This window comes from Vanellus vanellus (assembly GCF_965231255.1).
Source record: "Vanellus vanellus genome assembly, chromosome: 1".
Classification (NCBI taxonomy): Eukaryota; Metazoa; Chordata; class Aves; order Charadriiformes; family Charadriidae; genus Vanellus; species Vanellus vanellus.
Window position 1 is genome coordinate 106,528,357 of NC_138905.1, and position 144,179 is coordinate 106,672,535.

Genomic DNA, 144,179 nt, shown 5'->3' on the forward strand with positions numbered 1-144,179 from the left:
ATTATGGCGTACAAGTATCTAAAGGGTGGGTTGAAGGAGGATGGAGCCAGGCTCTTTTCAATGGTTCCCAGTGACAGGACGAGGGGCAATGGGCACAAGTTAGAACACAGGAAGTTCCATTCAAATACACGGAAACAGTTCTTTACGGTGAGGGTGACAGAGCACTGGAACAGGCTGCCCAGGGAGGTTGTGGAGTCCCCTTCCCTGGAGATTTTCAAGACCCGCCTGGATGCAGTCCTGAGTAATGTGCTCTGGGCAATCCTGCTTTAGCAGGGAAGTTGGACTAGATGATCTCTAGAGGTCCCTTCCAACTCTGAAAATTCTGTGATTCTGTGAAACTGCGTTCTGTTGAGCAACCTTTGCTGGTCTGTTAACTTTATTAGAATTAAACTTGTTAAAAGTAACTTTGTGAAGGAGATTGTGGAAACCAATAGAATTTGGCAAAAAAAATAAATGTAGTGGTGTTCTTCTTGTTGTTCCTCTTTCACTTGCCTGTCCTTAGATCTCCTGCACCGCTCCCAAAAGATTTTAGGAACTATATTCATTGAGGATGATTTCAACTAAGAGTGCCCAAGCCTTTGAAGGTATCAGCCCTTAAATAGGAAGCTAATTCTTTGTTTTCACAAAATTGGTAACCCACAAAAAACAACCAACCAAAAGTGGCGTCCAGCAAGCTCTTTGAGATGGGCACTCTACCATGGTCATTTCATACTGTTTTTCCTGCCCTGAGAGTCTGCTATGATAGATGGAATTCTGGAGTCATGAACTAAATGGACTTAATGGACTTCTGTGTATAAAGATAAATCATAAATGTGACCTGTGTCTATCTGTATATATCTGTGTGTGTATAGATTTGATAGATAAAAATTAATAGTGATCTGTGCAAGACACAAATGGTATGAAATAAGGGGTGGAATGTTTGAGGTAAAACAACCAATTTTCTGTTCAGTAACTTTATTTTTTAGCTAAGCCTCTTCTAACTACTGAAATTAACAGCATATTGTGAAGACACTGTTTGCTCTCAGAGTGATGAGACCTGTGTTTATAGCTGATGTCTCTGCTGATGCAGAGAGGCTCTTGCTTATACTTATTGCTATAACAGCTAAGGCCAGCTAAAATTTGTTATGTGCCTCGGTGGAGGGTCAGAAGCATCTCATCCCATCTGCCTCGTGTTCAGTATAAAAGCTGAGGGATGAAAGGGTCAGCGCTTTTTCTTCAGTGGCCGACATCTGAGGAGGACTCACTGTTCATCTGCCTTTGATCCCAATCCTGAGTCCAGATCCAGAATCCAGTTCCTGCCCATCACTGAGTCCAGTCTGTGACTTTCCCAGTGCCAGGCAGTGTTGTGATTGTCATCCTGGGAGCTTGCTATGGTTTGGTATATATTTCATTATTTTCTTTATATTTTATCATTAATATTTAATGAAAGTAGTTTAGTTCCTTCTAAACTCGTAAGTCTTTCTCTCTCACCCTCCTCTCCTTGAAGAGAGAGATAGGGTAGAGCATCTGTTGTTCATTCAGTGGCCGGTCCAGCCCAAATCACGACAGATTAAAATTCTTTGTGAGAAAAGGGAATTGCCAATTAAATATTAACAATGGTTTCATCCCCTTTGTTTCTCACTAGAGATTACTTTTTTCAGCAAGTGCTAATAGATATTTTGCTGGAAAGCCACAGAAGCAAGTGGTTTTTTGACATCCAAATCACTTTTGGAAATATCCGTTGCAAACCTAGAAATTTCACTACAGAAATAGCCACTGGGCTCCTGTTTCACCTAGCTAACTCAACAAGATACATAGAGGAAGCAACAGGGTTAATTTATAAAACCTATTAACTATCATTTTTCTCTTTAGCAAATACATTGGATTGGACAGTACCCTGGCAAGTGTAAGATATGGAGTAATACGATATTACATTGAGAGGACAGTCCATTGCATTCCGTAACTTTTAAAGCCAGTTTTAATAGATATTAAGGTGTAGCGGGGATTCAGTTAAGGATGAAATCTCCTGTCCTTTGACATGTCTCCTCAACTTTTTTGACTAGCTGCAGCATTTTAAATTATTTTTTTTTAAGAATATAAATGGATGGTATTTTTTAAATGTCTGAAATGTAGGCAAATAAATTAAAAATGTTGCCTTTTCAGAAAACTTTCTTCAACTTTTTCTTTTAGATAGCATTTTCAAAAGGGCAGGGTTATGCAAATTCAAGATACAAATATCAAAGAAAAATGGGAGTAATCTTCCAGAAAATAAGGGAAGTCTACTCAGTTCCACAGTCTTTTTTTTTTTTTTCTTTTTTTGCTTAATGAGGATATTATTTGTGTTTCACTAAACAGGAAAATCTACTTTTGAGAAAAAAAATATTTTTTTCATATGCTAAGTGGAAGTTTGTCTGATACTGTGTAAAATGGGAGGAACAAAGACAAACTATAAATGATACCTTTTTGCTGTGGACAGGATATACTACTAGATTACTATAAAATTTAGTGTTTAAATTGGAGCTTTTTAAATAGTTATATAAATGATTTGGGTGAAGGTTCTGAAATGGAAAAAAAAAAAGTGCTGAACAAAGCAGTTGATTGCATAATGACTTCCACCAGTAAGTATCTCAACTAATACTATGCAAATACAGTTTGCTGTAGAATGATTTTAGTGCTAAAATTGATGAGGACAACTGTATTTTCTCAGGAATCTGACTTCAAACCTTGTCCCTTAGGGTTGACCCCTGTATGTAACTAGTGATAAAAGTCTTCACTAGCAGGTAAATATTCTGGCATGAAGAGTCTCTGTCAAGGGTTAAAGCCTGCCAACACATATCTGTGTCAGTGATTCTGTCAATTAATAGATCTACTTCAGGAATTTAACCACATCGATAAGCGTCCATCTGTGGAAGGTTCATGAAAGTCTGTCCTGGTTCCGGCAAGGATGGGGTTAATTTCCACGGAGCCGGCAGGGGAGGCACGTATTCCATACCACGTGACCCATGCCCCGCTATAAAAGGAGCTAGCCACTGGGGGGCGGGCTGCGGCGGTGCGGGTCCGGTCGGTGCGCTTCGCGGCGGTACTGTAATCGCGTTCTTGTATTCCTTTACCGGTGTTATTGTTTTTCTTTCTTTCTTTTCTTTCTTTTTTTTCCCTTTGTCTGTTCTGTTAAATTATAATATTTCAACCCACGAGTTTTGCCCTTTTCTGCTGATTTTTCCCACGGCTGTGGGAGTCGTGCGAGTGGCTGCGTGGTTCTCTGTTGCTGCCTGGGGCCAAACCACGACAAAGTCGTAAGAACATGAGTACAATGTAATGAACAAGAAGTATAGCACAAATAACCTGTGATAGGATCCAATGTGAAACTCAAAAGGAGCAGAAGCATTTTATTGCACAAAAGTCTGTGTTGCAAATTCTAATACCAAGAGAAATGAAGCTATAGTGAGCGCATGGAAAATTAGCAGGTGCAAACTGTAAAATGCAAAGTGATATTTTTCTTGTTTTCAGAACTCTTGCACTCCTGGTAACTGTTATTAATATTATATTCCTGCATGCAGCAAAAAAAAAAATTTCTTCAGAAGGAATTATCTAAAAATTTATGTGGCTTTTCTGTCTTTTCTGATAATAGTTACATGTTACCTTTCTGAAATAAATAGTCTTTGTGACAGAACCTGAATTTTTCAATGTATTAGTAATATGTAGCAATGTCACAATGAAAGTAATGGTTTGATGTTTCTATGTTATTAAACTTAAATTTAGTTCTTCAAAATTATAAAATTCTAGAATTCTCCAGATATTTAAAAGCTTCAGTGCTTAAAAAAATACCCTATTGTTGAACAGCATTGGTTTATTAGATCTTTTAATCTAATTCAATGAAAATTGGAGAACTTGGAGTAATTAATTTTCTTACATTTTAAATTACTCATACAATTTGTTATTTTTAATATGATGTGGATTCAGAAATTAATTTTTATTATACAGCAGTAATGATAAATTTCTTAACCTAGACTAAATGAATGCTTTTCCTTGATAGTCTGTACCATTTAGCAAAACTCTGTAAATATCTGTACCTTTGTCTTTTGCTAGTCTTAAATATTTGTGTAATTTGCTCTAGCTCGGTTTTCTATAGTTTAGCGAACACCCACTTTTCTCAGCAGTTTTGCATCTTTTTAAGATTGCACTCCTGCCATACATTTCCCCTTGAGCTTCAATTTTTGATATGTAGAGAGAACTATAGAGAAACTGTTTGGGGATAGATTTCTAGATGCACTATTTCCTTTGCTTTTGCTCTTAATACATAGAGCTAGTCCTGTGAAATGCTGTGTGTGTCTTAATTTCGGTATGAATTCACAGTGTATTGCAGAGTGCTGGCAGACTTGAAAATACCTTCTCAGACTATGGATGGGGAAAGAAAACATCAGACTGGTCCAGAGCTCCTGTGATTTGTGTGTATGAGTCAAGCATATCAAAAGTAAAAAGGAAAAATACACAGCTTTACAGATAAGACTAGGTTTCCCCCAGTTGCTCAAGTTGTCAAATCTCCTTTTATCAATTATATTGTTTCCGCTTACCTCAGTGTGTCGGTAGAGAAACTATACTTTTCCTTGCTTATAGCAGTGATTACATTTTCCCAGTATTCCTTTAAAATGTTTGAAGTGGACTACGCCTTTCCAATATATAAAGACAATCATTGTGGATGCTTAATTTTATATTACTTTTTATCTGTATTGAATTAAAACAAAGTAAACATCTGAAAAATCCTGGCAATAACTTAAAAGATTAAAAGATTTATTTTAGTGACCACTGAAAGCCATAAGGACCTTCATGAATCCGCTTAGCTTTCTGAGAGAAAATGTTCTTGTTTTCTGATATGTGTTTCATCTAAAAGGTGCATGCTGTGTGCCAGGAGTGGAGTATAGTTGTATTTCTTTCAGTTAATTTTAAAACACTGAGAGGGTTTTGGTTGTTGTTGTTTATTTATTTTCTAAATGCCTCAAAAACTTTCTGTAGTCAGTCTGGGTACAAGACTGGGTACAACCGTGGGACTGAAAATTAGTTTTGATTATATAGTCAAAGTATTATCATGTTACAGGGATGGTGAATGTTCATTATTTGTGATAGTATAAAAAAGGATCAACCTCGGCAGTGAACTGATGAACAGGATAATTCAAGGAAGAATTGACATTGCTTGAGACCAAAATACTGAAATATTCTTCAATAGAATCATAAGAAGATGAGAGAATTTTGCAGAAGGAATAAAGGTCATTTGGTCCATCAAGACATATTCTTTTTAGTAGTCTGTTTCCCCAAGGATGATATCTAATTGTTTCTTGAATGACACTGGTGCTTTTTGCCTCGACAACTTTGCCTGCAGGCTATTCTAAGTATTTATTATTCTCTACATGAAAAGGTGCTTTCTGATATATGTGCTGAATTTATTTTTTAATTTCCAGTTATGTTCTCTTGTCCTATAATGTATGTTGGAATGGAAATAATAATTTGAGTTGACATTATCTGTGGCAGTTAAGACTTTATATGCTTCAAAAAAGACAGTTCTACCCTGTCCTTAAAATTAGATGCCCAGATTTATAATGTAAGTAACCACGACTATATATCAAATGGTGGCAGGGGTCTCCCTGAGAAGATTTCACATCAAAATCAGTTTTAGTTCCCTAAATGTGCTTTGCTGATGTTGCTGATATTCTGTCCCCCATTGACCAAAAAACTGTCCAATGTAGAACATCTGATGACACTTGATGTCTTTTTTAACATCAGCTGAAGGGAAAACAAAAGCAAGATGCACTTTCAACTTTTTACAACAGGCAGAAAAGTGAGAGGCTAGGGACATATCAGTAAAAGTTCCCTAACTCCTTCTTCATACTTACTTACTTACTTCAGTTCTGGATGATTTAAAAAATAAATCAGATTGTCTACACTGCCTAACTTTTAACAGCATCAGACCAGGATCACTGCCCTCAAAGAATGGGTGCCTAATCCTCCTGAATCTTTAAGGTTTTCGCCCAGGACTGGCCAGGCAGCCCAAGTAGCTGCTTAGGCAAGTCAATCACGACCCTATTCCTGTTTTGTCCGTATCAGGTTCTAGAAAACCAGCTCAGACAGTGCTGAGTTGTGTGTACCAGAAACTACTGCTGAAGCAGCATTGTAGTCTCCATACCACATTTCTTGTTTGCCTGGAGACAGAGAAATCAAAGGTCCTCCTCTCTCACCATTCTGAATCCAACTGCTCTGCCCTAGTTCCGTCCATACCTATACTTTAGCAGCAAAAGCCTTACCTGGCCTCTGATAGCCCAAGCCTTTAATCCCTCAATAAAAAAAAAAAAAAAAAAAAAAAAATCTATTTTTCTCACACTGCTGAGAAGCTTCTTGAAGCTCCATATGGAAAATAGCCACAGGACACATACCATCTTAGATGGCTGACCTTTAGCAGACCCTGCTAGCACTCTTCTTCCAGTAGTCAGGGTTTTAGATTGCTTGACTGCCATGTTATCAACAACTCCACAAACACAAGAGCCATGCCTTAGTAGCTTATGAGCTGCATGTGGTATATGAAAGAAAAATTGACCACCATCAGTTAAGCACTTAGCTATTACTGCGTACAGGTTAGTGCAAAGCTTTATGGAAATGTATGAGGTGCCTCCACTCTGGCTCTGAGCCAGGATTTGCTTCCATAGACATTGACCTTCCATGGAACATTTATAAATCAATTCCTACTACACATGGGCAGAGTTTTGTAAAAGGGGAAAACAGGTGTCAAAATAGCAATAAAACATGTATTTATTTAGAGACTTATAAAATACCAGGCTTTAGGGAGGACTTTGATGTTTCCAGAAATCATTCTTTACAACAGAATGAATATTATACCCTCTTATTTTCTGCTAGGAAACCAGCACTTGAATCAAGGTCTCCAATTAAAAAAAAAAGCAAACAACAAACGACACAAAACCCAATGAAAAATGATGATCAATTTCCAGTCCTGAAGGAGATTTCCTTCCTTGACTATGAATGTTTGTATTGACTAGTTTTCCAATGTGCTTTCAAGATAAGAGAATTTCAAGCTGTCTCTGAATAATCATGGAAGTGGTTTCAGACATAAGCAGGCTCTACTGAGACTCTCTTATCCCTCATTTAACAATAAGAACTTGATAATTGTTCCAAATCATTATTACATGGGGAGAACAGGGATCCAAACTAGGCAGATTTTGTGCTATCTTCAGTTGCTAAATCATCCATTTAACCTAGAATCCTCTGCAATATTGCAAAGCATCCTTGTAATATACTGGACACAAAATACTTGCCTTAACAGTTTGAGTTTTGCAAACCAGTGCCTATTTCTGATCATGGAAATCTGTTCCTTACTTTGTTTCCCAGTAATGAGTATGTACCTGGGCCATAGTTCACGAGTAGATATACTGTCTCCCAGGAAAATTTAGGTTATAGTGCCTAATGTACCATTAACAATATAAACTCTGTTTTATATAGACAGAGTTGTGGACAACCAGAGCTCCTTGTGCATGTTCTGGTCTTAGGTGGACGCAATTACTGGCCACACCACTAGAGTTGAAAGAGAGGAATATGTTAAGTTTAGTCTCTTGTTCATTGCTCACAACATGTGATATGTCATTACACTTCTGATGGTCTGGATTTCTCCATTACAGTTTATATTAAAAGGAACTTTTGGTAATCACTTCTGGCAATGCTTCTGGTGGGAAGGGTTGGTTTTCAACCACTGCCTTCTGGGACCTCTCAAATTTATCTCCACCAATTCAGATCTGTCAGGGAGAGAAGTTTCAGGTGCACTGATGAAGATAGGGCTAGGTCGCTGCTGGTCAGAACTGATCTATACAAAAAATTAATTATAAATTATAATGACATTGACTGTTTAGTTTACACTGGCATCATAGTAGGGCTATGCTCAATGGGAAGACACATTCTAGTATAAACTTAAGGGGGATAGGGGAACCCTAACCACTGTCTTGAGGTTAACAGAGAAGTTGACTTCCCCATACAGTCTTCTTACTGCATTCATGCTAAGACCTAGATAGGTAGAAGGACAAGGTAGCTTACAGATAACTTGCCAGACCTTTCTCAGTGAAACCACTATCTTTAGGTGTAATGCTTAAAACTGGTGTAAAAAGGAAAAAAAAAAAAAAGAGAGAAAAATTGAATAATATAGAATATTCAATTTCCATTTTTTTCAGTTGAAAAATAATGTGAAATAAAAAGATGCCTGATTTTTTTCCAGTTGTCTCCTACCAACTAGTGGAACTCAATGCAACTAACTTTGCAGAAATTTCATTACTGTTGCAGGAAAGGGAAAAAAACTTTTAAATACAAATTATGAAAAATATAGACTGGATAAAAATGTGTGAGGAACTCCAGCAGAGATAAAATACTCAATGTGACTTCTAACCTCCTTATTTTCTTTTAATAGAATTCAGGTTAGCAAAGATTGTTTTATAAAAAAATCTATGCAGTTGATTCTGTTTAAGCTTTAAATTAGTATCATAGCATAAGAGACAATTGGGTTTAGCTCATATCTGTGTTTTCAAAGGATCTGTGCATCTTACCTAGGAGAGGGTAACTGAATTTGAGTAAATCAATGTTTCACATATATCTAGAGGCCACCTTTTAACTGAATATGAATTCTGTTTAGCCATATTAATGAGGTGTGCTTTCACAGGTGTAAAACAAGGTCAGTTATGCTAATCAAACCAGAAGCTACTCCCCTCTGAAGACCAAAACATTGCTAGAAGCAAAGAAATTGATAAGATTTAGCCAGAAACTGAATATGGCGTGTTTGTTGCATCTTGAAATGTGTTTACATTACCTGTTCTTGAAGTCTAAATATTTAGAGTTCCTTAATTCACCTAAATGCAATACTTTATTTTCTTAAATTTAACTTTTTTTAACTTTAAGTTTAGCTTTTTAAGCTAAACTTAAAGAGATGCTGTTTCTAAATAAGTTTCTTTTTAATTTATTCAAGTGTTAATTGTGATTTTATAATTTTTAATTGCTGCTTTGTTTCATGAAATGCATTTATGCTCAATGCATCACAAGTATTTGTAACAAGTTACCTAACTTAACACTGTTTAATTTTGTATCCTTTTACTTTCAGGTAAATTGGAACAGCTAGTACAGATTTCATTTTGCCTAAAATAATTTTCTCTGCTGGATGGAGCAGATTATTACAAGGTAATTTAAAATATATATAGAAAGTGGGGAAAGTTGTTTACAGCAATGTATTTGTTAACCCTGTGATAATTGCCTACAGTGTTTTGAAGTTATAAACATAAATATGCTCTATGAATTTATGCATGAATTTCATCTAAGAATATCTCAGATTTGTCCTAATAACTAGCAATACATTTTCTAAAGCAAATGGTTATCTGGGAGTAAATTGCATGTTGGCTTCCTACTTCTTCCCGCAGTCACTAGTATATCTCTAGCTGCTCTTTCTTCTTTCTGCTTTTTCCTTTTCGAGCAAACACATTTAACAGCTGTGGAAACAAACAGGGCATACTTGGCAAAAGTAGGGACCAGATGCCAAACTCTGCAATGCTTGTTCTAGCAGCAGCATGCTAGTCTGTTGCTAACTCCTTGGTGTCACCTCTGCTGGCTCCTTTTTCAGTTTCACTACTGGCAGGCAACAGAGCTGCATCTGGAGATGCTGTCAGGGTCATGCAGCTGTGGGGCTCTCTTGGCTCCTGTGTCCATATTTATAGACATATTTATGTCCTCTCTTTTATATTTAAATGTTGGTTTTGCATGCCATAGCATTAATTACTTGAACACAACTAATAGTTCTTTCAATTTTCATGGAGATGGGGAAGAAAATAACTTTGTATCAGTAAGTAGGTGTTTTCTGTGATTAATTGCTGTCTTCAGTTTGGGGGAGACTTGGTTCCTCTTTAATGGGGTGTGAAAATATCAGTTGACACCGGGCTGGCACAGCTGATGTGCTGTGAGAATCTGAGGTGTTTCAGTTCGATTGTGCCTGACCATGATAAGGGATCACATAGGGGTGTGGGGAAAGGAGAAGGTGGGTGGGGTAAGAGAGTGCTGCTGTGGCCTTGTTCACCATTCTTTTTGCTTGAAATTACAAGTCACCCTAGAGAGGTATGGAGAGCAACTAAGTCCAAACGCTATTAATAGCCTGTAAAATAAGTCTAGTATTCCAGAGAGAGTGAAAGAAGAAAAGAGGAAGCTGAAGGGAGGAGAATGCATTATGCCAGCTGAAGTGTGCTGGGGAATGTACCCTTGGCAAAGGCTGGACTCTAAAGTCGGATCATGCTGCTCTATGCTTCCTCATTTATAATCACATATAAATGGAAATTTAGACATTTATGGCTTCAGTATCCTGCTATAATTTGCTGCTGTTATGTGAATAATACTAGGTCTTATTTGGATGTTAATAATCCTTCTCTGCCCAGGGTTTATTTTCTGACTGGAAGTTTCTTCTTGTTCGAGAAGTTTCTTTTGGTTTATCTTTGAGTTCAGATTTCATACAGTATTACTCTTCTGTTTGCACATTAGCTTTTTACAGTTAGTCCATGCTGTCCTGTAGGTATTTAAGTTCCTTCCCACACCATCAACCATAAGTGGCAGTCTAGATTTCACCAAGACTTCAGGCTCCCAAACTGTCATATCCACCACTGACATGTGAATGGATACAGAATTACGTGCCTCTCCTGAGATGGGGTGGTGGTGGTAAGTTCTGCCTACCACCAGGTATGTCCTGGTGAAGCCTGAAAATATACCTTCCCTTCTGGTTTAGGATAAATTGGGAACAAACCATGGGAAGAGACTGAACGTACAGGGTGTGCGCTTCATGTGGGTGAGGAGAAGCGGTTATGTGCTGGGCTTTAAGAAGGGCAGTGAATGGATCCAGTAGAAAGAAAGCATGCAGCACTGGTTTTGAGGAGGTTGAATATGCGGTGGGAAGATGGGTAGCTGGCAACATGAAGGCTGCCATTGCAGAGGAAGCTATAGACCCTTCACTTAAGGGGTGTGATGTGTGACCCTTCCTCTGCCATTGCACAAGAAGGTATGTGACCCTTCACTTCACAGCCTTCACTTACCCTACACACAGCAATCAATAACCAGAAATTGGTGTGATTGATGGTCTGTACCTGTCAGAAAGATTTATCAGCAGCCAAAAGGTTTTGCATATTTGTTTTCACCATGTCAATTTTCAGTGTTGTAACATTGCTTTTCTTTTTTAATGAGAATGTGATTATTTTTTCTGGGTGAAATTGTTTGAATTTTATTAGAAAGCAGCACCCCTTAAAATCAGAAATGAAAATATTGCTGCTTCACAGTTAACTTTGATGTATGTTAATGTTCTAACTTTCCCTTATAAAGCAGCCAGTTAACATTGTTCTTTTCAGTAGATTTTTTTAGTCATTTCAATGACTTATTATGCCTAACATTTTTTATTATAGCTAGATAGTATAATACGAATTTACTTAGGCAGCACAATTTTGTAATGCATTGTTGAAGGTTTTAGACCATTCTGCATATTTTTCCTATAAAGAGAAGGCACATGATTCTCATACCGTGTTTATGACATGCATCAGCAAGCTACTAAAAAGCAAAGAAGTGGGATGCTGTATGACATAAGATGTCCATTTGCTATCATTTTCATAGTATTAAAGTATGTGTTGATTTACAGTGCATTTGTAACCAGGTTAGATCTGTAACTTTTATCCTGCACTGGGGTAATGAATAAAGGGACCAAGTCATCTGGGAGGTACCAGCTTATTCAGGACTGGGTGATTAAAAGACAAACAAACAAAATACCACCTTACTATTTTTCTGGTGGTTGAGTCACCATCTCTGGAGCTATTTAAAAAACGTGTAGATGAGGTGCTGAGGGACATGGTTTGTGGTAACTTGGCAGTACTAGGTTAACAGTTGGACTTGATGATTTTAAAGGTATCTTCCAACCAAAATGATTCTATCTATGATTCTATGATTTTCTAAACTCCAAAGCTGTGATGGATAATCAAAACAATATTCAAAGTATATTCATTTATAACTTTTCCTTAATGGTATTTCATTTATAGAGACTTATCCTTTCTAAGGCCTTGCTTCAGAACAGAAAAGAAGATTGTCTATAATTAAATGAGAAAACCCACCTCCCTAAAATAATAGAGATTATTTATAAAAAGCTGGTAGACATCTCAAGAGATCCTGTCATCCATTCCCCCCTCCCAACCTGTGATTAGCTACACTCAGATAATTTAGGATAACAGAAACTGGTGCATTCAGCATCTGTCTTCCTCGGGGCCTTGCCTCATTCAAACAAATGTCTTGATTTTACTCATGCATCAAATATGATAAAATTTTTGTGAGACGAGGCAAAGAGGTTGAAAAATCTATCTGTGCTTGCTGCTTACTTACCAAATGAAGAGACATAATTGCCAATAGGCCACATTTTAGCAGGTTTTGGGGGATTTTTTTTTTTTTTTGATCAAATTTAGTTATATTTAGGCATGGGGGCTGATCAACAAGAAGAACATATAAAGACATAGGTAGTATCTGCCCTGGAAATTATACACTGAAAACAGACAGAGCATATGTAATATAGGGGAGAAAGATGTACTGCACACATTGTGCAGTACACTACACATAGTGTAGTAATTTGAAGAGCAGAAATTGGAAAAGTAAGAAAATGGGAAATGAAAAGGGTGAAATGAAAATAAGAAGTGGACAAAAAGAGAAATGAGAGGGTTAAGTGAGTCCAAGATGGAGATGCTGTGTGGTCAGTAGAATTTAAAACAAGATTGAAGCCAGTCATCAAAGGATTGAATCGAATCAAAATGGTTTTACAAAACATTCTTTTAAAACTAATCAGTGGACATGGTACTAAATAGCATGCTGTATAACTTAGATGAAGGTGCCAATCCTACACAACTTGCTCTATAAGAAATAATAACTTGTATTATGGAAACATTTTAAAATAGAGAGAAATGCATCTCCAAAACACTCTTCAAAGTAATATTGTTTCACAGTACTTCTAACTGTGTTCTGCTTGCCCATATTAGGAGTACTTCTGTTGTGATGATACACTTTATATTATTATTTCACATAAATATATTTTTAAAAGGAAAATTTTAAAAGTAAGGTAAAATTACATTTTCAGGAAAAAATATTAAATTAGTAGAGAACTGATATTTCTTACTCAGCCTGATGAACTGTCAGGATGAAATGTCTGTATATATGATATGAATTAATTAAAATTGTCTGTACTTCAACACTGGTCTCTATTGAGGTAAACAGAAAATAATTTAGTCATCACCTAAGGGTATACAGCAGTCATAAACCAGTACACAGTTATATACTTTGTATGCTTGTTTTTATTTGTATGATCTGGAACATTCTTAAAAAGTGTTCACGTTCATTTCAGTGAATAATACTTCTTGGTTTCATAAATAGTATATTCTTTACGAAATTTATTTTAATAGTTTTCTTCTTAAGAGACACAATAGAAAACTGTTTCTGTTTGATTGCCAATCCTCTACAACATGAACTGTTGTCTGAATGGGCTGAAGAGTCAGCATGTAGGATTGGAACTTTACAGTACTGTGACACATGCACTGGAAAAAGTGATTGCGGTTCTGAAGATGTTATTAGTCCTAAAGGCATACAAATTTTAATTTGGCTTTGAAAATATCTTTTCATTCTCTGAGAGTTCAAGGCTTGTGTTCAGCTTTTTATAATTGTAGTTGTAACAGTGAACTTCAGGATTTGTACGTAAGAATTTTTTTTTCATAATTCAAAGAGGTACACAATAAATGAATGAATGATAAACACTTATTTACACATGAGGAACAGAATCTACAAGCATTTTAGGAGTTCCGTTTCAAATATGAAATGTGCTGAAACTGCAGTCCAGTGGTGTCCTCTGTGCACAAATGGATCATTTATATACAGACTTATTAATGCTTGTATAGCCACTGAATTGTGTATGTCAGCAAACATTTTGAAGATAGGGATGAAAATAAAGAGATATTGTAAAGTTCTCAGCATTTGTCGTTATCATGACAATAAACCTGTACACCATGGCAAATAGTCATACAGCAATTTGCAAATAGGAATGATTGAAATTACTGAATTGTTAAGAATTGTACACTAAGGAATGCAAATTGAAGAGCAGATGGGTTGGATGTGAAGCCAGTCATATTTAAGAACTGAGAGCAATTAAAAAAAAAATCTCAGAAACTGTCTAATAACAATACAGAAATGAAGAGCAAAACTCCTAACAAAATGATGGGGCTGACAACTTCCATGGCTATGAATGGAAAGGAGCAAAAGTGTGTGATCTTATTAAGCATTTTTTTAGTAGGTCAGTGCAATAAAGTTTCTGGGTTTGGAATCAAGATTCATACCTAGGTGGAATGGACAGCAGACAGCCTTTAATTTTATGTGATTGCCATGTGTTTGGTATCTTCTCTACAAAAATTGTCAACAGATTAAAATACAAGATTATAACAATTCACTGTGATTATTTGTTTTAAGTGGAACTGCATATGGAGAAATAAGAATGTTGTGGAATGTCTATACAATCAGTCTTGTGTACTCTTAAAATAGATTGCTATAGCACCCTATATCCCAGTCACAGACCTCCTATGGTCTGTCATAGGAGCTTTGCCTTATGTTACTCAAAGTTAACAATTTGGGACCAGTGCATGTATTTTGTCTTCTGCCTGGAGAAGCGAGAATTCCAACTAGGGTATTTTTTGTGGGGGCAAAGGCATTCTTAATGTTTCACTCAGACCTTGGTTCTTTATTCCAGGTCAGAAATAAGTATATTCTGCAGTATTTGCTTATCAGGAGACGCTAATTAAGGCTCTTACCTTCACTACTTCAGTGAAAATCAGCAGATCTAGGAAATCTGTCTTGCTGTCTCAAATTTGGTTAAAAAAGCCCAAAGTTAAGAGTGAGGAATCAAAGTACAAACAGACCCTTGTATATCCCAGAGGTGAGAGAAACAAATACAAACATCTTCATCAAACAAATTTTGTTTTCTTTGGAAATCAAGCTAAAAAAATTGTCCATTCAGTGGTGTAAGTTGGTGTTATCTCTCTAGAGATTTTTAAAATGTCATTTTGCTCAATGTGAAGTAAATCATGCCTCAGTCCTTCAGTTTTACAAAGTGAGGGCAATTAACCATCGAAGAAATTGGTGTGACTTCTGGTTACCATCACTGATAAGCTGCTGGTGGTAGATATCTGGGACTGGGGGAGGGGAGAGAGATGACTGAACGATACAGTTAATTCAAAGAGACACTTCTTTAAGAAATTCATGCAACCTCTGTTATCCAAGAAACAGCTTCATGATCACAGTAGTCTGTACTGGCCATTATAATGAACAGCAATCTGTAACCCATGTTCTTACCATTTGGGGCCATTCTTTTTCTTTTAAGGGTATTATCTGACACAGTTAATGGCCTAAATGCAATTTCTCTTTCAGAATCCTTCAGTGAAAGTATATTCTGCCACATGTGAGAGTAATGTGGTAGAAAATGGCAAGAGAAATTTTAGTCATTGCAATAGTGTCCAATGTTAGAATATTAGAATCATAGAATCGTCTAGGTTGGAAGGGACCTTTAAGATCATCGAGTCCAACTATTAACCTAGCACTGCAAAGTCCACCACTGAACCATGTCCCTAAGTGCCAAGGCTACACGTCTTTTAAATATCTTTGGGGATGGTCACTCATCCACTTCCCTGAGCAGCCTTTTCCAATGCTTATCAAAGGTTCTCAAAGCCTTTCAGTGAAGAAAATTTTCCTAATATTCAATCTAAACCTCTCGTGGCACAAATTGAGGCAGTTTCCTCTCATTCTGTCACTTGTTACTTGGGAAAAGGGGCTGACCCCCACCACCTCACTACAACCTCCTTTCAGGAAGTGGTAGAGAGCAATAAGGTCTCCCCTCAGCCTCCTTTTCTCCAGACTAAACAGCCCCAGTTCCCAGTTCCCTCAGCTGCTCTTAAATTGATGCATCCTGAACATAATGAATGCGAGAATTTTTCATTTTCTTTTTCACGTATTCATTATGTATTCACCATGGTGAGGCCAGTGATTAGAAAGATACATGGTCCACTACGCATGACCTTGGAGTAATGTGGTCCATAATCCCATGTCTGTCTTCTGCCTTACATTTATTGAAATTGTTCTTATTAATCACCAACTGGAATTTCAGGTGGATGCAACAGCTGCTGCTCCTAGAAAACTACACAAGGGAAACAGAATCTCTGATGTAATGAACTGGCGTTTTGATAACTTTGGGGCAGTGTGAACAGTTACTCAAAGTGCTTGTTAGAAATGCAGAGATTTCTGAGAGACTCCATAAAGTAAGAGAGTTAGAGAAATTGTTAGGAGATTATTACCTTGTGCTGAAACAGGGTGGGGGATAAGAACAATCAGTGGAGATTACCATTAGAGGCATTTATATTATTTATTATTTATATGACTATTATTTATATGACTGTTATATTAGTTTTAAAGGTGATCGGTACAAATGTTTCAAACTAATCTCTAAAAGTAGGTCTATGAGATGCGCAGTAATGCACCAGTTAGTACTGTACTGAGTAGACAGCAATTGAAACATTTAGGAAGAGTTGGTTGATTTCCAACAAATAGAAAAAGCAGCTGTCAAGTCTTATTTAAAATTCTGATCACAACAGTAGACATGTTACTTTTGGATACATTTAAAATATTGGCCAAAATTCTGTCATGGGGTTGATGGGGAATGTAGAAAATTTAGTCATTTGCAAATTATTGTCATATAAAGCATTTCTGTACACAGTATTATCTGGCCCATTGGTTTCTATTATTTGTCAGAGGTGCAAGTCCATACAATTTTGGACGCCCTCTGTTACAGTCATGCTTCTCCGAAGATACAGTAAAGCTGAAAAAGTGCAAAAATAAATAACTCACTAAAAACTAACTGTTCTGGAGCATGCAAAAGCAGACATTTATACAGACATTTACAGAAATGGATCTTTCTTTAGTCTCATGCAGTCTCATAGTCAAGCCACCTACTGAAGTACACTGAAAACTTTTTCAATTAGGAATTTGGGCTGAGATTTTTGCTGTTAATATGTTCATACATAGAAAACACTGGTAGAACTAGTGAGTTGGTTTTAGTTTTGGTTGTTTTGTTTTTTTTTTTAATGAGGTGTTTGATGGTTTGTGAAAGCATTAAACCAGAGCTGATCTTTTTTTAACACATTACTTCTACAGCATCTTGAAGTTAGTGACTATACACAGCTTTTTCCCTATGCACTATGAAAGTCAAATGAAAATAAGGGGAATAAGATGGGGGCTGAACTTAAGGTAGTGAGCTTGTTTAAAAACAAAACCAAACCAAAATAAAACCACGGAAGACTGTCTTCATGTCTTTTCGAATTTTTCAAGGGCTTTTGCCCTTTTTCTGTTTCGACAGACCTGGAAGCACCAAGAGCTTGGAAATATAGTTTACATTGTTGAAAAAGATGTGCTGGTTTCAGCTTTTGTGTCTTCCAATGTATTTGCTCTTTCGAAGTGTTTCAGAGTATCTGTTTGATCTTCAGACTTTCAAATTGCAAAACCCAGTGAACTGGGGGTGGCATTACTGGAGCTAGTGAGGATGTGGATAACAGCCCCTGACTCTTTTGCACTCCCTTTTGGAGGAATAATTCAATAACCAGAACTTTCAGGTGGATTTGTCTACCCTTTTGGTGAGAATCTCCAGAACACTGCAAGGGGTTTAGATCTGTAATGCTTTTAGTAGAAAATAAACTGTGACGTGCTAATGTTTTACACAGAGAAAATTCAGAGTGTGACAGACCTCTTTGGAAGCCATTTTATTTTTATCTGTGCCTGCCCACTCCATCCCTGTAGGACTGAGGTATTTTACTCTCAGACCAGCAGTAATTTTTAGTAGCTTGGAGCTATGGCATCCCTCTCCAGGCCCTTAAGAGAAGGTTTTTTCCTTCCCTCAGCTCTGAGGTCTGGCTCATGGGTCTGTTCCCAGCTCCTCTGTGTAGACCCCTACTCTCTATCTCTGCCACTAACTCCCTGCTATGCAAGATTTCTTGGGCCCTCCATAAGCTTTTCCCAGCCCTGCATGATCAGTTTCCCACCGGTAAGGGGAGAAAATCCTTCTTCCTCCAAGGGCTTTCACCTTCTTGCAGCACTTTACTTCCTTGCTTTCAGCCTCTCATTTTTATCCGACCAACAAAGTAGCATAGTATGCTGGGAGCAAACAAAACAAGGGCTCACTTATTATGGGAACAAAGAGGGAGCAGCCCCTCAGCTCAGGAGAATGACGGTGGTGCCTGGCCTCGCTGCTGGCAAACAAAGGTTTCTTCCTGTGTGAAGCCATGTAATGTTCAGGCACTAGCTGGCTCTGAGCTAAAAGGTTTTCCTTTAAATTTCAAGCTGCAAAATAAGGAAAATAGGGAAGTCTTGTAGTGCTAGAAATAATGAAAATACTGACAGGTGATTGCTATAAGAAATCATTTTTGGTTTATGTCTTAAACAATAACATTCAAGTTTAGTTTATATGTATATGTATATAAGGAAAAAAGAAAAGTTGAGTTCTTGACAACTGATTGGTATAAAATCACTTGTTCTTTCCTTTCTCAAACTTTATTAAAAATGTCTTTTACTTGCGAAAGAATAGGACACAATCAAGGTATTGGCAACTGATTGCTGCAAACTGTTGTCATCTCAAAAAGAAAAAAACAAACACATGACTTGATATCTTGTTTTCAGGTTTTTTAGATCATGCAAATGAATTAGAACAATTTCCTTTTAAAGATACAGCATTGCAGCATCTTAGGAATTGTGGACTAGAACTGGAAATTAACTGTACAGATGAAGAAGCTATGATCCAATCTTCACTCCTTGCCTAGCAAGTTAGTGGCAGCCTAAATTAGAAGATTGGAACTGTACTACTATGAAACACCTTGCCTACGTTTCCCCCCCCGCCCAATAAGTGTACCAAGTATCACTGGAAGGTAATACCAGAGAAGGAGAGAGACTGAAAATATTTATAACAGAAATGTCAAGTTTGTCTAGGTTTCATTTTCAAAAACAATATTCGCGAAACTTTATACATCTTAATTACAGATATTGAGAAAAGCAGTTAAAATTTTTCCATCTTGGTGATCATCTCTAATTCAGGTCTGTTCTCCTCCCAGTTTCTTCTTACAGTTTCTCGTTACAGTTGACAGTTTTTGGAATGAGTTGATGAAAGTGAAGTCTTTTTGTTTTTATGAATTACTTAGTATCTCAGTTCTATCTGCTTTACATAATGATATAAAAATGGTTTACAACTTCAGAAATGTCACTAAATCACAGTAAGTAAACAATGTTGTATAAGAAATTGGAAAAATGTTAGGAATTTTAAAAAGCTGTTTTCACAGATAATGGGGAAAAAAAAAGTTGTGACATGATTTTCTACTGCAATAGTAAAGAATTGACACTGAGCTTACAAATATTGTATTATGAATCCTTTCTTTTTAAGATTCTGGTCTGGAACACGTGGTCTTAAATGTTTAGTAAACTGGAGTTAAACAGATGCCAAGGAATCAGGAAACATGACTACATCTAGAGCACAAACATTTCTAGATCAAAATATGGACTGTATATTCAGAATCCTTGGAAATGAAATATTGTCATCTATTAAGTGTTCTTTGCAACCCTTTAAAAGGCTGTAGTCTTTCAAAGGACTTGCATCCTTGGATACTTTCCACTTTCTTTTCATTTGTTATATGCTGTTTTGAACACCTCAGAGTACCTTATAAATAATGAATTAAGTTTTACAAAAAAATTCTCTCTTGGCAGTATCGCAACCGATTTGCCAGGGAGTAAAGTAAAACATAAAGAGAGTGAACACTGTAGCTACTTTTCGAAGAGGCAGAAAAAATAAAAAGGAAACATGAGGAATAGAACCATCACCACATGACAACAACCAACATTCTTTATCTATCTTTTAGCAATCAAATACGTATCATTAACTCCTCTTATCCCCAAAAAACCTTAACAATAACATTTGCCATGTACACATTCACATCCCAATCCATATTCTAATCTATAAATTTACCTAGAAAAGTAAATGAATGTGAGCGTTCATTTAAATTCTTAAAAGCTGTGCTTGTCTGTCATGTTCATGTTGCTTATTAGTTACTGAAACCTATGTGTGAATGGATTGATTGGTGTGCATCTGGTTTGTGTTTGGGAGTGAGCAAATATTTTTGTTATTATTTTTATGTTTTTAATCTTACTTTTCTGAAGAGAGAGCTGAAATTGCAGCACACGATCTGGGTGCAACCAGTTGATCTGATTGGTTTTGAATAAATCAACTCTCAGAACTTTTCTTTCAAGTGTTTTGCGGACTGGAAGATAACGTATGTTTACAAGTTAAAGAGTTTTACAATGACTTGACCATTTCTGTCCAGTTTTTTTCTAATACTATGGGGCAACACTGACTGCTTTTTAATTATGAAAATATTAGAAATGCTTATGGATAGTTATGTGATTTTATTAAGCATATAATAATTATTTATAGGTGATGAAAATTTTCTGTTGTTCTTATTTTTGAGTAAATAGGACTCCTTAGTGAATTCTTTGCATTTATATTGGAGGACCTTATCTAAAACAGTTGAATTCTTTTCATTGAAGTAATTGCAAGAGTCCTTGAAAAAGAAAGCTTGAAAGCAAACTAGTAGGATGAACTCTGCCTATTCAATGATTAATACATTAGATTCTGGAATTTTCTGAAATTGAAGGTTGTCATAATTCAGGCACCATCTTTGTTACTTTGCTCTGAGACTTCTGCACTGCAAAGGTAGTGCTAAACATCACTCTTAAAATGTTTTATTTGCATTTCAATCAAAATCACTGTTCTTTGGCATGGATGTTAACTTCTGTTTCTAATGTAAAAGCGGGAACAAGATAACACTTATCTTCATTGTACTGCATGGCTCAAAGGGACGAGGTATGAAGCCAGATGCAAATGCTGGTCTACTCCATGGATTACCTAACATTCAGTGTTTCTAAACCCTGCTTTTGCTCCTTTGCATGCACACTTATAAGATTTTCTATATCATGTCCCACCTGGGATTTAGATTTGTCTTTATCAACTTAGACACTAAGCAAAGAACTGAATCCTCAGACCACTCAGCTAAAGCTGAGTTGTGTGTGTCATTACAAGCAGGAGCCAACAAACCCTCCCCCATATCTTACTGTGTCACATTTATGAAAGGCAAGGAAATAAATAAATCAGTCCCCAGTTAGTGTAGAATCACTGTAGGGTCTGATTTGGCACAGTGAGTGGAGTTTATGCCCTCAAGTTTAAAAAGTGCAGGTTTGAACCCTAAGATTTTTTAAGGATATTCTAGGCTTTATTTTTTTAATCCCTCTTTTGTTTGTAGGCATGTTCTCAATCATGATGTGCAAGCCATGGAGAAATAAAGTTTACTAATGATACACCAAAAAACTTCAGAACTGCAAAATCCTGGTTTTGTGCTGAGTATTATAGTATCATTAAAAGCTACTATTTTGAACACCTGTTTCTATTAGAAAGCTCTTGATATTCCTTTTCTATCCTCCATTTCTATCCTGACAGGTCAAAAGATATCAGTCTTAGACTTGTCACAGGTGCTGGATCGCATATTGCCATTTCTGGGCTTCAGGCCAGTGTAAATTTCACAGTAGAGGGAAAAGTGAGTGTTTTTCAGGCAGCCTGGACGTTATGGTTCTTCTTTTGTTTGTTCTCTAATTTTATTAATTCTGGGCTGTTTGAGTTATTCACATGCCTGTTCTTGGTGGAGGAAATTCTGGAAGACTTAAGGCACAGCAGGAAAGCATATGTAAAAAAATTCAGTTCGTCCCTTGACAGTGATTTATAAATCATTGGTACTAGGAACACATAGTTTATGAATTAATATATTTATGCACTGAATTGATTAAAAAAAATATTGGTTTTGTTGTTCAGTTTCATTTATTTCCTGCGTTGTCTGACCTATGCCAATTGTCCTAAAAAATCTTGTGTTTATTTCCTCTCTGCTTTACGTAAAGGAAGAGAGACGATACCAATGTTTTCTTTCCTTCTTCTACCACTTGTATTAGTCAAATGCACTTTGTCTCCCATTTGTATTTTGCTTTTTTACTAGGTGAAGATATTTTTTGCCAAATTTGACTTCATCAAATATTTTATCTGACTTTCAACCCTAATATCTGACAATTGGAAAAAAAAATATCACAGTTTGCACACATATTTACAGAGATTTCAGGGCAAGGGGAGAGGAGGGTTGTTCTAACTAGTAGAATAGTAGATAATTGAGAGCTGGAATTCCAGATCAGCATAACCCCCATTGCTCTCGTTTTGGAGGAAGCTAGTATTGACTAGACAATAAGCGTTATTTAAAAATCTCATCTATATCATGAATTGAGTAAATTTTTCTGTAAAATATTTACTGTTATCTCTGAATATTCTACCTCTATACTCTATTTCTGTTTAGATAACTACAATCTATAACAGATTTTGTCTTTTTTTGTGTAATAGATTAATGAGATACCGGGCCAAGTGCAATCTAATAAAGGCTGTTGTCTTCTTTGCACTTTGGGTCAAGCCCATAGCAAACTGTCTACAAATAAATTTTTGCAAATGTACCTAGACAGCTTTTGTCATGTTTTTGTAAATAGATTACCATTCTCAGGATGTTACATTACATTTTTCCCTTCTCTAAGATATAAAATAATGCTCCCATGAGGCAATTCCCTTTGTTATACTTGTGTGTATATTTATATTATTTTTATGACTATGTTTCTAAAACATGTTTTAGAACTGTTTTGCTGTAATATTTTCCCTTGGAAAAAAGCATAATATTTTATTACCATGTGCATTTTTATCATCAGTTTTTGCTTGGTGCAGGAACAAGATACTTATTCACATTCCATATGGGGTCAATGGATATTAGGCACAAAAAGGTATGTAAAATTAAGCAAATTTGAACTGGTTTTGCCCTAGAAGAAAATACATGCTAAGCAAGTTCTGATTTTTGATATTGTAATTATCTGAAATCCTAAATTAATTTTTCTACTTTCTATAACTCAAAATGTTCATAACTTTCGCTTAAATTGAATTGTCAATTTAATCTTCCTGACAAAAATTGTAGGGAAGCTATAATGTGAAATTATTAAAAAGAATTAGGTCCTACCATCTGTTCTTTATATAATTTCCTACTTAAAACCTCTGCATTGTTTGTGTCGGACACATTTCTGCTATGCTTTTGGTAGGTATTTCAACATGAGAAAAGTATTTCTTATTTCTTATATGTTTACTTATTTAACACACATACTAAGTGCTCAATAAGTTGCATTGTGGTGGGGAAGAGTGGCGTGAGGATCCTCCCCCGTAGCTGCCTTTAAATGTGAGTTATTCTCATTTCACACTACAATGTAAGGGAACTAATAGCCCTTTTTCTCTGCTGGGCCCAGCATCTCTGATGTTGGATTGAGGACAGCCTGGGCTGGTGCAGAACGTTCATAGACAACTATCACCCTCCCATCCTCTCCCTTGCAAAATGGAATTAATTCACAGTGAAATAACACAGCAGTAGAAGGACAGTTTGCCTGAGGCCTATAAAAAAAAGAAAAAATTGAAATCTTACTTAAAATATACAGTTGCATTTGTGTTGTCTCCCTGTGTTTCTATTATTCAGACATGTAGCCTGAATTTAGCTCGCTTAATATTTTTAACACAGTTTACATTTAATTTGGCATACATGTTGCCAAACTACAAAGGGGATACCTCTCTGATTCCCCTGTGAGCTCGAAATTTAGCCAAGCCTTTGATGTGGATATCTTCTGATTTCATTAGAGATTTCCACTTTCTCCTTTGGGGTCATCTAAGGGAAAAATTCAGTCAGTGCAGAAGATGAACAGCATTCGACTTATATTTCTAACTTGCATTTCCAAGAATACCCTGAGGCTTCCACCACTCCTTAACTTTCTGGCTCCTCCTGTCAGAATATTTTATTCTGGAGACCGTGCTGGTATTCTTCTGAACACCTTGGATACTGGGGCATGCTCAGGGTTTGTGCTGCCTCAAGGGCAGCTGCAGTACTTATCCTAGCTCTCCAGCTGGGGGTATCCACTGGTGCGAGGGAAACCCCTGAGTGACATGAAAACCAGTGAAGCTTTTCTCAGCTTATTTAAGATAGGTGAAAAAGTGCGTGGCAGGAGCACCGTGATCAGCTGATGGCTCCTAATTAACACACTTGCACTGAGACTGCGGTACATCAACTAGACAGGGTTGGTGAGTGGCCGAAAGCTCACTGTAGCTTAATTTTTCCTCTTTAGCCTCCCAGAACTACCCGTTTACTTCTGAGTCCCCCCCCCTTTTTTGCTTAGATTTATGAATGAGAGACCTATTTAAAGTCCTACAACCATGAGATGTAATTTCTCTTGATGTCACTGGCAGTTAGAGCCTGTTGTCGGGCGTTTTAGCCTGACTACACACCAGGATTTGCTGTCTGGGAAAGGGCACTTCTCAAGCAGTAGGATCAATCCTTCATTTGTCTCTTATCCATCTGAGAGACTTAAAGACAGAAATAAGACAGAAGAAATCAGACAGCAATAGCGTGGTTTATGTGCAATTTTGAGTTTATATAATTCCACATTCTGTTTTTTATGTGTGTGAGTTTGCACACACGTGTGCACAGGTGTGCACAAGAGTCCATCAATACTTCTGTCTCCTCATGCAAGAAAACCTACCAGCGCTGGCTCGCAAACCCATTAAGCCATTATCCTCAGTTTTAATGGGAGAACCGTGTGATGCGTTACACCTTTGAGCCACGTGCGTATGTCTCTGTCTCTGTAGCGCTGGCTAGGGGTAGGCAAGGAGAAGGTGTGCTGCCTACAGCAGCTTTCTCTGCACAGTGATGGGCAACCTCCTGGCCGGTCAGGTGTTCCCGGCTCTGAGGAGCTGTCATTCAGTGGGGCGTTTGACTTCCCTGTTGAGAAGAGTGTGCTGTCTTACTGTTCGTACTACTTTGGCTCAGACGGTAATCTTGGACAGAATCCCTCTCTCAGAGACTGGTCATTCCATGCTGAGTCATTCTCTACTTCATTTAATAAACTGTGTTTTGCCATTAATATGTTTTCCTTTTTATTTGTCAGTGAATAAGCAGTTCTTGAGAGAACACCTAATCTACAGTCTCCAGTAGCGATTGCTTATCAAGAGCAAGCCTCCTGGCTGTGTAAAGGATTCACCTCTGAGTCCTCGTCTCAGAAGGAACCTCAGGTTCTTTTATTCCTTAAATTACCATAATTGTGTGTATCTTGCACTTGCAGTATTTTGCAGTATTTTCACGCTAATGGTGTAATTTTCTCCTTTTTGGTTGGGTTGCTGAATTGGTTTCAGGCCCTTCGAAGTGTTTCTGGTTAAATAAGCCAGGAGGGCTTTTTGGTTTTGGGGTTTTTTTGTGTTTTTTTTTTTGTTTGGTTTGTTTTTTGTTGTTGTTGGGTTTGGTTTGTCTGTTTGTTTTTTTTTTTTTCTTCCAGGTGCTAATATCGGGTGACAGATGAACCAGTTTTGGTGATAAATCTTTGTTTCGGTGTCACACCCAACGGGATGCTAGTGGAAGCCTGGTGTTTAAATGAGCATTAAGTGATAATCTAAAGGAAAGACTTTCCAAATTATAAAATTTGAGATAAATCTGTTTCTCCTTAACATCCACAATTAACACAAGTATGCTTTTCAGTTTTATTAACTTTTTTGAGACCTGAATGATTTTATTTAGAGGGTATTATTGAAAATGTGTAAGATTCAGCCTCTTGCATGAATACTTGCCTAGTAAAAATTAGGTAAAGTCCTGATGTTGAATTAATCTGTGTTAAAAAAAAAAAAAAAGAAAAATACTGTGATGTTTTCAGACTTGGCCCAGGTACAGCAGAAATATTTTCATTTAGTATCCAACTGCTTAGAGGGATTATTTAACTCCAGTTCAGCAGTGCTAAAATCTCTCATCATAATTCATTACATAATAGGATTATCTTAAAAGAGAGCTAGATGGCCACAGTTGACAATACAGTAGGATACATTTTTGAAGGTCTAGGCTTAAATCTGACCCTGGGACACAAATGCATCGTGTTTGCTGGTCTAAATATATGGCCAAGTAAATGTTTGTCTGTATTCCATGTGATCTGGCATTACTTCATGCAGCTGGCAGACTGTTCAATAAAGACCCAAGACTCAACCAGCAGTTTTGGACAGAGGAACACTGGCACAGCTGTTTGGACAACCTGATTTAGCACGTCTGAACTGTTCTTGGCCTTAGTCAATGGGGGTAGTTTTTTACTTCCCTGACTGCTAAAATTTATCAAATTCACATAATAAATTAGTAGCAAAGAAAGAAGAACAGTGCCACTGGAATTCATCTGAGCTACTGTGTCTAGTTGTTATTCCTAATTATAATTGGGATAGAAAAAACTGTCTTAAATAAAATTTAGTAATAGACCCTGTGTTGCGATATTCAAGAAGCTTAGTTATCTCTCAAATTTAGGAAATATGAAAGAATAAAGTTCCAATAATATCATTAACCTTGCAGTGTTGGGTATTACAGTCCTGTTCTTTCACTGCTTTTTATCTTGTGTCTACACCTCTGCGAAGTCAGGAGAAATGCTCTGAATGAAGATGCATTTTATGCAGGTGCGAAGAAATGCATAAGATGTAAGAAATCAGACTTGGGGTACTTTGTATTCTCTAAGAGCTGCAATATATTATGTATTTATGCATTTAATGAAGAAGAGAAGAAGGGGAAAGCTTCTCTTTGGATGGCACAGTAAAGGACAAAATGTTGTTAGGTAGCACGTTGCTCAGGGTGGCAGAAAGCCTGTTGTCACCTGGCAGTGTTCATACCATTGTGCCTTCCTGCTTCACGCTATCTGAGCTGGCCTCTGTTTCTGCAGTGTAATTGATGTTGTATAGCTGTGAGGAGCTGCCTCTTTTTATTGTTTATTTCTAGCATTTCCAAAATTTGTAGCATTTTAAAGTCCCATTTGAATAGAAGGAACGGCTGTGTGCATTGATTTCAGAAGAATCAGTTCTTAGGTTTTAGGACATAATCTATAATTACAGTTTGGCAAATCTGTGTAACTTTGTGCTACATATAGACTAATTATATTTTACTTATCCGTTACTTCATTTAGTAGTTACTTCTGAATTAAGTTATGAGTATATTAAAATTAGGTCCATCATCTAGAATAAAACGATCATATAAGGATAATAGTTGTGAGAAATAATAGTATCAACTTTTTTTTTCCTATTGAAATTCAAAAATGTTTTCATTTTCCCTGTTGCCATACAAAATTTCTGTGTGGTAACAGAATTCATACAACCAAATGTCAATGCTTTATTCTGACACTGTGCTGCATCTTCTTTAGGCTGATGTGGGAGCACTGTTTTTAGCAGATGCAGATTTAATGTCAAACTGACTAAAAAAATTGTTTATTTGTGTTTAATTTTCTTACCTTTCATTTCTAAAACAAATGTTGCAGTATCATTTCGTACAAGAAGAATTTCTAGTTTGTAAGTCCTTCCCAAAAGCAAAACCAGCATATGGAAGCAAAGCAAACTCAATTGACAGAGAAAGCTCAAGTTCTTAATACTTTAGGAAATAAATTACTAGAACTGTTTACCTAGTAACACATCAGATTTGTCATCACTTTGCAGTTTTCAAACAAAATGAGTAAAGGGAGTGGAGAACAGAAAAGGAATAAATAGCCTATCTGGTTTCTGAGTATCTAAATGCAAAAAATAGAAACTTAGCATGGAATAATAAATATTGTGGTAGAGGAAGAACAACAGACTGAGTGTAAACCTATGGTAAAAGCACTTACCCAGGAGACGAGAAACACTCGTCTACACCCTCAAATAAGAATGCAGAGTTCTCCTTTGGGCTGGCCAACCTTCAGCCCTGCTCAGACTTTGAAAAGGACTTACTCTCTCCATGATGTAGGGAAGGACCCCTCAGTCCTGGCTGGTACTTCCCAGGTGCCTAGAAAGGGATAACACACAAATGCTTTTGACCTGTTTGCAGTACTTTCTGCTGTCTAGTTAAGGAGGTTTTCTTTTTGTCTCCTGGCTCATGTGGCTCCTCTTCTGAAATGCTCTCTTCATACATTTTTAAAGGTCTGTTTGTGTATAACTTATATGCTTTGAATAAGTCATTAACCCATACAAATGTAAGCATTAAGTACTTTTAACATTTCCACCATGGACATCTTTCTAAAATATTTGCATAAGGCTCAGGCAAGAGGTCTGTGTTTTCATAAAGTTTTCTGAGTAAGATTCTCTGGCCTGTAATATGCGGGTGAGATTATAGAGACCACTATCTTAAAAAAATCTACAAACGTTGAAATATAAGGTGAATAATGATGGATATGCCACATGTATGGCATAAGTATTGGAAAAATCTAAGACTGCTGCATTAAAAAAATTTGAAAATGCAAGTAATAAGCTCTAGAGTATCATTAACTTTCATGTATTCCACAGCTTCAGCTACTGTTTAATAGAAAACTTGGTGCATTGCACAAATCAAATACTATAAGATATAAAAGGTGGGGCTGAGTATCTGTTGTTGAAGAAGCCTCAGGTATTAATATTTCAAATTGTTTTAAGTACAAAATTTGAGGTACATCTGACAGCTCTTGTAGTCTTACTTCTGATGGTTACCATAAGGCAAGTGAAAAAATAGGGGTGTGTGTATATATATGTGTCTGTGTGTATATATAAATAAAAATCCAGAATATCATACATTGTATTTGATATTACTTTCACTCTGTAACCTAATGCAGTGTATCCTATAATAACCTTAGCTGCTATGAATACAGAACTCATTGCCTGTGCCTAGGTGTCATTCAAAGTTACTGATGCCCCTGGAAATCTTGAAATTCTCTGATATCAGTGAAAGTAAGTTTACAAAGCAGCATGTTATCTAAGAAGGATAAAAAACAAGTCATTTGAACTTTGTCAACATTAAGAAAGGAAATAATACAAAATTGAGCAGATTGAATTGTTTCTTATTGCAGGGCAGCTGAGAATGAATTGAATTTTCTAATGATTTTCAAACTTGTTTTAAATGGAATCAGACATATTCTTGCCATTAGGTTTTTAGAATTAGACCAAAGAAAAGTTTTTATAAATAGACCAAATATTTCAGGAAAAAAAAAAGTTTTACCTAACAATGCTGCCATCTTTATGAGCTTGTAAGGGAAAAAAATCCTGTAGATAAATGGAACATTCACTATTATGACTACAAGAGAGTGCACTTTACAAAATCTCTGTGTAAAATTAGATTCCCATTACCAGCTGAAGATTTACTGGTTAATTTATCAGAAGACAAAGTATTCTTTGAAAATGCACTTAAATCTAGATGACATGAAAGACAAATTAAAAATGAGAATGTTCCTGAAATGCCATAAATAAAAGGTATGATACTACCGGTTTTATTCAGGTAATAGAAAAACACTATTCCTGGGTAATATCTCCTGTAATGTATTAGACATCATTCTTATTAGGGCTTGGTTGTACCATTTAAGAGAAATATGAGTGGACATAATCACTCATTCAGAGCTATTCTTAGTCAAAAACAGGCTGCAAACACGCACCTGTATTGTTTTCTGTTAATATTATCTGCATATTCAGGATAGACATGCATGTTTCTGATATCAATTTTTACTGATTCCTTGAGAGCCTTTGAGAGGTGGTTAAAAAATCTTTTTCTTTATGTCTTTACAGAACTGTGTGTATGTGAATTCCTGGCCTGATGAATGCTCCTCATTGCTGCTGAATTGAAAACATAAAAGAAATATTTAGGGTGGACATCTTGGAAAGTGCTACATACAAGGTACAAAACTTCAAATCATAAAAGCACTATTGGTGTTCTAAATTTAAATAACCAGAAATCTCAAAATATGAAATGGTTTGTAAAACAATTTGCTTGTTACTCTAGTTTGTACCACAAAGCAATGAAACATAATCAGATTTGTATTCTGTTTTCTTTACTTGAATGCCTCATGTTATAGGCAATGGCATAGCTTTTGGTAGCCACAGAAATCCTGTTATTTTCTGTAGCGTGGAAATTCTCCCAGGATGTCTGAAAAAGTACAAACACATGCAAAAAAAGTCATCCTCAACACTTCATGCATTTGGTTTCAGATGAAAGTTACAGAAATAGAAAAAAATGCAGCTCCTCCCTCTCCCCTTTTTATTACTGTATGAAAATCTATGAGCATTTGGTCTTTGACTTATAGCAACCATACTTTTATGTACTGCTATCTTTGAGCTTTTGCTGGAATACATAATTATTTATTATTCCCCACATGTTTGTGTTTCGTGTGTACCAATGAAGCACTTTTCACTGTATATGCGATACAGGAACAAAGGAAAAGTGACTAAGAGTTATATGTTAGAAAGTCCGAAGATTTAGTAAGCAATTGGGGCTGGTTTGTTCTTTTTCTCTTTTTTTTTATTCCATAAAAGAAATAATGAAATTATATTTAATGTTTTAGATGGCATATGATATCATCTAGGAGATCCATCCATGAAAAAGGTTATCACTATGTTCTGTTGACCCTGTACAATTCGTAATGTATAGGCAGTATAAAATAGCAATAATTAAAAGTGGTTCAAATAGCAGGCAGGTTACGGTAACAGCAGTTGTGTGGATTTTTAGAAAATGTAGTCCTTAATTATTGCAAATTTAGTTTTACAGATTCTGAATTTTGAACCCTTGTTATATTTTTGCAAAATAACCCATAATTATTACCTGATCAGTGGCTTACGTACAAAGCGGTTCATTTGGGAACATGGTAGAATAAGGATATGGCATTGATGAGAGCCTGAATATCTGTGAGGCCTCTTCGTGTGGCAGAGAGCATGTACTGCATTAGAAAACTCTAATAGACAGACTATGACATTCCCCCATCCCATTAAGCCTGAAGGAGTGTCAGGATTTGCCATCTGGCTCTCCATGTGCACCACTTTTGTCAAATGCACTCCTTTCCCTCAGTTTTTCATCCTCCTTTTTTTCTTCATTTTGTTGCTACCACCACCAGTCCTTTCATCTTTCCTCCTTTCGGAACAGAAATCTTCATTTTAGCTAGAGATGCTTTTCTCCCTTCAGCTTCTGCCGGCCCACAGATGCTAATAACAGCTCCTTCTTAGGCTGATGGCTAGTCTCTGTAGCAATCAGGCAGCAGAAGCACTCAGCGCTAAAACCCAAGCAGGTCTTGGTAGCAGCCTCCAATTTTTTCTCTTCCCTTTCTCTGCAGCTGTTACCACCTGCCTTCACCTCTGCAGAAACCTGTAAATGTGCTGATATTCATCCGATGGAACGGACCAAGTAGAGAGAAACAGCAGCGTATGGATTAGTTTCCTAAAGCACTAAACTGAATTAAAAGTTACTTGGTGTTACTACATTTTATGAAACTAACGAAGCATCTGAAATGTAGATAAATATTCTGCTGCTGTGCAGTGTAGCTAAAATGCCTGATGAAAGTGATACACATAAGAAGATTGACTGCTGTCATGTTAAACATAGAATACCGGAAGAGTGAATAAAATGCTACCCTATGTACTTTGGGTGAAAATGCAATAAATATTCTAATTCACAAGACTGAGTGAAGATGAAAATATTTAATTTTCTATGCGTGAATGTCTACGTAATATTACAGAGAAAAGGTGAATAAGTAGAGTTTGTTTTTATGGCAAAGGCAAGATTTGGATACTGTATGCTGTGCAGGAAAATCAAATAAGATGTTCTGTCAGGAAGATAAAAAATAAATAGCATTAGTTCTCTAGGCTGATTCTAAGCTATCAAAAACATGTCCAGTCTAACACAGATGGCATTTAGTTATAGCACAGATGAAGATTTAGTAATATTCTACAAAGACTGAAAGGATGGCTTTTGTTTTACTAGACACCTGAAGACATGATATTCAAAACGTTTCCTTTGTTTGGTGTCAAGAAGTATTATGATCATTTTTCCAAATAGCATACAAGCAAAAGTATCAGGGGATGTACCATACTAACAGGCTTTGAGCTAGAAGATTAGTTTTGAATGAACAAAACTTCAAGTAATTTGCTAGGTCTTTCAGTCAAATGTAGGACAGATGTTTTATAAATAGTGTAATACGTAACATAATGAGTGGCTTTAAAGATTTTCAATAAGGTCAGAGCAAAACCTATTTTGGGGGCAACTGGCAGGTGGCAACAAGTAAAGTATAAATTAAATCCCAAAGCTGTTTTTCAAGACAAAAACAAGTGTGATTTAGATTTGATAATGAATGGGCAGTCTCAATGAGGCAGTTGAATTAAAAAGTAGCAGCAAGTGTGCATTTTCATAAGCAAGAGAGAGTGCAGCTTTGATTGTTCCTTCACAGTGTCTTTGTTGACCTTGTCAAGGGGTGCCAGAATAGGAGATATTGTCCTTTATGAATCGATACTCATTATACTGGCATCAACCACTTGTGGGAACATGAGGGAACCTCTGTATAAAGGTATCAGAATAATTTATTCCTCAGGTTTTTTAGGAATAGCTTTGTCCATATAAAGATGATTCTATTTGCATCTACACTGGGAGGGTAATTTACTGTGCAGAAGCTCATGTTTGGTGGTCTTCAGGTACAATGAAGATACCAAGTGAAGCAGACTTCTATCAGACTCCTAGGTACGAGGGATTAACAAACAATGCAGGTTATGCTATAGTGACTGCGCCAACCTAGTTAAAATGAGATGACTTTCCAGCACAGGCAAGACCTCAGGGTATGCTGACTGTGCAGTTGATAGCGCACTACTAACTACTTTATCCCGCTGTGTGTTCTGAGCGCTGACTCCGGGTCAGTAACAGTCTGAGCACATGATAAACAGACTGTCTGTATTCTTCAGTTTAAAAACGTATAGTTGTAGTCTCTGTTGCATCGGGGCTTACATGATAGAAGTGAGACTGATACGGAGAATTACCTAGCTTTGAAAACAGCTGCAGAAGAGTAGTATTATGTAAGCAATATTAAAAGCAACATTGACAAAACAATGGAAGAAAACGTTCTTCAAAAATGCCAGCAGGGCATGGACAGTAGGGAATATGCAGTAGGCAGAAAAAAAATATTTCTTTCTTTCTCAGACAAATTGTGCATCAGAATCTCAGCATTCATTTAATGGGAAAGTAACTTTCTGGTTGATAGGAATGCAAAGAATATCTTGAAAGCATGAATCGGATGATGAGTGGTGTACTTTGTTAGGCTTCAGCAGTGAAGCCTGAAAACCACAACCTTTGTGTATTTTAATAACCCATTCATTTCCTTGCTGCTTTCATCTAGCTACCAAATGATGACACCTAAAAATGTACGTCACTGTTTGGGTTTAACTCAGCAACAGCTAGAAGCAAAACCACAGCTGATTACAATACAAAAGGAGTAGATCTGCAGGGAGTAACTTCTTTGTTGTCACACAGGAGATGACAGAAGATTTGGCAATTAGCAAAGACAGACCACTGATTTTCTCGTCTATTTAGGGAGAAACAAGGCCCAGTGTTTTCAGGAGGATGGAGCTTGGCATTCTGTTCCAATAAATGCAGGGAAACGCACAAACGGAAAAGGTAACATTCCAGTCAAATCTGTCAGAACATGCCAATGATACTGCTTTTAACGTATGTGTGTGTAAGTTCTGCTGATTAGAGCTACAGTTTGGCATTCAAAGTCAGCAGAACTTTAAGAGCGTCATTAGTATTTTTTTCATTCCATGCCTCGTGGTTGATATTCAGTAATATTTCTTATGGAAACTGCATTCCTCTTGTCACCCTTTGTAATTCCGGTTGTTTACAAGCTATTAAAAGAGCCATTGAGAGCTACTCTTGTGTGTCCATGATCCAAAGGTCTGTACAGTTACCTGTGTGTGTAGATTGTTCATCTAGCAGCGCACTTGCAGAGCCACTACAAAATATGGAGTGAGATAGGCAGGTGGTTGAATGATTAATCTCCTAACTTACTGGAAAGTCATACTGGTTCATACCTTGATCTGTCTGGTTTAATAATCTGTCTCTGTATATAACGATCTTTAGAAGCTTCAGAGAAGAACCAGAAAGTTTGTAATATGCAGCAACTATTATTAAATTTAATAATGATTGTTTAGACTGTGGCTTCCAAGTTTGATTGTTGTGGTCCTTTCTTCTCTTGTATTTCTACTTGGAACTAGAAATAGAAATCAGTGAACAAGTAGCATCTAATGTTTTAGTAGGATCTAATGTTTTAGGCTCTCAATTTGAATTTGTAAGGCTTCTAAAATGGTTTGTTATTAATTGTTGCTCTTCAACATAGTCTTTCTGAATGTGCAAAATTCTTCTTTTTTAATAATATCCTTTAGCAATACGTTCTATCTGGGGAAAAAAGAAAAAAAAAAAACAGCTCAGATTACAAGTTTTAAACTGGTGTTCATTTTATCAGCAAGCATTCCTGAATTGTAAATGAGGGACAAGAGAAACTTCGAGTCTTCTCACTTTGTTCTAGTCAGTATTAATGTTCATTTTTATCATGAATTCATGTCTATCTTCTCTTGAAAGGGATGCAGTGCATCTCGGTATATTTTAGGGAGAAGTTTTCATGCCTTTTCATATTCCACTCACCTCTCTTTCACCTCTTTGTGCTTCAAGTTTTCTTTGCACCTTTTTGTTAGTACTCTTAAAGCTTGACTGTTGAGTTGGGCAACTTCATACTTCTGTCTTAGGGACCAACACATGGTTTTACATTAGGTGTATAATAACTGAGCTTTTCTCAGTTCAGAAGGCCAAATTGATTTGGGTCAATGCTTTTCAGGATTTTTAAAGGACTCTACAAATTTCATCTGGTCATTTTAATACAAGTGTAAAAATAGGTTAATGAGGGGAGGTAGTTGACTTCCACAAATTCCACCAAGTGCTAGGGCTCATTCTTGTCATCCACCATGTAATTACATGGTTGCATACCTGTTCCTTCCAGTTTTTGCTCTAGTGCATTTTAAGCATTTTTTACAAAATGGATTTTCTTCAAAGGGAAGGCCTGCTATCTTGAATGTTTAGGATAGCCTTTGGACAAGTAAAAGATTGCCTTCTATACCATAATGATGAAGACAGCCAAAGAAGAGCAACACTAGAAGTCACATGAGTATCCTAGCCACAGGGCTCACATAAAGTGAATGGGAAGGACAAGCAAGTTAGAGATAGCTGTGACCTGAGTATTGCTTCAGTACTTGCTGTAAATGTTGAAATTTTTGTTGAAACAAAATTAAATCAACTATTCTAACCCTTCCCAATGTTTGATTTCAGCTGAAAATATTTGGATTTGGCATAATTGCCAACTTGGTTTTCAGCAAAAGGTATTAACCAAAGTATGTTTTATCAGTCTATTCTAGATTAATGTAAAGTGCCTAAAAAACAAGCTGGGAACTTGTCAGAAGTTTAACACAAGTTGCACATTTAATCATTATTTCATGATAAAATAAATCAAATGTCCATGTAGGTATACAGGGGAGATAACTGCATATCCTTTTGATATGTCACACTTGTATGGTAGATATTGTGTGCCATAAAAATTGTTCAGATATGTCTGCAATATTTTTTTTTATAACAAGAAAACAAATGAATGGTTTCGAGTACAGTTGAAAGAACAAGTGTGTTGTGTTGCTTTATGATCTGTGCTCTATGTAATACACTCTTGACCTTTCAAGGAACGGCTTTCTTCTTTCAAATGTAGTTTCTTTTTTTATGAGTCTAGATATCTATGGGTCAAGGAGGAGAGCAATGGAGTATTGTAGTAAATTGACTAGCATACAACAATGCCACTGTCCCCGCAATTGAATCAGAGTTGTGCAACATATGCCTTGCACTAAAATAGCTGAAGACTGTGTTTTGCTTCAAGTGGTAGGAAGCTGGATTTCCACAGGCAGAAGATGTAAGTTTCAGCTGTTCTTTTTCCAAGTGTATGTCGTGATAATAGTGAATATTAAAGCATGCAAATGACCAATTTTATTACAGAACTTTTTTCTGTTGTTTGTAAAGTAGATTCCTGCCAAAACCATGATACAAAAAAATATATCAAAATACAAGATCATTTTGGTAAAGTTTGTCAGTGTTTTCTTTCAGTGTTTTTTTTCCTAGAAATGTCAAACAGTTTTGCATATAGAAATATAAGATGATGGGGATAATGATAATGACTGTTAATGAAATAACTGGCAGTCTTTCAAGAGAAAGAGGAGAGTGTCACTATTTTGGTATCTACTACTGCTGCTTTGGTATCTGGTGGCCCATTGGCATGTGGGGATTAATGCTCAGATACTGCTTCAGTCTTTTACTTGTCAGTCTGTAGAGTTCACTAAATGGTCATCTGGAAAAAAAACCTCAAATTTGTCTATCCTCGGATGTATGAGTTAAGAATTTGAGAGAGCCTTTGAATAAAAATTGGAGGAAACAGTTATTCTGGCTAGGAAAATACAGCTCTGGAAGGAGCAAGATTCATTTTGCCTTATTCTGCAGGACTGGAAGACGGGTTTTGTTTCTGATGTTGAATTACTCTAACTGATGGAAGCTAGACTCCTTTAGGTAAACATTAAAAAAAGTTGGTCAGATGAGCATTTATTATTTGCCTTCAATGCTAAGCATGATTTATATATGGAAGTTATTTTTTTTTAAAGGTGTGATGCCTTGTTCCCCTTAAGTATCCATAAAGTTGCAAATGAGAATATTGATTGTGATATTGATCAGCTCAGTGATGGTGCTGAGACATCACTATATTAATTAGAAGGTCCTAAACTTCATTAATAACCTTTCATTCCTCTCTCTTTCCTTTTGCTACTTTCTCATAGTTATGCAATATACCTGACTAAAAGTGTATTATATTTACTGGTGTTCTTGTCCAGGTGTAAGCATAGCACTAAGGACAAGCAAGAGAATGTGAATCCCCATTCAGTAGCCATTTCAGTGAGGAGTTGTTTTTGTTTTCTCTCCCCCCTGCCCACCATCAATTTCAAATACAATTTACTTCATAGCCAATGAAAGGCAAGGAAACAGAGAGCAAGAAGAAGTGAAAGTCATGCTACCCTTATCTCTGTAATTTTTTCAAAGAAATGTTTTTTTATTATTATTATTTTTGTATGTATTGCATTAAAATAATTAGTCCTTATGTGTTTCTAATACCTGGGCTGTATTAGGAAACGAGACCACTATTTACGGAATCACAGAATCACAGAGTTTTCAGAGTTGGAAGGGACCTCTAGAGATCGCCTAGTCCCACTCCCCTGCTAAAGCAGGATTGCCCAGAGCACATTACTCAGGACTGCATCCAGGCGGGTCTTGAAAATCTCCAGAGAAGGGGACTCCACAACCTCCCTGGGCAGCCAGTGCCAGTGCTCTGTCACCCTCACCGTAAAGAACTGTTTCCGTGTATTTGAACGGAACTTCCTGTGTTCTAACTTGTGCCCATTGCCCCTCGTCCTGTCACTTGGAACCAATGAAAAGAGCCTGGCTCCATCCTCCTTCAACCCACCCTTTAGATACTTGTACGCCATAATAAGGTCTCCCCTCAGCCTCCTCTTCTCCAGGCTAAAGAGTCCCAGCTCTCTCAGCCTTTCCTCATAAGGCAGATGCTCCAAGCCCTTAATCATCTTAGTTGCCCTTCGCTGGACTCGCTCCAGCAGTTCCCTGTCCCTCTTGAACTGGGGAGCCCAAAACTGCACAGTTTTGGCCTCACCAGTGCAGAGTAGAGGGGGAGATGATATTTATATATATTTATTATATTTATATATATATTTAGATGATAAAGCTAACACCAAGCGAAAAAACAAAAGTATTACATCAATATTATTTATGCCAATCCAGAAAACAACTTTCTCTTGCTGATACAGTTCTTACTAGCATAGCATCAGGTACATTGTAAACATCAGCATAGAAGCATCACCCTAACATACAGTTATAGTATGAAAAAATCTTTTGTGGCCCTAACCTAAGGCTTTCTTTACCCACAAACAGTACCACTTTACCTGTAACTGGTATAGTTTAAGGGATCTGCATGTCTGCACGTTTGCATCCTCCCCAGTCGGGATACACATACACAGTCATTTAATAAATTTACACTCCTATGTCCTGTACAGGAAGATATATATAAGCCATATTGTTACCCGCTACGTTTATAAAGCTTACCTAAATTTGTTAGCAGTTGTGCCAGCATAGTTATTTTAGAGAATAGTTGTATTCTGTGAACAATTTTAAGTGGCAAAAAAATCACACAGGGTTTTGTGTAGTCATCGGAATATAGCAATATTTTCCTACTTCTATAAGCTGAATTCCAGGTCTTACCTTCCGTCTTCCTGAGTTGTTTTTCCCCACTGATCGTGCTTATGCCATTCCGTGTCCTGCCACATGCCATAGGATAGCTTAACAGCCTGGCATACAGAAGAAAGGGGACCAAAGTTTCTATCTTATGAAAATGGAGTAGGTGGCTGAATTAAGAATAGGGGCTGTCAGACGGGAAGGATGAGATCTTCTGAAACATTTTAAAATCACATGTAGAAATACACTGTTCTCTAGTTCTGAACGTCCCTTTCATTTTGGCTGTTTCGATGACTTCTATACTTGAAAAAATTCAGAATTCCTATCATGTCCGAGAACTGATTTTTGCTGTTTACTTTTAGGTTCACTTGTCCCAGTGTGTCCAGCTGAATCATTCAAATTTGTGTTGAAGCCTGCCAGACAGGCGACAGGAAGTTTATGAGCCTGGGGGAGACTTGTGCTAGCAATTCATAGGCAGTGTGAGCAGCTCACTGTACCTTCAGGTCACGTTATTTATTGATTTTATTTAAAACATTGTTCCATAGAAATAACCTTACAAGGTGCACAGGGTTTTTCTTAGGGCTTGAATACACATCAGGATGATACAAATAAAAATGATACAACAGCAGTGTGTCATCACACTGCAAAGTTATCAATATCAACAAATCTTTTTAAAGAAACTTAAGTATTGCAGGCTTTGAAACCCAAAGAGTAGATGAATTACTGCTTTTATTCCTACTTAGGAGAAAGACAGGGTACCACTGAAAAGCAGCTGAGGGGATGGAAACCTAAAATGAGTTTAGTTTTTTACTCTTAGACCAAGTACTGTGCCTTTTATAAACTTTTTCCACTTTTTTTTTTTTAGTTGTAAGTCCTCTGTAGAAAATAGGGAGATACTGAGCATAGATGTTAACTTCCAGAGGCACTGGGATCTCTGACGGATAGGTGCTGGTGAATCTTGCTGCAGCTTCTTAGAAGATGCCATTTCCAACCTTTCATCCTCATCCTTTGTGGAAGTTAACTTCTCTGTAGTAAGGCTGTAGTAAAGCTGACAGAAGTGGATGTTTGCCTCTACTTTTGCTGCTTTTTTGTGGGGCTCAGTAAAGACAGTAGACTTTGAACTGGAATGGCTGAGGCACTGAAATGGTCCTTTGTATCAATTCTCCCGTAGGTAGTAGCTTCAAGCAAAGGGGTGAGAATTAAGAAGCTGGAGAAATACTAGTTTTTGAATTCTTGTGGTTTTGGGCTTCAGGGATAAGAGTCAATGCCTCTGAGTGTCATAAACTGTAAAATTAATAAATTCTTTGATTTAGAGTTGGCAGCTTCACTGCCTTCTCTCCTGACGTGTTGTGAGGTAATCTGTAGGCGTCTCATCCGGTTATGGCTTTAGGTTTGGGGGGAAAAAATAGCCACTGGCAGAAAGCCAGTAGCTAAAAGTAAGCTTGTTGAGTTGCATTCTTGATATTCATATGCATGTAGTGGAGTTGTACCATCTTAGATTTGGAGTGGTGATGGATTAATATAGAGATTAAATTTCTCCTCATGTCAGTCCAGAGAGAAGTAATCTGAATCATGACTTTTTGTCTTCCACACACAGATTTTCTGCACCAATCCCGCACTTGTTTGCAAATGAGTACCATAACAGTAGGCCTAAGTGTTGATACAATGCTGGTATAAGCCTTACCATAAATTATTTGTTCTTGTGTGGCTATCCAGTTTTCTCTCATTATAAATTTTGAAATACCTTGGTTTGGACCTGATGGGGAATGGGATTTACTTAATTTTGTTTACTTTTTTTTTGGTAATTTTCTTGTATTGGGAAAGGGAAAAAAAAAAAAAAGAATACCAAATAAATATTTCCTGCTTACCAGATCGAAAAAGTATAGAGCATAGATACAGCATATTGCTGTTCAAACTGTGACCAGGCATTGATAATTGCGGTGGGAGTTTTAGAACTGAGGAAAATTCTCATTCAAATCAGCTCAGTAAGCTGCATACATTATGCATTTAAATATATGTATATACATGAACATATAATTGAGATGGATGTATAGGTGGTATACTTTAAGAAAGAGTCAGAAAAAGAGATTAGGGTTAAATGTGTATTCAAAAGTGGGGTTTTAGAAATGCTTGCTTTTCTTACATTCAAATTTAGATGTTTTGAGAAGTTAAATAGGATTCAGTTGTTTGAGGATTACTTTGTGTATAACTTGGATTTAAATCACAGGGCGTTTCAGATCAGCCACTGTGTTCAAAGCGGCTGCTGTTCAAGGATTTATACACGATACTGCTTCCAGGGTATTAGTATAGCAGGTCGTCTTCTACCTGAATTTGAAGTGGAATATTGACATTATATTGTCCTTGCCTAATGTGTATTTTTTTGAGCAATCTTGATCTGCTGTCTAAAGGTATTAACTGTTTCAAAATTACTGGCATTGTTTAGAGGATTTTAAATAGAGGAACATAGAGTTAAACTATGTGAAACCATCCTTGTAAAAGAGGAAAAATAAAGTCTCTAGAGTGAAAGATGTACTTAGAAACATCCATTCAGTGTTTCAGATCCTAAAGAAACCCACAGAAGGTGGGTTTCTTCACTGAAGGTAATGTTAGTGTCTTGGGTTATCATTATGTAGCATTTTTCCAACAGGATGAAAAGAACATAGAGTATTTATAAGGGAAAAAAGAGACGATTTTGGTAAGCTTTTTAAGCAAAGTCAAAAGAAAATGAAATATGCCTACAGTATTTCACCCACAAACAGATGGCCAAACATAACAAATCAATAGTATGTAAATAACAGTGTTAAGAAGATCTGTTGCAATGCATGAAAAATGACTGGTTTCTTGGCTGCTACCTTCAGACAGACTAAACTTTCACAGACAAGAATAGGATATATGTTGTTTTTTTTTCACAGAGACAGATGTAGTGGCTCAAAGTTGCCATCTTCATTTACAAGTCCATTGTTTTTTTAAAGTCCGATGCAGAATCAACAGATGCCCTTTAGAACTTGTAAAGGTGGTACCTAAGAAATATGCAGTGCTGGAAGGTCTGAAAGACAAAGGCAGCAGAAGGAAACGCTGTTCTGTTTTCATGAGGGCTCTGAGTACCCTGCACCTACGTAAATCTACAACTGAGAACTAGTGCTGGGAACTCCTGAAAATTTGAGCAGAATTGTTACAGGAGGCAGATTTGGACTGTGAACTGCTTGTTCTGCGGCATGCAATCATTAGAGCATTGGTACAAATTGTGTGTCTTCCTATTTAAATCCACAAGAAAAGCATCGGTCCAGATCGTATCTTAGTGCGACACCCCTGGAAGTACAATTTATTCAGTACTTTCAAGACCTACGGTCATTTGGTCATTTTTCAGGTGTGTTGCAAATAATGTCCCTAGTATTTTAGGACATATCTTGCTCCTAAAGTATGCTAAGGGTGATTGCTCATTCAAATGGCAATAATGGGGGATTTGGTCGTAATTTTAAGAGGATTGTGCGAGTGACTTGACTTGTGGCCTCAGGCTATTGATTTCAAATCTCTCTCTGACAGTGGCTTCTCTTCTGTGCAATGTGAACGATGCTGTTTTGCTTCCCCTACTTTAGTAAAGCATTTTGAGTTCCTTGGATTAGGAACTTTTTTCAGGTTTCGGTTCAGTGCATTGTACCAAGTAGAAGTTGAACATTACAAAATATGAAATGGGCATGGAGACCCCAGTTTTAAATTGAGATTCTGCTGCTAATTATTTTAGAGGAATCAGAAAAATGTACTGTAGTCTTCTGAAAATAATAAGATATGATAGGGAGTATTGATAATTTTCAAGCTTACTAATAAGTCAGGAATTAAAAGCAATTAAACAAGTTATTATTTGAGAAATCTACTAGTTTAAGAAGATTACTTTATGTGCAATTGATCTGAAAAAGTTTTTGAATATTCTTTAAAAACAAACTTATTAAAATAGTATACATTTCTGATGTAAAGAATGTTTTGATTTTTTCCCTGTTGTTCTTTTTTACTAATATAATGAGATTTTCTTGATTATTTTTCCCACCTCTTATCAGGATCAGATAAAGAATTATCTGGTTTGAGATTACTGTAAAGAACTACTTGTCATATATCCTTTCCCAGAGTAAAATACCCCAATATCTGTGTGTGTCACCAGTTTTTTAGTGTATTTTCCTGATATTATACGTCTTCAAATCATGAGAAAAAATGCGTGGTAATATGCTTTGGGGATTTTTTTGTTGACTATTGCCATGTCTCTTTAAAAGGGAATTTTCTGTCTTTGTTTGCAGTTGCGCAGGTATGTCAATGATGTAAATCATTTCAGGAATATTTGAACCAACACAAACCCAAACACTCCTGAACTTGAACAGTCAGTAAACGTATCTGAAAGTGATCTGTTAAGATGTTTAAACATGCTTTATCTTACTCTTTAGTTATATGACGGGGCTTAGGAAAGATGGAAGAGATTTAAATTTTTTTTAAAACAATTGAAGAGGAGAAAAATAATTTTCATACATTTCCGCACCTGTTATCATACAGACTTTTTATTGTATAGATTTTTCCTAAGGGAAAGTTAAGGTTGTTTAGGTGCTATAAATTTATTAAGCAGGAACAGTATTTAAAGAAGTTACTGGGAAAGAGAACAGGTACTTCTGAACAGATCACAGAAAGAAGGATTATCTCTGAGCATGCCAAAGTGGCTGTTTTCCAAGGAGACTGCTGGTTCCTGAAATTGCAACAAAATGTTTTCATGTTTCCCTCCTCCTCCTCCTCCTCCTCTCCCTTAGGAATCACATTGCCTTTTAGAGGATGTAATGCTTCTTGAAATTGCTATTCTGTCAGTGTTCCCTCTTTTAATCCTAAAACATTTAATCTAGTATGGAAGTGCGCAGGTCAGTAGCCATTAAAAGGTGTAACTGAGTTTCCGATGTAAACAGAAGAGTAGTACAATGAATGAGAATGTTGTTTTGAAATAGTCATTGAAGTACTGTTTCAAATTTGTCAGCATTAGTCTTTCAGAGTAAAGCATGAAGCCATAACAAATACATTTATACTCCTCTTGTCTCAGTTTGGACACCACATAGCTTCATTGCTAAATTTGATTCAATTTCTTTCTTTATTCCTTCACCTCTCATCTGGCTTTTCCCTTTTCTCCATTCTCTTTTCATACTTTGACAGTCCTCCTTATAGAAAGTTGAAAAAGTATTACAGATCATTAATGTGACTAATCTCAAAGTACTTTACAATAGACCTTGCTAGCTCTAGCAAGATAGACCATCTCCCTCTGCATGTTCTAAAATTATGGTAGTAAACACTGAATTCTGTTGCTATCGAATGTTCTCCTATTGCGTCTCCATTTGCCTCTCCTGTGTGAAACTTATATTAACTCCACTGTGACCACAGCCTGGTAGCAGAAATTGTTTTGCCTGGCAGAGTGTAATCATCTGGGTTCATGAAGAGGGTGTTGGAAGTTTGCTGAGAAAGAACAAGCTGGTGGTAGGAAAATTGAATTAACAAGGTAAATATCAGTACAACAGTTTTGTAATGAAAATAAGTTATAATATTTACGTTTAAAGTGCAAAGTGTAGCACATAAAATGCCAGACTGGATACACTAATTTTATATGAAGAGAAACAGAGAAACATTATTATAATAATAATTTATTACTTGACCAATTTAATAAGGAACATTTTCTGGTGACATGTTGGTTAATAGGAGCAGGCAGTCAGAACTGAATATGCTTAGAGTGCAAATGGTAGTTTTTATTCCTCTGGGTTCAGTTTCAAATTCTTCTCTTTTTCTGCAAATAGGAAAATGAGAAAGCATCCAGTCACATTTGTAAAACATTTCCCTCTCCTGCCTTTTTTAACCACATGATCAGTTTCGTCTTGCAGGATCAATTTACAGCTTGCTTAGTTTTGCATTAGAGAGCAATTATTTAGTTTTTCTTAACAGATTTGGGCTTCTGGATTGTCTTCTTGCAGTGCTGGCGTTTTGTATTCATATTTTTTCCTCCTCCCTCCCCCCTTTTTAACTTTGTGACGGTCAAAATCTATCCTTGTTGCATTGTTAATAAAGTTCCCATTGTTGTACTGCTTCACATCCTCCCCTTCTTGGTGACCCAATGCATGACTTCTCATGAGTATCTTCTATCACATGGAAATACCTACACTAACAGATAGCCTACCTCAGAAAACACAGCTTAACATCAAACGCTACATGTAAATGAAAAGGGATTTACGGTGTTCTGTTAGCGGTGAACACTGTTATGAATTCACAAAAAGTCATAGGAAAATCTTAGTGCTGAACTTGCTAGAAATTGTTGTTGTAATAGTGTATAAGATGTTTAATTTTTCTGATGAGTTATTATTTGGACTTAGAAGTTGGTTTCATGTTTTCCTGGAAAGACTCAGTTTTCAGCTATTAGCGGTCTTTATTCAGCTGAATTACAATAACACCTACAATGCGAGTGGCACATTCGAAGCATAAAATGATACATCTTTTTGCTCAGAGGGTTTATGATCCGTATTACTGAATCAATGGACTTATGCCAGGTTATGCCATCTGAAGATTTGGCCCTCAGTAGTACACAATATTCTGTTTTCAAGGACCATTACTCAAATAGAATAACCTAATCACGCTAAAGGCGAAATGTCTCCTGTGCCAAACTTTGATACAGGAATTTCTTTTCTCTAATTGTTGTGATAGAAAACAAAAGTGCAGGTGGATGAGTAGTATAAAATTTATATGATATTTCCTTTTCTCACTTCTAGAAGGTATTGCTTAAGGTCCCATGGAAGAAATGACTTTCAAAATGGAGAAAAATTTTGTTTATTTGGAATGGCTATGTTAAAATTTCTAATTTTAATTATGTCTGTTTGGACGCTGTTTTTAAATACACTGATGGCTAAATTTTGATTAGCCCGAACTGAAACACTGACATGTAAGCAGCCAAGAACCTCTGGCTCCCTGTGCCTCCCTGTTGCCTATACTGTGATATCTGCATAGGTCAGATTGTGTAGCAGAGTTACTGTTAAGATTGTGTAATTTCTGTTACTAATATTACCCAAAACCAATACATAAGTGGGGGAATGGAGCAGTACTTAAAGCAAAGTTAAAATAGAGGCTTCATGAACTACACTTGGCATTGCTAAGTCGAAACAAAGCAGAAAGATTTCTTCAGTTTCCTTTTATATTCCGTTAACACAAGCAACAGCAATAAAAGTGATAACAAAGTGCATTCTTGATGACTTGGCACTCACACAGATGCTATTGAGCAGAGATTTTGTGGATAAAAAAGATTTTCTGGGACTTTACAGTGAATGAAACATGTTACACTTGATAGTGATGTAGGTTAGCTGAAAGTATAATGTGAGTAAATTCTACTCCATGGTATCTATGGGTAAAAATAGATTGGAATATAAAGGGTTATTACTTATATAGACTTTATTATTGCTCATATGCATTCAGAAGTTTAGAGATGACCTAAAATCCCAGTTTTAGGGATGACCTAAAAAACCTGCTGTTTCTGAAACAGAGAGTTAGTGATGGCAATCTTTTTAAGCCACAGGGAGAGCTCAGGTGGCCAGTTGTGCTCAAAGCCTTCCTTTTCCATCTGCTCTTAAAATACTAATGCCTTGCTCAAGAAACTCCTCCTTGCAGGTGTTCAGCCTGTGCACCCAAATCATTTCATTGCCTCATGCCAGGCTACACTGCTGCAACTTTCAAAGTTAATTAAAGCTAATCCACGGAGTTACAAACCACCTTGCTTTGAGCGCTACCAAAACACTGGTGCCAGCATTTACAGAAAGGCAGCCAAATATGCTTAGGCCAGGAGAATGGACCTTTCAGACTGTGCATGTGAGAAAGCACATTTTTTCCATGAAGTATTGTTTTGGGAGAGAGATACTCTTTAAGATCATTAGAGTAATAGTAAATTGATCGGATGTTGGAAAATACTTTTGCTTTGCATATTTAAGATGAATTAATAGATGGTATCTAAGATTAATTTGATTTTAATGTAGCCTTCGTTTTACTCAATAAAGTGTGTACTGGATGCTTGCGAGCTGTGTTACCTAAATGAATGGTTAAGAATGTACTGAATATAGTAATCTCATTTTGAATCGTCTGATACTCTGATAACTTAGAAAGCTTAGGATGGCTGAGGATAGTAAGAGTAGAGAAAATAAAATGGGCATTTTTAGGGGAATTTAACCAAACAGACAATATACTGGGATGGAGTAAGTTGTCCATCTATATCTTCTTTCACATGTACTCTGTTGCCGAGCCATCAGCTGGTTAAAGCACAAAACGAGAATATAGTTCCCTGATACCACAATGACAGTTTAAGTAGTTTCTTTCCCTGACCATATCTTCTATTGCCAAGTCCCTGAAAATTGCTTGTGAGGGTGTGAAGTGCATCAAATCAGATCAGGGAACTGATTTAGATTAAAAATAAAGCCTCCTCCTCACCTTTTTTTTTAAATCCCATTTCATTCCCTGGCCTGGGCCGACAGGTGTGCCAATGGCTGTGTTAGCACAGCACGGTGCAGAGCAGGGGCAGGAAGAAGCCAGCAGCGACGAGGGGCAGGAGGTGAGTGCTCCTAGCCAGAATTGTCATAGAATCATAGAACAGTTAGAGTTGGAAGATTCCTTAAAAATCGCCTAGTACCAACACCCCTGCCATGGGCAGGGACACCTTCCACTAGAGCAGTCCCCCATGAGGACCAGGGCTTGTGAACATGAGGCTGCTCCTATCTGTCTATAGAGGGCCTCATCTGCTCAGTCTTCCTGGTTGGGTGGCCTGTGGCAGACCCCCACTATAATGTCACCTGTCCCTGCCCTCCTTTTAAACCTGACCCATATGCTCTCAGTTGGCTCCTCATCCATCCTCAGGTGGAGCTCCATGTACTTCAGCTGATCATTGACATAGAGGGAGACACCCCCTCCTCATCTCCCCTGCAGTCCTTCCTAAAAAGCCTGTATCCTTCCATTCCAACACTCCAGTCATATGACCCATGCCACCATGTCTCCATGATGCCAATAAGATCATAGCCCTGTAGGCGTGCACACATCTCTAGCTCCTCCTATTTATTCCCCATGGCATGTGTGTTTGCACAAAGGCATTTAAGTTGGGGCCCCAATGAAGCTGATTTACTGGCTGGAGTGGCTGATATTCCTTTGTGCTGCACTGCAGGTGCTCTCCTGTTGACCTGCGACCCTTCTCTCCCCAGCACCACTACAGGCTTGGGGAAGAGTGGCTGGAAAGCTACCTAGCAGAAAAGGATCTGGGAGTATTGGTCAATAGCCAGCTGAATATGAGCCAGCAGTGTGCCCAGGTGGCCAAGATGATCAATAGCATCCTGGCTTGTATTAGAAATAGTGTGGCCGTCAGGACTAGGGAAGCGATTGTCCCCCTGTGCTCAGCACTGATGAGGCTGCACCTTGAGTACTGTATTCAGTTTTGGGCCCCTCACTACAAGAAAGACATTGAGAATCTGGAGCATGTTGAGAGAAGGGCAAGGAAGCTGGTGAGGGGTCTAGAACACAAGTCTTATGAGGGGCACCTGAGGGAACTGGGGTTATTTAGTCTGGAGAAAAGGAGGCTCAGGGGAGACCTTATCGCTCTCTACAACTACCTAAAAGGAGGTGGTAGAGAGGTGGGGGTCGGTCTCTTCTCCCAAGTAACAAGCAATAAGACAAAAGGAAATGGCCTCAAGTTATGCCAGGGGTGGTTTAGGTTGGGTATTAGGAAAAGTTTCTTCACTGAAAGGGTTATCAAGCATTGGAACAGGCTGCCCAGGGAAGTGGTTGAGTCACCATCCCTGCAGGTATTTAAAAGCTGTATAGACGTGGTGTTTAGGGACATGGTTTAGTGGTGGAATTGGCAGCGCTAGGTTAACAGTTGGACTTGGTGATATTAAAGGTCTCTTCCAACCAAAATGATTCTATGATTCTGTGGTTCTATTGTTCTATCACTCTGTTCTCCAGGCTCTGGGCAGTTATGGTATTACTGGTATTAGCATCATACTGGTAGGAGTGGGATGGATTGAGGTTCCACTCCCCCAGTGACTCTCATTTAAAGCCCTCTTCACAAGCTTGGCAAGCTTCTGACCAAAGATGCTCTTCCCCTTCTCTGACAGATGGAGTCCATCAGTCCCCAGTAGACCAGGTTTCTCAAAGCGAGTCCCGTGGTCTAAGCCGCCAAACCCCTGGCTGTGGCACCAGTCCTGTAACCATTTGTTGATTTGCCAGATTTGATTGGCCCTATTGACCCCCTTCCCTTTGACTGGGAGGATTGATGAAAAAACCTACCAGTGCTCCAGAATCCCTGACCACTGCTCCCAAGGCTCTATAACCTCTCTTGATTCTCCTCAGGCTGCTCCTGGTGGTATCACTGGTGCCCATGTGAAACAACAGCAGCAGATAATAGTCAGAGGGCTGTATAAGGTTTGGTAGTCTCCTCGTGACATCCCTGATATGAGCCCCCGGTAAACAGCACACCTCTCTAGAGAGCGCATCGGGTCAGCAAATGGATGTCTCTGTACCTCTCGGAAGAGAGTCGCCTGCTGCTATCACCCGTTGCCTTTTCTTAGTTGTGCTGGTTGTTATATGAATTGGTATTGAACACCAGTTTGTGTTGAACTGTGGCCTGTGTACTGGCACACTGAATATCTAAGGTCAGGACTGCCATCAGAAGAGGAAGGAAGGTTTCAGGAGACTTTTGACGGGTCTGCAGGTGCAATTAGAAAGACCAGTAAGGAATAGGGACCAGTCATATGAAGTACCCTGGCAAAGTACCTGAAACCTATTGTATGAAACTTGTGTTAAACTAATCCTCCCAGGAAATTTAAAACTTGTTTGAAGTATATGCAGGAAGTAGCACTGAATTAGGACTGAATTTTCCAATCTTGTGTTTCCCAACTGATTAGGAGTTATAAAGTACATTCTCTTGTTGCAAGAGCCCCTCAAGCATACACAAAGTAGATCTCCAGGGAGCTAAAACTTCCGCTGTTTTTCAAGTGACTCTTTTCCTGCAGCTGGGTACAACTTTCTTTGATTTGATAGAGTTGATCCAATTGTTTACAATTTTGTGTCACTACTAATACATTTTTACAGAACCTTGGATTATTGTATAATTTATTTCTAATAAACAGATGTGGACTTGCCAATTTGTGAATGATTCATAAACCCATTATTGACTACTTCAGAAGTAATAAAAACTATCTGATAGTTCAGGTAAAGTATTTCAAGATCAATGCAGATAGTGTGCTATTCACATTTTTTTGGCATGCTACTTTTTGTAAGTTCTCATAAATGGCTGTTGGAAATATGAAGGAATACAGATTTTTCTTTCCCTGATATTTCATCACTGTTGTAATTTGTGGTCCAAATTACTTGTATGAAATGATTTCTCTATATATTGGGTTACTTGTGAGTGTACAGATATATATGCTGTATATATACATATATATCGTTATTATACTATTATCTGTGAGTACAAAGAGGCTTTTGGAATATATAATTCAGATTAATGCTTAAAATGCATACATCTGAAAAACTTTGAGCCAAATTAGCTGCACCATATTTGTTAAATTGTATCCATTACACTTTGTTGCTAGTGTTCAATTAAACGCTTAACTTGCCTACTCATTGATCCCATGTATTTATACAGAGCTGTGCTCACTTTTAAAATCGATTTCCTCAGGGAGAATACAAATATTTTTAATTTTGTTTTGTGAGCCATATGTTCAAGAGCCGCTACTACTTTGCTGTTTCAACTTTCTTTGCCTTTTTCTGCCTTTACAGTATTCCAGAAATTCACTAGTACAGTCTAAATAGAGCACTGTAAATATGCCACTAAAAAAAGTTTCCCATGCAATGAAATTTTATTATGAACTCACATTTATTTAGTTTTATCCTAATATCCCCTGTTGCTCAGTTCTTCTCTAAAAATGCATCCCTCTCTACATATGTTTTGTGAGTCAGCTTTTACAAATGTATTACTGTTCATTCCTTTTTTCTTAGCTCCAATGTTGTGGGTTTGCTATAGTACTAATAAGTGGTGATTTTTTTGGTTTTCTTTTTTTTTTTTTTTTTTAAAGTGTCTCTGGCCACCAGAACAGAGTAGAAATATCTTCATTGAATGCTGGCTATTTTTTTTCTTCATGTAATATTCAGTTTGGCTCTGTCTTCTGGTTGTGTACCCACTTCCATGACTGATCCCCATACTTCTGTTTGGTCATGACAGGGAAGTAGAGCCTCCAGGGATCAGAGTAAGAGCAAGTGAGACCCAAGGAGCAAATGGGCAGGAGAGGCCAGTAATAGCTGAAATGATATGGTCTGATTAGATGACAGTTTAAGCCTGCTAGTACTGGGGAAGGCTGCAATGTTTGCTTCAGGGAAAACACAGTGAAAAGGTGAAAGTGGCCTCATTTCATAGAAGAGATGAAAAATAGAACTAACCTATGGGAGAAGGAAAGAGAAGAGACAGAAACTGTCCTTGTCTTGGCTTTACCTTGAGCATATTTGTCCTGAGAGCTGTGTGTGTTAAATCTCAGTAAATTTAGCCTGGGAAATAACCAAAATTACATAATTGCAGCTTCAAGTTTTGTCATCTGCAGATCTTAATTGATGCTTAAGTATCAGAGTGGGATGTCCAGTGAACATTTTGAATAGTAGGAAATATAAATCCAGTTTCCTCAGGAACTCACAAAATGCCTATTCTGCTGGCTTTGGTGCTGTAGTTCAGCAAAACACGTAATCAATTGTGGGACTTGAAGCACAGTTGCAATTCCAGTGATGTGGATTCTTTGCAGGATCAAGTTACCATATATTTGGATACCTGCCTGTAAAACTGGCATTTCAGTATTGCCTTTCCTTTGCTATCTAAACTACGTTTCTGTAACCACTGAATTTCCTATATGAGGTATTGATGATTCTAGTCTGAAACCCTTGTTGTGCAGATCACATTTCCTTTCTGTTGAAGTGTTTTCCTGGCCTATAAACTTGAGATACAGGGTAGATGGTCTTCATTTCTTATTCCACTGGAACATTGTGCCCTTAAATCCAAAGATCTGGTTAGCATCTTGTAGAGAACTTATCAGGTGCTAGCTGTGGCAACATATTTTCAGTTCCAAACAATACTCTACTCTGCCTTATCATTATTTTTGGCATCTTGTTTACTGTAATCTCTTCTCTCTCCCCCCAACTCCCACCCCCCATTACTTGACGTTTTAAATCTTGTACATGTTTTACATGTGTTGTTACTCCAAAGTTCATCTCAAACTTCCGTGATATATTGCGTATCAGTAAATGATGATACTGACTTGACATATTTTGGCAAGGGTTTCTTGCAGCATGAGATAGGGGAAAGCAATATCAAAATTCTGTCCTGGCATTACAGAGTACCTGTGGAACAGCTGCATCAAATTCTTCATATTATTTATGACTGAAGCAAAAGTAACTTCCTGCTTGTTCTCATTTTTATGGTTTGTCCCCTACTCAATATCATGCCAACCTCCCTCTAGACAAACCATTTTGGAATCGTTAATTAGATGGAAGATCACATAGATTTTTGTAATTAATTGAGATGGTTAGATAGATACCTTTTGATTAAACTATATTTCACTGAATGTGTGGTCTTCTTGAAGTGACAATGCTTCACAATTCTCCTAGGTACGTAATATTGGAATTACTAGATTTTGTTTTGATTCAGAGCAAATTTTGTCATCAAAATTATAAAATTATTTTAAAAAAATTATGTCATACTTGGAAAAGCAGTTCCGTGATCCATAGCTAGTATCAACTTTTTTTTCTGATTTTTCTTCATCAATACCTCTCTGTCCATTCGATAGGGTAATTATTTTTAATCTTCATAACTAGGTGAAAGTCCATGATTTTGATTCCTGAATTCAGCAACACTGAGAGATCCAGGAAAAAAAAATAAACCTCCAGAAAACGCATACATTTTGAAGAGGGAGAAAAAAATGTAAACATGAAAGTGTGTTATTGTTATATTGCTTTATTAGTTTATTATTATTATTTTATTTCTGAATTGCAGCTTTAAATTGCCTTGGCTTCTTCATAAGCAATTTGGTTGTATACTTTGAACCAATTAAATATAAAGTGCCCTAAAAATCACCACCCACTGCTGCACCAAAATATCACCACCTACATTTTAGCTGCTGCTATTGTGAACTGCTGGGATCACTTTGTGTTAAATTTAACTTTGAAATTGCTAACTTTTTTTATACTCTTTCTACTGTAGAGTCTTTTCTTATTTGGTTGTGACTGTTTCTCTTCCTAAAGGAAGGTGGGAGTCGGTCTCTTTTCCCAAGTAGCATGGGATAGGATGAGAGGAAATGGCCCCAAGTTGTGCCAGGGGAGATTTAGATTGGATATTAGGAAAAATTTCTTCACCAAAAGGCTTGTCAAGCATTGGAACAGGCTGCCCGGGGAAGTGGTTGAGTCGCCATCCCTGAAGGTATTTAAAAGACATGTAGATGTGGCACTTAGGGACATGGTTTAGTGGTGGACTTGGCAGCATTGGTTTTGGGGTTGGACTCAATGATCTCAAAGGTCTTTTCAAACCTTAATGATTCTACAATTCTATGAATAATTTTGATTGCAGTCTAGGAGAATGGCAGACTTTGTGGCTGCTGGTCAATGGGTGGTAAATTTTATGCCTGAATAATATTGAAGCTGCCAGGGAATATGCCCCTTTCCCTAGAAAAAAGATTTAATTCCAGAGCTTAATCTGAAGAAAGAAAATATTGTCCATGAAGGCTTAAATATCTATTCCCGTGAATGCTAAACAGAAAAAAAAAAAAACAGAGCAGCGTTCCACCCCTATAACCAACAGTCTTTTCTGTTCTACTTAATACTGGAGAAAAGAATGCTTAATACTCCCTCCCCTAAAGCAAACAAAGAAAAAAAAAAAAAACCAAAACACCACCACCAACAAAACTCTAACAAAGCAAAACAAACAAACAATCTACCTCTCCCACTTCTTGTTTTTCCCCATTCCTTATTCATTGTGTGGGACCTTTGATTCTTCTCTCTTGGAGGCCCTGCATAGATACAAAACATTGGGAACGCCCGCATCTTCTGTCACCCTTGAGAATGCAGGGATACAACCAATTAAGTAAATTATCAAGTATCTGTTGCAAAGACTTAATGTTGATGTGATTTATTATTCCTTTGAGTTGATCCTCAGTTTCCTGTGATGCATGGTTTACTTCTTTACTGTTTTTGCAACAGGTCAGTGTTTTGATTTTTTTCTTCCTATGTTCATAGTTATTTTAAGTATCCTTCTGCTTCTATGACTTGGAAGACAATGAACCTTTGTTAAAGTCTGCCTTTTAAGTGGAACCATTATTACTTTCCTAAGTTGTGCTTTATTACCAAGTTTTCTAAGCACTTACTGGCTCTGTACTAAGCACTTTGGGGGCTTAGTAAACACAGAAGTAATAATTATATTAAGTCTGGTATTACAGCTCCAGCCATGAACAGGAAATCTATGCCAAATTGTATTCTCATCCTTGTTTAAAGAAAATGAGTTTTGAGAAATTGGTTATTAACATAATATTTTAGCATGAAAGTATGTTATTTGGTGAAATATTTCCAGGTAGTGGTTATGCTCACTTAAAACACACTGAAAACACAAGATCAGTGGTATCTTAAACAAATAGGGCTTTGAGATGAAAGCCATCTGAAACTGTTGAACAAATCTGGAAGCTGAGAAGCAAAATTCTAAAACAAGACAAAGGTGAGAGTGAGACTAACTATGACACAGAAAACTATTTTTTTAAAATCAAATAGTCAAATATATATATATATATATCACTGAAGTGAATAAGGGAAGATTCATTAAAATAATTAGAGGTATAAGGGTGACATTAGAAGATATTAAATACAGTCCAAATATGGGTAATACAACCCAAAGACTGATCAATGTTGTCACCACTCAAATGAAATAGTACTCTGTACCGGCCTATGGCAATGTAACACTCTTGTATGTGCTGCTTTTCTGCAGGTAAATGATGTGGACTAATGCTCTCATGCTCATTTTGACTATTTCCATGCATGCTTATAGATTTTTGGAATTTTTTTTTCACTTTTTTGATGGCCCCACATTCAGCCGATGTTTTCACATTCATATATATGAACTGCATGGCTGTAGGACTGGTTGTGCATGAGGTAAAGCTTTAGAACCTGATTTTAGTTTTTCAAAGATGCAGAGGAGGTTACAGAGTCATTTGAAGGCAACAGGCCATGTTGACTCTCAGCTCCTTAAATCAAAAAAATCTCAGCAAATCAAAATCTTAATGATCCTCAGCTCCTTTGTGAACTTAACTGTGTTTAAAAATGGAGTTAGAGTGCTAATACCAACAGAAAAAAATGCAGACTGTATAAACACAAAGTGTTGATTTTATTTAAGAACAGACAGTTCCTAATTTTTAATATACTTTTCTAAAGTGTTTTTTCTTTTTAAATCAGAATATATGAGTCTTTATTTTTTATTAATTTTTTAATCTTTGTTTTTTTGTCATTCAAATAATAACTATTGATAACTACATCAGAATGTTTTGGTAACAATTTACAAAATAAAATTATAAACATTAAAATGAGAAATTTTCTCCATAAACTATGGGAAGGAGTGCGCCAAAGTTTTCCATAATTTTGTTCCTGAAAATAGGTATTCAAGAAGCTATAGTATGTAGGGTTTGTGTTTCAACGGTATTATTTTTTTTTTAAATCCTATATTTACTTTAATTTATGAATAATTTATTATATACAGCTTTAGACACTCACCTTCTCAGCTCCTGTGTTCCTGAAGTATCAGGGGTGTGTTTAATTTGCTGAATATGTAGAACGTACGATGTAATGACTTCAAATGTCCCTCTTGTGTGCAAAGGTAATGCCAGATAATTGCATTTATGCTCATGAACCTAATTTTCTTGAAAGAAAATTCTTTATATTAATTCCATAAAGACTAATGGGCCTGTTAAAATTAGTTGCTTTCAAAACAGTGTATTTATTGCTATAAACATCTCTGCTTTCTCCAGAAGCAGAGGAAAGCTCAGATTCTTAGTTTTCTCGTGGCTGCAAAATTTTTTGCATTACACACACAAGTCCCTAGACACATTTTGTAGAAGTATATAAAATCATTCACATTATTTCAATTTATGGTGTAACGGGGTGCCAAAGCCTTTGAGCTTTGGCTCAATGTGAGCACAATGCAGGTTATGAAAGGGCAGTATAAATGAAAAATACCTGACCATTACACAAAGGATTCAGACAGTGTTGTTCTGTATCCAGTTGTTTACTGTGCAGTAGTATGGAAAGTCTATTATACTGGTTTTATAGTTACAGATGCTGTTTCAGGACATTCATTACATGGTCTTGAACAAACATGGGGAAATAACTGGTTGCTTATTATACAGTGGACTCTCACGACAACAGCCTTTTTCCTATCTGGGGGAATGCATTTTCAAAGCAATATTGATTTTTCTATCATTCTTCTCTTCTATCCCCTCTCTTTAAGAACCTAGTTTTAGAATTATCTTTGGTCCTTAAAATTGTTTGTCTTTGAAGACACGCATGTGTTTAGTCTCTCTTCTTTTTTTTTTTTTTTAAACTAAACTTCTATTCATTGAAGCTATGTATAAGTGGTATGCTGGCCTATGAACACAGAAAGACAGCAATTTTGCGGGTCAGCCCCTGCAGGACGTGTGCCATTTTCGGCTTCTGTTGTCATACAGCTGGAGGAGTCTGTAAAAAGAGGTGATTTGCTTCAAATGTTACTCCAAAGCTCTTAATCGGGCAAAAGCCATCTGAATCAAAAGTTCTCTCCAACTGGTCCTTGGTTTGATTTGTTGTCACTGATGTGCCTCAGAGAGATCTCAGTAAAAAATAAACTAAAATGGCTGCCAGAATGAAATTGCAAGGCTAATTAGCAATGTTGTTTACAACTTTAAGACAAAGAATAAGAAAGCTGGGTGTTTAAATCTTCTTGTCTGTGCTTTGATGAAAACTCACGTGGATGGGTTCCCCATGCGTGATGTAACAACAAACCTAAAAATTCAAGAGGAGCTTGCAACCTGCCCTCAGCTGCCTTCTGTTCAAAGAAACCTTTGACCAAAGTATTGAAGCTTAGTTCCCTTGAAACTATGGCCTTTGCCAGGTAAATGTAATGTTTTTTGTACAGTATTGCTGTAAATGTGCTTTGTGATGAGAGCAAACACAGATTTTAAAGCAGCCTGTTCGTCAGGTAGTGATTTGTTTGAGGCTGACTATTTATGTATTTGCTACTTCTTCCTTTATCCCACCTTCTTTCGAATAGTTCTCACTTTAAATTCAGAAGAGGTCATGCCTAAATATTCCCAATGTGAAAAACTTTTTTTTTTTCGTCAAGGTATGTTCACATAAATTTCACTTTTCCTTGAGAACAATCTGTGTAGACGAAGGCAAGTGTCTGTCAAAATAGGATGGAGAAAATGTTACACCTAGTTCCTAGTTTCTTTCAGGTTTTGTTGCTTTTGTGGTTATCATTAAGCCTGTCTTTATTTACGAGTTAAAGTTTTCCCTGCCAAATGTGTTTACAAATAGATATATAGGAACTTAATAGGGTTATTTAGCACATTCCAGCAGTAGGTTTAATTTTCCCCCAAAATATCTTATATGAGGTTTCCTTTAGTTGTAGACGTGGCTTTTCTTATTTTTAGATGCTAGTTTCACTATAACATGTTTTGAAAGAACATTCTGACCCCTACATCAAAAACATAAGCAAAAAGAATTGTTCTAGGAACTTCATATGAGTATTTGTAGGGCAACCTGTAATATATGATTTACGTTTGATCACAGCCTTTTTAATTAGAAACATATTGCATCTGTTTAACATTGCTACTGTTTTGTTGCAAAAGATTTTCTGTATCAATTAATCTAGTAATATCCCTAAGCAGGCTGAAATTGTTGAAGAAGATGGAAATTGGCTGATGAATGTATTGGTCACTTCGGAGGCATGTTCAAATCTATCTTCTTGCTGTCCTAATGAATATGGAAGCCTGCCCAGTGTGTGATTGGATTTTAATGACTACAAGGTCAGGGACTTTGCAAGGTGTGAATCTGCTTGCAAGGTCACTAGTGGCAAAGAGTGCATGGATCTGAAAATAAACAAGGAGCTGTCAGGGATATTAGCTTTTTGTAGAAAAACCCTTGGGATGAAAAGGTTAACAGGTGATTGCATTGTAACTTGTTTTGAAACTCAGAATGAGCTCTAAAGCTACGTGCATTATCCTTCATTATACATTGCATAAAAAATAGTAGTAATTTAAAATGCAGGCGATGTTTGATTATAATAGTACCCTAGCTTATCAAAAGCTTGCATTTACCATTGTATAAGCTGGTCCGCAAAATCAACATACGCTCCAAATGCAGACCTTTTGGAGAAACGGGTGAAATTACTTTGTCTAAACTGCCTATGGATGTGTAAGTATATTTGCCTCCCATAGATAACCTAGACTAGTAATTACCCTTTGAAATTCGGGTCACGTGTACAGCAGTTATGCCCTATATTAATTTGCTATTCTGTAGAGATTGTTCAAGCTGTAGAGAATATAATAGAGAATGAGTTTGAAAATATTAAGAAAGTTTATAAATGACTTGTCATAAGGTACTTGGCTTGTGATAGAACAGCACAGAAATGAATCCTGCATGAGGAAAATACAGAGAAAATCTGCAGTGGGGGAGAAGTCCAGAGAGATGATGACACTTTTTTTGCCAGGATAAAAAGTTAATTTACTAAGAACAAAAATCAGAGGTGTGTAACCATTTCCCCTGACTGTTTGGGGCATTGAGTAGTTTCGGGCACAGCTACCGCAGCTGCAGTTTCTCTCAAGCTGTTTATACCAATGAGAGGCTTCATCTCATAGGCATGTTCAAATGACAATTCAACATAATATTGTAGAATGGAGTTAAATGTCAGCTGTTCCCTGACACTGGTAAGTCTACAGGCTTAGTGTTTGAAGAGCCATGAAAAAAATACCACAAGTACCCCACATCTTTGGGGCAAAAATCAGCTCTACTGCAGTCCAAAGGGATTCTGTCGTTTCCGTTTTGTTTTCACAGAAAGTATATGTGTGTATACATGCATATATAAATTTGGATACAGTTCTTTGTATGTCTTCTATTCCCCGTCTGTGGGTGTGGTGCCTATGCAGCAACTGCTAATAGTGCTTTATCTTGTATGAATCACTCACGATTTCATGATTAAACTGTATATCAGTTATAGCTGTTCTTAATATTATTCAGGATGAGATCATTGAAAACAGGTATTGCACTTGAACCAATGTTCTGCATCAGTAGTAAATAGCCTGAATTTAGCTGCATATTCAATTGACACCCAAGTTCTGCATTTAAAACAAGGACTTAGATTCTTTGCTGTAAATGAACAGTGTGTTATATCCTCCTCAGAACAATATTTAGTCTTTGCATCCTTCATGCCGTAATATAGCCAATCCTGCAGCGTCATAGAAAAAATAAAACAGAAGAATTCCGCCAAGATAGAAGACTGACTTGGTTCTCAGTTCACCCTAGATGCATTGGCTGTAGTCTTTCATGGTATGTTGCTGTTTCATTGATTTCACTCTCCTGAATGGATCAGCTCATGTTTGTATTTAGGTCTGTTTCTGAAGTAAAAGGGACAAGGAGAAAGGTGGTTTGGTTTCATTTTCTTAAGCATAGAGTACTAAGAATCCCTTTTTTTTGCCTGCATCCTACTTGGCTACAAGAAAGAGAGGCCATCAACTATTTTTTTTAATCTTGTTTTGGGCTGATTATGGTTTGAAAGGAAAAAGAATTTCAGTTTCAATTTTCTTTCTTTAAGATAAAAATATTCTTTAAAAAATTCTAGTTTATAGGATTTTGAAGAAGACTAAACTTGAAAGTAATAGTCTGCTGTAGTTTTATAGTAAAAACAGTAAAACCTGTTAATAGGATGAGTTTTACCTTTGGAAGTTGCTTTGTTTAATGCATAGTTCTAATGATTAGAGTACCTGAATGTTTATTCTAGACTTAGTATTGACAAGCAAATACATTAACAGTAAAGTCCCCTTCTGTTCTTCTATCCTTCTTGCACTCGTACTAAGTTTTCTCATATTCTAGATACGTTTCATCGTAGCTTTAAATTTCACTTATTTTAATAACCGATCAGTCAAAACTTCTATATTTAGTCTCTTTCCACTGGTTGTCTATTCAATTTGACTGTGATAAAGTAAAATACCTGAAATTCCAGATGTTTAGTCAGGTTTGGTAAAGCAAAATATTGAGATTTGAAAAAATCCCACTGTTATCCTTTTGGATAATTGTCTGTTTCAACGTGTCTGATATTGAATTATACAGTCATTCTTACTTCAATTGCTGTGTTTTAGGGACACACGTCAATGCTCAGTGAATGGAGTAATTGTAATGCTGAGTTATATTTTGGAGTTCTATACCACCATATCTGCAGTATGTAAAATGGCAATCCTACATATAAATGACTTTTCTCATAAAAAAATACCTGCTAATTTTCTGCAAATTGCACCTAGTTACTCATTCAATAGTAGTAATGCACACAGCTTTGGATATGAGGAAGAACTCATCTTCAGTGGAGTTCTGCTCTACGTACAAACTCCGGTCACGCAGTGCAGACTGCAGAGTTAGAAGCAGTGCCGATGAATCAAAGAAACCACTGGCCTCTTTTATTCTATTTTTAGTATCCTCCCCATTGCTAGTAGAGCCTTTGCTGTGAAAACATACTGTTTGATTTTTTTCCGAAAATATGATGAGTAATTATTTTTTAAAGCATAGGCAATAAGAAGAATAATCTAAGGGCATCAGATCCAGAGTCTGTTACAGTGGATAATTAGCAAGCCATCGTGAGACAGTTCTGCTTGCATGAGTATTAAACATTTATGCCAATAACAAGAGATTAAGCTCTCTCCACCCCAGTGTGAGGACAAGAGGCCACCAGCTTCCTCCATCAAGAGAAGGCCCATAACGTTACTGTACCCCTGAGGAAAGAGAGTGGAAAGGAAAGATGAAGAGCAGCTCAGCTGTACAAAGAACTCCTGTTCCTTTTTTAATTTTCCCTTGAAAAATAGCTGAGCATCCTTAAAAGCAATGATTGGTGAAGACGTGAGAAAGGCAGTGGAGGGGGCGGGGGAGAAGGGAGGTTTTTCACAGAAATTAAATTAGGATGTAGATGCAGGGAAGAGTGACACATGAAGCACTGTGGAAAGCAGAATGCACTGCTGCTAAACTGTGTGACAAGAAAGGTTATAAAATGTAAAATCAGTTGTGAGAAGAATAGAGGAATGCGATCAGTTCTGGCTGAGGACATGGCTGAGTACATTCAGAGCCCTTCCAAAAATACTTTAGTCTCTCTGCAGCTATCAAGCCCTTCTCACCTCACACTTAGGATGTGGCTTTCCTGGTGCTGTGCTGTGCTGTACGTGATGAGGGCTTATGTCAATTCCTGCCATCCTGCAGAAAAAGGAGCTGTATTTTTCATTATGGCTGTATGGAGGAAGTGGTACTTAGCACAGTCATTGGCTTTGTAATTGTCTAAAAATCAAAGAATCAAGGAACTGCTTTGTATAAACAAGTGGAAAAACACCAATAATAGCAAAGTAAGATATCTACCTAAAATAGTCTCTTCATGTTGGATTTTCCACTGTTGTATGTTTGACTTGCTTGTTTAGCTTTGTAAGTTCTGGAGGAAAAATACAGTGTTATCTGTGTGTATGGATCCTTTAGTCGTTGAGCTTCAAAAGTTTGGGTTTTTTTTTTTGGTGTTTGAGCATGTTTGGAACACAAACTCAAAATAAAATCATATGACAGCCAAGCAGAATACCTTGGATGAAAAGACAGGCTTCCTCTGGTAGTGCTTCTGGGGGGTAGAGGACCTCTCCCTGTACCACTGGTCATTTGGTGGCTGAATTAGCACTGCCATATGGGAGGTCTGGGCTTCATATGCAGCCAATGCAACAATCATCTACTTGGCTTGTAAAATTCCTGGTGGCAGATGGATGTTGCTGGAGACTTTTATGGAACATTGCTTTTCTACTTTATAACCAGAAAGGGCTTTTCTTTTCCTTTACTTGCCCCCCATTCCCACCAGGTTTTCACTGGAAATAAACCACAGTCCAGACGGGTGTTCTGTTTGTCTTCTAACAGATTTGGTAGCCAGTGTTTACAGGGTTTTGTCTTCAGTAAGGCAAAAAAAAAAAAAAAAAGGAGATGTTTCAGAGTTTTAGGAGATGTAAGAGCAAGCTTTCTCTCATTGAACTGGCTGTCCCCATCGGTTGCACCATGAAGATAAGAGGGCTTGGCATCTCACTGGGCAAATTTATCCTTTTGGAGAAGTGTTTAACTTTTCTTCCATTTCCCACTGAACAAGGGAAGTGTAAGTTGCTGAATGACAAGGGACATTAACATAATTTTTAAATTTACCAGTCCTTTCTAAGGGCTGGTGCCACTGAGGTTGTCTAAGCTAAGACAGAGAACAAAGATTTATGAGAACAACTCCCTCTGTCAGACGTGCTTCACTATTTAATAGAAATTCTTGGATCCTTAATGTCTAGAGTCAAAAACCTGAAGAGTTCAGGGCTGGCTTCATCTCACCTAATTCTGGATGTTTACATGTGAGTTTGATATTGTGGCTCCCTTTGTTGTTGATGGGGAGAACTAGGTACGTTTCAGGCATGAGTTATGCCTCTCTTGGTTCTTTACCTTTGGATGAGATATTTGCCCTCTAAGTGGCTATTTCTCTCTGTGTACTCCTTTCTTGCTCAGATATATTTAGGTGGAATGAAACCCACCGTGACTCCTAAGTCTTAGAAATGCCAACACCTTAGAATTTCATTCAAACATCGGAGCTTCTCTGATATGAAAATTATATATTTTGGCATCCAACTAAGACCCAAAATTAGATTTCCTAAATGTTATATTTATACATGACTCAGTTTCCCATCTGTGAAAGATTCACAGAGAGCTTCCTCACTTCAAAGACATGCTGAAGATTTTTAGAAAATAGTAAGAGAGGCCCTTTAAGGTGATAAAATATTCTATATAGAGATATAAAATACTGTTGAAAACATGCTTCAGCAAAATGGGGTATATAAGGAATTAGGCCACACTATGCCTAAAAGAGAAATTAAAAAAAAAAATTGAAAAAAAAGAAAAAAAAAAGAAGGAATTAAAGAAATAGGAGAAAATAAACTGTACAAAAATGCCATTCTCTGAATGCCATTCATTCTCTGTATTAAATGTAACAAAAGCTCTGTAGATGTTAGAATATGTTATCACATTTCCAAACTTTGCTATGGACAAGGGGTTAGAAATGAGATTGCATAAGCAACCTAAGTGTGGTGATTTTTTCATATTTTAGTCCTTGAATTTGCTGTCTTAATGCTCTTTTTAATGGAGCACTGTATTTAGTTTGCAGCTTGTTCGAATAATTGGCAAATACTTGTGAACACAATTTCAAAATTTAATTACTCATTAGAATTATGCATAATTATGGCTTTTAATTTTTTTCTATGAGCATATGAACAACCTTTTTCTGAATTTGAAGGAATACTGGTGCTCATACAAATATTCATTTTCTTGGGCAAACAACAGTATTCATCTGCCAAAAAAGAATGCTCATTGTTTGCTATTCAATTAATTAATATTTGCTATACATTTGACTAATTTTTTCTTATTAACAATATTGCGTCTCCCTAGCATACAAAAATAGCTGCTGCGGTAACAGTCTTGCATTTATAAACTTTAAATGATAAATTACTTTTGCACTCCATCTTTCTAGATATTACGATTCCTAATCCTCTTGAAACTATGAGTTAAGGAACTTTTGTCATCCCTGTTTACAGACTGGGGATTGAGGGTTACACAGATAAAGCTGAGCATGGTCAGAAGGAAGGAGGTCAGGAGACAGCAGAGTCAGCAGCTGAAACTTGATTTGCTGGGCCTCCGACCAGAACTTTATCAGCAAGCACGTCTTCCATCATTTTTGATGCGTCATGAAAAGAATGTCATTTGTAGTATATCGGTATCCCCAAATATACCATCGCAGCACATTGTTCAGCACTTCTCAAAGCTACGACTTGCTTTTGGATGTCTATCCCCACGTTTATTCATTTAAGAACCTAGGCAGATATTTACTGTGCACTTTGTGTTTAGGTGTAAATTGCGTACGATGAAGGCCTTTTCCCTCTCCCTAGGCTTTTGTAGTTGTCACCCATCTCTTAGGGGGCTATTAACCTTCTGTCAGAGTTGGAAGACTAGCGAAGTATGTGTCACGGTGATCTATCAACTCAGTGCAAAGGAAGCTTTAAACAGCCTTAAGCCAGGTAAACCGAGGTGGTTGGGTTTAAGATGAAGCGGTGGATGCTGCAGCTGAAATGGATGAAGAGTGTTCCCATAGTCTATTCCACCAGCAGCGCTATGGATCTGGCAGAGAACAGTTTGATAGTTTCCTCCATCTAGTTTTGTACTGCATCAGTCTATTCATCCTTCAGCCAACTGCTGCATGCATGCGCGCACGCATGCACACACATACACACAACCGTTCTGGACTCAGTTTGCAATGATCTAAAACTCTGGTTTGTGCAAACAAACGGTTTCATTAACACTGAAATAAAAATAAACAGCAAAAATTTCTACTGATTTGCAGATAAGATTTTCTTATGGGGTAAACGGCTAGAGTAGCGTGAACCAAACATTGCTCAAACTTAAAGGGGATATTTGTAATTTTCTGCCCGAGGTAGAACTGATTCCACTTGGAAAGAAGAAGTGATTAATTTATATTTTTTTTTCTCATAAGACTGCAGGATATAAGTTAGCTAAGGACTCTTGGGCTGTCAGTCCCAGATATGTCATGTCATATTTTAATCGTAAACTTGCCAAATCTTGAAAATGATCATTTTTTCCTTTGTTTCTACTGTTTCTATTAGAAAGTAGTCTTATAGTCTTGCTCCCCCAATGATTTGAAGCCTTCGTTCAATATCCAGCCTGAATTTATTCTTGGCCAGTTCACACATATCTGTTCCAATGCCAGTGTGGCTAATACTGTTGCTGGGGTGAAATAGCTCATTTTCCTCCTTCATATTTAGGGAGAACAACTGTATGCCTTCTAGCTCTTCATTTTGTCTAGGTAAATATTTCAAGCTCTTCTACGCTTCTTTTGTAAAACAAGTTTTTCACTTTTCCGCTTTTGCAAGGCTAGCACATAAAGGACTTGCTTCATAACTTGAGGCAAAACTAGTATGTCGATAATGTACATTTCTGCTTGCAGAAAACTCTGTAGCTATTACATCAGGTTGGAGAGCATGCCATGAGGCGGACATATTTGGGGTCAAAGGGAATATGGCTGCTTAAGTCTCTGAAATACTGCATCTTCATCTCTGAGTCTGGGAAAGATTGCTGCGAGCAGCTTCTATAGAGTTGATTGCTAGTCATCTCACTGAGTCAGTAGAAGTTCGCCAGTTTAGAGAAGTTGAAGATCAATCTGATACATTTATTTCCCTAAGTTTGCAGTGTTTACCCTTGCACCTCTTGTATACCATATAAACATCCTGAGTACTGCTCATTGTAACAGAAAATAGAGGAAAAGCTATGGGTAAAATACATTTCAAACTATTTTGAAATAGATTTATGTATACTGTACTGTTGAATAAAGTCACAGTATATTTTAAACCCAAAATATGACATCTTCACTGAAAAGAATAAGAAAATTATTCTGTCACTTTCTATATTTCATTATCAGCAATTAAATATAGTAGTCTTTTAATATGCAGGAGGTCTACGTATTATGACTAAAACTTCACACTGCACCTGTGTTACTTCTAGCTGAGCTGCTTTCTTTCTCCTATCTTGTGCTACTGAATTTTGAAATCTGAGTTCCACAAAAGTATTTCAGTTTCCAGGATGAAGTGGGTTGGGTTTTTTGTTTCTTTTTTGGTTGTTATTTTTTTTGTTTGTTTTTCCTGTTAAGGTTTTCTCTTTAAAAAGTACAGTCATCTAATTCCTGTGAACTGAAATCTTATTTGAACTTTTTTTTCTATAATGCACGGCAGCTCCAGGCCTCCCAGAATTACAACAATATAAAATACTTGCTTAAACCAAGTTTTCAAAGTGGCTTTTGTCTAAACTTTGATTATTGTGTGTGTTCTATTACATTTATAGAAACCCAAGGATGTATTTCTGAGCACTTAGATGTCTCCGGTCTCCCTACTGGGACTTTTCCTTGTCCAAGCAACTTCTGCACAGTCAGAGGTCATATAAGAGGGCAATCCGGACTGTGGATACTTTGTCTTATACCCAAAAACTTATAAACTCAAATTTGGGGACTATGTTTTATATCATAGCCTTTTAAGTTTCCTTACCTTTCTTGAGAAGATTAATTAATGATTATGAGAACTAATTAAAAGGCATACAGCTGGTTACTGGCAACATAGTTGGACTACTTCACAAAAACACCATTTGGTTTTCATCCTTAGAGTCATGTTGGTTTTAGGAATTATATTCTTTAAGTAATAAGAGGGGTATAATTCTGTATAAGAATTTAGAAACCTACTATTTCTTAAAAAAAAGAAAATTTAACAGTGTTTTCTGCTTTTGGAAAAGTATGGATTCTCTTTTTATGTAAAGCTCACTGCAGTAGTCAAAAATGTTATCTAAAAAAAGGTCTATAATGACCTCTTATTAATTTCTTTCCCAAATGTTGTAAAGTGGGATTCATCTCCCTTCCTTCCCATCTCATTGTCCTTCCCAGGATATTTTGGGAAGGTATGTAGAATCATAATAAATAAATCCACTTTTAGAAGATAAGCATTGAGAGTGATCCTCTGGATCACTGAATCCAGGAGGTGAATTCTTGCTATTATAGCCAATCTGATTACAAAAGTCATCAAGTTTCACCTCAGCAATAGGTAGATTGTTGCCTTCATTATTATTACTTGGGAGATTGCTTCAGATTCTCGCTATTCTTATAATTGGAAACCCTCAAATTTGCAGTCTAAATGTATTAATTGCCAGTTCATGCTCATTTTCTTTGAAAAGCTCTTTATTTGATCTCAGTTTGTGACTTGATGACTAATTTTGAGAGCTATGATGGGAATCCATTATCAACTGTTCAGAGAAATGCTCTCAATGTATTGCCTAATTTCCACTATGTGAAATATAGTGTCACTATTTCTATTCTCTGTCTGGTTGAGGTTGTTGAAAGGGAAAGAGCCAAAAGAAATATTTAAAGAATCAGTTTTTCTATGTTTTAGCTTAAGACTTGAGCAGGGATTTCAACAGGATGGATAGATGCTAGGGACTATTAAGAGCTGAATTTAATGGCTGAAGATCACCTAAGATGCACTTACTTCTATTTATGGTGAAGATATCAGACTGAAGGGAAACAGATTGTGCAAAGAAGAATAAATGAGACATTTTCTAGAAAACTGGCCACCTTATGTCTTAATTTGGTTGTAGATTTTCTGTTCAGTCTCTTTTTCAGAGGAAATTTGGATTTTTGACTACGGTTTGTTTTTTTTTTCCCCGAAGTGTTGTGTGCTTCTTGAAACGCTTATATAGGTGTCTTTCCTTTGAAATTAAACTCTACTGGTGTCAGATGGAAGTTGAATTATATTCTACATCCATAATGAGAATCAATTTCTCAAAATAAAGGCCTTTCCAAACACTGGAAGGCTTTAAGGCGGTGTTGGACATATCTGTGTAACACACCCAGACTGAAAATGCTTGAAGAACACTGACAGGGAAAGGTCTTGTCTATCATTACTAGAAAAATATTAGTTGAGATCTTGGGATCTTTACACAAAGACAAATTTAAGGGCCTTTGAAATCAGCTATGATGTTCACCTCCATTATTTTTTCAAATACCAGTAGGGTAGTTTACACAGTATGCAGAATTTTCTTGTCACCCCTCTCTCATATGCATTTTTTCACTCTACACTGAATGAACTAGGTTGGAAATGTTTCCTAAGCAGTGAAGAACTCTGACCCACATTTTCATGGCATCAACAATGCATTCTCAGACAGCATGGAAAGGTGTTGCCCTCAAAGATATGAACTGTGTACTGAAGACTCGCCCCAGAACACTTTCTGTTATGGTCCAGGGGAGAGCTGGTCTGGAAATGTCAAGATGCCAAGCATATTTGGAAAGGGAAGAAATGGTAGGTTAATATCAGCTGCATACTCCCTAGGCAGGAAAAGGAAGGGTAGAGGGAAGAAATAGGTTTTTAGCTTTAAGCAATTCTGAGGAGAAGGACGAAGAGATGAGTAGGTGTGGCCTATCTTTTTATTAACAGAGGAAAAACTCCATAAAGAACTGTAGTGGTGCCAAAGAACGTTGTGTTGAACTGTGAAGATCAAAAAAAGCCCAAACAGACAGACCCCAAAACACTTCTCTTTTTGTATTGTTGGGTAAAATTAACAATGACCTACAAATCACAAAATCAATACAGTTCTCTCACTCTGGAGAGTCTGGGTGTGGGGGATATTTTGCTTCCATGCTTCTACTGTATGGTAACAAGAACAGTGGATGGTTTTATGTTTCCTTCAGAACTAGTAAATGGATTTGAAGCAGCAGCATTCCCTCTAAAAGGACTGTAACAAATGAAGGAGCCCAGAAGTCTTTATATTAAAAAGAAGGGTAAATTTTCATGTACCTTAAGCTGTCTTTGTGACTTAAGTTTCTTACATCCAGAGATTCTCTCTATTAGTAAGTGTTGCATTGCCACTGATTAAAAGTCTAAGTGTAAGCAATTGAAATGTCCGATAAGGTACACTTTTATAATGAATATTTTCATTGACTGGGAGACAGTTATAGCATGGGATTTTCATTTCTAAGGTACCTGGAGTAATTATCCATGTTCTGCTGATGGTTATTTGTTGTTTAATTAAAATACATGCAGAGGATAAAAAGCCCATTAGGATAAAGCATTGTATCAAAAGCAAAAAGTTGCAGTAACGTTTGAGCATGGAAATACCTACTGCTGGCTTTATTTATTGCGAGGCTCTGGTAGCAAGATTCAGAGAAACAGAATGTTATACTAAATTAATCACCTGCTTCTATAAAATTTGAAAATGACTTGAATTATTTGTCCAGCAAGCCTAACCATAACAAAGCACATTAATGGACTAGTATGCTGTGACATTAGGTATCACACCCTCATTAAGGAGCAGGTTTTTTTCCAACCTGGATTCAATATGAGTGGGGAAGAACTGGTTAAAAAGAAAAGGTTCTGCAAGTTAGAAATGACAATAAATTTTTCAGGAAAGGTATCAGTTCATACATATACCTAATAAATTAACCCATCTTTGTAGAGAAAACTGCAAATGCATTTTATTCAAAGGAGCACTGCTAGTTTTGAAGCCTAAATTCATTAATCACTGAGAACTTTTACACTGTCTGATACAGTTTGAAATGCTTGCCCTGATGTATCAGCTGAGGATAATCATCTATTTGAATTTATGGGCAACAATATCACTGTGAGATGTGGGAACTTGCATGTGTAATTTCAGAATACTAAACATGTAAATTCCCATGTACTGGGACGCGTGAGTAAGAACATTCTTGTTTTAATAAATAATTGTAGTTTTAATTAAAGGTGGATCGATTAAATTCCAGTATGTGACTCATGAGGTGAGTTTCCACACGTGTTTTTTTTGAACCTTTCCAGCATAACTGATCCATTCTCATTGTGTGTGCTCAGAAGGACCAGAAATTTCTCAAAAGCAAAATCCTTTTACTTACCAGTTCCTGGACCTGTCTGTGTTTTAAATCAGTGATTTTTACATTCCCCCTGCATTGTCCTTTTTCCAGGAAGAGGTACGTATGGGAAAGGTGACTTTAGGACAGTTTTTATGTCTGGGGTAATTCCTGGACAAAGATTCCTGGATAAGTTAGAACAGCTCAATCACGTCTCTAAATTGTGCTTAACTGTGGCAGAACTGGGGGGATGCTCCACAGCCAAGAATCATTGGAGACTGACGTGCTCTGATTAGGCCCTGTTTGTCCCTTGGCAAAGCTTGTACGTTGGTAAGTGTTATGGCATATGGCCTTTCTGTCAGCTGGTGCTGGGCTTTCCATGCCAGAAATGTTTCTGTTAGGTATCCAGGTCTTCCTGCTGTCAGAGCAGCACAGAGGGAGTAGATAGTGACAGGGTAATTTTCTGGTATCTTTAGATAACGATTAGAAAATTTTATGAGACTGTATTCTGGATGCTGCTGTACTGCAACAATTTTTTTTAAAGACGGGCCTGTCTGCAAATGCCACGACACATCTAGAACACAGGTCAAAGTGATGTCGCCTGAGCATAGTTGCCTAATTCAGAAGTGTGGGTTATCTTCTTGGGTCAGGTTGGTGGGGACTGAGGCAAGGCAAGGCTGTCCACTTCAGTAGTGTGAGTGCTTAGGGTCTTCTGGAATTTTTATGTAAAAATTGCCCAATTAGTGAAAGAGGCATGTTCTCTGGCAGTGCAGTTGACTTTTGCTGCCCTTCTGTGTCAAATTATAGTTGTGGACTTGTGACCTTTATTAAAATTTTAAAGCGCGTGTCAAGGTATTATAAACTGTTAAGTTATTCATACTGAATTGGGTACGGTGGTGTAGATGCTTTATAGAGTCTTTAAAACGGATATCCCATTGCATAGCTGTCCCCAGTCATGAGAGAATGAGCTCAATGAGATTTTCTGATCCTTTGTACTAATCTACAGTTACTTCTATATTGAGTGGAGAAAAAAACAGGCACATTCAATGACTCAAGTATTGAATTACCTTCCAGAGTTTTCTCTACTGACTGTACAAGGAGTGAGGAACTCAAATGTGTGCATTACAGCCTAAAACCAGGTGGGTCTGGGTGCTCAAATCTCATTTTCTTTCCTAAGCGTTGGCCATTTGGCTAAAATGAAGCTACTGAAAGCTTGGCTTCTTGGTTTCAAACCTCTGAAGTCTGAACAGCGATCTGAGGCCTCACACATCTAATATTATCCTCTTAAGTCCATCCCTTGTTGTTCCCCGAGACTGGGATGGCGGTCTGCCTTAAGTATCTGGTTATGCATGTAACTAAAAATGTTACTGAGAAGAACCATATCCCGCTCTCTCTGAAGGATCATAATAATATCTTTCGATAACTCCACTTTGTTCCTTAGAATAAAATGCATTTACTGTGTGATTTTGTCAGATTTCATTGAGAGTCCTGAGGGATTAAAAGTAACTGCTGCATGCTACTAGTGTATTGTTAGTAATTCAGCATCTTAAAGCGGGTAGCACAAGTAAAAAAGTATACAGTGACCACTCTTTTAAGTAAACCCAATTTTTTTCTAATTCAAAAAGCTGGATTGTCATGTTCTTCTTACAGAGTTACAGAAATAGCTGTTTGAAAAAGAACCCACAGTAGAATGAAGGCATCTGCTCAGTTTCCATTTAACTTCCCCACACTAGATTATGTTGAAAACAAAGATGTTATTTTTCCCACTTGTTTGTCATCAGACGGGAAAAAAGACATTACTTTTTAACTTCATCATTGTTTCTCTGTAATCAAAAGAGAAACAATGTTTAAATTAAGAGCTTAAACATTGCCATCCTGATTCATAAAGCTCTACAAAGCTGGTGTTTTGCTAAGTAGTTATTTTAAAACAAGGGGTTATTAGACTTCCCCCCATACACACACTGCTTAGGAAACAAGGTCTCCTGGTACATAACTGGTAGTGAAAGTAATGACTGTCTTGCAGGATTTTTTTTTTTTTCATTTTAGTGACATTTTTGTACAGGTGCCCAGGCAACTGTGAGTTACTGAATATTTAGGCATACTGATATTAGTTTAGAATCGTAGAAGCATAGAAAGGTTTGGGTTTGAAAGGACCTTTAAAGATCATCCAGTCCAACCTCCTAACATTGGCAGGGACATTTTTCACTAGGTGAGGTTGCTCAAAGCCCCATCCAGCCTAATCTTGAACACATCCAATGATGGGGCATCTCCAGTTTCTCTGGGCAATCTTGTCCACTGCGTCACCACCCTTATTGTAAGAATTTCTTCCTTATGTCCAATCTATACTTATCCTCTTTCAGTTTAAAATAGTTGTCCTTTGTTCTGTCACTACAGGTCTTGCTAAAAAATCTCCCTCTGTCTTTCTAATAAAGCCGCTTTGTATATTGAAAGGCTTCTATAAGGTGTCTCTGGAGACTTCTCCAGGCTGAACAACCACAACTCTCTCAGCCTTTCTTCCAGTTTAATGCCTTTACTTTTGTGATTTTAAGCAAGACAAATATTCTGGACCATCACACGCTTCATAATGCTATGACAAATATCGACCCAATCGCCTTTCCACCACGACTCCATTGCTTGTATACCCAACCATTAAACTTCTTTGATTGAATCCCCCAGCAGTATAGATCACTCAGAAGATAAAATTTCTACAAGAACTGTGAAACACAAGATGTTACAGACTACATTTTTGCCTGTATTTCACCTTTTATGCTAAAATGGACCAAAAGCACATTTCTCTAGGAGTTCTCTACTTCATTGATCAAAGGTCTCCACAGTCCTGGCTGTTGGACTGGTTGAAAAGTGTTACAGGTTTGTATGGGGAAGGCTGGAGTTCAACAGGAAATCTCAGCTTACTTTTTGTTTCACAAAGTTGCCACATGAAGGGAACAAACATGCTAGGAAAAAAATTCCAAAATCGTATCAGCACTGCCACATTTAGTTTGCAAGAATGATGTGCACAACCCGCTGTAAAATTTCTAACTGTCTTATAAGTTACTTTGAAGAAAAACAACCTCATCTATTTTTTTTCTTTTTTTTTCCCCTTTTTTTATATAAAGTCATGCCATTTATAGCTAAAGCCTGCCTAACATTATATCTTATTCATGACAGTGACCAATCCTGGATGCTTAGGAATGAAGATAAGTTATGCATGAATATAAGAAACAATAGAAGAATAGAGAGATTCTTCTTTGGTATGCACATTGACTATTTTAACTCTGCCTTATTTCCATCTGTTGTCCCCTTTAAAAGCTAAAGTCCACTTATATTTGTGGTCATTATTAAGAAACCATTGAGCATTGCGGATAATATTTTCAGATTTATACCTATTTAATTATTTTATTTTACCATATCTTTTTGGAGATGACCTGACTAGACTAGTATATGGTACTCAAAATGGTGAGTGCACGCTGTTTTATAAAATGTTATAGTTACATCTACTTTTTTCGTCTGTTCTTAGTAATTCCTAACATCCTGCCTGACCACAGCTGAATGTTGAGGTGGTGTTGTCAGAGAAGTATCTACAGTGACTCGTAAGTACACCTCCAAACTGTTAGTAAGAAGTAAGACTCTCTACTGATCTCCCTTGCTTTGTTTGCTAGAATTATTCTTAGCTGTAGTTTTTGCTAGTTTGGTTGGCACAGCAATTTGACCAACTAGTCTTTAAGTATCGGACTCATGTATCATTGAAGGTTGAAGAAGTGTTCTGAGGAAATACTGCTACATGCTTGTCCACATGTCCACATGTTACTGTGTTTTTCCCTTACGTGATCTCATATTCTTCCTGGGGCATCCTGGGGTGTAGGGTGGGGACTGGGTGTACTGAGTTCAAGTCCCAGCACTTCAGACTCGTGTGCTTGAAATGGCACACAAGCAGGTGTCATTTTGAGAAATCTACTTACTACTGCAGAGAATCCTTTTACAAATTATTACCAGGATTTCCAATATTCAATTTCTGATGCATTGGTACTGCTGTGTATGAACAGAAGTCTTTACTTCATTTTGGATCCTGTTTCATTATTCTCTGCTCATGTAGAAGGACCTGCATTCACCTCACCAACTCAATTACAGAGTGATATTTTCTTTTCTACTTAACGAAATCATTATTCAAGCTGAATAGCTTCTAAATGTATTCTAATTTATGTGTTGGGAAAGAAATTATTTGCACCCAGATTAACAAGAAACTTGGGCATTGTTAGACTAAGCACAGCCATGCAAAGACACAGACCCATAAATTTACCAAGCCAGACTAGGCAGCTCATATGCATATACTGTGAATAAGGAAAGTTAGATGCCTTTGGCTGAGAGCCACAATCGTCATCACACTGATGCTCATACCTGTCAAGAAGCAATGCTGAAGTAAGGACAGTGTTTGAAACCCTACCTGTCTCCTGACCTGCAACAGCCAGATTAATCTATACACTGAACTCAGAATGTTTGCGTGTGTGTTGTATATATTTAGACAGACCAGTTTATATCTGTGACTAGGCTACCTTACAGTGTTGTGTTACGTGATATTAATTTTGAAAAAGAATGTCAGAGTTTCCTTACATCACCAAAAAGATAACTTTACATGAAAATAAAGAAACATTAAAAATATACCTACCTGTGACCTGATCATAGACAGATCTGATGTAATATTCAGCAGATAGCTGTCAAGTTGGGATACTACAAGATTATTTCTAGACTCTGTACTCCTGTGTGGCATGTAGGACTGGATAGCCATACTTTAGTGAAATTCTTTTGCAAGCGCATAATGTAAGCATTCTTTGTAAGCAGTAAAGCCAAATACTGGTCATAGGTCAAAGCCTCAGAAATCAAGGTGATAACCATCAAAAGGAGCTGTTTCTGCAACAAGTGAAGACAGACTTTATGCTCTACCTAATTAATCGGAAGCTTGCAATGTTCTTTCAGACCTGATGCTAGAGAGAGATGGCCATTAGGCATACAAATCAGCAATGCGGTGATCAGGGTTACAAGGCAGGTCACCCACTTGCACTGCGATGGAAAACTCCTTTTCTTCCAGCCCTATTGCCAAACACTGGAAATTCCCAAGTGGATCCAGTCTGGGGCCAACTTATCTCATTAATGGGAGATACCATGACTTTTTGTACCTCGTTATGGATGTCACAATATCCTCAGCAGAGATAGAGTATTTTAGTAATAGTATTATTATACATCTTTTTATTAGTATCCTTAGCCCTTCCTCATCCCTACGGCAAAACTCCCATTTGACTATTATCAGTAAGATGGGTGCAGACTCAGCTCCATTAGATTTATAGAAAGACAAAGCTGTGACTGTTGCAAGTTCCATAGGCATTTTGAAATATAGCAGTTGTATCCACTGTTTTGTGCGTACAAGGTAGTCTCACTTAATGCATGTTATAGTTTCTTAACCTTGCTGTGATATTTCTGATGCATATTAAGAACAGGAGAAGAAGGAGAATATGCGGCTCGCTGTTGTATGGGTTCTAAGATTCTCGAAGTGCAAAGCTGCAAAATACAACTCCAAAATACTGCATTTTCTCAAGTAGGAAGTTCAGATTAATTTTAATCTTCATTTTGCGTCTCTTGATAATATTGCTCTTGCTGAAGCAGTTTAGTATAACAAAAAAAAAAAATTTCATGGACTCAATTCCTTTGGGTTAAATTTGGTCTAACCCTTTCCAACACATATACACACATGTATGTGTTAAGAAAATTTGGCTATTTTTAAATTATTTAGTTCTTTGTCAACATCATCTTCACTGACTATATAAGTTCAGGGAATGGTGTAATTATAGTTTACTTTTGCATTGTATCTTTCCTTGTTAGGTTTAATAAGAAATGGCTCCCCTTCCCCAACAAGAGCATCAGTTTGCAACTGTTTGAAAAAATAATGAGAGAAGTTCACCTTCCTGTCATGTCCCTTTCAAACACTGCAGAGTTTAAATTCTTCTGTTCCCTTGTTTATCTTCTCTCTCGCATTGTTACTGTTCCACTCTTGTTCTTGCTTTCAGTCTCTTTCTTTGGTTCCTCTGCTTCCCTATTCTGCAAAAGTGACGATGCTTTCTTTGGGGATTTCTTTTCTTCATAGAATATTCTAAAACATACTAATTCAGCATCCTGGCCTAAGCCCATTATTTCTTTTTCTCAGTCAACTGCATCCAGAGACCACTGTAATCAATGGAAACAACACAGTATGATCCAGTAGGATTAACTCCAATATTAGTAGAAGCAGGGTTTGTAATTAGAAAGCCTTGCAGTCCTGTAAGACTGGTGGTGACAATCAAAGTCAGTCCCCCTCTTTACTAGGTAGTGGTGGTGATAAGTTGCAGAAGTAGTCCTGCTTCGTTTCTCTTCTCTGAATGGTGACACTTTAGGTTACTTAAATGGTAAAGAGAAGCCCAAGGGAAGCTTTTTATGTATAAAATCAAAGTTTGAGGAGCAAGAGCCTATCGAGCTTCAAGTAATTCAAAGAACAGACACTGAAGAGGTTATTTTTATCTTTGCTGTCTGTTTTTAGCTTAAAAGGTAGCATGAATACCCCTGCCTACCTGAAAATTTCTAGCAAGCAAAGGAAAAACAAATATAAGCAGAAAAAATTTGGTGGAGTCCTACTGGGAGAATTTAGCCCAAGACTCTGTATGACTTAAAAACAAAGGATAATGAGGAAACTATTGGGCATCATTAGCTGTTACAGACGTTGCTGTTTTATTCTCAAATAGAGGGCTGTAATTCATTCCTGAGCTTGAATTTTTAAATAGAATGAATGTAAAAATGATTAGCTACAAAAATCACTGACATTTAGAGGTACCTATGTATTGTTCCTTGAAATCCAGGGTCATCAGGCAAAATTGTTTGAAATTAATGTCTAAACTATTTGATTTTATGATTCAGAAGTATTACTACTAAGACTGAAATATAAACTAATAGGTTAGGAAAACTTAAAATATTACTTTGTCTTTTCACCTGTTTATCCCTTTCTTCATCATCCTCCCTCTTCACCCTGAATAAAGCAACGAACGTGCAATGATTTATGAATGGATATAAGCAATGACTTATGCTGCCGGTGTTGAATCTGTCACTGGTAATTTGCTTGCGTACTTCTGGAGAATAAGATTTTTTGCCTTCTCTCAGGCTTTGCTTTTTTTGTGTGTCTGTGTGTTCTACATCATATAATTTACCTAGTCTGGGTAAAAATGCATGGAAAGAAGGGAAGGTAGATGGCTGGTGCAAGCATTTTAGAGAAAACATCCTTCAAACAAGCGAATCAAGAGAAGCTAACAGCTTATAATTACCCCATTCATAAGTTCCACTGATTTGGGGGTTTGAGAGCCATTTAGCTTGCTGAGTTGGATTTAGGTTTGTTATAACAGCAACAGCATTGCCTTTTATTTTGACACTGGCAGATTTTAGTCAAACGGGATAATATTATATGCACGCTTCCCAAAATCCCGCTCCTTTAGCTTGGACCATTAGCGGTTTAACATCATTGTTATTATTATATCGTCTTGTAGCTAGAGTTGGAGATTTTCTTCTCCTTATGAATGTAATTTCAATGCTGTCATCCCCAGGTATTCACCATGATTTTGTTAGGTAACAAATGCACAGCAGATCATAGAGTCATAGAATGGTTTGGGTTGGAAGGGACCTTGAAGATCAGCTAGTTCCAACCCCCCTGCCGTGGGCAGGGACACCTTCCGCTAGACCATGGGAAGAGTAAGCATGCATTTGCTCCAGTAATGTAAGTGAGGAACAGACAAAGCCCACGTGCCACTGTCACCAGGTATTAAAAATCTGGGGATGGAGAGCAAAGCATAGAGTAGTAAGTAATTAGCTGTATCCCAAATATTGACTTTTTCTACTGTGGATGTCTTGGCAATACGTCCTCTGAGAGAAATTCTCAGCAAGATCTTCTCTTTAAGAGTAGCTTCCCTTTAACTGGGCTCTTACTTCCATGTTGTCTTGTTGATACTGTCCTAAAATTCATGTTTCTTCTTTAGCTGTATGGTTAAATATTTAATATTTGGATGAATATGATATTTGGATGAACAATAACTTCTGCCAAAAGCGTAAAATGTCAGTATCTGCCACATTTCAGGTTTTTTTAATAGCATCATCCCAACAACAGGCCGTGGTCTTTTCCCAATGTATTCTTTGATGGTGAACAGTATATAAGGGAAAACAATTTCTGGTTGCTCTTTAATTAGAGTGACTGATGTTTTCACTGAGGCTTGCAGACAGCGCTGACACTTCAGTGTACTTTTCTGAGGCAATAGCTCAGTGACAATTGACAGAGAAACAACATCTGCAATACTGAGGAGTAATATATTTCTCTACTTCTGATTTTTCTGGGAGCCTTACAGCTCGATCTCAAGGTCACAAAGTCCAAGTTCTGTTGCAGCAAATACAGAACTGGCTTCCAGAGCTTAGAGCCCTGCATAAAACTCAAGCTACTGTCCCATTTCAACAAGGTTTTCCAAACTTAGTTGGCATGGCTACTGCGATTGAGAACAGCCTCCACGTCTGCACCAGGCCTGTCACGCAGAGGAGGTGGTATGCTTCAGTCCCTTCCTCTCCCTTCCCCAAGCACAATCCCTCGCTCCTGAATGCCAGGACTGCTGCACACCTCATCCCCATAGGCTACAGCCGCTTACCTCAGTTGGGATCTGCTACTCTCCCAATGCTGCTACAGTATCTCCACAAATACAGCCTTCTGCGGCTTACCTTCTAGCTTTGCCTCTCTGCTACCACGCAATCACAAGTTAGGATCATAAAGCATTTATTTTCTCTGCTTTCCTTCCACACATACCTAGTCCTGGAGATCTGGGCTGCAGCACTCTGCCTTCCAGCACAGACTTCCACGGGGCCACACTTTCTATTTCACAACACACGAGGCTTGTTCCTGCAGCAGAGTAGGAGCTCAGGGACCAGACCAGCATGTTCAGGGGCCAGTTGGGTTATGGGGGAAACTGTGAAGCCTGCAGGTCTAGGCTTCTCTAGTGGCAGAACCAAATCCTCCACCTGAACAGTTTTACCCTGGCTTTGGGGCTCATTTGTGATTTGGAATAAACTGTGTCTGAACGGACTCCTGTAGCTACAACTCCTCTTTTCATTATTCTTCACCAACCTAGCTGGAGTGACTAGCAGTGTCTGTAATGCTTGTGGCTAAAATTGAGCAAGATTTGGAGATAAATAATTGCTAAAGAAAGGTTAAGGAAAATCATCTGTCCTGATTCTGTTCAATAGTTCAAGCTGAAAAAAGTGATTTATTTTTTTCCCTAGGAAGTGGAGCATTTTGTTTCATCATTCTCAGATGAAATATTTTGATGTTCAGTTTTGAAACAACAAAGACATGTATCTTCTGATTCATGGTTTTAATTGGTATTAATGATTTCTTTCTGAAAAAAACACTGAGATCTTGACTATTTTATTTTCTCTAAGGATAAGTCTTCATTCATTGCTGAGTCTGTTAGGAATCTCCTTAAGTTGCACAGGTCTACTGTGATACAGCACTGAAGCCTCTGTTTTCAGATCTACCATATACTTATTTATTTTGTAAGAAATCTGTTATTAACTTAATACTCAGAGCCATCCTTTGCCTCTACGCCAGTTCACTTCTTGGCTATTTAACTGGGACAGTGAGGGTCAGTTGTAATGGATTTTATGTGGGTTGGAAACCAGGCTGAGGCCCACATTTCATTTTGCATAAACCACTATATGGGAGATGGAGCTCTCATGGTGAATGTGTATTTGGAGGGGAAGAATATTTTTCTCACTTAGAAGTATTTTAATACAAGAAAAATGAAATGTTGGCCCCAGACCAGTAGCTGCACAGAAAAGCATGAAGAAATCAATTAGATATACTTTTTATATCCCGCTATCAGTAGTTACTACTTCCATTCTTTTGTCAGACACACGCATCACTCTCTATCCAATGGTGATCTCACATTGCTCTCAAGGAGGTTTTCTATTAGGTATTTTTCCTATCAATTCTGTCAGAGACAAATTAATCTCATTTTATAATGAACAGCATATTTAACTCTTTTTTGGACAAGAAAGCTACAGAGTTAGGGCTAGTGCTAATAATGTATGTGGAAGTAACCTTCAGATGCTGGGCAGCACTGTTTTTTATCTTGCTAGTGTGCTGAAGCACCTCTTGTTTTGAAGAAGTGATTTTATATCCTCCATATATTCCACAGATATAGAAGGCAAGAACCTGTTTATCTTGCCTGAAGTTTGATTTGAGTAGAATTGTTTATTATAAAAGAAAATCGATACTAAATAGGAGATCGTTTCTCAGGAAGCAAGAAATGGGTTTAAACAAATGGTATGTACCACCTTCTAAACAACACTTATTCCCAGCCCACTCCCAGTAAATCTAGCAGTCAGTTTTCCCCATAAGTACTGCATGTGATCATGTAGTGAAAGGTATTGTTAAAAAGTATACAGGAGAATAGTATTGAAGCTTCTGTGGGACCTGTAAATTTAAACATCTTGACTTTGTAATATTTAAAAAGCCAAGGTACCATTCCTTCACAGAGATATGGCATAAAAAGTGATAAATATCAGCCATATTGAGGACAGATTTAAATTAATTTCAATATAGCAACTTCATATTTTTCAGGATTGCGTAAAAGCTGAAGTTATTCAGCACAGACTAAAAGATTGTTCCACTTAATTTCATTTTAAATTTTAGATATAAAAAATACTTTTAAAATAATGCAGACAGAGTTTGGGATGTGATGTCAAGGAACAAGAAGTACACCGCAAGCATGCGTGAATAAAGGTGACTTTAAGGTAACTTTGTATTCCTCCACTCGGATGGCAGTCTGGGCACTGACTCTGCTCCTGTCATTACCAAGAGAAGTCTCAGTGCTGCTGAAGGACGATGGAGGATGCAGCTGAAGATGAAATGCAATGGTTCAAGAAAGATTTAGTCCTAAATTAGTGTAGCTACTAGGAAGTAGGAAAGGCACAAATATCAAGTTAATCTATTTAAAACTCTTCCAGCTCCAGAGTCTTTTAAACCAGACTCTTAAGAACGTGCTCTATAAGCACCAATGAGGAATCAGCTCCCAGTGCTACTTCAATAGAAATGGGCAAGAATTATTTCAGTCTCCTCAGGTCTTAAAATTTCCAATACAATTGTGTTTAAATTCAGAAATTTTGGATGCTTCTGGGAGAGACTGTCATTAACAAAATGTAGACTATATTAAGCATGGCAGGGAGCAGTTGATCTCTTTATATTCTTGTTAGGCAGTTCTTCTTCATGCTGAAGCTTTTTTAATGCATAAATGCCTACTGTCATAACAGAATGTTTGAACTGATATGGCTCTGAATCTTGCAATAGGAAAAAGCAACTCAGTAGTGTGAGCAGGCTTTGAAGTTTTGTAGAGGTTCATGTGCATTTATAATCACCTATCTAAATATATTTATACAGAAGTAGCACTAAATTATATTTTTATGCTGCACCAATTTTTTGATTTAAAACCCAAGACATTTCCAAGTCTCTAGTCACTAGTGCAATCCTGTGTTCAAGGAGAAAAAAAATTGAACAACAGTGATACACCAAAATCCCAGAGAACACATGACAAATGCATAAAAATATTTTGTGGCGGAGTTTGTATCTTTCCCTGGGTGCAGAAACACTTTCTATGATTGGAATTGATTTGTTTTGTTGGGGTTTTTTGGGAACAAGAAAAAAAGGTGAGGCCACATTGTAAAAATGTGAGATGTTGTATGAGCTGTAGGTTAATTACTTCTTGAGTGATCTGTGCTTTTGTCCTCAATCTGTAAGACAGAGGTGCTCTGTTAATGCAGTTCTTTTCAACTGAATTTCATGAGTTCATAGAAAATTTGAACTAGTAGAGAAGATACACTGTTGTCCATTCAGTTACATTTCCCAGGCGTGTTGCTGGTCCTAGTTCGTGATACACAGTGATTCTGCAAGGCAGATCTGATCTCCTTGATGCAGTTGCAGTTGTCACGTGGAGACTGAGCATTTGAGTCATTTGCTATATTAATCAGGAAAGGTGACGGCTCTGAATATGAGACAACCTCTCCCTCCCACCCAAAATAGAAGGTTATAGACAAAAAAAGTTTATTACATATCTCATCCCTCTTCATTTGCATCACTGTCCCTCTCCTGCTCATATATCATTTCTTGGTCATTTTCAGTGTCTTCCCTGCTCTCAACTTGAATGCAAACAAATCATCTTTGGCTCCACCCATGGAATATGAAATACGGAGTTTCTTGAGACTTTGAACTGCAAGTCCTGGATTTATTTGGTACCATTCTGTCTAAATCCATTGCTGTGCCTTTCTCCATTATTTTTTCTGTAGGAATTTTAACATGATGGCCTCTGTAAAGCCATTTTGAATATACTGACTTCAAATGGTCTTCAAAGGGCTCGTTTGCTAGAGTATCGAGTCATCTCCAGCTGTGAATACCCTCCTTCTGTTGTGACCAGAGAACAGTATTAACTTCTCTGATAATATTTTTTGCTAGTGGTAGGCGCCCTTTGAATGAGTTTAGGACAAGCATTCCTTCTTTTTGTTGATAGCACACCTGATCATCTATTCCAAACAACGTTCAGCCAATCCTTCATTAAGTCTTTAGACATCCATCCTGGTTTTGACACCTAACAATTATTCCAGTAGGCAGCTGTTCCTTCGGCATTGTTTTACGCTTAAGAATCACATATGGTGGCAATTTCACACCATCTGCTAACACTGCCAACATGACTATAATGTGCATTTTTTCATTCCCCAAAGTTTTTTATGATGACAAATTTTGAGCCTGTTTCTTCAATGGTGTAATTGGGTGGTGTGTCAAAATAAACTGGAGTCTCATTGGCATTACCCATTTGGCTCAGCAAGTAATTGCAATCTCTACATAAGCCAATCGCATACTGCTGGAATGCAGTGATTTTTCTGGTGAAGTAAGAAAGTAGGTGTGGGTATAACAAAGTTCCTCACCGTAGGCAAAATCCATTGTGCCACGTCATTTGTACACATTGACTATTACTCACCTCGAATTCTCTATGGAGTGTTTTGTGCTTGTGCTATTTCTTGATCTTTCAGTTTAATGATTTTCTATATAGCGGGGTTTCTATATTTTCTTGGAGTATGGAGAAATTCTACAACTTGTTCTTCTACTTTGTGAGAATCCTATTTTGGGTGCATTTACATGTTATAAGTGTATGTACATATATACGCTTTATATGTCCTCCCAGCACCACAAATCTTAGTTTTTTTTTCCCACAGGAGGTACCACCAAGCTTAAAATATGCATTGTACACCTTTTGGTAACTTCCTAGTTGCACTCATTTTTCTCGTCTCCAGATGATCTGCTATTTCACACATCACATAGAAGATTCAGGGAGACTCATAAAACTGTGAAAGATCACTGTGGAGTTTTCTGAATTACAGTACACCACACAACTTCACAAGTCACTGAGAAAAACATCTAACATGCTAACACCATGTTTTATTTAAACTTAGAGCTGCTTTGGGCATATTTGTGCTCCTTCTTCACTCTCCCACAGTGCACGCTCACTTTGCCTTCATTAATCCTAAGGGAAGATGAAACAATGTTTCAAGTTAAACTACTTGGGAAAAAAAAAACCTTATTTTCTTTATTGCTAATATGGTAACTCGAATTTTGCTTTTCTATTTTAGAGTACTTATTCTACACTCTGTTTATAAGGAAATATATTTTCCATTCCCTCCTGTAGTAGGTGACTAAAAAAAGTGGAAGAAGTTTCCCTCTGCACTTGCCTGACTGTCCCCATTGTAGGAGTGTAAATGGCTATCTACATTAAATGCCAAACTTTTAGACTGCTGAAATTAGATAGAATGGGAACAGACAGCTGAGAGTAAGGGTGCTGAAGGTGTGAACAGATACATGGCAAGGTTTGCCCAGGCAGCTGGAAGTTAAGTTTACTTGAGAAAGACAACTGAAAACTGCAGTGCCTCCTCCCTCGTGGCTACCTGCAAATTGACCTCCAGATATATGGAAGACCCACATTTCTCTGGACTGAGGACTTCTTGGACTATTATGTATCCAAGAAGGCTACCGGAAGCGTTATTTCTCCATGTAGACTGCTGTGCATTGAAGGATGGAGAGGAGTGGCGAACTGGTGTCATAGGCCCCACCTCAATATTTGAATTGGGATATGGCACAGGGACCACAAAAGTATTGCTATATCACTTTAAATTTAGGCATTTGATCCCGAGTCTTTGGGAATCAGGAGCCATTGCTTGACACAAGAGAAAGATACAGTCATTAATATGGTTCAATCATGCCCCTTCAGGAAAGGAATATCTCTGAGTTCACATTGGGTTAAAAATCAACCAATAGGTAGCAACTTCCCTTTTTGAGAGGCTGAATGTTTTATATCTCTGCCAGTATGCTGAAACTCTGATTTGGGAAAGAAACACAGTCTGGCACACCACCTTTGATTGGTTGCCAGCTCTTGGTTTAGCACAATCTGTAACCTCCTTCAGATAGCGGGTAGGAAGCAGCACCTGCCGTTCTGATTTGCATTGCAGTAGGTAGCAAGAGAATCCGGCCACCATGAGGAAGGCGGCATGCCAAAAACCCAGCTGCCCACCTATGTAAGGCTGGACCCCAGGTTTGCAACCATCCCTGTGCAGAGACCTCTCCGGCTCCCCATAAGTGAAAAGGTGTTGATCTTCCAAGATAGGTATTTTTGAAATGGGTCTTGGGGTGATTGACCTTATGAGTCAGATAACTGCCCAGCTTGTTTTTTTCTTTTGTGCGTGTGATTTGTTGTTTTTTTTCCCCCCAATTGACAAAATGCCCTTCAGCTACTTTTGTTTTGCACTTACAGCCAATTGGCCTGAGACTGACCTTTTCAGAAAAAAAAATAATAATGGGGATAATAATGGGGGGAGGGCGGTTGTTGCATGTATTTAGCAATATAAGAAAGGAACTCTTCTCGTACTGATTGCTTGATGTTTGCACATATTTTGCTTTTTTATGTATTCAGACCTGTTTAGGCCAAACAGGTATTGTCAGAAGCACAGGCTTTAATAAGTTTGGGGAGGTTTTTTGAAAGGGAGTTGATGCAGATCCCTACAGCAGTGCCAAATTTAGTAGGAAGAGAGAAAGGAACAGATGTAGGAGATACATTACCAAAGTTAGTATGGCTGCCATCTCTCCCGTCTCTTTTGCAGAAGCATACATATTCAGTTTTATATGGCAGATAGTTGGAAGACGTCTTGGTGGACAGAGTATCACAATCAAACTAACCTGTTTCAGCTTCTTACGTAATAAGGTCATCATCCCTTATATACAACATCTTAAAAAATAAAATTTAGAAATATCATGAAAAGTATTTAATTCAATTTTTGTTAAAACCTTGGATGAATACTGTTTCAGGATCAGTGATGAAAGATTAATTTGCTGTAGAGAAATTAAGGAAGGAAAGGCTTTAACTCTTTTTAGAGAAACATTTAAAGAGAAAATTCTCAAAAAGTAGGTTCCTTCCATTTTTCAAATCCAGGCAGGAATATGTACATCCCCACTTTTCCATATCCTTAGTTTTCTGTCTGCTTTCAGTCATGCAGAAGTTTTTTTTTTGCATGGCTTACGCAGATCTAAAAGTGATTTGTCCAGTGAGTCATGTCCTGAACTTCCTGGGTATGAATGTGAACAAGTCCAAGGCATGCATTTCAAGACAGAGGTACATCTCTGTCCCTGCAGCCTGGGAATCTAGATATTTGGTACCTCACTTGCTCAAAGTGGCAGGGTGGCAAATTACCAAGAGAAGGAGTAGTCTGTTGCCCATATCAGTAGGGTTGGCAAGGCTGAGCAGAGTCTGTTCAGAAGCTGATTAGAGAATAACAGATGAAATATGACCTTTCTCTAGTCCTCTAGATATGCCTCAGAAAAGATGAAGATGCAGAATATATTAGGTTTCCTACAGAATCAAGCTCCAAAGGTAAGAGTCCCATTCAAGTAAGCCATGTGCAGCACACTGTCCCATGAATGAAGTACTAATGGAGCTGAGGGCTGGGAAGAGGTCAGGCCACCCTCTGATACCAACAGCTGAGCCTCAGTACTGGTGGGACAAACCTTTTGCGGATTTTTAGGAACTAGCGCGGTCCGAATCCTTTTAGGAGTCCTCTATGTGAGTTTTTATTTGGGGAAATCATCACAGAAGCTTTAAAGACACCATTTGTCTTAACTGAAGAGCTCAGTAACCTAATGATGCTCATTTTACGGTCAGGAAATCCAAGGCGCACAGAGCTGAAGTGACTTATCTAAGCCTGTTTCTCGCTAAATACAAAATTCAGACCTTCCTGGTTGGCCAGCCCTCACCTTACTTGGTTGTCTGGTTTTCTGTATTCTCCTGCCCTCACAAGCAAGGTGAACCACATAAGCTGGCAGTTTTCTCCCTCAATACATGAAAATAGCTGGTTCTTTCTTAACTCTCACCTCATTCATTGGAACCCTACAACCCCTACCCCACCTTACCCCCCAAAACCCAAACCAAGCAAACAAGTAGCCAGGCCATGTTGTTTCTACTGGTGTAAAGAAGAACTCATGTACGGCCAGGCTGTTGCTGGTCTATATCTGCTTGTCAGGAAAATATTTAGCTGCTGATCCCAACCCTAAATCTCCGTGCCCCAAAAGAGTTGAAAATCTTCCAGTCCTTTCTCCATTTCTAAAAGGAACAAAGTTGTGGGAAGGAAATCTGGAAATATGAGGAAGAAGCGAGAAGATAACAGAATCATGGTTTGAGAGAAGGTTTAGGGAGTAATTAAGTATTGAAATGTTAGGCTCTCAATGCCCTTTTCCTCCACCCAGACTTTTGGTACTTTTCTTTTTTCCGAGTAAATGTGTGCAAATGCATGCCAGGGGTATGTGTCTGTAAATATATGCCAGAGTGTTTATTGTTTTGATGCCAGTGGGTTTGCCCGCTGAGGCCTCCCAGCTCCTGTATTTATATACTTCGCACACTGTAAAGGGATCATAGCTCCTTGGGAGACATAGTGCTCACATTTCTGTGGTGCAGAAAATAGAGAAGGAGTGGTAGGCCAGAGCTGATGTATTGTTAAAATTCCTAACTTCATTACGTGTGAGTCTACTAAATCTTTATTTTGAAATCAGAATTCAGAAAGAGGAAAAATGATGCTGAATTATTTTCTTTCTCACCAGGAACAGTCTCACGCTTGCTGCCTTTGCTTTGTAAAGGCTGCATACATAGTTAAGCACCTTTCGGGTTTACAGATGCCTTTACATTTACAAATGCCTTTATCTTCAGAAGCATATTTGACACACTAGGCTAGCTTACAGTTTGAAAAGCCAGGGAATCGTTCTCTGAATAGCTGAATACAGAGCATTTGAAACAATCAACGACAACTTGCCAGGGCTTGGGCAGAACGCTCCCTATTGTAAAAAGAGCTGTAGAGCAGGCTGTGAAACTCGAGTGGTCATCTGATAGGAAATGAATGCAACCAATCTCCAAGGAGCTAAGCAGATATTAGCAACACCAGTTGCTTGTAGTCACAGTGCTGTTTATCTCCCTGCATTTGACTGAGCTTCTCATGTTCCGCTTAGGAATAAAAGGATTGCTACTTTTGTTAGTCTTTATCTCTTAAGTATTTCCATATCTAGTAATTTTATCTTATTTTTTTTTAAATATTAGGTCTGTTTGTATGAACGTGCTTTTTCCTGAATTTGTGAAATCATAATAAGTAACTACAAATACAGGAAGTTTCTGAATCATGTGATGTTAGGCAGGATTGAAGGTGCCCTCCTATTATGCAAATGTTCACAGATTTCTCTTTTTGCTATTAGACGGTTAACAGCCTACAGCTACTAGAGGAAAACAAAATTATAAGTTACTGACTTGACTTCCCCTTTCTTCTTTCTTCTCTACATCCACTTAAAAGGGTGCAAAATCTCTGAGTGTGAGATGTAGGGAGAGAGTGCAGATGTGTGTGGAGATGTGGGTGTAAATATTTTAGCACTGCTACAAAACCTTGTTTATTCAATTTACAGTGAATTGAACTGTTACATTTCTTCACATTCAGTTCCTCACATTTCAAAATCTCAACTTTCTGGCATTCTAGATCTATCTATAAGATTTTTTGGGGAAAAAAGTATTTTCCCAAACCTATCCAGTATAGATTTTTACTTGCATCCCTGTTGAAATCCAGTGTAAACTATTGCTTTGACAGCAACACATTTTAGATGAGTACCGTAAAGAATTAATCCTAAACAAGCCTTCTGATAATCTGTATTATCATTACTTACCACTGAAATGGAACTGTTTCTCCAGTGAAACAATGGAAACCAGCAGCAATGCAAGATTCCTCCTAAAATATTATAGATACTGAAAAACAGTAAGTAGGGTGAACTCTCTTACGTGTTTGAAATTACAAGCAGAGTAATAGAATTCTGCACACGGGGGAATGGTCTTTATTATCACCACATCTCTTCCTCTTTACTTTCATTGTGTATATAATTGTACATTTACTGTGTTGGTGTATTTAGTAAGTGTTACTGTACTACAGTGTAGTACAGCATAGTGCTCAGGGATTCAAAATACAATGACTATGGATGAGATCACATGCCATTACTAAAGGACTCTTCTATATTTTATTCCTTTGCAGTTTGTATGAGTATAATCTCTGGATACATAGAAAAACAATGACAAATTATGACAAAAGGCAAACAACGTGCAAATGCTGATTATATTTCTCTGTTATCAGGGTGTCTAAAAATATGTAGGTAGTTTCCTAGTTTTTCCCCTACTGCATAGTTTGATTTATAGACATTTTGGGGGATTTTTTTTACTCTGGGAATTGGTCTAAGTTATGGTGTTAGAGGAAGAAGAATTAAATGGATTTTTTTTTTTTTTTTTTTCTGTTCTGGTGAATTTTCACCAGAGATCTTGGAAATTCATCCATGGAACCTGTCTAAGTCTGCAGTCAACGATGCACTTGTCTACTAGATGGATGCTGAATTGATTCAAAGGTACTCAGCTGCTGCATCATCTTCATTTTCACACATCAAAGGTAGGCATATTGCAAGCAATTAATCATGTACTTGTTTATTGTTTTGGAGTAAATGCATTTTACACACCTTTTGTTGCTGAGTTTAATTTAATTACATTGATCCCTCTGTGTACCTGTCTTTACCTTAGTGAACATAAAAAGGAAAGGATGAGAGAAAAAAAAGAAAGGTTTGCTTCTGTGATTCTGATTACTTTGAAACAAGGGGCATAAGATGGGTTACTTATCACTGGTATTTTTAAAACGAATTAACTACTAAAAGTATTTACAAACATTTTTGGCTACTAATATCAAAACACTTGTGTTTTACATGAAAACACTTAGTCTTTAGAACCAAATCAGTAGCTTGTGAGAGCCCAGTTTCACAGGGTGGAGTTTATCCAGAACAGGCCAGCACGGTGCTTAGTTGTCATTGGGAACACCAGGTTAAAAATAAGGGGGACTTTACAATGATTCTTAAAAAACTGAATTTTACCCTTTATGTCTTTTCTACCTACTGGTGTAGACATTAGTCCTTGCTAGTGTTGCTTTTTCTTTTCACAGTCATGCCCCCAGACTGTTTATTAATGGCTATGGCAATAGGTGTTTGTGTGTTTGTGTACCACAGAAGTTGCTCTTTGGGGTATGGATATGGTTTTTAACCAGTGCATTTAACATGAATGTTAAAAACTATGCAGGTGCTACTCAGCAGGAACTTTTCAGTTGCCCACTGCCATTTTACTGAGAACAAGAGTTGATGCACTGGGATTTTACTGTCTTAAATGTGGCAGATAGGAATTCTTCATAAAAACTCACAGGCAGCAACACAATTTTCATCAGTTAAGACTAAAGCAAGGCTTTTACCTGAGGCCTAAACCCTCGTCTTTATGGAATGACCAGACATGAAGTTCCTGTGTCATTTCATCTTCATAAAAAGTGAAAAATTTATAGATGAGGGAAATTTGGAAGCCTTGAAATTAATGGCCATGAAAAGTGTCAGCATAGCTGTGTCTGTAATTGCAATTAAAAAGTAATACAAGGCCTTATGGGAACAGAATTAATGCAGTGGGCAGAAATGTATGAAAACCTTTGTGACAAACAAAGATCTTAATGCCCCCATTTCTCTTTTTCTTCCCTTGCCTTCTTGTCCCTTCCGCAGACGGCCCAGTCAGACATTCAGTGTAGAAAGTATTAAGTATTTATATTTCCTGATAGATTTAAGTCTGTGGTTTTATTTTATTATTATTAGAGAATTCCTTTAAAAAGGATTGGATAGGCTTCTAAGTATTTCCTAGTTTTGCAAAAGAGTGCAAAAAGGGAGGAGGAAATTGTTGCGTGATATCAGCATTCACATTTGTATCTCCCCATACAGAGTTTTACTCACTTAATGGATAAGGCCATTTAGTTTATTATTGTTTTAGTTTAGAAAGCAGTGAGTGTTCGATTACTGGAATTTGCTCTTCTTAGAACTGTATCCAACCTCACCTAATCAGTAATTCTTTGTCTCTATACATTTTTCTCTAAGAAAAAAGCTTATGTATCTCTGAGTTTCCTTTTTTTTGTGCTGTATCACTATACATACATGAAACTTTTCTTTTACTGTAAGATGTAATTTTACTTGTGAAGGGATTTTTTTCCTTTTTTGTCTACAAAATCGTACATGTAGCAAAGCAAACTGAAAATCAACTTCAAAGCCTGCATCCGTCTCATGGTCAAGACCTATTAGAAGGATATCAGCAATCAGTATATTTAATGGTTTTCTTTCTGTAGTACATTAATTCTTTCACTGTCTCCTAAATCATGTTCTCCATCCTTTATGTATTATATCCATTTTTTGAACCCCCTCATATGAGTCTTCTTTTTAGGTTCAGATGGGTTATGAACTATCACGACTTTAAATTGGGGTGAACTGATACAGCTGAATGTGGAAACTGACCCTTGGAGTCTATTACTATTTTTCCTCTTATAAGCCAAGATTAAGGTGATAAACTTCTAGAAAGCTGTTTTAATCAGTAGATACTTTTTTGGAGGAAGTTAAAAAAAAAGAAAAGAGAAGGCTCTTTGTCCCATGTTTTTTTCACAGTAGTTTAATTTCTGTGGAGCTTTTGTAGTTTCAGACGTTTAAGACCCAAAGCCCAGGTTCCTTACAAAAATGAAATGGGTAAGATCTTGGTTAATACTTTTGCTCTCTGATTAAAATCACAAAGAATTCCAGCTTTTAGAAGTTCTTAGACAAAAGGACAAATTCTGCCCTTGGCCTCATTCTGGAACGTCAATGAATCCTTGTAGTTAAATTTTCTTATCAGAGAAAAAATGTAAATTCTTTACCCCAAAAGACTTGTGTTTAGACTGTTGATAATAAAAGAGAAATCTTGCATTAAATTTATGCAGCATATGAGGAGGAGGATACAAATCCAAAGTACCAACAATGTGAGAAGGGTCCAAGCTGTAATGCCTTATGTACCATAAGTGGAATCTTGAAATTCAAATACCAGATAACCAGGGACTATTTCAATGAATTTAGTATTTGTATAACACTGTATACATTAGCCTTGTTATAGTACTCAGGGAGTCCTTCAGTCTTCGTAACACTAGAATATATTATTGTAACACAATTTAAAAAAATAGAGAAAATATTGATTTTTGTTAGTGGCAGAATTCTGCACTTTGAGTAAGAAAGTTAATGGCCATTTGTATGTGATGCATCAAAGGTTTAAAAAAATGTAAATTACTGGCCAGAGTATACAAAATGAGGAATCTATTAAAACTTCCATATCATTATTTCAGCTTTACCACAATAATGAAATATTTAACAACAATTTAACAACAAATATTTAAGAACAATTAAACCAGTTTATGAACAAGGAAAGTAGTTATTTTGCCATCCTGTGCACCCCCTTGGCAAGATGAAGCTCTGTCAGATGTGAGTCGTTCTCCTGGAGCAAGGATTTGATTGCACCAGACCCTGAGCCTCTGAATTTGGGTATCAGGCATCCAAATCTTTACCCTTGTTTACTCAGTGTTTTTGTTAGCACAGGAAGGCACTGGAAGGCAGCAAGACTGGTGTGTCAATCATGGAGAAAGCAGTGTGGCAGAGAAGGGGAAGGAGCACTGAGTGCTATTTTGGCGGTAGTTCTAAATAATTTTAAATGTATACGAAGGCACCAGTTTTTATGGCAGAAGTGCTATCAAGTACATGATCACTATTATCAGCTATATCTGACACTAACTAAATCTTACTTAGCTCATGTCCTTGCAAATCTAAGTGTCAGCCAGAAACTATGAAACCGTATCATTGGGCATCATCACATTATCATCTCATAAAAGTCAGACATGAAAAGATGTAATGTGTGGAAACTGATTTGTGTTTTCTGTGGTTTAGAAGCTACTAAAAGCTTTCCAAAATCCTAACCGCAGCTTTGTGTACAGCATGATCTGACTATACAGGATTATTTTTTCTCAACTATGGCTTTATGACAGGGAATATATTTCAGAGTTAGGTGGATTTAAGAATGACTGCAAAGTGTGAGTTAGCTTAGGATAGAATCTGCAGGCTTCAGCCACTGGGATTTATTTTAAGAAATGAACACCAAAATTATAAATTGTGAAGTATTATTGAAAAGTGACTACTTAGAGGAAACAGACTTGTTCTACAGCACAGCAGAGCCCAGTTGATTACAGGGGTAATATAAATATTGAATAAACAAATTGCTAGAGGATTGGGAAAAAACTATTACTCCAGATCCTTTATGTAGACTAGGAAGTAAATTTACTTTATTTTTTCAAGACTCATGCAGGACACATCTGCATAGAATTTCCACGTGACAGCTGGGAGCTCCAACAGAGGTCACAAAACCTTCAAAGATGTTATCTGATTCCTGAACCCTGCAGTGTTGTGAATGTTAATCCTGTCCCTTCCATAACACCTCCAAAAATGTGTAACGCATGAGAGCTAAAAGAGTTCTAGCCTTATCTTCCTTATCCTTCTTTCACCTGCAAATACTTTACCCACCACCCAGGAAGACCTCTAAAATAGCAGGCTGGTGCATGGTGTGGGAGGGGATTTTGGGAACATGACGGAATGTCTTTGTGCTTTCCTGCCATGGTAATGCGCACATGACAATATCTGATTAACTTCATTAGAATCTAAATATAAATCAAAGCTTGCTTTGCCAAGTTTCAATAAAATCAGTGAGGATGCAGAGTGCTTGTTTTAGTATAAATATGCAGCTGTTGGACTGAAAGTTCGTTCCACAACACTAATCTTTGTTTCTAACTGGAAACAAGTATCTGCTTAGCTGGAGCGGAAGTGCGCTCATCATTTATTGATCTCTAAATATCTGAAACTTTATCAAAGACTTTATAGAATTTTTCTCTTTCTCCAAATACAGGATCTGGATCATGAGAATGTCATTAAGTATATGTTTAGTCATTTTAACTGCATTGATTCCTAGTCTTTGGATTGCTAATTCATTACTCTGCAGAGGATTTTGCTCCCAGTCACTGAATTCCGTGTGTGTTGAGGATTATGCATATAAATGTACGATACTGCAGACATTTTGTGTTCACACTGTTATCAAGTAGCATCAATGAATGTTGCAAGTAAATTACAATTCAATTGTTTGTAAAGATTGTATTTGATAAATTTCTTTAAAAAAAGGAAAGATAGAACTTAAAAAAAAAAAAAGGTAGTTATATGGATTTTGCTGTCCTCTTCCTGGAACAGGAACTTGAAGCTGCTTTGACCTCTGTACAATATAAAGTAATGTTTGTCAAAATTTGCTTTAACTAGTCAGAGAGGTTACTGAACTTTACAGAGGTCTTTTACAAAAGGGTTGGGTCAGGCATCTGGGTATTTTGGCTCACCAAGCTCATAGAGTAACACCTTAGCTTCTAATATTTGTCTTAATTTATGTCTAACTGGTAATAGGTTATTTTAATAGGTGACAAAAGAATGACAGGGTGGAATGAGAATGGTGGGACTGGACCTGCCTTCCTTAGAGGTTCTCAGAGTGAGAATGAGGGGACCAGAATTTTTGGGCTACACCTACATGAAATAGCTAGACTGGAATCTTGTCTCATGTAGTACATGAAACATGCAGGGCGAAGGGAAACAGAGTAGTAGAAGTGCACAATACAAATGTGCTGGATATAGAGTGAGCTAACCTGAACTCTCTCTGATGTGTCTGTAATTGATCTAAGTAGTTGTAATTGGAAAATGAAACATGGCTCATAAAAAAATGTAGCAGATATTTTTCTTTGTTTTCACTTTCATACATACCTCAAAGGGAGGATCTTCTAATGGGAGAAGTTGTTTTGTGAACACTGGAATTCATGATGCTGTGTTTCTAAGGGTTTATGTCTAATAGGTGGGGTTTTATCCCTTTCCTGATCTTTTTCCTCCAACAGCAATTACTTACAGTTCCACACCCTATTTCCTATGCTCTTCCACAGTACCTTCACCTTGTTAGGCCTCCAAATTCCTGGATGTATCAAAAACTGTACTCTGTGGCTGCTTTCAAACTACTACTGAGCTAATTTATTGAAAAGAATATGTATTCTGTTTGGCTGACCAGCTGATGAATGAGAACTCAAATTGTTGCTCATTCTGCAGGGATACAAATTTGATCTCTTTTTTCCACTCAGCAGCTCATTTTCTTGTGCTTAATGTTTCTGATACAACTAGACCTATATCAAATGTGGTTGAAATGAGATGATTTATTGAAAAGGTTTTAAGGGGAAGGTACTCAGCATGCCTGCATGAGCTTTGTTTCTTAGAATATCCAGGTGCAATTTGAAAGGATATTTGTTCTGGAATAAGTTTTAGACTTGTTACTGTTCCCCAGCAAAACAAGGAAGATGGGGCAATACAGTAAGCCTTATTTGAGCAGTGTATCTACCTACATAACACTGAGTCTGATTCCTGGGTACATTTGCAGCCTACATAGTAATCTGAAAATTATACTTCCAGAACCAATTTATCCTCATCCTTTCAGTCTTTTTTTCCCCCCATAGCCTTTATAGCACCTCGTTTCCTAAAGTCTGTCTATCCGTCCAGAATTTAATTTTCTCCTTTACCCTTCCAACTTTCTGTACTTTTTCTCACAGTGATGGGGATAGCACCATCCCTACCTGTCAATCAAAAATAGCACACTACCACAACTTCTTTGGTCCTCTCCATCCATTCCTTTTATTATTATTTTTTTTCTTTAGCAGCCACAGTGGTTCAGTACTATTCTCATTTACTTTTACTGCCTCTTCAATAATATCATTTGCACTCCTTGAATCCATCTTCTGGCTTGCAATTTTATAGCATTTCAAATTCAGATTGCTTTTCCTTATTTTTAAGGTCCTCTACAGCTATGATATTCTCTGTCTATCTGGCTTGTCCTGTCTCTATTTCCTCTCCTCCACAGTTTCCTCTCTGCCAGTGAAACACCATTTCCTATCTGTCTGTCCATGTCTATCACAGCATTTTTCATGTTGTTTCCGAAACAGACATTAAACGTCAAAATTTCTGGTTTATGAGTCTGCTTTCCAGGCAGAGTTCTACCATGAGGCCTGTAAGAAATTCAGAGGTAACAGTAGCTAGAGACCATGGGGAGCATACTATTATTATTTAGAAGGAAAAAGGAAATAATTTACACATTAACACATACATGCATATGAATACGTATACATACTCCTGCATATATTTGTTGAAGAGTGCTATTTAGGTCAAGAAAAGCCTTCTGGGTGCAACAACAATCTAATAAGTTATTAAATCAATGATTTTGTAATAATGTTCCATTATATACTTGCCAGACAACCTCCACTTTCTAACCCCAATTAAAGCTCATCTTCGTTCATCATGTTTTAACGCTGTGTTCTCCATCCTTATATTTAATCATAACTACACACAAGGAACAGGAGAAAAAAATCTATAAAAGTTATGTGTCCCATATATTTTGTGACTTTGCCAGTGTTGTATATTTTTCTTTCATCAAAGTCTGAAAGGATTGGAGGATCTGTGCTTTCTTCATATCCTTGGAGTGCTGTCATTCCACAATCATGCCATGCTGCTTGTAAAAAAAAAGTGGTATTTTTCCTGATCCCAAATTGTTTGCTTCTCTATGCCTGAACATACGAGGAAAAACGTAGCAGCTTCCTTTTATCTACTTTGGATTTATGGAAAAAATATTCTGGCTTATTTGCTTCCTGGTAGTAGAAGCTCTCAGCATTGACCTAATTTTATCTCATTTAAGATTATGTGAGTTTTGTTTACCATTACCTTTAGCAGGAATAGCAATGGCTAATTCTGAATCACTTTACTAATCCAAGCTTTGAAAATTTGAAAGCTTGGGAATCTCTTTTAAGTCATTGCTTGGCACTTTTGAGACTGGTTTATTGTCCTGAGTAGAGATGGCTAGCATAAAATGCAAATGAGACAGAAATCACTTCATTTTACTATTTATCTTTTAGGAAAAAAAAATAGGAAATAATCAGAAAAGGTAAATCTGTCTATTTAAAAGTTTTAAATAAATGCTTTGACTCTTTTAATTGAAACTCAACCACTTTTTTTTGCTGGGTTGCTTGGGATGAAGGGGCTATTTTGAGTCACTTGAATTATTTCTTAGGTTTTCTTGTTCTCGCGATTCAAGTCATAAATTAATAATTTTCAAGTGCTGTACCTATGTATTCAGACATATAGGCTTTGAGTTCATTAGGCAATGATACTCCCAGATGCTTTGAAATGTGAGAGTTCATGGCTTTGAGGTGGGGGTTGCAGGTTTTGTTTTGTTTTGTTTTAGATTTGGGAGTGCCTGTAGTCAACAAAAAAGATTGTAATGGTTAAACTAGTGTTTAATGCAAACTAAAGACCAAGGACATTCTAAAATATTATTTTATTCTTTGCGTCATTCAAGAGACTGAAAAATTTGGATTTTTTTTTAATTTATTTTCCAGATGGAAAGACTATGTACAGCTTCTACTAATATAAAAGAAAATTGAGCCTAATTCTTTGTTTTGAACATGTACCCTTAAAACCGTGTGTAAGATCTGTATGATGATCCAGGGGAATGAGAATGTTCGGCATTAAAAGTCTAATTTCCCAATTTCTTTTTAGCCTAGTCAGTATTTCATTCACACACACTTTTAATATTCTTGTTGCCTAAATCATATATTAATGTTTTTGGTCTCCGTAGCTGAAAGGCATAATTCCAGTAATGAGGGGAAATAAGCAGAATGCTTGATGAAGTAGCTAAGCTACCAAACAACAAACAGAATGTTTCATCAACTATGTTTTAACAACTGGTATATGAAGCTGCCACAGTTTTGTCATTTCCTTGCCAAGAAATGCATCTCTTTTCATTACAATGTGGTATGATATCAAAAGGGTCAAATCAACCAAAATGTTGTGAAAGCATAATATACAGCAGGAATAGAAAGAAGGCTAAGAGGAAATCATAGAAAAAATGATGTTTTAAGAACTATTTCATACAGTGATCCTCTTTCTTTTTTCCTTCTGTGAGACCTTGAGCACACGTACTGAATCGCATGGAAACAACCAAAATCAACAGTCACCCCAAGGTAAGTGATACAATCTCCTAGCTAAATTAATTATTTTGTTCCTTACCATTCCTGTATTTCATACTGAAAAGGAAGTTTGAAGTTCAAGTTTCTAAGAAAGTACCACAGTTTTAAATATCTGGGGTTTTGGTCCATTTCTTTCTTCTGCGAGATTTATAGGGTAGGAGCGGTTTGATTGAGAGGAAGAGGAGAAATCATAGATGGTAGAGTTAACTTCTAAATTGCTGACAGCTGAGTTCCCAAGGCTGTATGTTTTGTTCATTATTTGTAATACATCTTTTCTAGCTGTAGAAATATATTTGTATAATACTTAAAATAGTTATTTTTTAATTAATTGCTTCAGTTATTTTTAGCAATGTTACATGAAACTTACCAAATATTTTAAAAGAAAAATAAAAAATTAAATAGAAGTTTGTTAGAAAGGAGAACTTTTTTTATCCAATACAATGAAGAATATCTTGATTACCTTCTATTAAAAATTTTATTTGCCATTTTCCCTTATAGCTAGTGCATTACGGTACCCTTTCTAAGCAGTGATAACACTTATATGTAGCCCACCTCGGTGGAAGCATTCACATATATGGAAGAATCTGCATTGGAGTTTTTGCTCATAGCGTTGTGCGGTTACAGAGTCGATCATCTGAATAGTCCTGTTTACTCTGAATTTGTTTGACTCCCATTGTTTTGGTGCATGTGAACTAAGTCTATTTTGGAGGAAACAGGAGCTGTGTTCCTAGGTGCTCCATGCCCCAGGAGGGACATAGCGGTTCTGAACCAATAGCTGGTTCCTTGGGCATCTTCGAACCTGAAGTGTGGTGGAGTATTTACTCCAGCAAAACAGGCTAACGATGTTTCATCTAGGACTCTGGAAGGACTTCCTAGGCTGAAAAAAACCCAGACCACCTACGTGCCAGGCGAAGGACACGCAGATCTGCCTGCTTCATCCTGTGGCTGTCTAGCCGTTAGGTAAAATGATGCTCATCTGTTCAAAGGTAAAACAGTGACATAATGTGAGGTACACTAAAGCCAGATCTGGAGACACTTGAGCATAGATGAAAATATCTACAAGTGTTTTGAAGTGCACCATTGACATGTGGGAAGCTTTGTACAGGGAGAGAGGGGGTCTACTTGGATAGTATCCTGATTCTGTTAATTGCTTGCTCATTATTCCACGAGCAAGCTTACACATTATTTCCTGGTTCCAGATAAGGCGCAGCTGGAAATCTGTCTGATGCTATCAGCTGTTTTGAAGTGATTGGGCAATACCTGCATGATTAGAAAGAAAAATCTACGGAAAGAGATTTTTATTAAATACATTGTGCTCTTTGTGCAAACTGGCACGAAATGTTGTTCCAGCCATTTCTTATGTATTTAGTCAAATATACCAGTACCATATCTAGTGCTGTCATTTTTCTGAATACGTCAAATGTAAAAATAAAAAAAAACAAACGTGGAGACTTCAGTGGCAAGATTGCATTCAGTCTGGCAGTAGTGAATTGTCTCAGTGTTACATGAGGAACATGAGAGAGACCAAATCAGTTCAGATCATTTCTGACAAAGTCTTATGTCTGACAAAGGCCAACAGTGGATGTCCAGAGCATGACAAAAATGTAATGATATTTCCTGGACTACTGTCCCAACATCCCGTGGCCTTTACAGAAGTAATGTTTTGCATTTTATCACCTTTAAAGGACTAGGACTTTTCCTTTAAATGTATACCAGTTTTCATAGTGTAGCTCTTTATGGGGAAGAGAGCAAGGTCATTACTCACTCTCCATGTTACACTCGTGACTGTGCATTTGTGGCGTGTCCCCCTCACCCTGCCATGTCTTTTCCAGGCTGAGGCATCCTAGTCTGTTTTGTCACTTCTTGTGGAGAAAACATTTTGTACCTTGATAATCACTGTCATTCTCCTGTAAAACTTCAGGATTTTCACTGTACCCTGTTTGATGTGAGAATACTGTAGATTATAGTATTTAACAAGAAGGTACAGCATAGTTTTCTACATGGTCATAATGATAATTTCTGATTTATTTTCTGTTTCTTTCTTAATTTATCCCAAACATGTATTTGTTTTGATTTCTGTTGATCATTATATTGATGTTCCTTATTGGCCAGAGCCTCTCAGTCAATATATGATTCTATGATTCTAATATGTAGAGTTGGAATTGGTTTTTTCATACATGATTTACTTTACATTTATCCATGATGAATTTCATCTGCCCATCACCGAGTCTCCTGGAGTTCTTCTGTTTTGAAAGCTGCCATCCTTTTTGCTACCATGAATGAGGTAGCATCATCAGCACACTATGGCATTTCATTGTTCATCCAGTTTTCCGTATTATTTATGAATACGTTGAGACACCATCACAGGTGCTCGTGACTCCCTGTTTGACATCTCTGGCTCTCTGAAAAGTGGTCACTTTGCTTCATGCTTCTGTTTTCCAAAAATGTGAGGACCTTCACCATTGTCCTATGCCTAAGTTTGTTAAGAGTGTTCATTTTGTGACCTTATGAGACACCTTTTGGCAGTCTGAATGGATGATATGCTGATTTGGTTTATCACTATACTTGCTCACTCCTTCAGAAGACCCCTATAATCTGGAAGGTAATGTTTTTATTTACAAGAACTGTATTGAACCTTTCCAATGTATTATATTCTGATGTTCACTAATTCTGTTCTTCACTATGAACAACAGATCAGCTGTTTCATCCTTGATTTCCCTTTGAACTCTATGGCGAATGTCATCTGTTACTAAGAAATCATTACTTTGTCAGCTTACTCTATAACCTCTTCTGCTAGTATTTCAGCTTGAGATGGATCACTGATATTTTCCTTGCAAAGAAAGATGTTTTAGAATAGGCACTTGAATGGATCTCCGTGGTAAATCCTTAGATTAAACAAAAACCTCTTTGGCCTTATCTGCTCTGCATATTCCTGCTACACTTTTATGTACTACTTTTTCTGTGGTCTTTTGACAGGCTTCTTACTTTTCTTATGTTTCAAAATTTGAAAATATTTGAATATTTATGGCCTGGCTTTAGATCTTTTGAAAGTTGTTCTTCAAGGTCATGTTTGGCCTGCCAAAACCTGACAAAAATTATGATCCTCTCTATCTTCCTCATTTGCACGCATCTTCACTATTTGAAAGCTGACGTCTCGATTTTAATACCATCTCCTACCTTTATATTTATTCAGCTTTTTCTCAACTTTATAAAAAGCTTTTAGAAGTGGTATGCATATGACCTAGGCCTCTAATATTGTGGTTTTAAATAGTTTTGAGCCTACTGCAAGAACTTACTCTTTTGACTGCCCTTCACAATTTTTAACTTTCTTATTGTTTGTAATTCTTCATTTCATAATTTGTAGTACAAAACAGATTTTGTGAATCTGTTCCCATATGGGTGTTCAACATAGGCACCTTTTTGTCTGCTTGATTTACTTTTATGCAGAGCAATTCTTCAACCATAATCTTCAAGCCACACCTTGCTACTAGTCAGGACCTGGTTAGAAGTTTCTTCTTTTATTTCCTGACCAGGGCCTCCATAAAGCAATCATTTAACGTGCCTAAAAATTTGAACCTGATTTTATATTCTAATGCGATATTTGCCTAATGCCAGGTACAGCTGATCTTCCATATCTATTGCAGTTATTGCCCTTGCAGTTTCCCTGAGCATGTCCAATGGCCTTCCTAAATCTTTAACATTCACTTTCACCATGCTGTTTGGACAACAATGTACTTCAAATTCAGTGTTATCTTCTAGGAAATGTAGACCTGAGGAATTGACAGACCCAGCTGAATAGAAAAGATGTGCTTATCTTCCATTATCTTTAGTATGTTGGGAGTTTAAAGACTCTCTTTGAATTTGTGTGACATAAGCATATGGCGGTTGTCTATAGCTGACTGTCTAACAAATTGTGAGGGCATGTTGATTACTGGGTTTAATACTTTATTTGAAGTTTGAAAAGACTCCTTGCATACAAATAAATAACATTATTGGAAAAGAAATGAGGTTATCTCGGCAAACGCTAAGTGTTGAATGTGTGATTCTAGTTTTCATGTTCAGGCTTGACTTTTGATGATTTTCTAAATTAAACTTCACAATGATTCCATTTTAAATGATTCCTTAATAAAGGTTGCTATCCTGACAACGAGTTAGCTAAAACCCCAAATCCCCAAAACATCACTTTTTTTAAAAACGAGGTGGGTCTAAGCAGTCATTAGAGCTTAACATACTGGTTTCCTCTGCTTTCTGCACACTCGGATCTAAAACTACACTGCATCAGGCTAGGACAAAGTTTTCCATAAGAAGCAAGTTACATAGTGATGCAGTTACTTTTAAGATGTTTGTTATTTTGGTTTATTATTATATTTTTACTGGAATTAACTTTTTGCTCTTTATCATGAGCTTTCTTAAAAAGCAATTATCTAGATAATCTGCAGGCATGACAAGTTTTGTAGGCGTGGAGAATGTTGATTACAGGTACACAATGTAGTGCACTGAATTTGGCCTCTTTGAATGAGCCTTCTGTAAAAGTCTCGTTTGTACTGATAACTGGCTAATAGTGTCTAGTATTACCCTTCTCACACACTGCTTGTAGGTCATGGACACACAACACCCTCTATAACATTTTAACATGGGAGAAAACTCAATAAGATCTTACTGGAAACATGGTACAGTATCTTCAGTTTCAACATGGCATTTGTTTCATTTTTAGCTCAGCTGTCCCTGCTGGCTTAAGCTCAGCTCTTTGGGTGGGACAGGGATAATTATCTTGTGTGCCAAAGACAAGACAGTTCATTCAAAATGATGCCTGGAGCTGCAATCAGCATTTGCAGGAAAACAGCAAACCGGGCTTTTTAACATGACACTAATCCTTCCCTAAACAATTACCAAGAGCTGACCTTCAGCTTTTCCCTTTAACAAGTTTAGGTTTACAGTACGTGGCTCGGTTTTCTCAAATGAGATTTGAATATCCCTCTCTTTGCAAAAAATAAATGTCTTACAGAAAATGTTGCAGAATGGCTGATTCAGTTTGGTTTACTGGAAGTAATAAATGCCTCACTTTGCAATAGAAATAAACATTATTAAAAGCAATTCTATTTGATCTGCTGCTTGTGAAATAAGCTGAAATGATAGTTTTGAAAACTGAAGACCTCTGTTTGTTTACAATAAAGCTACAATAAAGATAACTGCAGTGCAAAAATTTGCGCTTCATCATACCAGTACTGCTCGAGTTTGTTTTGTGAATGGGCAGTAAAAGAAAACAAGAGGTAAAGGATAGATTTTTTATTAGCATAATTCATCAACGACTTATCCAGCACTGCAACTATCAAGTGCTTGTTCCTTTCTTATTTTAATCTCCAGCAAAGATCGATAAATGTTTCACTTCTTCAGATACTGTAGTTCTAGAGGCAAAATTTGGTCATTTGTGTTTTAACTACGGGGGAAAAGGACTTATGGATTGTTACAGAGTATTTTACTCTAACCGTAGTCCAGTATGTTGCCCCGCTGAGGCAATGTTTCTCAGTCATTACTAACCTACAGGCATCAGTACTTACTAATTTACTGTGGGCGACCTGCTCTTCTTGTCGGGTCAAGTCTGACATTTTAATGTGGGCACCGGGGCAGTAGGTTTTCTGTGAGCCTTGGGCTGAACAATGCTAAACTATTGTTATCTGTAGAAACACCTTCCACATTGGGCATCGTGCATATACTTTCCTACCTCCTGCTAGCACCCTCTAAGCTGTTGTAGGGCAAGCAGAAAATAGCAATCTTCTCCAGTAATCTGACAAAAAAGTCTCAGCCTTTTGAAAGATGACCTGTCCACTGCCCACAACAGACTGAAATAACTAGTGCAGGATGGAAGCTGGTCATGAATATGCGTACGTAGGACGCGTATGAGTGAAGAGATGTAGTTGGATGTGGGCGGACAGCTTTGAGTAGAGGGAAGACATTTTATTGACTGGTCACTCACACTAGCTGCACAAGGTGTGCCAAAACCTCTTCCATCATTGACCTCCATGGAGATATTTTGCCTAGCCAGCTAAAGAGGGTATGGGACTGTGCACCAATACATGACTGCCTACAGGGGTCAGCTATTAGCAGAGCCCCAGGCATTGCTGTGGCCAGTGCCACCACCCAGCATGCCATGATGACAACTCCTAACCACTGCTGAGATGAGACAGCCTGTTTTGGGGAGGAAGGCTGCTGAGTGTGTGAATGCAAGAGGTGGACTCTGTGTCTCACTTGCCATCGGGAACACAGAATGGCCCTGTCCCATTTTATTAAGGAAGAAATCTGCAAAAGAGTATCACTGATTATCATTTCTATGATTTATGCCTGTGTCCACTAGAAATCAAGTTGGGACAACTAACTTTTCCTGGAGACCATGATAGTATTCACGGCACCAGCATGGTTGTTAGCTTCAATCAGTACCACGTTTTGTTAGATTTAAAGCAGTTAATTAGGTATGCATAGTTCTGTAGCCCATTGCCATTTCTGAGCTATCCAGTTTCTCTTCAGGTTCATTTTTTCTATACAGTTGACATCATTGTGTGATAATAATTACTGGATGCATCTCCAGAATTAGCTTAGTACAGTCATCAAGATATTGCAAGTGGCTGTATTTCCTACATTACAATAGCAGAAATTGGTACATAATTAGTCCTTTGTACAACACAGTAGCAAGGAAGGAAGTGATAGTAAGAAGTAGAAATGTACAAGTGGGTTTGGTGATGAATGTCTTGGAAAAAACAGCTGAAGGACAAAAAAATAAAAGAATTCAGTGAGACAAGAGGCATGCTTGCACAGCAGAGTAAGCTCCGTTACCTAGTGTCTGACTGCAAGGATGTGAGGAGGTTTTGGTTCAGCATCTCTGTAGGCAGAGTTCGTACTGACTGAAATGCTGATCTTACAAGCTCCGGTTCAGTATCACCCTAATAGGGCTACATATCCTCTGAAGCAGAACAGGTTTGAGCAGAGGAGCTTTTGTCAGTACCCAGTTGTCCTCCCTGATCTGTCTAAAAGCAAGAGGTTCAGAAACGTGCTACAATTAGAGTTGCTTAAGTGGTATGCGAATGTCTCAGCTTGGAGCATTTTGCTAAACTGGAAAATAATAAACTTAAAAGAATAAAAGTTGTCCTAGTAAAATAGTGGGCTTAGGCACAGTGATTTGGCTGTGTACCTGCAGGTACTCCCTGAAGATGTAATTCAATTTTCATTTGTTGCACATTCAATGTATTTCTCATTTTGTTCATGTAATGATTGATTTTGTGCTAAAGACTGCAAATCATGCTAAACTGAACACAATTATTTTCCTTTTCCGGCAGTATTAAAATTTTTTGCAAAATAGAAAAAGATCCATTTCCAGTGTTGTGTTAGGTGTTGAACAAAGGAACTGCACACACAAAACCTGAGAGAATGCTATCCATTTCTTTATAACAGAAGAATCAATTGATTTATCTGAAAAAGGAGTATGTTTACATCCTCTTCAAAGATAACAAAAAACAAACAAGAACCTATGAAAAGCTTTGCTTTGTATTTTCCTTTATTGAGAAAGTGCTTATGTCTTGCAAAGAAAAAAAAAAAAATCAGAGCAGCAACTTTCTTCATGCATTACATAGCTAACGTTACTACAGATGAAATAAAGACATGGAAACAATGGTTTCCCTGTTGGTGAGTCCAACTCAAAGACAGGGTCTTCAAAACAGTGTAGAATGTTAAGGGAAGAAACAAACACTTTCTTTGCAAGTTTAAGAACAAAGTTTAATATAACCAATGAATATATATCCAAAGAAATTTATTTTCAAGTAGCTGGGAGGGAGGACTGCCTGGCTTATGCTACATGCAGTTGTTCACCTTCTTCATAGTGTAAAAAGGGGGAGGACACAGCAATAAGAACAGCTGATTTGTTTATTGTAATTCCTCAAATGGGATGCTGCCATGTCTTCTGAGAAGGTGAAAGGGGAAGGAGGCACTGTGGGTTTGGGCAGCTGAAGGCCAACCTTTGGAGGTAGAAGAGCTGGTGTCAGGCTCCCCGTCTTTAAGCCGTATCTGAGTGACTGACTCACAGGATGCAGTGCGTGGACCTCGGGCTGTGGTCAGAATGAGCAGAGACCTCTGGATGAGAGAGAGACTGAACTTCACATACATGGCAAGTAAAGGAGCATGAGTATTTTCACTGTGGGGCATAGGAATCACATTTGATGCTTGTTATGGTTATGTATGGGTTTCATCACATGCCTGGTAAATTAAATAGTGGTACAAATCCCCTGTCATGACTCCATGCTATTATTGCTCATTTATTTGAGATGAACTCTGCATCTTCAAAGGGAAGGGAAGGGAAGGGAAGAGAAGGGAAGGGAAGGGAAGGGAAGGGAAGGGAAGGGAAGGGAAGGGAAGGGAAGGGAAGGGAAGGGAAGGGAAGGGAAGGGAAGGGAAGGGAAGGGAAGGGAAGGGAAGGGAAGGGAAGGGAAGGGAAGGGAAGGGAAGGGAAGGGAAGGGAAGGGAAGGGAAGGGAAGGGAAGGGAAGGGAAGGGAAGGGAAGGGAAGGGAAGGGGACAATGCAATTATTTGTATTTTGATGTAGTTACTGGAAAATGGAAAGCAAATTAGTCTTTATAGGGTAAATGGGGTTTAGAGAAATGAAGCAGCAGCGGCACTATGAGACTGTAAAACTGAACAACATTTATTGCGTGATCTCCAGGCCTTGAGTTCAAGAAATGTTCATTCTTCACTTCTACCTATCTGCACCTATAACACCTGTGAATGACAACTGTGTATTTCAGCCCACTTAAGACAGAACACAAACTTGGCTTTCTTAAATATGGCGGAGACAGTTGAATATGCTCTGTTTTAATCAAAATATTACAGGAAAATTGCAAAAAAATAAATTTGACCATTTCATACCAGTTGGACAAGTTAAAGGCAGTTAAATTTGTTTCAAATATGCATCTGCCTTAATACATTCTTTTAAGGTCTAAAATCTGCATTGTGCATTTATCTATAATATCAATTGTATTTTTATATCTTTATAGGTTTGAACAAAAGTGTTAGCTGTACAGCTCTCTAAATGATTACTTAGTTACATAAAGTAATTTCAATCTTTCTAAATGTAATTTTAATGTGTAATTTATCATATATTTGATCATATTTATTGAGGGTTTCTGGGGCATATTTGGGCACAGATGTGAGATTTTGCCTATTTTAGTGATTTACTCAGATATCAAATTGGTAAAAATATACATGAGCATAAATTCAACATGAACAATGAAAATACATATTTTATCTTTAGCCATGTACTTTCAGGTGAAAATATTTATCATGTTCTGTGAGACTTGTTCAGTGTTGTTGGGTTGACCTCAGAAAGCTGGACTTTACTGATGAAACTTGAAAAATCAGTTTCTTTTCTTAATGTAAGACACTGGGGTGATTAGGTGACAATGCAGTTGATTGACTACTTGTGTTTATGTAAAGAGACTTAACGTTTGATTTTGATCCACTTTGACTCTTAGTTCTCAGTTAAGCATAAGTATACCTGAATGAGAAAGTGTAGTTCCAGATTAATGATATTTCTTGATATAATAACTGTAAAATTTTACAAATGCCTGCATGCCAAGGTATTAATATAAAATTAAAATTATGTGAGTATGTGTGGTAAAAGTACAATTGAAACACACTTCTCACTGAATGCTAAGCGAGCCCAGAGCATGTCCGGAAAGCAGGATACTCTGTAGTGTAACCAGATGATGTTCATTCTACCCCTGGCTTCTGGATTTCTTTGAGCTTTAACACCTCTCTGTATCATTTATAATGTATTTTCAAAGCTACTTAGATTTAGCACGTAGATGCTGAGCTACCCATCATTTCACTTAACCTTAGTCATCTTGCCGTGTATTACAAATACTGATTTTTTTTGTTAATATTAATAAAGTAGTGGCTTATTTAGACTGTTAAAACTACAGATTACGTGACAGTGGGATGCCCAGGAAGAAAAATCCATTAAAGATGTCTGTTTAAGGGAAAACTGAGCATAGGATAATAAATTTTCATCTGCATGTAGCCATCATTACCTCTTCAGTGTAAAGTCTGAGCTTCTCATTTGTCACACTTTTTAACAAGGGTAGGAGAGGGATGGAGCAGAATGAATCATTGCAAATTTCTATCAGCACTTCCCATTACAACGATCACAGCTAATGCTGCATTTAGCTCCCGCTGTGCGCTCCATAATTCCACCAGAGAAGTCACAGATCCTGTTGAAACATGCAATTCCTATGTTGCAGGAGTATTTCACAATTTTATTTTGTTCTGAATTGTAAAGTAGAGTTTTCCAAAATGTGTTGTATTATGCTTTAAAAAAACATTTAAAAAAATATATTTAAAATATATCTTTTTGGAGAAATTGGAGTTGGAACAGAGTACTGTTTATTACTCCTGCTTATTTTTTATTCAAATCATCAGAATTTCAAACTTTTAACACCACCAAAAAAGATGTTTTGAAGTAAAGCTAATCCGTCACTAGAAGGAAATTCCATTCCTAAAGATTTTTAAAAATAAAGTACAATCACTAATTTATCAGTAATTGTGATACATCAGTAGTAATAGAACATTGTGTAGCCTTTAATGATGTTTTGATACAGGGCATTCTTAAATGCTAAAGTTATTAGTGTATTCATGTATGTATGTAAACATTCTGAAGACAATATTACCAAAACCCTAAAAGTTTATCTGAGATGAATACTTAAAAATATTTATTAAATCCATTGAAAAGAAATATAAATGCAAAGAACATACTATTAAAATTCAGAGTAATATTCAAGAAAACTTTTTGAGAATATGCTTGATTAAAAACAGTATTTTCCAGTTAAGTGCTCTTTCAGAAGTGTCGGTGTAATTAGATACATGCAGAAGGCTGTAAGGTGGTGACAGAATTTTTCTGTTGGACCTGATGATCTCATGTTGCCATTGCCGCTAGTGAGGACAAAAGAGAAAGAGACGCTGAGTCACTCCGGGAGACTGCCTTGCGGTTCATACAATCCAAATTGTTAGCAAGTGCAGATTCCAGAACTCCATGATTTTTTCCTTCACTCATTTTCTAAGAGGATCATAACAGAGGAGAAGGTGCAAAGAAAACTAGAGGTTTAAAATTAGCTGCACATGAGAGGTGAACACATGGAATAGTTTAATACAAAATTCACAGCGTGCTTTAAGAAACTCCTCTGAAAAATGCCAAAGCTAGTGTGAGATATTTGTGCCATTTAAAAAGACTTGTTCAGATAGGTGCTCTTTTTGTAGCTTGGAGAACATACTGTAGGTGCGCTGAGAAAAAATCTTCCATCCGTAAAATTGTTTGCGCACAAAGACTGTATAAAAAGACCTTTTATTTTGCTTATGGCCAACACACCCTAGTCATCATCGTACAAATTAAGTATGTGAAAAGTGGCGTCACACTCATACATGACTGGATTTTATGAGCTGTGTCCATTTTGTCACTGTTTAGCATCATGGATCGCTCTGTAATTTTGAGTCAAGAAGATCTGACTTTGAAATATTTCACATAGTAAATATCAGCGGTGTATGAAAAGATGTGGCAGAAGATTATCTGTGATGGATCTTTTACTGTGCAGTTTGTTTTGCCTGACTTCGTATTCACTGATCACTGGTCAGATGGAGTCACTTAAGATTCCTACAACATTTTTCCAGAAAGGGTGGAAATGAAGGCTTTTTGGCTGTAGGTGGTATTTATCGGCCACTCTTTTGCTAAAGAGCATTCCACTAACATTCTTCCATGCTCTAGTTATTAACATTATTCAATATTTTGTCTGTTTTCAAAGAGTCATTTCAGATGCAACATGTGTGATAACCTAAGCTTGAGGAAGACATTTTTGAATAGTCATTTTAAATGAATACAGATGGCTTTGTGTTACTCAGTTGCATAGAGTCTTATAATTCACCAGTATTGCAAGCAAAATGCTGGCTTCAAATGAGATGTGTGTTTAGATATGTTGGTATCAGAAATCCCACAAGAAAAAGAATCCTTTAATTTCTTACCTATTATATATGAAAAAAGGTTTCTGTAGTACCTACTCAGGGCTCACTATTCAGTTGAAGCTCTGTTAAATTATTTCATCTGTCCAGTAACAACCTGACCCTAAAATATCTTCTACATTGTAGAATTCAGTGAAGCTGCTTTTCCTGTTTTCATAAGGTTTTCTCATTTCTTAAGTATGATTTTTAAGGATGTCAAGGAGGAAAATAATGTTAAATCCTACAAATCATAAGAATGATCTTGCCTCCATTCTCTCACTCTCTCTTACACCCACACACAAAGGGCTTGAATGTCTTCCAGTTCAGTGAAGTAGTTAAAAGGTACAAATGCTAAATAAATCTAAATTTAAACACTGGAGTTAAAGCTAAAGAACAATAAAAATATTTTTAGCACTTAATGTAATTGTGAACATCTTTATGACTTCTTTGACTTCAAAACCAGCATTGTATGAAAAGCTTCTAGCTGGATATTCTTAGTGTATCATAGCATAAAGTGCTACAGATATGACTAATACATCATCAGGAAATAGCCATAAAACTGGAAAAATCTGAAAAACGCTATGCCATACTGTCCTCAGGTGTTTGACTGTTCTGATGTGGATAACCGTTTGTCAAAACAAATAAGCACGCAGAGAAGCCAGGTTAATGATCAAAAGATAATTACTTTTGTAGATATTTGTAAATAATTAAATTGGAGGACATTGCATTTAGCACTGTATAAAAAGTAATAGGTAACCATCAAACTATCATAAAGGAAATGTTATGCTTCTTTAGTATATTGTCAATCATATGATTATTCTAATGACTGATTTACATATATGTCTTTCCTCTTATTCAGTAATGTTAATGACTGACGTGAGATTTTTTTTTCATTTGGAATGATTTATTTTACAATAAATGAAAATTTGGTGGAGAAAACTCTTGTGAAAAAATATTTTCAGGGTATTTCTCAGATCCAGCATCAATTTGGCTAGAGGTTGAGGCGTTTATCTAAGATCTATCAGGCTCTAGATTAATGGTGTTGTTTTGAGGAATATTTGGTTATTTCTATGTCAAAAAAAGCTGTCCTAATCATATATGAAGGGATTTCATAACAATAGAGCCAGCAGCTGAGTCTGTCACAGCAGTGCAAGAGCCACATTCTTAGTGGTTGGTGTGACTCATAGGAGTGACTTCAACCTGAGTATCCCATGAAGTTCTCATAAGCATGAGGTTGGTGGTTACCATTTGTTTTGTGAATGCTCTCCTGTTAAAAAAAAAAAACAACAAACCAACAACAAAATCAAACTTTGAAAGGTCTCAATCCTGACCTCATGAATAATAAGAAGAAAAAAGTATGAAAAGCTTTAAAAACCCCAGACCAAACCCAGAAAATGAAAACCAAAAACCACCCATCCTAGAACTTTTCAGGAAAGAAAATAAAAAAAAATCAATCTATTTTTTCAATAATTTCAACTTCTTACTTTCAATAGATTATAATAAAATTTCTTTCTAGACACTTTCACAATAATTGTAATTTTGAAATAATGAAAGGCTGTCTAAATTTTCAAGATAAGAATTTCTGACTGCACATAATTACAATGTTTATTGTTTTATGCTTTTTTGTTTCTTTTTTTTGTTTGTTTTTTTAATTCATTTGCTTAAAATTGTGGAAAATGACAATTAGCAGCTGTTTTTTGCATATGAAAAATTCTGCCAGATATAGAGGTCCTTTCTCAGCCGTGAGGCTCTTTCAACTGTAAGAAACTGAATTAGTCTTACATTTTTGTGGTGGTGGTGTAGATGTACCACAGCCTCGTCCCTATGTGATGTCTGGTTTAGCCTGTACTTCAGTTTCTGTTTCAGTTCCGGTTTCTGTTGAATGTCATAATTGCTGCCCTTCTCCTTGTCTCTTCAGCACAACTAGTGATAATACCCTTTTCTAGTTCTCCTCAATAATCCTTACAAGGTTTATTTGGAAACTGTGCTTAGTTTGTTATTATCCAGTATAAACTAAGCTAGCGTTCCTAGCTGAGCAGGCTTAAGTCTCTTTGTGATGAATATAATTGATAACAGTCCTTGGGATAAAGTACCTCTGAAAAGACTGTCAACTCAACTATATATAATGAGCACCATAAGAAGCTGAGGATTTGGGAATAACTTTTGAATATGTTTTTAATCTCAATTAACCATTTATCTAAATAGGTTCTTAACTGTTAAACCATAAAGTTTTTCTAATGTATTAAGTAGGCAGAATGTTAGTACGTGCTCTGATTATTTCACACATAAGAACTTCGTTATTGCTTACCTTTGTATGGAGTATTTTGCATTCTTTTTTTTTTCCTTTTTATCATAATGCTTGTGAGTCACAATATCTTCTTTTTGATGATCCCCAGACATATAGTATACTAAGCCAGGAATTCCTTTGGGATTTAGATAATGGTATAGTCTTCATTGTAAAAATGGGGCTGTGAGGCACAGAAGAGGGTATAAGTGGGATGTATGGTGATACCAGGCATCTCTAATCATGAGAAATAAAATCTAGATCTTCTGAATGATTGTTGTGATTTGGAATAGCCGCACACCGTAACTGTTTTCTCTTTAATCTGTTCATTAATGAGTGTCCTGGAACTTTACTGTGCCAAACTTAAGCACCTGTCATATAAATTTAAAACCAGAGGACTTACATAAACATAGGTGACTTCTATATAAATGACTGCTGAACTCTTTTGGCTTTGATTTTACAGCCCTAGTAAGAGGTGATAAGCTTTGCAGCTTTTTTGCAAGTCAGAAGTCTAATACTCTGGGAATGGGAAAGAGTCAAAGTGACAGAAATCTTGTTCCCTCTCAATGACTCTGGCATATTTATTGTGTTAGAGCAGCATATCAGCCTCAAAGTCTCTAATGGCCAAGCCTATGTGGAGTCAACATAAGTTATACCAATTCTTCAGCCACTCTCCTTGACCTTCTCATTATCATTATTTCTATCTGGTCTGCAGAAGGATTGCAGCTAATTAGTCATATCAGTGTTACAGGTCACACGGGCACTTACATTTTTGGTAGCAGATTGGAAAGAGATTCAGATAAGTAAGGCTATTTAGACAAGATGAATAAGATAGCTAATCCTATGTCCTAAATATACATCATTAATTATATTATTTATTAAAAGATCTCGTGCTTTTTTTTTTTTTCCTAATCTCCTGATAAATGAAGATATTTTTTTCTGGTAGATCCTTAAGTTAAATGGGAATATAGGAATACCGTCTTTCATTAAACCAAATGCTTTTCAAAGCTCAAAATCATACAGAAATCCACAAAAAAAATTCTAACACTAGATTGCCATGACCTCAAATCTGAAAATAAAAACCTCTGAATGCTGTAAAAGTTTTTAAATTTTTTCTTTTGTTTGTTTGGTTTTTTTAAGATGAAGTTATGACTTGTCAACATTGTCAACTTCTTGAAATTGAATCTATTGATTTACTTTATATCTCAACCTGCCCGAACTGTTTCTGCTAGTTGGAAATAACTGAAGATGTTTTCGTCAGATGTTCTGCCAGTTGCCCAGCTTTAGAAACTGGAAACAGAAAGACTGGAGTTTCTGTGAGCTCATCATCAACCTGCGACTTCCTTATTCATCTTGCAATAATGACGTTTCTCAGTACAAAAATCTGAAATCTTAAAATAATCTGCTCTTTATTAGCTGTGTTACTTTTTTATTTATTTATTTAGGGAAAAGAGATGAGTTAGAGAGATTTGACTACTCAAATGTTATTAAATATTGAGGGGGTTTTGCTTCTGGTGGTGGTGGTTTTGTTGTGTTTTTTTAAGATCTAGGATCAACTGTATTGTTGGAAATGTTATGGGCTGACTAGAGTTTGCTTTACTCAAAATTGCTTAATCTGTGCAATAAATTATAGATACTGTGTATTCTCTAATTTATGATAGCTGTTAATGCTTCCTGTGTGGCTAAGTGTAGGCTTGTCAAACATTACCCCCAATATCTCTTACACTGGGGTGGCGAGGGCAGACTGACTCACTTGGAGCTGACTGTCAACTCTGAGCTACTCTGACAGCTTCGGCAAAAGTCCTTCTCTTTTATGGCAGCTGTGAATGTCATCTGTCATCTTCAAATCTTGTCACCACGGCTACTTAATATTTAGGTGGAATATTAGTCTATACCTACAAAGGCTGTGCCTACGCTATGTACAAATATATATATAAATAGACTTTGCTTCTTTATAATTGTGTTGACTTTTTTTTTTTTTTCTGCTAGTCCTCAAGGAAGTAAATCAATAGTGTATGACACTTGGACACAGAAATACAACAGCACAAGTTCATCTTCTCACTTCCTCTTTCCTTATATTGTACAATATTTGGAGAGAAGATGATAGCAGATGTCTCTCATCTAATCCTAATTCATTCTTTCATTGATTTCCAGAAGACTAAGGTAGAACAGTAGTATCATCTCAAGTTATTGAACACTTAAAATAGTGCACATGGATTTTTCTTTAGTTATAATAAAAATTTGATAGTTTACAGGCGTTGCTACTTTTTAAACTTTGAATGAGCTGTTGAAGGAAAAGGTAAGGGAGTTTTTCCATCCCTTCAACCTTTTTGGACTTCTATCTGCTTATGTAAGGGCTAATAATAATAATTTTCTGTGTGAGAGATGGATTTCATATTTGGTAATACAAATGGGAGCCTGCTATTCTCACAGTAAGGCATATTCTCAGAAGAAAGTCTGAACTAAAAAGACATTTCAAAAATCTAAGACAAGCCAGAATTTTTCTATTTAAGGATAAAATCTGTGCTCCCCGGGGATAACACAGTTCATATGTAGAATATATCACCACAGGGACTAGAAATTGATTTCTTGATTTTTCCTAGTTACCTCTCTGTGATACGTGGCCTAAAAAATAGTTTTCCTGTAACAGGGAAACACAGTAAAATTGTCATTAAATAATCTAATCCCCAGCTAGCAATGAGCCAAGGAGCGTTTTCTATACCATCTCATAGTTTATTTTCATCTTATTGTAGGTTTTGTGTAAATTAGGAGAGATCGTCCTACACTTAGGCCAAAGATTGAGAGTCAGTGATTGAGGATTTCATTCTTTGTATATTCTGGAAAGTCATCTATATTTATTATGCATCACAGCCATTGAACAGAGCTGCTAAACTCAGCTTGGATCATGTTGCTTCATGGCTGTGTATAGCTCATTTTTTTTGGCAGATTTACATGATCAAGATTATTTTTAGCCTGCCATGTAAATTTGTAGCTGGGGAATGTGACTTCTAACGAGTCTCTTTTCATCAGGAGGACACATCAGTACTTCTTCAGGTTCCCGCATGCCATGCATAGATGGTCAGTGGATGACTTGCTGCACTCTAAGAGCAGTAGTGCCGAGATGCTGCACTGAAAATGTCTGAAAGGAGCAGGCAGCAAACCTGACTGAGTTGATTTTTCTGAAGGAAGTATTCGATCTGACAAGTTTAGTGATAATAATAATTAGCTGTCCTACTGGGTTGCTGTGAGGTCTAATTCATTAGTAGGTCTTACTCTTTCACGTGAGTGTAACTCTTGATTTTGGCTGGGAAATTTACGTTAGCTCAAGTCAGAAGAGGATTAGATTGTGTAGCTACAAATCAAATAACTGGGCAGAAAGTGCCTACTTCAGACACAAACCCTAATAAAAATTTCTCTTGTAACATCAGTAACAGTAACAAAATACAGTAGTTTCTCTGCTTGGCAGACACAGGATGTCACAAACAGTTGGAACTCCAGATTTATGGCATTCCTTTGTAATAAAACATAATAAAATAATCAGAGCAATTTTTCTCTCAGATGGTTAGCCTTGTTGGAGAACATTGCCTGCCTACTTTTTTCTAGGTATATGTGGTTAGAAATGATCATGAAATATGATCTGTGAAAAGGTTTATTAGAATGTGTTGAAAAGATGTGTGACAAAAACTTCCTTCTCTTACTGAGCTTTGGGACATCTGCTCTTTTATCTCATATACATATTTTCCTAGAAAACAAAAATCAATATGAAACCCAAATGCAGAATTTTGTTTGGAGCAGGACATGTTTACTTTGTACTTTATTTCCAGCCTTATAAGAAGCTTTCCAAAGATGGCTTTTTCTTGTATTTTGCAACAGTACAACAGCCTTGCAGATGCCGTTCTCTTGAATTTTATTGCCAGTCTATCAACACAGGAAGGATCACTTACTGAATAAACAGGGTATTTGTAATTTTTCCTGGGAAACACCTCAACTTCAGCTCTGGAACTGTATTTTTAAAGGGAGTCCTGAGCTCAGTCTGTAGCAGAAGATTCATTCTTCTGAAAATAATTTTATTAAATTATATTTGGCTCTATGGGCTGAATGCCATTCCAAGCCCTTTCTTTTAATCCATCATGTCTGACTCTATCACAGCAGCTCATCTCTTCTCCCTGCAGCACCCCATGGTGTGGCACCTGCTATGTTGACTGGTATTTCTACCTGTCTCAGTAATTACATATGAACGTAACGGCTGCATAAGTATCTTTATTTCACCACGAGTGATCAGCACTGTACATTGTTGGTGTGTTATTTTTGTTCCTCTTTTTAAACCCACAACTAGCGGAACTTGCTTTGATGACAGAACATAGCACTGCTGAAGTGTAGTCAATGTCACTTAATGACTTTTATTTCCTATAGCTTTCTGGTTTCTTTTGGAGAATGGTGAACAGGTTTATCTTTAAAGTAATACCATAAAACTTTGCCCATCTCTCAGAAATTTAAACAAAGTATTATATGATTTACCTGTTTTAAGGGGCTGTTAGTGTACTGCAAATGGTCATAGTCCCACTGACAGTGAGGGTGCTCTAAGGATCTACTCTGAGGATTAACCTCACGTATTTGTATTATATGCAAAAGAGTAGCCTCCAAATACAATAATGATAGACAGGCTCTAAATTTAGACAAGTAAATATTCTCCTTTTGCGTATCCAAATTATTTTATAAACCTATGCACAGAATTTTATGAAATCATATGCAAAATATGACCTTTTAAAATAGCGTTAAGTGATTGCTTGGTTTTTTGTTTTTTGTTTAACTTCTAATGCCAACTTTCTATAACTTACTATCCAACAGAATGATACATAAAGTGTAAGTTTTCCACTGGGATTTTATTTTCAGCTTTTTAAACTGAGTGCTATTGGACAATGTTAATAAAAAAAATGAAATTATCAATTTGAGGTCATGATTCAAAGTACATTGAAATCAGCGGATAATTCTCTGACTTTTTTATTTATGTGGAAAAACATTAAAACTCATTCTTAAGCTCCTTTGGATTGTATAATATTTTAAATATTTTCCTTAGTGGGTGTTGATCTGAGTGTTTGGACTTCAGTCTACTGCAAAGAAAACATAATTGTGTTCATATATGCTGAAAAAATAAAATAGATGTTTTTGTGGTTTACTCATTTAAGTTCTTAGTGTCTCAGGTAAAGACTTTTAAAATGTGATTTATTTTAACAGCATCACTTAACATGATTTGATCTCTGTAGGAGGAAGGCAGTTCATTACCGAGCTCTCTATTTCTCAGCTGGCTCCACCACTTTACAGCACAGTACTGTTTATTTTTTTACTAGGTCACTGGTTTCCACAGTAGGTCATACTTTCTGCTAAACAGCTTGGCCTCCTATGGAGACAGAATCTGTGACCTTCTAAGGCTTCCTAGCTTGGGAGATGTCAGGTCTGCGTTAAAGAATAACTGTTTAATCAGAAGAAAATTTTCACTGATGAAGTGTAAGGATGTACGGATTATTTAAAGGAAATTTCTAACCTCAGGACTTCACAGGAAAGTACTTAGTAAAATATTGTTGAAAAAATACATATCTTTATAGAGATTACTGACAAATAAAACAAATCCTTTCTGTGACTCCAATGCCGTTTGTAAGTGCCTGAGGTTAATTGTACTTTTACATTTGTGTGGAGTCACATTCTGTGGAACAAAAATCAAAGGAAAGGTATTTCTTTTTCTTTCATTCTGCAAGCTTCAATGTCTATTCCTGCTATATTTTCCATATGAGCCTTCAAATTTTACTCTTCTTTTTTTGATGAACAGAGAGACTGCTAAAAATCTTTTGCCTCCCTACCTCCACGATGTTGGTTGGGTTTTTTTGTTGTTTGGAGGGTTTTTTTGTGTGTTTTTTTTTTATTTTATTTTAAAATAGAAAGTAGCTTTTAATTAAGCAAAACAATGGGGAAAAGGGAGTAAAATGAGACACCAGACTACATTCTTAAATTTTGTCTGCAGTGCTGTTTGTCTTTTCTTTCCTACTTTTATATGACCCTTCCTAAAATACCCTTTAATTAGAGAAGTTTAAGTTCTTTGCTAACATTGCATACAGATGTATTCTGTATGCTATTGTAGATTTATGAAGTGGACACCTTTGTATTTACAAGATATTATATATGGCAATGTAATCCATCCTTTAGTTCCACGTGTTTTCTTTATCAGCTGATACCAATAATTTAGAAGAAGAGTTTTTTAACTTTTCTGTTGGAAACTGACTCTATGAAATTGCTTAATTAATCTGCTCTTCTAATCTCCTTTACATCTGCAGTTGCTTTTTCATTTGCTGCACTGTATTACAAGCACATCTTTCTCAGATATTAAGTGATTTCACAGCTGTGCTTGAAAAAGCAAGAACTTCTTACAAACCTTTTTACAGAATCCTCTGCCTCTGAACTCACAAGTTGACCAAGACAAATTAAAAAAACCTACAAAACCAAACCAAACCTCAAACCCAAAAAAACCACAACCCACAAATCAGTTTCTTCTTTTCGCTCTTTTATACTGTGACAGGGAGTTTGTCCACATTAATTGAAGAAATGCAAAAGCGGTGAAAATAGGTCCCTTATTCTGCAACGCGTGCATGTTTCTCAAGGTGGAATAAGACTAAGAATCAGAGGATTTTTAGGCACCTACAGTGGTATGTTTCCTTCAAAGAATGAAGGCTGTCTCAGTAGGGTTCCAAGGAAATTTACTTCAGTACTTGTTACTACTGCTTTTTCCCAGAAATATTTCAGTGTTGTCAGAAAAATTGCAGGGCCCAAGAGCACACCACCTCTTTCATTGTTAGACCTAGCTAGGTCCTTAGAGCATGTGTTCAAGTGTATATCTTCTCTGAGAATTTAATCCGGCAAGAATACTCAGAATAAGTTCACCATGCATCTACTGCTATTTAAGTTAAGCAGAGCCACTTTGACTCAGCAAAAAACTCCATCCTTTTATATGTTTTTTTTTCGTAGTTGGGGCTCTAGTCAAAGATTCGGCCCACATTGAATTCCCATCTTTCTTTAAGAAGGTTTAAACCCATCTCACCCTCCAGCAAAATGTTGAGGGGGTTGTCCTAGTTTCAGCTGAGACAAAGTTAATTTTCTTACTAGCAGCTGGTACAATGCTATGTTTTGGATTTAGATTGACAATAATGTTGACAACACAATTGATATTTTAGTTGTTGCGAATCAGTCAAGGACTTCTGAGCCTCTCAAACGGGCCTGCCAACAAGAATGTGGGGGGCACCCAAGAAGCTGGGAGGGGACACAGCCAGGACAGCTGACCCAAACTGGCCAAAGGGATATTCCATACCATATGACATCGTGCTCAGCGTATAAAGCTGGGGGAAGAAGGAGGAAGGGGGGACATTGGGAATTACAGCATTTGTCTTTCCAAGTAGCCGTTAAGCACGATGGAGCCCCGCTTTCCTGTGATGGCTGAACACTTGTCTGCTGATGGGAAGTAGTGAATGAATTCCTTGTTCTGCATTGCTTGCGTGCATGGCTTTTGCTTTACTTGTTAAACTGTCTTTATCTCGACCCACAACCCAAAAAGTTTTCTCACTTTTACTCTTCTGATTCTCTCCCCTGTCTTGCTGTGGAAGGAATGAGCGAGTGGCTGTGTGGTTCTCAGTTGCCATCTGGGGTTAAACCATGACAGGGGTGAAGAGTGAAATTTTCTGCTAAGGTTCAGAGGGACATATGAATGTGCTCATTGCCTCATGTCCTGTCACTGGGCACCACTGGAAAAAGCCTGGATCAGGCTTCTTTGCACCCTCCCTTCAGGCATTTATATACATTGGTGAGACTCCACTCTCACCTTCTCTTCTCCGGGCTGAACAGCCTCAGCTGTCTCAGCCTTTCCTCATAGGAGAGATGCTACAGTCATCTTAACATATTTAGCTGGACTCTCCAGTATGTCCATCTCTCTCTTGTACTGAGGAGCTCAGAACTGGACCCAGTACTCCAGGTGTGGCCTCACCAGTGATGTGTAGAGGGGAGGGATCACCTCCCTCCACCTGCTGTAACAGTCCTCCTAATGCAGCCCAAGACACCATTAGCCTTCACTGCTGCACATTGCTGGCTCACATCCAACTTAGTGTCCGCCAGGATGTTTTCTGCCAAGCTGTTTTCCAGGTGGTCAGCCCCTAGCATATACTGGCACATGAAGTGGTTCCTCCTCAGGTGTTCCTTCTCAGGAAATTGCAGTTCTATTTGTTGCAGTTCATGAGATTACTGTCAGCCCATTTCTCCAACCTGCAACTCTCAGAATAGGTTTGTAGATTTGATCTGCCATCTGATTTCCCTTTTCTTTCTGACCTTTATCTGAATGGGTTAGCCTAATTATGTCTAATCACAAAGTTATTTTGGGAAAATATTCTCAATAAGTCTGTAATTTTGCAGAAAATAATTCAAGAAATCCAGACCAGAAAGGGGGAAGGGCTGTTACTGACTCTGTAGCTTAGTGGTTAGGGTGTTTGTCTGGGTCACTTGCTCCAAGAACAGCTCAGTAGAGCACAGGCCCTTCCAGCAGCAACGGCCTTCCATTTGGTACCTGTGAACCTCCTTCTGACACCTGGCTGGGAAGCAGGTTTTCACACCAAAGTTCAGGCACTGAAAATTTGACGTTTCCATTCTGAGTGTTACAATATGAAAGTTTGTTTACAGAAATTTTCACACACCATTTATTAGAATTATGGATGGATCTTTTTAAAAAGCACGCCTAAGCATAACAAAGAGCTAACTCTGTCCAAAACAGTATGTCTGATCTTTCTTTTCTCGATCTAGGAGACTTCTAAGGGTAAGGTATCTTCTTTTTACCTTTGGTGACAAATGGGGGGTGGACTGAGTGGGATATTTTGCAGCAATATCAATTCTATAATTAAATATTGATCTATAAAGGACATTTGTGAACTACCACGTTTTGATTCCTTTTGTGGATTCTCTCTCCCTTTTTCAGCTCTTCCTAAGTAGTGTGATGATGCATTTTGGTAACATATAAGGACAACACTACATGAGTCTGTTGCAAGACCATATTGAAATTTTTGCACATTTCTGCTGGAAGTCCAAAGGTACCTTCTCTGAGATGCATAAAAAGAAGGTTGTTTCCAAGGTTTTATACTAGGTGTTGTTGCATTTTACAACAATTATGTATGACAAGGTAATCCTAAAAAATAAAGTGGAAAACTGAGAATACAATAATAAGCTTAATAAAGATATGAAAACCATATTTCAGAGATAGTTGTAGCAAATTAACTGACATTTAGGAAATTAGATAGAAAAGAGAGTTTTGTTTAATATTTAAAAGTTATTTGAAGAAATTGCTGCTCAGCCACTTAGAGAAGACACTGAGCGTGCTGCTAGACTGCCTGTTTAACAAGTACAGTAACTTCAGTAGCACTTTGACCACAAGCTTGCACAAATCGAGAATCTTGTAGCATGGTATATTATGGTAAGAAAAAGCTACATTGGGTATTTTCTAGGGGTTTGGGTTTTTTTAATGTCTTTAGGGATTGTATGAGAATGGAAATTGTATCAATAAGTGTTTGATAAGAAACTTTTTTTTTATTCACAAAGGCTTGAGTATGTCTTCTCTTACTTCCTTTATTATAGATTTGACAGGCTGAGATAGGAATAATAAATTCCATCCTGTCATCACTATTTCATGGCTTAGAAGACCATCTTGTAAACGTAACTCACATAAGTAATTTTACAACAATTATCTTGAGAATAACATTCAACCCATATGACATTTTAAGATATTTCAGAATGCTCAAAAATCAAATGGTTTTTAAAAATATAGTCATGCTATGTACCAAAGGGTACAAGATACTGGCTCCCTGTCTTAAGACAGGGACTTAAGACTCCAGGACTGGAGAGAGATTGTATGTACATTATAGCTAAGCAATATTTACTTGCTAGGATAAAGCGTTTTGAAAATATGTTTTTATATATGGTTAAAATGGATATATTTGGCAATGGTTGCATGGCATATAATGATGATTTGTAAAACTGAAGGGTACCAAATGTTCTCATTAGGAATCACAGCAGACATATAATGAACAAAATCATTCATAATTATTTTTATTACCTGTGTTTACATAAGTGTTATTGGTTTGGTTTTTTTTTACATTTCTACTGTGTGCCTTTGCATCATTTAAAAAAGGTGTCTGATTTTATTCAAAATCTTGGGGGTTTTGCCTCAAAATAATATTCCCCACTATGCAAGGAACAGACAGGAAAATAAATACTTTGTAAGGTGTTTCATCCCTAGTATTAGTGAGATCATTAATGAAGAAACTTTTATCTGTCTTAGTTTTTTTTTTTTTTTATAATTTGTGTTTATGTTTCATTTTAATAGTTGGCACAATCTATACAGTGTAGTCTAGTTATTGGAGCACAAATGAGAGCCACTGTTTACTGAGTTTTAACCCTGTTTTGCCCAGTCCTAACTGCATGTCCGTAGGCAAGGCACGTCTTATCTCAGTTTTACAGACAAGAAAGGTTTTTGCCTATCTACCCAACAGGGATGTTAAGAGGATTAATTTGTTAAAAGCATGAAGATTTAAGTCAAAGCAAAACATTGCTATTAATGTGTTTGACGCCAATTGAAGTACAGGATCCTAAACAGAATAAAGTTTTGAAAACTCAAGACATTTGCAATGTAGTATTGCAGATGTAATCACAAAAACTCTTGTGGTTACATTTGAGAGGTTTTAGACTTTACCACTTCTTGGGTTTGGTTACCACCCTTGGAGGTTTTTGCTATTACTGATGACTCTTGGTCCCTTTCAGTCGACCATAGAACTGGTGATTTTAAGGTTCTCTGGAAAGTCGTTTAAGCTATTTTATTGTATTTCCCCACCCCAATGATGAGTATTCATGTATTCACTCATTCCTTTATTCATTCCTTTATTCAATTTCACCCAGGGCGCTGGTACCCCAGAGGACTCAAAGGGCAATTTCTCGGGGAATTAGACTGCATCAGTAAGTCTGTCTGCTTTCTGTATTATTTACTTCATTTTGTTTAAAGGATACAGCTGATCCAATGTTTGACAGGAGAAGGTTAAAGGCATCACCCCGCAACGCTGTAAACAGGGGTGCCCAGTCTTGCTGGAGTTCTTTGAGTTTGCGTGGCTATGGCCATCTGAAGGGAATTACCCCTGTCCCAAAGTACATCTTTTTCGTTTGTGTCCCACTTCACTGTGGATGACTAACAGAAAGAGGTTTTAATTAAAAACTAACTTATTTCCTTGAGTGGGAAGGCTTAACTGTGGCAAGCCTTAATCCTTTTGTTTATATGAACTCTGGTCTGTGGTTTGGGTTTTTCTTTACCACCCTTCCCAAGTGTGCCATATGAATAATTTGCTCGGGTTTTTCTTCTGCCCTGGAAATTATCTGTGATTCCACTCTGTCCTCCGATACACTCTTTTTATTCCCTTTCCAGTGCTGGCCAACCAGGCTTTTTGCTTTAGCTGGAGTCAGGCACGCACGCTTGTAGTTTGAGCCAGTCTCAGGGTGGGCTGGCACAGCTCTGTCTACCAGAGCTGTCAAGTGGGGTCACCCGAAATAACCCACGGGGGCTGTAAAGGGGTGAGGCTGAGAACAGCAGCACAAATGATGTAAAGAAAATCTACTACTGAGCTTACTCTGTGGGAAGGTATCATTTGCTGTGGTACTGATGGAAACCCAAGACAAATGCATTTATGCATTTTGCTGGAGACCAAAGAAATTTGAGTTGGTTTTTTTTTTTTTTGCATTAAGAGTAGTAATGGTATTGACAGACTTGAAAAACAAATCAAGGTGCTTGATTATCGTTTGGCAAGGATAAAGAAAATCTACAAAGACCCCAAAATAATGAATACTTCATTCTCTTGGTTTTGCCCCTAACATACCCGTGAAATAGTTACGTGCTTGAGTTACAGTGATTAATTGGCTCTGACCTATCAAAACCAAAAGAAAAGAACAAAACTTCATTCCTGGCTTGGGATGATTAGACTCGGTGACCTTGCATTGAGCTGTGATTTTGTTGCTACATGAAATTCGGGGTTTAAGACTGGATATTGAAGAACTTGGTAGTCCTGTGAGAGAATGAAAGAAAAGACAAATAATTTTAATGCTTTTATTAGCACAAAATGTTACTCGTGCACAAAATAAGATCTCTATGTCATTTAGAAAATCACAAAAGATTTTTAGTGGTAAAATAATATGGCTTTAAAGATGCAAGGTAAGAAGAGGTGGCTTTGCTGTATGACGTGAGGGTTTCTCCTTCAGATTTTGAGGTCGCTTATGCAAAGAAGGGAGCACTTTTTCACTTATGTATATGCAAGCCACTGTGCCTGCTGATTTGCAGGCTGAAAAGCATATCTTTGGCTGGCCTGTCTTCACTTTTCAGGCAAGTGATCTCAAGGCCCAGAATTTATTGAAGTTTATGTGAAAATAAACGGACATGAAGATGGTGGGGATACATGGAGTGGCTTTCTGTGGGAAGTATAAATGCATTTCCCTCCCAGATGTGTCAGTGCTCTTGCCGGTCGTGTCTTTAAAAACGACTTCTCAACCATCCATGCGTACATATTTGTTTTGGCTGTTTCATCAGTGCTCTGTAATGAATGGTATCTCCCAGGAGATGAGTTCCCACAATAGGTAGATCCTGTTTATAGCCTTTAAGCTGCTGCAGGCCCCTCTTTGTGTCAGTCTCGTCTTCTCACGGTATGGGTGATCTCCAGATATTAAGACTTTTTTTTTAATGTGTTTAATTATAAACAATAGAGTTTGAAAGCATTTATCTCAAATAGCTTGCAACTAATGTAAACTGCTAGTTAAAAATTTGACTAATCTATTGATATTCACATTCCTTTCAAGTTGGAAAAAATATTTTAATGAGTAAAAGCATATAGATAGTGGTTGAAAATATTTTTGAATACCGAATTAATAATTATACTTTGGGTGAATTCAAGGAGAGCCAAGAACAATATTTATTCAGTTTTGGTGAAGTGACTTATGGTATTCCAGGTAGACTATCAGTTAAGTTTCCCGAGGCATTTTACAACAAGAGGTTTATTTGTGCATTGTTCAGAAAAAAAATCCCACATCATTATGTGCTAAGAAACAATAGACATCCTCTCAATGCCTGAATGAAACAAAGTATAATAAAGTAATCAGTCAAAGTTCTGAAGATATAAAATTACTTAATCAAAGGTGTAAAACTTGAGGTTGTAACTCAGAGATGCTTTTCTTTTACTGTCCTTTTTAACAAGTGGGAAAACTGTCTCAAGTTACCTTCCCTGTTATTTCATCTATGCATTTCTGGTGTGTTTTCTTCTTCCAGTGAATCTGGACAACTTCAGTAGGAGTGATATCACCCCTCTGGGCCAGATATCGTTACTGATTTTCTGTGTTTATCTGACTGCCCAATCTATACCTAAGAGACTGATGGAGTCCTGCTGGTCATAGGCACTGCTAGCTATGGGAGAAAGGATATCTGAGCCCTTTTCAGCAAAGAGATGATTAGTCCCTGTAAGCGTAGTTCCTTATTTCTCCCTTTCTAGGGATTTTTGAATAGGGCTTGCTGTTCACGACTCTGTTGTCTGGTTTCATCCTTGCATTATTTTTATGTCTGGAAAGACTAAAGACCTGCACTTTGTGCCTGATGGGGATGCAATAAGTTTTATGCTCCATAAAATGAATGGTTGTGAGTAACCATAAGCCACATTAAAACCTTTAACTCAGTGTTTATATACACTGAGATCAGGCTATGATTAACATAATAAATACCAGGACTGACACCTCAGGCTTCCATGCATTCTTTCATAGCAGACAATGACAAAAGTGTGATTAGCTCACAGTAGTCCAAATTATAAAGGAGAAACACTTCAGAAATTTTGCTAAGTCAAATTTGGTTGCAGCATGGTGCAAAACCATCCACCTTTTGTCCCACCATTTGAACACCTTCATTTCTCCACCAGCATAGTCTCCACCTTGCAGCAGCTCACCTTCAAGTATCTATTCCTTGTCCATTAAGTCATCGTACCTGAACAGTTTCTGCAGGAACCACCTGCACTTTGCTGGTGCTGTACAGCATTTTCTCAGTTTATGTACAAACTGAACTCGGAACAGGACCTACGAGTTTATTTCCTGTTGTAGACCCCACAGGTGAAGATTTCTTGTGCTAGAAGGGCAGTCTCCCTTAACTGTTAACCTTTAGGAAGAATCAGAGGAGGACTTAAAGAAGGTTAGTATGTTCCCCTGCACATCTGCCACTTCTCTCAATAGGGACAGATGTTTCTCTCTTCTTCCCAAGTGCTGTGCTGACCGTTTCGCAGAAATGGGGAGTGGTGAGAGTGACTCTTCCCCTTCTTCCACTGGTGGTGGGGAACCAAACTGTCCTGGCTTGAAAACTAGGTGAGACTAGACCAGACTTTTCCAGGTACGGGATATAGCTTTCAGTTAGATGTGTTGCCTTTTGAATGGCTTCTCCAGTGAGCAAACTTTTAATTTTCTTTGTGATAGACTGGAATAAGAGTGTCCAGATGAGACTTAGCATAGACAGTGATGCTACGTGGTTGAGGGAGGAATTGTATTGTCTGAAGTTAAGTGCATATGTTCGTGAGTCAATTTTAAAATCCGATTCCTGCATCACAGCTCAGGTTAAATCTTGTTCATCTGGTTTATTTTTTTACTTTATTTTAATACTCTATTTTAATCTGTTACTACTCCCAATTAATTATAATTAATGCTGATTTTTCATTAAGCAGCCACGATACTATTTTCTAAACATACTAATCTGTTACTAGTGTATTAGTTAAATGTGAATCACAATAAAATAAGCAATTTTTGCTGTACCTTATTATTTATTTGCATATTAATGGGTATTTTTGTCTAGGAAGTGAATGTATTTTTAATATAATTACTAGAATGTATTGAGCTTTGGTATTGATTAAATGATTTTGACTATTAAAAGGAAGAAAACACAATTTTTATTATTTCATAACTAGTGAATAACTATCTTTTAATAAGGTATTACACCATTTAAATTATTTTAAATGCATTTAGTAGAATACATTGATTTTTTATTTAGTATTGTTACAATATGTTACTGTTCTAATGGTTACAACTGTGTTAGCATAGGAAAAGTTAATCACTGCTCCCTTTTTTAATTTTTTTTTAATTTTTTTTTTTAGCAAAATATAGAAACACACTATGGCAAAATATGAAATCCTCACATCTGTTTTCTAGCATTACCTCCTTTCATATTAGTAAAAATCTTCTAGGCACCAAGCAGATATTTATTTCTAACATTATTGCACGGTTATTTTTCAAGTGGCTTCTTAGCACAGCTGTTTCCGCGTATATATACATCTTTCATTTGCTAATATTTTTTTTCCTTTGTAAACAGCAGATTGCATTGCTGCTGCCTTTTTGATCGAAAGACAGCAAACTCCTTAAAAACGAAGCAGGTTCTCAAGTGAGGCTTTTCTTTGTGTTCTTACTGATACTTCTTTTTCCTGCTCAAGTGATGATTGCTATCAGAGTAAGTTATGGACTGGATCTGGCTCTCTGGTGCCTTCCTTTTTCTGCACAAAGCAGCATGAATCATTCCAGGGTCCCAAGCAGCTGAACACTTGAGCACGCATTTAACGTAACATACTTATTTGGGAATCACAGAAAGCAGTAAATCCAAACTGTATTCATATTAGATACATAGATAAAAGCTGTGGAGAAAATGCTTTTCTCCTCTTCCGTTCACCTTCAGATTGCCCCGCTCACACCATGTTGTCTGTGGATTACCTCTATTTGTCCAGTCCGTCATCTTGCAAGGTTTTCCTTTCGGTCACGTCTGCCCGGCAATGGACTCAGGATATTTGTATTTCTGATCTGTGGGGATCAGTGTGAGGTTCAACTGGGTGTCTAAAATATTGTGCCTCTCTTCTCCTAATCTATTAATTAGGATGGAGGTGATAATTATAGACTTGCTTAATACAAGTAAATGCATATTTTTTTATATGCCAAGGTAAGGAATATATCATCTATTACATTGAGAGTCACTGGAGAAGAGTCTTTGAGTGTTGCAGAATAAATCTACAGTGTGTAGCTCACATCTAGCTTGCTTGGAGTACAACAAAATAAATACACAACTGTCTGTGCTAGTCCATGCAGACAAAAGTGTAAGCTTTTGGGGGTCTATAATGGAACTTACTTACCAGATTTTTTCAAAGTAAGGGTACCATTATCATAAACTTGATCTTATTGAACTTAAATTATACGTTGATTCATGGTTTTTTTAGATTGTATGGATCTTTCTCTCTTTGTACATATAGAAGGGAAATTTGTTTGAGGTGCTACGTCTTCATCAGAAATGAATACAAACATGAAGCTGAAATGTTTAATATACCTTCCATCTATATTTAAAAGGAAACTAAAACTGTTTCTTGCCTGCTCTGGTGTTATAAACTAAATGGGAATGTATTAGACTGGTAAAGTTTTGCAGAGCATGTTATAATAATGATATCTTACGTTTCCTTTACATCCATATCTAAAAAGGAAATAAATCAATGAACTATTTTTGAAGTACTTTTTCATGTTTTCCCTGGTGTATAGATTCTATGATGAAAATTATTTTCTCAGTCACTGCTACAACTGCTTCATGTATTTCAATAACAATTGCTTTTCACCTTCGATAAAACTTCAGGAAAAACTCAAGTACAAAATAATTTCTCCTGGTATATGGTAGGACATTTGTAAACTGTAAATTCTGTGGTAATTTCATGGTAGATGTGAAATCATCTTTTCTCAGTTCCCTGTAACTCCCTCCCTCCAATATTTTCAATTTTTAACTCTTTGACTGTCAGCTTTTTCTCTGTCTTTTCAGGCTTTTAAAATGGAATAGTAGGACTATGAGCATTAGTAGTAATTGTAGTTTGAAGGTGCATTCATAGCAACCAGAGTTTGAAAACGCATTCATAAATGCCTTCTGAAGTTAGGAAATACTACAGAAATAATTTCCTAGTGGACACATGTAAGGTATTTGAAAGGATTTAATCACTTTAAATCACTTACACACATAGTAAAGAATATAGCACATTTTTGCACAAAAATGTACTGTCATGGCAGAATTTCATAGTGTATACCTTATCCACAGTGATGTATTACTGGGCTATGTTATTAGATGCATTAAAACCTGTAAAGCTGGAGTATGACATAAGAGTCCCTAGATTCTAATATGGTAGGATTCCTAGGCAACTGCTAAAAAATCTGTTACTTTACAAGTATTAAAGTAACAATTTCTGAAGCTTCAGATAAATTTTAGATATTTCCGGATTAGATTTAGATTTCCTGATTTATTTTTCTCATAATTTATTGTGTATTTGTTGCACTTAATTTTGCAAAGTCTGCATTTCTACCCATGAGTTAGAACATTCACTTCAAAAACCATTTCAAAAGTATTGGATGATGAAGGGAAAGATATAGGTAATCTTGATCCATGTCTTTTTGTATACCCTCAGGTACCCCCTCTGCAAATCAACTTAGACATGTGATTTCTCCTGGTTTATTAAAACTTTGATTTAGTTCCTAAGGTCTGATCCTTAACTACTGAGATCTTTCCTATGAAACTTTAATCTAATTTAAAGGTATTTTTGGAAGAGAATGTAGATAAAAAGGACCAAGGCAGGTTACTGGCCACTAGGACTGTGTGGTCTTGCTTTAGGACACCAAGATATGTAGCAAGTTGGTGGAAGAAATTAAACTAAGAGCACACCAAGATGAGGGGTGTAAGCTATACACCTAAAAATAAAATTTTTGCCTTGAACATGGAATTAACAGAAGAGATAAACAGGAACATTTGAAAGTGAATGCAGAGCTGAGATTTTATTTCTAATGTTTTGAAGGCCAAGAGGACAGACTTCCTGATTTCTTTTGAACTTTTTGATGTCCAGGAAAACTATCTAAATATCTAATGATAGGCACTGTAAGGCATAACTGAACTATTCAGAGACAGGATACTATTTGTCCTTAACATTCTGCAATTTCTCATAATATAGAAAATGGCAAGGTATTTAATTAAACCCTCCTGTGGATCTTACACAGTGGAGTCTTCATATAAATTTTGGGTGATAACAGGGTGTTCCTCTCTTGAAGGCAGCTAAACAATTTTTTTTCACTTTGTCTCCTGAACAGTTTTAAAGTACTCGATACCTCCTTTTAAGAAAAAAAACCTCTTTTGCTCTCCTGAGCCTCAAGATGGTATAGTAAATGGATTGGTTAACTGTAGTTGCCTAACTTTAACTTTTAGTATTTGAAAATGTTGACCATGCTAGTTATTTTTCATGTTCAGAAACAATTATTTGAAGTATTTATCCTTATCTGTCATTGATCAAGCTGAGATCAAGATCTGTGCCGCTTTTGTGCGGTCAGTGACAAGTCTGTAACTCTTAAAGGTTAATATTATTGGTGTTTGAATTCTGGATGGTTAACAGTGTGAACAAAAGCAGAACTCAGGTAAACATGAGGAAATTGAATTGTTCTCAAACATTACACCAACTTCATACCTGCATAAATTCTTTCCCTAGTTGTTTTCAAACTGAAGTTTTCTTTACTCTTGTTTCATTGCTTTTAAAATGCTTTGACATGCTCACGACATGATTCAACTTCTAAGGTCATTATAACTTGCTCTACTTCTCTTGCACCGATATAACAAGAACCCTGTATGTTATGAATATAGAGAGAATAGGTTATTAGAGATACCTACTGCTTACGTGAAAATAGTATTTCCCTTAGGGGAGGTATCTTGTTAATACCCTCCATTTCAAGTTGTGCCAAATTTTGTTGATCGAACTGTACATTTATACAGTAAATAATAATAATAAAAAACAACAACAACAAAACAGAATCTTTCAAAACCGAAATCTCCCTTTCATCTGAAATAGCTTTCGCAGACTTCTAGAGGGCTGAAGTCTCTCTGTACTGTGGTGCAGCAGAGCTCCTTAGCAGTGCATCATGCAGCTGGGAAGCTTGTTTTCTCAACTGTCAGTCACAGGATGAAGCTGCAGTATGTTATTACTTGATCACCGGGGTAACAAGTTGGAAAATGCTAACTGTCTTCGCTGCTACGCAGGTTTGGTTCATGTCTTTGCACTGTTAGACTGGTGTAGCCACTGCATCTGTTTGCTTTACTTTCTCTGTTTACCTTCTTCCCTGCAGGACCTGTAAGTCTGATATAAAATGAGGAAGGAAACAGAGACCAAACTCTGCTGGAGAGAAATCCTGTTGAGTTGTTTTATTTTAACTTAAATTTTTGTGGGAGTGGGAGAAAAAGGAGGAAGTTGCTAAACTGATTTATGCTGTTCTGTGTTCACACAGAACCCTGACAGTCTGTTCTCCAGACCTGGAGGTTCAAAGGGATAATGGAAACATCTGGAGGAACGCCAAGAAGACAAAAGAAGAGAGGTCCTTACCACAGTAAATCAATGAAAATGAGAATGTTTCTATGGTTTCCATATAGTATAGTTTCTATATAGTGCTGATCAGAATAAAGACCCTTTTTCCATCCATGAAGATGCAACAGAATAGGTAAGCTGTATTCACTGATCCACTTTATTTACAGAAAATATATTTGCAAGTAAAATAGTAATCTGAGAATTCAGTTTTAATTAGTAAATCTTCAGTGGTCTCCTGGGAGTAAGAGAGGAAAGTATGTGAACTTCAAGCTAAGGGGAATCCATGGCCTCACTGAAGAACTGTTTTTAATTTCCCATGAACTGCGTAGTCTTTGTTAAGAAAGAAAGTTCCTTTCATCCAATTCTTTCCATCCTCAAACTTCAGCAAAATTCATTTACAATGCACATTGCTTGTGTTTTTCCCACAGAAAAGAGTACAGGCATCCCAGAAGGAGGACTTACTATTGCCACTTTATTTTTTAATACCTAAGAGTTTGGCTCAGACTGTGTTTGAGTATATGATCTTCCATCTCTCTGTGGTACTGTAAAGCCATTATATTTGTGCAAATGTGGCTACATGGACAGTGAAAATGGGAAGTTTTAAGATCCTCATTCCCCTCTATCATGGATATAGAACTCTGAGACTGAATATTTAATGTTATTTCCAATAAGCAGAAACAAAAGTCATGATTTTAATAGTGTTTGTATATGCAGTGAGAGTCTCTACATAATGAAGCCAAAGCGTAGATCTCCATGGATTTGATGTGCTTTAATTAGGCATTTTCTGAGTATGTTATAATTATTTCAGTACTGTAAACTCAAGAAGGGTAGAGTGTGAACAGAGGCAGCAAAAGTGACAATGATTTTACTGGGGGCATATCATTATAAAAGTTAGGCCATCTGAAAGTTCTGAAGGAACTTGAAAAAGTAAATTCTTGTTTGAAAAGAAGAATTTTATTTTTCACACATAAATAGTACCACAGTGAATGAGAAACAGATGTGCTATTCTTTGCACAATTTTGACAAATGATTTTTACATACTTTGACCTGTTCCTATCAGCTGTGAGCATCTCTCTTGAGATATAGCATACACTCAGCTGACATTAGATCAAAGGATATCCAATGATCTTCAGCAATTTAATCCCTAAAGTTCTGATTTATTGGTTAACCTTTTCCTTCCTGATTACATCTTGTACATTAAACAATGTTTTCCTTTCTGTAGTTTTCTTTATTGCATCTCTTTAAATACAACAAATCTTGATGTACAAGCAGTAGCCAGGAGATTACGGCATCCTGTATAGTTTTGCTTGAAATTAATTAGACATCAAGTCTCAATTAACTATACTTAAATTGGCCCATTCATTTTCTCTGTAAAGGAACCAAAATGTTTTATGTATGTTGCATGTAGGTCATTGTTCGTTTCTGCTTTGGCTGAAGAATCAGCTAATGCAGACTGTCTCTGATCTCAGACTTCATTCAGTTTTAGCATAATTTAGTAATTTGTTGTCTAAGAGACTGTGCACTGTAACTAGAACTTTCCTTTCCTTACAAATAGTTTTAAATTGCTTTACTGATCATTTTCTGCTCCTAATGCTAATCTCTGAGCTCCACTGAGTTACTGCTGCTTGTAAAGAAAAAAGGGAAAGAAAAATTATGTTCCCACTTCAATATATACAAACGTAAATAGAAAAAGGACACAACGAGTAGAAAAACAGTTGGTTTTCAAGTGTCTCCACTAGTACAGGGTGACTAGTACAGGGTGTAGTGAAAAATAAAAAAGGAAAAAATCATACATAATCTCTTTCCTTTAGAACGCTTTATTTTCAATTACCTTTCTGTAACCAGCTCCCTTAGCTCCTGAAACACAAACTAATATAATGACATATTCTTCATTTCAGGGTAAAGAAAAAGTGTAGGAAGAGCTATGAACTGCACAACTAAATTATAGAAGTTAACTGCATAAATTAATGTGTATCATATAATATGTAATTAACATGTATCCCCAAAGCAGAGAATGTTTGCAGCAACCAGCAGCAGTCGTGGTTTGTAATTACTGTTTCAAGAAACAGATGAGCCTGTATTAAAGGTCTGGTGACTGATTAATGGAGATTTCTCACATACTGGGTAATCACCTGGCTACCAAGAAAGCGAGAAACATCTCTCCATCACTCTGTGTTTAAAAATAGAAATTTGTCCCAATTCTGTTTAAATATGTATTTGTTCCAATATGGAATTAAAATAGCTTTTGCAGTCTTGAAATACTTTGTTTTCTTTTGATCAACTGTAATCAAGCCATTCAAAATACGTAACAAACATTTCTTTGGTGTTGAAGTTGTCAGCCTCTCCCCTCACATTTTTACCCATGCTATTCTCCAGAGATAATGTAGTAGCTGCTAGGGAAATTTGAGACTTACCCTGTTTTCCAATATATATATCATGTGGTGTTATAATGACGAAATTTTTCCTGATATTTCTTTCATGAAGACTTTTAAAAATATTTCCTAGGCCAAATGATAATGCTTAATGGTTTATGGTTAAAGAAATTCTTTAATGTATTTGTATTTTGTTATTCCCAGAGGTAAAACTTATTTTCTTCAGCCTCTGTAAGGAGGAGCTCTGACTCAGTCTATTTTACCTAAAAAACTCTTTCCACTTCCAATCCTGAAGTAGCATAAATTATACTTTAGCTTTCTTCAGCTTCTGCCCACAAATTATATAGCTCTGTCTCCATGTATTTAATTTTAGCAATACATGATCTCCTTACAAACTACTGGGAAGGGATGTTTCATTATTCTACTTTCTTCAGTGTAAGGTAGAGCCTTTTTATTTGATGAAGCAAAATAATTGTCCATCTGACTTAAAGAAAATTCCCTGCCTGTGAACAGGTCAGTGATTCATATTCTACAGAAGTCAAGGTGGAACCTATTAATGAACACAGTGTCTCACAACTGAGCCCACTTGATGATGTTCTTCAGAAAGAGTCACCTCATGAAAAGAGAGATACTGTTCTTAAAAGGATCTGGAAAGCTTGCTGTGACATTATTAAAATACTCTATTTTTACATGAGGGTCAAGTTGGAACAGCTCCAGTGGTAAGTCTGTGGCAGTCATCTTACAATGAGCACAGTAGGATAGGAAATGTCTCTTTGACTTCAATCCCATTAGTAACCTTCCACATGAGGGAGGTCTGCCAAAGGGTCTGTAGTAGATTGCTTTTAGCATTGTTTTCTATTACACCTGTCATTATCTTGTGAGACTTCAGATCACAAGGTCTTTTCAACACATCTCAGATAGGTATCCGGCATGCCATTTTTTTGCTTTTTTTGTTTGCTCTACTAATGGCAGGGTCTTTAAAAACAAAATCATTTGTTCCTGCTCATTAGTATTAGGCTGCATAAAGTACGGGGTTCAAGAGTTGTCATCTCTGATAGTTTCATGATTTTTTTGGCATCAAATGCTAAGGCTTTAAAAATGTGAATTATTGCTGTTAAATGTTCATAACATTTAGCTCGATAGTTCAGCAAAAGTGCAAATGTGGATGTCACAGAAGTTGTTAATAATTAATGCCTTTTAATACAAAAATGTTAAAAATTGGCTTGAATTTATTAAAATCTGCCCCAACTTTAAAGCGGTCTTTTTGGCAGCAATCTGATCCAATATGACCAAGAACACTGAGGGTCTTAATAGACCTAGTTTTGTGATAAAAAGCTTCTGTTAATAATAGTGTTCACCATTTAAATTGCCAAGTAAGAAATACTGCTAGGATATTACAATTTTTAACACTGCCTGATGTCACATGCTTTTAGGACTTTGATTATTGCAACTCATTCTTATTTAACATCTTCAATTAGCTTCTGCTGTCTCATGAGATGGTAAAATGCTGGTATTAAGATATTATTCCATGGATTACCTTTGTCCATCACTCTTCCTTTTTACATTGCCTTCAATTAAGCATTGTACCTATTACCAAGTGTTTACTGGAATTTGTATTTACTCTTTTTATATCAAGACTGCCTATATCATCTCTGTTCCTGAAATGATTTTGTTCATGTTTCTGAGTTCCTCTAACCACACCAGTTGGAAGTGCCATAGCAAAATGCAAATCTAATGCCTCCATTCTTCCAGCTTTGAATCACCTTACATCTCCTTCATATCAATGCCTAATACTCAAGGCCCCTCAGTTCTTCTGAATCTACTCCGAAGTCTCTGCTCTGCCGCCTTTAAGCTTGTCCTCTCCTTCTCCCCAGAGGTGACCGCAGCCTCATTCGCTTCCTTTTTCCAGTCTGTTCAGACCCCTCCCATCCGTTCTGCTGTCACCGTCATCCCATCGACTCAAATATCCTTTCTCTACAGTCCCCACTTCCTTCCATGCTCCATCCTTAACTTATTCCAGCCTCGTCACCTTACACACCTTGGACCCCACCCTCTGATCCAGAGCTTCTCTGGTCTGTTTAACTCCTGGGCCCTTTTTCCTGCTTGTGGCTGATTTCTCCCTCAGCTCCTCACAGATGCTACTGCTGCCACGTGCTCCAGTACTAATGGCTTGCTTCCTTTGCTGGCCACATCTATTTCCACAGCTACAAGGCTTCTGTTCTAAAAAAGGCTTCTGTTCTAAACAAAGATTAAAAATAAAAAGACTCAGTCCCCTACCCAAATCCTCCCATGTGAGCAGGACACATTTCCTGGGTGGATTACAGATTACTATCGTTATTTTGTTTGGCCCTTCGTAGAGAAGGTAGGAGGTAAGGAAACAAGAGAGATTCCCTGCCATTATAACAACTGTTTAAATGACTTTTCAATGGCAGTTAATGTAAACTCAGATACTGAGTTACCATACCTTAAAAGAGTAATTCATGGAGAAGAGCAGGATGAAAAACAAAGAGCTCTGCCTTGTATACAGTCCATTATCTAGCATTATAAGTCTGATAGGAAAACCTAATGAATCCAGTAAGAGTTCCTGGTATAGAAACAATTTTAAGAATACAGATGAATTCTCTTAAGAATGCGGTGAATCTCCAACTTTGGAAAGACCTTTCTGTGTAGTCTCTGTAACTGCACTCTGGGACAGACTTTTGAATTGCATTAAATTATCTAAATTCAACTGAATAGTGCCAATCCAAAGCATTTTCTCCTGTTTCAACCAGCAGAAGAGTTTGCAATCTAAGTACTTTTCGTTCAGTGTTTGTATAAAAGGCATTTCAATTGTTGCATGAAAAGCTGGACGTGGGCCAGCAATGTGCACTCACAGCCCAGAAAGCCAACCTGGGCTGCATCAAAAGAAGCATGGTCAGCAGGTCGAGGGAGGTGATTCTGCCCCTCTATCCTGTTCTTGCAAGACTCCACCTGGAATGCTGCATCCAGCTCTGGACCTGCTCCAGCTTAAGAAGGACATGGACCTGTTGGAGCGGGTCCAGTGGAGGGCCACAGAAATGATTAGAGGTCTGGGACACCTCTCCTAGAAGGACAGGCTGGGAGAGTTGAGTTGTTCAGCCTCCAGGGAGACCTTATTGCAGCCTTTCAGTACTTAAAGGGGACTTATAATGGGGACAAACATTTAGCAGGGCCTGTTGTGATAGGACAAGGGGTAATGGTTTTAAACTAAAAGAGGGTAGATTTAGGCTAGATAGAAGGAAGAATTTTTTTACAGTGAAAGTTGTGAAACACTGGAACAGATTGCCCAGAGAAGTGGTAGACGCCCCATCCCTGGAAACATTCAAGGTCAGGTTGGATGGGGCTCTGAGCAACCTGATCTAGTTGCAGATGTCCCTGCTTGTTGCAGGAGGGTTGAACTAGATGACCTTCAAAGGTCCCTTCCAACCCAAACTATTCTATGATTCTAACTGTATTTTCTTATTAAATTACTGCTTAATAGAATTATTTCATCGCCTGAAATTTGTTTCATAGAACAACACTTTCTGCTATATTTGTGTGTGTCATGGTGTTTTTTCTTTTCTTTGCTATCTTAATGTAGATACATACTACTAAAGACCCCTTGAAGACACTATGACAGTCATCTAACCATTTGTATTTTACCATTATTTTTAAGGAACTGTTTTATTCATGTGTCTTGACTTGTTTGCCCCAGTCATGTCACAGTAAAATAAAAGGGAAAATTGTTTCTTGGCTTGTTTTTGAGAATGATCTTTGGTATAGTCTCACTTGCCTTTCAAAATAAGTTGTTTTGTAATTTATACATGCTTGTGATTTGAATGTCCAGAGCCTCAAATCAGGTTAGGTATGAAAATTCACCTGGATTCAGTAAAGCAGCTTTTCTCTTCAGCAGAAATATGTCTCACCAAATCCACGCATGATTTGTTGTAAAGATGCAGAGTTCTTTCTTCCTATTCTCCCTTTCCTTGACAATAAATTGTTACTTTTCCTTCACAGTAGATAGTTAGCTACATAGACAGATAGCAATCATGCAAGCAAGAGGGTTTTGTGGCCTTGAAATCTGCTTCACCTACAAGAGCTTTAAAATCAAGTATCATTTATATTTGGAGGATAATGTTACTAGCTAACAGTTACTAGCTAACTTGTTAGACATTAGTCAGAAATCTTCAACCTAATCTATTCCTTTATTTCATGCTGATACCAGTTGTCTTGGCAGTTATTTGTTAACACTCTACCTTTCTAATCCCACAGTGAAAGAGTCTTCTGTTCAAAGGAAGAGCCCGATCTTTTCTCTCTTAGTCTTTTTGCTATCCTGCCATCTTTACAGGGGCTCGTCAGTGGTAGGACTTAACCTTTTTATACTGAAGGACCGGTATAGATAATACAGGAACCGGCTATGAGGGACTTAAAAAGTGAAGACAAGAGCTTATGTTTGTAAAATAAAATGACGGGGAACTGGTGAAGAGATGACAAAGACAAAGCAAAGGGCTTACGGAAATGGTCTCTTCGGCAATGTTTTCTGGAGGAATATTAATCGTGTGAGATTGTATTTGTCAAGGCCAAAAAGAAAGGGTTGCAGCTATTGATATATGATGAAACTTTAGACAAGTACTTTATCTGCAAAGGCAAGATGGGAAAGGGGTGTCTTAGACACCTGGTAAGGAATTATCTGCAAGTCTTCCACAGAAAATAAGAGTCTAAAGTCAAAAGTATCACCCATGGCTGAGTGACAGGCAGGGTGTTGTCCACAGAAAGAAGATAACAGAAGGGCTTTGAGGAAGGCACGGAGTAGAAGAGTTTCTAGTTACTAAGGGATTGTGGCCCGAGACTTGAAAGGAAGACCTAAGATGTAAGGCAGAGTAATAATGTGCAGCACCAAATGCTGGTGTGTCTGGGTTCTAATTGTTTGGTTTCCAGCTCTGCAACAGGCCTCCTCTGGGCTCTTCAATAGGGCATTCAACCTTTCTGTGTCTTTGTTTCCCCATCTGCCAATGAATGATAAAAATCTAGTCCACAGGTGCGTTGTGTGGCTTGGTTAATTAATATTTTGAGGGTTTTTTGCATTTGTCAGATGGCACAGCTATAGGAATGCTAAAGCTATTAGTTAGCAATCACCACTAAAAACAAGTAACACAGAAATGGCCTGTCTCTCTAAAGCTCTACATACTTAATGTAAATTACTTTGTGATATGTATCAAAGTACAGTTTTGTAACTAATAACCTGGGACCAGAATAAAAAAAGATTGAACTGCCCAAAAAGGCAGAAAAGCACATAGCAGGATTAACAAAAGCACATAAACAGGCAAGATATTTAACTCATTTTTAAAGACACTGGCAGCTAGCCAGTGCCTGGTTAGGCATTTGTGTAAACCCTGTGGCATGCCTAGCTGCATCTTCAGATGTCTCAATGCAATTGCAAATCTGGCCCACACATCCTGAGCCACCAACTTTGAAGCCATTATCCTGTTGTCCATAACTGTTTAGGAGCTCATCTGACTCTGCCCTGACCCCATGCGTTTCATCGTCATGAGGCCTCTCAACAGGTAATGTCAGCGAGGAGACCTTTGAAATGGACTTTGAACTTGAAATATATCTGTTTTAACAAGAGGGGAAATTGTTAGAGAAGTGAGGGGGAAAGCTGAGAGGGACAAAGAAGAAGGGTCTCTGTGTCCTATTCAGTCAGACTGCTGACATCCTCTCTTCCCAATAGCAACCTGAGTGGTCCTGCCTCTTAAATAAGGGTTCTCAAAGTTTTCTTCATTCAGGTGAAGTTGTGGGGCAGAACAGCTGGAAGCTTCGTCAACCTGTAACCACAGGCTGGGTTGCTCTGGATGTTCTGGACACGGCTCTTGACACAGTGCTGCAGCTGTGAGCAGCTGGCTGTGCTGCAGACAGCTGCAAGAAACCCCTGGCAGCGCACAAGTGGCTCTGCGCACCATATGTGATCGGCCAGACAGGCTGTGGTTGAACAGGTACTTGGAGACCCGAGCCAGCTTCGCACATGAAACATCGCGTTCCCACCTCCCATCCTGCATTTTGCTGCTCCCACGTCATTTCAGCATGCTCAGGGGCTGGTGCCGGGGCAGAGGCATAAAATTTTTGTTTGAACTATTCCATGTCTTTAGCATTGGGTATAAAATAAAAAGATACAGTGCTTCTGGTTTTTAGTTCATTATCAGAATGATGACGACAGCGAATCCTTAAAAAAAAAAAATCTATTAGGACATACAAAAGGCTGTATGATTTATTAACAGCAAAAAATCCTGACAAAAAGTGCTCGGAAATACTAATCCACCTAGACAGAACCTAATGTCATGTTTCAGCTGAAGGAGATTGCTGGCCACAGCAGGAATTAGGCACAACTAATAATATGGAATGTAAAATGAATGTTCATAGTATGCAAAAATACATAAATAGCACATAAGTAGCTAAATTTCTAGAGAAATGAAGGAGAGTAGGAAAAAAACCCCAGATATGCACTGGTCACATAAGTCCTGCTCACGTTCTGGATTGATTTATTATAAATTTTAAGTATTTTAAGTGTTAATAGAATGTCCGTCCCCATCAATCATTTTAAAGGATTTACTGGGAAGTGCACAGATACTTAGAAATGTATTTTAACCTTGAGTTGTTATGACTTTTATGCATCCTTTTCTTTCTTACCATCTTTGATCTGATTTATTTCCTCTAGCATCTTTTCTCCCAGTTCTAAATCCTTATTTCTAGTAATTTATAGTGCAATATAATTATGAAAAGAATTTTTAAGATTGATGTTGTGTATTAATGGTTGTGGCTGTTTAACAAATCAGCGTGTTCTATTTGGATTTACTGTTGTGTACACAGTTTTGTAAGGACTAAATTTTGTGCTTCTTGTTAGCTGCTAGTAACCTGTGTTTCATGTGTGCTCCCTCATGACTTAGTCCAGCATCAGATGTTAAAAGAACAAAACAAGATTTTGTTAACTCGTTGCTGAGAAAATTAATATTGCGCTCATTTGGCAACAAAATATTTGGAGGAGCAGCGTGAGACTAGTGTTTTTGGTAACAGAGCAAGACCAGAAGATGTCAGAACCAGGGTTTCTTAAGCAGGACAGGGAACTCCTGGCCAGAGAAGGTGGAGCACAGCAAGGCCTCTGGTCTACGACTCATGGTGAGGCTCTGCCTTGAATCAAGCGTGCTTGCTATTTGCCGGATTCATTTAGAATCAAAGGGAGCCAGGGTGTGTTTGGGGGGGGGGGGGGGTGTTGCCTGGAAGGACAAACTCCCCAGCAGCAGCCTGAGGAATGATTTGCATCCAGGGAGCAGGTTACAGGCCTGTAATTTGACAGATTGATACGACATCCATTAATTAAACACTTTCTTTAACCGGAAAGCAGATTCCTTTCTTTCTATTGGCATCCATACAAACTAATCCTTCCCTGAATTCAAGCACAGCTGATGCAATTTGGGGGTTTTTTGTTTGTTTTGTTTTGTTTTTCTTCTTCTTGTTTAATCTGTCTGACGTTTAACGTTTCCTCTAACATTTCTTTATAGGCCCTGTCAGCATCCATGAGACTGGGAGTATTGTTCCTGAAAACGAATGTAGGCTTATAAAATAATGTTCTTTGTTTAACAGATTTCCCCTATTTGCCAGCAAATTAAACATAATTTTGTGGTGTGGGAGACACGCTGGAATCTCTGTGGTATCAGCTTCCAGCACTCAGACAAGCCACTGGAAATAAAAGCATGACTCTACATCAGCATGTTGGCACCTTGTTTTAGCTGATGAAACAACAGTAAAACTCACAGCTTCAAGGTAAACTATGTCTGCCAAAACTACCTGAAGTTCATAAGAGTAGTTAAGTTCTAAACACAGAAGAATAATTAAAGTATGCACAACATCTATTGATCTTGGGCATCTGGTGACTTGTCAGTAACCACAGACACAAAACCAGCCGGCTTTAACATACTGTTAATTCGCAGCCTTTGATTAGATAGATTTTTTTGCTATGTATCCATAAAACTAGGGATCATCCCTGCCATTCATTATATTCCTTTTCATAAATGACCTCAGTTTTGTATCCCAGCAGGGTGGTTTGCAACAGTGTATGTTCCTGTCAATTAAAAATTGATCTTTTCCATGGAATATTCCAAAAGATTAAGCAGGTATCTTCAGGCATGAGACTCAGGTCACCTCCATCCTGTAAGTAGCATGTGTGATTTTGTTTTGTTTTGTTTTGTTTTTTTTAGATATCTAACTTCAGCCAAGATTAGTGTCTCTGAGACTGCTGAATTTTACCTCTTCTACTAACTTTGAAACAAATATGTAACTCTCAGGCTAGATAGATACATGAAAAAATAGTCTCAGTGGAATGGAGATGGATAACGACTATACTTGTATCAAGTTGAAGAGAAAAATACCTTTCCCTATAGAGATGTTCCATAGTTTATTGATCTTTGCAAGATTATTTTTTCTCAGCCTCAAAATCTACCACAAAACAACTGACCTTTTCTTTTTAAATAAAGTATATAATTTCTGTTTTGATGGACTAGAACAATAGGGTCAGGTCATGCCCTGTTAAATTCCATCGATGGAAGTGGAGTACAACTTGGAATAATGTCAATCAAAATATCTTCCTGTCAAATTACAGTTTTCAAGTCTGAATAAACTATACAGTAAAAAAAAAAAATCCAACACCAAATCCTACAAGGCATCCTGGGGGAAAAAAAAAGAAACACAACAACAAAAACCCTTATGCGCAATGTGGTTATCTGGAAACTGACTTAGTTATGGATTGCATTACAGTTTGAGCTTAGATGCTAATTCATAGAAAGGTAGCTCAAGCTCACAAGATCTCAGAACAATTTTAGTTCAATTTAGAATGTTTTGCTCATGAAACACTGCAATACTTGAAAACGTCTGGCTTTAGTGAGACATCCGGAGGAGATTTCTCTTTTCAGCTGAGTTGCTTTTTGAGTGTAGCATATTCACTGTGCACAGATTGAAATTCTGGGTCCTGAGAATGGTTGCATTAAGCCCTGCAGAGCGAAACCACTGAGTACTGCCAACTCAAAAGTTATCATGTCAAGCTCTGTATCAGAAGCGTCCTGAGTGCAACTCCTGTCCCCGCACATGCGGGAGGCACCGTTAGTCATCATATTCGCAATGCTATGTGCAAACATCTGTGCAAACCTGACTACTGCATCCCACTCTGCCTGTGTAATCTGTGTGTAATCTATTATTTAACACTTTAAACTCTGGCAACAATCATGCCATAATACCGGGTTTGCCTTTGAGATGTGTAGTTTCAAAGGTAGGATTTAGTCCCGAAACTGCAGCACAGCAGGAGTTAAAGCAGTGATGGAGCCACTGTTTCAATCTTTTCTGGACTCACTTTTCATTTTCATAGTTTAATACTGATATACATTAGATGAGTTGCATATTAGAGCAGGTGAAATGCTAGAATTTGTTTCTTCTTATGGAGGAAGTAATTTTCTTAAACTCTTCCATTTCCAAATGGTATACTCCTTGACCATTTTTAATTGAAAGCAGCTGTATTAATTCTTTCTGTGGCAGTCCTCGGTGCTGCAATTACAGCATTAGCATTGAGCTTTTCAGACGTGATAACAGATTCTAATTTTATCCCATCTGGTTTATTGTGAAGATTTTTTTCATGCCTGGAGGTGGCTTTTCCTTAATCATTTCTTCTGTACAAGATTGCTAGTAGGAGCTTAAAAGGCTTTCTTTGCTGCAAAGACCAACTGCTGGTTTCTTCTCCACCAGGACAATGTATCAGCAGTTCTCTGGATAAATTGTCTAGAAGGCAATGATTTGGAAGCTCTTGCCAAGCTAGAGAGGTTATTAGCTTTTGATCTCTCTTCTTAAATACTATCGCTGCAAAGTTGCCCTAGCATACTGGCATTAGTTCTCTACTGGGTTGTCTCCCTGAGAGGGAAGATTACAGAAAGCTTCTTTGTTCATTACTGAAATGAAATAAACAAAATTTTTTCTAAGTTAAGATCTCAGATACTCATGTGAATATCCCACTGCAGGCACTAGGGGGTGTGTGTACGTATGAAGGAACACATGGGTCCAGCTGCCAAGTGGGAATGAACACGAAAGGAAGGAATAGTTTAAAAAAATCAAATTTTCCCTTCTTTAGTAATTTTTTTTTAAATCCTTTTGTGACTTGCATTTTATCTTAGCACTGATGTTGACTGTGGCATGGCTGGCAGTACAATGCCGCATCCCTGGAAGTGTTCAAGATGAGGCCTGATGGGGCTTTGCGCAACCTGATCTAGTGGAAGATGTCCCTGCCCATGGCAGGGTGGTTGGAACTGGATGATCTTTAAGGTCCCTTTCCAGCCCAAACCATTCTATGATTCTGTGATTCTAAGATGAAATGGCTTAGCTCAGGTTTAGGCTCCTACTGTCCCTAGACAGTCGCCCAAGTGATACTAAAAGATGGGAATTTCATGAAAGTCGTTGTTTCTTTGAAAGATAACTCTTTCTAGATGCTTTTATGTCTCACTCATGCCCTTTCTGAATGTAGAGTTCCCAGGTATTACCATACAGTCTTCAGTTATCCTTGTGAACTTTCAAAGTCTATGAACTTTGTATGATGTTAACCATTCATTACACTAGATTATACCTAGCCAGGCTAGGGAATGAGGTCTGGGCTGTAGCTGCATATATATCCCTCATCTGCAGATAGACGTCGTCCTTAAGAATCTTTTCTGAAAGGTAGAGCATCATAGGCTTTGAATGGAACAAGCCCATTCTTCCTGGTTGAGTTTAAAGATTACAAAGTGGGAATAATTCCCAGCCATTTTTGTCACTATCAACAAATTGACTAACTTTATTGCTGGACTTTCAAAGAATACAGTGTTGATCTTTGCCCCACTCTGATCTTACTTTTGATAGAGATATTCTTTAGCTGTGTTGACTTTTGGGTAATGCTTACAACCTAAAATATACATACTTGCTATGCGAAGCCATATGTGCTTGTGAGTTTTCTAAACACAGGTTTAGTATTTCTATTCTGGCCTTGCCACGGATACATTGTAGTATATATCCCTTTTATACACACACACACGCACACACACACACAAACGTATTTAATCAGTTTGGACATCAGTAGAGTTGGGCCACTCCACCAGTTAAAGTGATTGCTATAGGTTTAACTAAGTATAGTTAAGGTTACAATTGCATTTTCTATATGTATTTCAGATGCTACTTGCCTCACTGAAAGACAGTCGG